General features: G+C 42.9%; 14 protein-coding genes across 21 annotated transcripts in view; 10 read left to right on the top strand and 4 right to left on the bottom strand.

The window, feature by feature from the left end:
- pcdh1a (protocadherin 1a) overlaps positions 1–15,319 on the bottom strand; it is a 99,011-nt gene extending 83,692 nt beyond the window's left edge. The window contains exons 1-3 of one of the 2 annotated variants that reach the window (XM_077593090.1): positions 15,249–15,319; positions 1,322–1,378; positions 1–142 (exon numbers count right to left, since the gene is read on the bottom strand). The exon at positions 1–142 is cut by the window's left edge and continues 3 nt beyond it. The gene's annotated coding sequence lies outside the window, so the exon portion shown is untranslated. Of the gene's footprint in view, positions 143–1,321; positions 1,394–15,248 lie in introns of both variants that reach the window. The other variant, XM_077593089.1, reaches the window with a different exon arrangement.
- Positions 15,320–19,102: 3,783 nt separating this feature from the next.
- On the top strand, positions 19,103–24,758 carry LOC144068582 (protocadherin gamma-C3-like). Its single transcript, XM_077593195.1, has 4 exons — positions 19,103–21,865; positions 23,458–23,519; positions 23,602–23,714; positions 23,927–24,758. The coding sequence occupies exons 1-4, from the start codon at positions 19,349–19,351 to the stop codon at positions 24,235–24,237; spliced, it is 3,003 nt and encodes a 1,000-aa protein (XP_077449321.1). The 5' UTR covers positions 19,103–19,348; the 3' UTR covers positions 24,238–24,758.
- Positions 24,759–25,909: 1,151 nt separating this feature from the next.
- On the top strand, positions 25,910–33,490 carry LOC144068466 (protocadherin alpha-C2-like). Its single transcript, XM_077593037.1, has 3 exons — positions 25,910–28,575; positions 29,606–29,642; positions 30,008–33,490. Exons 1-2 carry the CDS (start codon positions 26,155–26,157, stop codon positions 29,615–29,617), a joined length of 2,433 nt encoding a protein of 810 aa, XP_077449163.1. The 5' UTR covers positions 25,910–26,154; the 3' UTR covers positions 29,618–29,642; positions 30,008–33,490.
- Positions 33,491–34,328: 838 nt separating this feature from the next.
- Positions 34,329–49,950, top strand: pcdh2ac (protocadherin 2 alpha c). The gene is made up of 5 exons (XM_077592577.1): positions 34,329–34,586; positions 38,264–41,178; positions 43,197–43,255; positions 45,450–45,535; positions 49,359–49,950. Exons 2-5 carry the CDS (start codon positions 38,626–38,628, stop codon positions 49,667–49,669), a joined length of 3,009 nt encoding a protein of 1,002 aa, XP_077448703.1. The 5' UTR covers positions 34,329–34,586; positions 38,264–38,625; the 3' UTR covers positions 49,670–49,950.
- A 10,219-nt stretch (positions 49,951–60,169) lies between these two features.
- On the top strand, positions 60,170–63,254 carry LOC144068568 (uncharacterized). Its single transcript, XM_077593182.1, has 3 exons — positions 60,170–60,954; positions 62,321–62,395; positions 62,470–63,254. The coding sequence occupies exons 1-3, from the start codon at positions 60,362–60,364 to the stop codon at positions 62,669–62,671; spliced, it is 870 nt and encodes a 289-aa protein (XP_077449308.1). The 5' UTR covers positions 60,170–60,361; the 3' UTR covers positions 62,672–63,254.
- Positions 63,255–63,833: 579 nt separating this feature from the next.
- On the top strand, positions 63,834–66,771 carry hrh2b (histamine receptor H2b). Its single transcript, XM_077593181.1, has 2 exons — positions 63,834–65,351; positions 65,896–66,771. The coding sequence occupies exons 1-2, from the start codon at positions 64,728–64,730 to the stop codon at positions 66,352–66,354; spliced, it is 1,083 nt and encodes a 360-aa protein (XP_077449307.1). The 5' UTR covers positions 63,834–64,727; the 3' UTR covers positions 66,355–66,771.
- Positions 66,772–69,032: 2,261 nt separating this feature from the next.
- LOC144068417 (phosphatidylinositol transfer protein alpha isoform-like) lies at positions 69,033–77,044 on the top strand. Its single transcript, XM_077592945.1, has 12 exons — positions 69,033–69,243; positions 70,446–70,476; positions 71,358–71,503; positions 71,758–71,849; positions 72,475–72,482; positions 72,634–72,708; positions 73,106–73,189; positions 73,261–73,338; positions 73,450–73,560; positions 73,633–73,755; positions 73,819–73,903; positions 74,560–77,044. The coding sequence occupies exons 1-11, from the start codon at positions 69,227–69,229 to the stop codon at positions 73,864–73,866; spliced, it is 813 nt and encodes a 270-aa protein (XP_077449071.1). The 5' UTR covers positions 69,033–69,226; the 3' UTR covers positions 73,867–73,903; positions 74,560–77,044.
- Positions 77,045–77,614: 570 nt separating this feature from the next.
- On the top strand, positions 77,615–84,877 carry inpp5kb (inositol polyphosphate-5-phosphatase Kb). 2 transcript variants are annotated; one of them, XM_077592405.1, is made up of 13 exons: positions 77,615–77,811; positions 78,716–78,767; positions 80,791–80,895; positions 80,987–81,095; positions 81,921–82,037; positions 82,113–82,288; positions 82,416–82,527; positions 82,589–82,698; positions 83,376–83,592; positions 83,660–83,797; positions 83,879–83,962; positions 84,061–84,165; positions 84,251–84,877. In XM_077592405.1, the coding sequence occupies exons 2-13, from the start codon at positions 78,724–78,726 to the stop codon at positions 84,317–84,319; spliced, it is 1,386 nt and encodes a 461-aa protein (XP_077448531.1). In that variant the 5' UTR covers positions 77,615–77,811; positions 78,716–78,723; the 3' UTR covers positions 84,320–84,877. The 2 variants fall into 2 exon arrangements, with proteins under 2 accessions (XP_077448531.1, XP_077448530.1); XM_077592404.1 differs by lacking the exons at positions 77,615–77,811; positions 78,716–78,767 and adding an exon at positions 79,536–79,864.
- Positions 84,878–85,027: 150 nt separating this feature from the next.
- On the top strand, positions 85,028–91,945 carry nle1 (notchless homolog 1 (Drosophila)). 4 transcript variants are annotated; one of them, XR_013298164.1, is made up of 16 exons: positions 85,028–85,201; positions 85,592–85,735; positions 85,803–86,029; positions 86,111–86,190; positions 86,272–86,348; positions 86,769–86,866; positions 86,990–87,182; positions 87,250–87,385; positions 87,499–87,545; positions 87,695–87,897; positions 87,964–88,123; positions 88,577–88,647; positions 88,737–88,802; positions 90,746–90,872; positions 91,035–91,204; positions 91,638–91,945. XR_013298164.1 is itself a non-coding variant. In XM_077592798.1 (13 exons), the coding sequence occupies exons 2-13, from the start codon at positions 85,601–85,603 to the stop codon at positions 88,747–88,749; spliced, it is 1,440 nt and encodes a 479-aa protein (XP_077448924.1). In that variant the 5' UTR covers positions 85,028–85,201; positions 85,592–85,600; the 3' UTR covers positions 88,750–89,064. The 4 variants fall into 4 exon arrangements, 1 of the variants encoding a protein (XP_077448924.1); XR_013298163.1 differs by having other exon boundaries at positions 90,981–91,204; XR_013298162.1 differs by having other exon boundaries at positions 90,951–91,204.
- On the bottom strand, positions 88,975–93,601 carry LOC144068347 (tricarboxylate transport protein A, mitochondrial-like). Its single transcript, XM_077592799.1, has 9 exons — positions 93,292–93,601; positions 92,548–92,655; positions 92,374–92,473; positions 91,796–91,934; positions 91,647–91,731; positions 91,476–91,580; positions 90,288–90,403; positions 90,157–90,230; positions 88,975–90,078 (listed from the first exon to the last, which is right to left on the bottom strand). Exons 1-9 carry the CDS (start codon positions 93,470–93,472, stop codon positions 89,964–89,966), a joined length of 1,023 nt encoding a protein of 340 aa, XP_077448925.1. The 5' UTR covers positions 93,473–93,601; the 3' UTR covers positions 88,975–89,963.
- Positions 93,602–101,261: 7,660 nt separating this feature from the next.
- On the bottom strand, positions 101,262–106,662 carry LOC144068601 (uncharacterized). The gene is made up of 2 exons (XM_077593219.1): positions 106,408–106,662; positions 101,262–104,665 (listed from the first exon to the last, which is right to left on the bottom strand). The coding sequence occupies exon 2, from the start codon at positions 104,634–104,636 to the stop codon at positions 102,921–102,923; it is 1,716 nt and encodes a 571-aa protein (XP_077449345.1). The 5' UTR covers positions 104,637–104,665; positions 106,408–106,662; the 3' UTR covers positions 101,262–102,920.
- A 15,713-nt stretch (positions 106,663–122,375) lies between these two features.
- Positions 122,376–131,247, top strand: LOC144068065 (multidrug and toxin extrusion protein 1-like). 3 transcript variants are annotated; one of them, XM_077592277.1, is made up of 19 exons: positions 122,376–122,461; positions 122,619–122,720; positions 122,782–122,850; positions 122,936–123,084; positions 123,562–123,604; positions 123,681–123,725; positions 123,811–123,908; positions 124,746–124,771; positions 124,834–125,015; positions 125,093–125,201; positions 125,273–125,348; positions 125,958–126,027; positions 126,098–126,230; positions 126,316–126,410; positions 126,480–126,543; positions 127,230–129,264; positions 129,368–129,438; positions 129,516–129,645; positions 131,082–131,247. In XM_077592277.1, exons 1-16 carry the CDS (start codon positions 122,399–122,401, stop codon positions 127,403–127,405), a joined length of 1,500 nt encoding a protein of 499 aa, XP_077448403.1. In that variant the 5' UTR covers positions 122,376–122,398; the 3' UTR covers positions 127,406–129,264; positions 129,368–129,438; positions 129,516–129,645; positions 131,082–131,247. The 3 variants fall into 3 exon arrangements, with proteins under 3 accessions (XP_077448403.1, XP_077448402.1, XP_077448401.1); XM_077592276.1 differs by having other exon boundaries at positions 124,674–124,771; positions 129,516–129,641; XM_077592275.1 differs by having other exon boundaries at positions 124,674–124,771.
- Positions 128,293–135,720, bottom strand: slc47a1 (solute carrier family 47 member 1). Its single transcript, XM_077593082.1, has 17 exons — positions 135,486–135,720; positions 134,212–134,313; positions 133,276–133,344; positions 133,057–133,205; positions 132,239–132,281; positions 131,856–131,900; positions 131,479–131,576; positions 130,611–130,708; positions 130,413–130,526; positions 130,247–130,314; positions 130,050–130,158; positions 129,895–129,970; positions 129,751–129,820; positions 129,503–129,635; positions 129,341–129,435; positions 129,187–129,237; positions 128,293–129,118 (listed from the first exon to the last, which is right to left on the bottom strand). The coding sequence occupies exons 1-17, from the start codon at positions 135,615–135,617 to the stop codon at positions 128,879–128,881; spliced, it is 1,692 nt and encodes a 563-aa protein (XP_077449208.1). The 5' UTR covers positions 135,618–135,720; the 3' UTR covers positions 128,293–128,878.
- Positions 135,721–138,849: 3,129 nt separating this feature from the next.
- The window catches only part of tmigd1 (transmembrane and immunoglobulin domain containing 1), a 2,802-nt gene continuing 2,722 nt past the window's right edge, over positions 138,850–138,929 (top strand). Inside the window, exon 1 of the mRNA XM_077593073.1 lies at positions 138,850–138,929. This exon is cut by the window's right edge and continues 188 nt beyond it. Coding sequence (XP_077449199.1) covers positions 138,850–138,929 — 80 coding nt within the window.

Below are 138,929 nucleotides of genomic sequence, written 5' to 3'. Positions count from 1 at the left end.
CCATCTCTTCTAAGCTTCCTTCCTGGCTCGTGTTTCCTAGGCAACCGTGTCAGAAGTACCGGGAGGGCAGCGGACAACCTCCAGGGAGCCAAACCTCTATCATCCCAAGTTTGCCTCGCACTTGGTCACGTGACAACAGTTCCTATGGCAACCAGGTAGAAACGGTATCAGTAAGATGGAGAGAATCGCTGAGCCAAAGACTCATGCAAATATGCAATTGATGAAAAACGCTCATTAAGCATCGAGTCTTCCTCATTAGGCCTGAATCACGTCAAAAAGAAAAAAGAAATTTGGAGGAAGATTATGTGGTGCCTTTGAAAACATGGTAAATATTAGCTAATTGGATCTCAATGGTGGGATATGACAAAACTATTTCAAAACAAGAGAATTGGTTTTTCTTGTCCTCTTTCAAGAGGAATAATCACTACCAGCAGAGCGGTTTAATTCTGGGAGCAGGTGGCCTTAAAGGTCTTTTGGTCTATGGTGCGCATTTGGCATTTCTAAGCCTTTGAGCGACCACAAACAAAGAAGATCCCCGAACCTCTGGGCTAAACTAAATGGTTGACTTTTCCAAGCCTTTGAGTCTGCACAAAGCTGTTGGAAGGGGTCCATCAGATAAGAGATTCTCATGGGTGTCCTTTTAATTAAATATGTGACATGCAACAAATTGGCATTAGCTCATGTAAGTAAGCCTGTTTGTGTTAGCGTCCGGACCACTTGTAAACAACTATATTCAAATTCAGTCACAAGAGGAAAAATACTTCCTTACAATCCATTTGCAGTAGCCCATGTCATGGAAATGAGTATAATTAACATTTACATGGAATAAGAATGAATACAAGTAAACTATACCTGTTAAACTTTGAAAATACATTCATAGAAAATAAAGTGCCATTGCAGGACCTTTTTTAATTCAACAGCAATCTTGTTAAAGGGTTAAAAAAACACATACAATAACCAGCTTGTTCAACAATGTACTAATGTATAAAAAATAACTATGAATCACAATTAAAGGTCTTTTTAGGTGGCATATATGTACAATACTTGCAAAAAGTTTGGACTCACCTCTTGTAGGAATGGAATAAGAATGAATACAAGTAAACTATACATGTCAAACATTGAAAATGCATTAACAGAAAATAAAGTGCCATTGCAGGACCTTTTTTAATTCAACAGCAATCTTGTTAAAGGGTTAAAAAACACATACAATAACCACCTTGTTCAACAATGTACTAATGTATAAAAAAATAACTATGAATCACAATTAAAGGTCTTTTTAGGTGGCATATATGTACAATACTTGCAAAAAGTTTGGACTCACCTTCTCTTGTAGGCTTTTTTTTCTTCTTTTCATTCCTATTTGGCTTCTAGATTCTCCCTGAAGGCATCAAAACTACAAATAAACATGTTGGAATTATGTACTTGGCAAAAACAAACAAACAAAATAGGTGAAATAGCTGAAAATGTTATATTTTTGTTTGTTAAGAGCCTGTGCATTGTTTCTATTTTGCACACTGTGGGGAAAGAAGCCAGGTGTGCCTTGTTGAGGTCAATTAGAGGAATTTCTTACTTTAGCAAAGGGATTGTAAGGAAGCAGTTTGGGGTCAAAAACATTCAAACAAAAGAAGAAGAAAAAATGCCATCAAGCATCTGGATAAAAAAAGAGGAGAAAGATAAACACTATGTATGTTTTAAAAATATATATAATAATGACATTGGGGATTTGTAAATGAGCATTGCATTATGAGGCGTTCCGCATCCTGCACTCTTGGTATGCGTTTAGGGAAATTCACATTCAGATTGGGAAGTAGCAAATAAGTCCCAAAAGGGTAAAAGTGGCGGGTATTATTTTGCTTTACTCTCTCCGGCCCGAAAATAAAGACTCGTTAGAATGAAATCAGAGCTTCTTACATGTGATTGTTGAGTAAGTGATGTACTAAATCAAGGCCAAAACTATTAAAAGAAAAAATAATTTTTGAAACTGACACTTTTTCATATTTACTATTATTATTTTTTAACATAAAATCACAAAAAATACTTTTCCCCTTTCAACATTTTTTTTTTGCATTCAATTATTTTCCACTTTTAAAATGTTTGGGTTTTTTTGCCTTCATTTTTTCTGTTTTGCATCCTTTTATTTCCTCCCCCTCATATATATATTTTTTTATTTTGTTCCAACCCAAGTTTCAGCCATTTTTTTAAATGAGCACTTATAAAGAGTTATTATATCACATCAAAATTATACAGCTCCAGTATTTTTTATTCAGGGTAGATATTTGGTTATCTTATTTCGGGATGATTCAAACCTATAAACACATGAAGTGGACATTTATTAGACCTAAAGCAGGGTGACTAAGTAGAGGAAGGAAGAGAGCAGGTTTTATTTTCCTGAGAAGACTGGGGTCATTCCACATAAATCAAAAAATGCTCATAATGTTTTATTACTGTGGTGCCCCAAGTGCCCGCTTCTATAGTGTGCCAGGTGGGCAGTATTGGAAAGAGGGATGTCCACACCTACACATTGATGGAGAAAATGGCTCTGTTATTGGAGCAAAACATTTGTTGCAATAAAAAGGTACCTCCAAAAATTGCAGGACATCTTGAACAATATAAACCACCTTTTCTGGTTTAAACATTTCATTTCTAGTTGTATAAAAGAGCTTTTTTTGTTGTTCTTTCCTCAATCAATTCAATGTCTTTGTGAAAATAATGTTATTTTAATGGTTCAGTTATCCAAACAGCAGGATTTCCGGATGGGAAAGAGAATAATATGAATAAAAAACAACAGCGTAAATTATAATAAAATGTTTCCCCTATACAAGTCTTTGTATATTTTCGAAATATAACAAGAAATAATAACAGTGGGATATAATCGCAATGGGGGACATAGTTAAGCTTAGAATAGTAATGAAGACAATAATTAAGCTTGTCAATAAAAGTACAAGTCTGACATTATTTTTCACATTTTGTATTCAGAAGTTGTGTATAAATTAATATATAAATACATTATTTCTCTTGAGATTGGGCTCAAAGGCAGAAGCAAATCCACCTGTCGCGAGGGAATGATTTGAAACAGACCAGAATAAGCAACGAAACCCCAAAAATTCCAGTGCATAAAATGCCTTTTTATGTCATTTTGTCATTATTTTGTTAAATTTGACGTAGTACCCACAAATAAAAAATTACATGAAGTTCCCAACTCACACTAACTTAACATAAAACACTGTTAAGACTATACCACTAGTCCCAAGTACTAATACAGATTACTAGCTATCTTTACATGTGAGCAAAATATATAGATAATATAAAATATATATAAAATATGCATGCTCCTGTGCTGCTTCTGCTTACACTGGTTAGTTCTATGTTGCAGCACTACTTTGTAGTATTCTCAGCGGGTCATTTTAATGTCATTTATCATAACAGTGTGGCACTTTTCGTCTTTCTACTTCCATTAGACTTTATTAGGCTTTATTTCGCCACTATTTTCCCACCAGGCGGTGATTACACCGGGGTTGTATACCGCTGCACTTCTTGTCGAAATGTATAAATAGCCGTGTGACTTGTAATCATAATGTATTGTTCCCAAAAACAGCACTGCACCAGCACTGAATTCCCTCAGTAAGACTAACGCAATAAGATCTGCTACCATGGAGACGAGGTGACACATCTAACCGGTGATCAATATCATTTGCTTGCCTGCACACAGCACGGCATTTATCTCAACCTCTAGTGTGTCTATCACAATGCTGACTGAAATTGATGGCACGCAATGATGCGTGGCCTAACGACCAGACAATGGATCCACGGCACATCGCCCACCGTCTTTTGTGCCGTTCACTAACGGAGATTTTAGCACGTGTTAGACACTCATCTTCAATGCATTGATTGAGAAAGTCCAGCGTAAATATTATAACTCCCAAAACCAACTGCTCATTTTTGGGGTGGCATAGTGGATTTCCTGACCAGTCATTTTAGGAGCCAATCAGAGCATCAACAACACCGACACTGGTTTTACATCACTTATGGGGGTACAGTTGACAAATGCTACTGTTTTATGATGATATACCTATGGTATTTTCACAATAAAATAGACTCAAGTAGGTATGGATGACCTGATCATGTGATCAAAAAATCGGGTTAGGTTACATTATTTCCATAGGAGAGTAATCAGGTGAAAAAAAAATGAGTTTTAAAGATGAATATATATTTTTTTCATTCTTAATGGATACAAAGCAATAAAATCAAGATGTACGGCCATGATTTGTATTACAGAACATCGCAAAACAGGTAAAACAGCAGACATAAACACTTCTGGGATGCTAGCTCTAACTGGAAGGTGATGGTAAGATAGCATCATGCCAGGCTTTATGAATGAATACGATTTTCTCATGCACAGATTGGACATTTAGCACCGTCAATGGCAGCCAAAATATTATTATTATTATTTTTTGAAATGGGTTGGCCAACATAATGGCCCCCTGACCGTGACCGGACGATTCGCCGAAAGACGTTTCACCGACGGACGTTTCACCGACGGACAGTTCACCGAAACGGGATTCGCGCGCTCGCCCCGCCCCTGGATCCTGTGTGTATATGTTTTTCAACCTCGGCACAAAAAACAACACAATGAGAATCATCCCCACTTTTATTTGTTTAAAAAATATTAAATTAAACACTATTTTTTTCGGTGAAACGTCCGTTTGGCGAAACGTCCATTCGGCGAACTGTCCGTCGGCAAACTGTCCGTGGGCGAACTGTCCGTGGGCGAACTGTCCGTGGGCGAAACGTCTTTCGGCGAATCGTCCGAGTACCCCCTCTGACAGAACCCATGACTACAACGTGGTAAACACAACTTTAACAAACCGGAGCTGATGAATAAACTACTCATGTTGGCATAAATGAATTTAATGAGTCACTTAGATTATGAATCATTTGAAAACATCCAAATATCATCTCTTTGCTCAAGGTTGCTCAGGTATACAGACTAGCCCTCCCACTGTTTACAGTCCCCATTTATTTTCCAAAGCCTAAAAAAAAAGGCACCACCGCGGCCTCCATCATGCATTTGAAAAGTACTTTCCAAGATGACGTCCTGCTGCTTGTTTTCTGTGGAACTGTAGGCTAAAATGCAATTAATGTAGTCATGACGGGGCTTCCTTAAGTGAAGTTTTTCAACTAGCGTGTCTTTTTTTCTTTGTAAATTGGTATCTCATACTGTTTGGTGACGGCGTGAGCTGCGCCATCCCCTCTGCTCGTGGCATAGATTCTCTGCTCTGGAAATGTAAACACCTGCAGTGCCACTGTGCTCGTTCTAATTAAAACTCTGTCTGTCTAATGAGAGACGTGCCTGTCGGGCCCCTCCACTACTCATTAAATCACTACTATTCGGGGCTGCTTTTATAAAACCCCGGTGCACGCTTGGATGTTCTCACCAATCTCCTGTGCAAGTATTTGTTTCAAGACTTTTCTCCAAGTTCTTTGTCTTATAGTTACACGTGGAGCAACAACTCCAAACTTTTTCTTTGTTTGAGAGGAGGGATTTTTGGGGGGACCGCGAGGGTATACCACGGATTTATCGTTGGCTATTGTTTACTAATTGATGGAGAAATATGACGCAAATTCACTGCCGTTGCTAGACGTCCAATTCAATTTGCATAGAAGGTCGACAGCAGTTGCGCAATTTTTTTAATGGCAGCCATTGAGTTTAATAGGCTACTTATGGTTATGGTATCGTTAGAGTTAATAGTTAATACTTCTTTAGGTTTATATAAGGTCTTATTGATTTAGGATTTTTCAATTTTATTGACATTTTCTAATTGGGTTTTCTATATATTTTATTATTTTCATGCCCCAATGTTGCATTTGTATTTTACATGTAAGTTCAGGCCCCAATGGGTTAAAATACACACTACAATAACACATAATAATGATAAACATATTATGCAAATGAGAAACAACAGGCCTGTAAAAAATCGTATTCAGGCTGCCTTGATTTGTTGCAAATAATTTGTGTTGATATAACAAGAGCAGAACAATTCCACATTTCTTTTTAGTATGATATCTACAAATATTAATAAATACCTTTCATGGGTAAGATAATTTGCTCCCATTTCAAAAACCTCGCACATCCATCTTCTTAAAATTGCCCCGTAAGAATCCGACTGAGGTCAAAAGCAACCGCATTAATTCCAAAAACCCACCAAAAAAAGTGTGTTCAGAAAACCGAACACGTGCAGATTCCACACAACAAAGAGTGAATGAGATTTCAAAGTGCAAGCTCTAATACGCGAGGAGACCGAATAAAAGGACAAGCCGGGCAACATGTGGCAAACTGGCTTGTGGAGTGTCGCGTTGAGATTGTTTCAATGGATTTCTTCTCTGCCCAGCGTGTCCAAAGTGAATTTGTAGATGTCTCTCTTTGGTCAAAGACGGACTGACTGTGAGAGATTAAAGCCCAATTCTAACTGCTATTTACCCTTTACCATTGAAAGTCATCTGTCAGCAGACCGAAAATAGAACTAGAACACATTTGGTTGCTATTGACGGGACTAAACGTCCAATTCTATTTTGACAACAGCATATTTCACCTATTATTCTGTTGGATCAGATTTCTGTCACCGAGATTTGTCTGATCAAAATAAATGGCCTAAATAACCTCGATAAAGCCGTAGTCAGATCTGGAAAGGGAGAAAAGAAAGATTTTCTGATAACAGCCTGATGGGACATTAACTTTAAACATGCTGTTCCAATTACCATGGAGAATTCATAATTCAGAACTTTTCTGTGATCGGGAAACTCAGATGGTGTCGTTGCTTGAAGCTATAAAGCAAAGTGCCATGTTCGCTCAATTTCTCAGAGAGCCAATAAATCGCCATCCTTGCTTGTCCCTTTAGCTCCGTCTTTGAAAGACTTCGAAAGGCACTACAAGCAGAACCGGTTTTCCCTAATGGGATTTTTCAGCCAGTCCGATCGGCGCCATCCCGTCAAAATACCAACGTAGATCTTTCCCAAAACCCGATCGACAAGGCCAGTCCGATTTTCCAGACTTCACAAAGGATCCCCGACAAAAGAACGCCCCGACCATCCGCCGTGCCGATTGGAGCATCTCCGGGATTATTAAGAAACCTGAAAACAAGGTCAAAGACTTGAGGAAGAGCAGCGAGCGAGTTAAACTTAACTTCCACTTCATCCCCAAGGCTCTGAAAAGACTTAGAAGATAGTTGAGGCAGGCTCTATTGAAAGCTCCCCCGTTGGCATGCAAAGCTTTACTTTTGATGTTAATTCCTTGAAAGCTGTTTCTTTAGCTGGGGATTAGTGCACCAAGAGCCTGGCTTACCATACTCCGGCTAATAAAGATGAAACATTGACAACACAGGTACTCATACGTGCGCTCACTTGCCGGCGCGGGAACGTGGGCTATAAGGGGGCCTTAATTATCGGGAACTCACTTCGCTTCGCTAAGTAGAAGAATGGGAAGACACCGTGTTTGAATTTACTGTAGGTAAAATAATGAGTGGGAAACTCAGGACTTGAGTTCAGCGAGCCAAGGCTACCTGCTGTTGTTTCAAAATCTTAACGTGTGGCTTTCTAAAGGATTGACAGTTATGAACCGTGTCCATTAGTGCCGATGATTAGCCGTCACGTTTGCCGCGGCGAGCGACCGATTCGTTGGCGGTGGGCGCCAAGGATGAAAAAAAAATCACGGTGATTAATGTTTTTTTTGTTCCCCGGACTATTCACCTCTTTGAATATTTGAAACGCTTTGCTCCATCACTGAATCCTCTGCTTTGACACTTTAAGAAGTCAATTCATCAATCTAGTCCTTGTATTCATCCTGCTTCCTAGCACAATGATGTGAAAGCCTTTCCATTTTTCCATCACTTTGGCTGTTTTCCAATAATCACCATCCAGAGGTTTCCTTCCATTGACCTTACTGTATTTGCTAAAAGTGTTGTGGCGGTATAAGACTATACACAATTTGCAATTCGTTCAAACTAATCATGTTGTATGTATCATCCAGTGGCGGGCCGTCAGGGCCTTCAAGGCCTTCTCTGCTGGCCTAAGAAATATCTGAATCATATATTATATTTTGTCCATCAATACTTATTAAATAATTCCAAAAGGTCGGACAACTCCAAAGCAAGCAAATCTGTCACAACCGGCAACGAGCATTTTCAGCACTAAATCGAATAAAAATGCATGCCAGAAATACGACAGGACAGGCTCGACTTTCAGCATTAGCTTCGATGGCGATAGAAAAGAAGGAAGAAAGGACGATGGATATTCTGTATGTACAGTTAAAAAGGATTTTTGGTGAGTAAAATATGGCTATATTTCTAAATAGTATTTTAATTGTATGAGGTTATTATTGATTATTTTTTGTGTGTCGCAGCTGTAGATGCAGTAGATGTTTTATAGCCATAAAATAGTTTTTGAGGGTTGGATTGAAGGCGTCGCTAGAAAATGCACGGACCGCCGCTGGTATCATATACTTTATTGAAAACGTGGCAGCCTTCTTTTTGCTAAGGCTAACAGTGGTGGGAGATTCAAGAATTTCAATTTGAGAACGTAGACATTTTTTCATTGAAATGATGAAATTGGGCCAACATTGAAAGTGATCATCCAATTGCAGGCCACAAGGAGACAAAGGACCAACTAGCTAAGATTAGGCCATTTAAAGTGTTCAACCAGCCTTACGTACGCTGCATATTCTTGGAATGTGTGAGGAAAACGGAGTACCCGGAGAAAACCCACGCAAGCCCGGGGGAACATACAAAGTCCAAACAGTGACGATCGAACGCAAGGCCGACCAGAACAGAACGGAACAGAAACATTTTGCGTAAAAATGCTGATTTGGATATTAAATGGAATCATTTGCCACCATTTGGAAGATGGAAGTCATAGGAATAAATGAGAGCCCCGGGTAACATATGCTCCATGCATTCAGAGTTGAATAAAGCCTTTTAGTGCCAACTTATCTGATGTCATCGCGGGGTAATGGCCGTCTCACGTTTCGACCAAATATGAATTTTAATCTAAACCCCCATGATGCAATTGCTAGCAATGTGAAGAATACATTTGGAAAGTCAAATGATTGCCTGTGGCCACAGCAGGTAGAAGTAGTAACTGCTTCATTTTCTTACTCTCACAAACTAAACTATTTTTCCCCTTCAATAGTACATTTCTGCCTACTCATTTAAATGCAAAGGAAAATTACCATAGCTGGGTTCAACACCCAAATTATTTGGCGGCGACAGACGTCCAATCCATTTGAAGCGGGAGGGTTCGCAGCAAATGAAGAAAAGGTTGATTTGCTACGATACGATCCTCCCACTTCAGACAAATTGGACGTCCACTGAAGACAATCTCAATCTCTGTTAGAAGCATGCACAGATGTATTTAGATGGAGAGTGACATACACCCAAACAAAATTGATATTAATCAAGCCGTGCACAAAAGAGTAGTATCACTTATTTAATATCTTGGACGGCTGCCTTTACTCCTTCTAGCATCGCTCTGTATATTTTGATTTGCCAACTGTACATATTGATAGAGTGTCTTATTCCCAAGCGGGGGACATTGGACTCTTGAGGCGTCAAGAAAGCGATAAAGCATCATCGTTCCGCGGAATTGTGTTAACTAAAATATATTGACGTTCTGCGTGCAACTAAAGGATGGCCTTGAGTTTCTCAGGGATGTCAAAAGTAGGCATTTGGATGCATTGTGAAGAAGTACTGCAATTTCATCATGGCATATTAATAGGGAAAAATGACCTCTTGGTATCTGTAGAAACGCTTTTATGTATATGTAGCAACTGTTTGTTTAAGAATGTGGAAGAGTTTAAAGGTCATTGAATTGCAATCCTCAGTTTTATATACAGAAAGCCAGATAAGGGGTTAGGGATAGGGCACATGTGTCAAAGTGGCGGCCCGGGGGCCAAATCTGGCCCGCCACATCATTTTGTGTGGCCCGGGAAAGTAAATCATGAGTGCCGACTTTCTGTTTTAGGATCAAATTAAAATGAAGAGTATAGATGTATATTAAATTTCCTGATTTTCCCCCTTTTAAATCAATCATTGTAATTTTTTAATCCATTTTTTTGTGTTTTTAGTTCAAAAATCATTTTGTAAAATCTAAAAATATATTTAAAAAAGCTAAAATAAACATTGTTTTAGATCTATAAAAACTGAATATTCAGGACTTTTAATCCAGTTCTTTTAATCCATTTATTAATATATAATATAACCTTTTCAAAAAGCCAGCCCTATAGTGAAGTCAGAAAGTATACCTTTTTTCAAAAAGCCTTGCTTATTTATTGATTGATTGATTTTAGCACACAACATATTTCTATTTGAAAATGAACTGGCCCAGAGACTACTACAACAATACAAACTATATGTAAATATATGGCATCCAATTATCCTTAAACAAGTTTATTTAGAGTTTTATCACGATTACATAGCCATTAGATTTGAAACTGGATTGGAGGTCTATTGCCCGCTGTCAGTGGCAGCCAATGAGTTAATAAAATCTATCTCTGACTCTTAGTGATCTTTCATTAAAGACGCGGGTATCACAGCACCCTGTTTGGGAATGACTGATATGGGAGTATGTTTTTTTTTCTCCTGCTATTATATTGCGTTCACCTTTCAACAGAGAAAGGTGCATATTAACTGCTCCACCACAGAGCTGACCTTTACTATAATAATAATTATATTTTGTTTGCACAAGACTCAGACTGCAGATATCATTCTAAAGCCTGCAGCCATATTGGCAGAGCATTGAACATGATCTGAAACCACGCAGAAATGGCTTTGACGGCCAGGGACAGATTTCTTTAGACTTTAGACCAGTATTTGGTCTCACAAATCCACATCCAATTTGTGGTTCTACTTTATGCTTGGATTTTCCTATGGGATTTACTCCATACAGGCGTATGTATAATTCTGCTTATTTATTTAAGATCGTTTTAGTTAGAATTTTGAGTTTTCTGGGATTTTCATGGATAAAATGATGTTGCTTGACCTGAAATGTTAAGTTCTACTCACTTGTTATTTTTTTTAATTGGAGAAAGCACTGCTTTCAATGTAGTAATGTGATATTTGACAAATAAAATATCGTAAAAGGAATGTCCTTGAGCTAAACGTGCTAAAAAAGCACATACGTATGCTTCTCGAAACGACACCGTCGCTATGTCGGACCCTTAAAATGTTCCAGAGTGCATTTTCTTTAACAAGTGTTTGCCTTTTTTTTCCTGAAACAAGACCGTATAAATACTGGTGATAAAAAAAGCGAGCTAACACCTTCTCAGTTAGTTGTTTGTGGCAACGGTGGCCAATCGGAATAAGTGCTACTTATTGATTGTGCAGTATTTTTCAGCCCTTGCTTTTGATTCCATCCATTAGCTCAACGAGGAAGTTGAACCCATTATCAGCACGCTTCATCCTGATAACCACCATTTATTTTCTCTTCAATGATCCAGCCTGCTTGATACTCCTCGTCAATGGCTGCCAATGAGCTTAATAAACGATATTCGTCTATTTATATATCCTAACGGCAGATTAGTTAAGGGTGTCGAAAACGGATTAATGCTTGACATTATACACCCAAAGTGTGATAGGCAGAAAATAAGAAGTTTTATTCTTTTTTTTTTTCCTTAAAGAAGTTCTACTAGCAGCTTAACCATAAAAAAAATTGAAAAAAAAGCCAGTGTGTCATGTCTCGTTATCTTGGCGCTTTTGTCAAACCTCAGTAGCTTAGCGCAGACTCAATACTGGCTAAGTTCGACACATTGACTTTGATATTGAGAGAATTTTACACAGCCCAGTGAACACTTTCATTCCTAATACAGGGTAACTCTTCAAGTATTTGCATTTTAACACGTGCATAATTTCCAGACATAAAATGTAAATTGCCTCAGCATAATATATAATTTTTTTGTATGCGTGTGTGTTCACCAGCCCAAAATTATTTGGACATCTAACGCCATTAACAGGAGTCAATTTATTAAATAAGCACTTTTTAAAGAATTAAGGCATGGTTTCCCAAACGGTTGCAGGATATATTTTCACCAATCGGGTGTCTTAAAAGGAGAAAAGTGTTGATTGTTTCAGCAGAAAACTAATCTACTAAATTTGTGTGGAGTTTGCATGTTCTGTCAGGGTCTGCGTGGGTTTTCTTTGTGTTTTTGGGCTTTCTCCTCCATCCAAAAAAAAACATTAATGGTAAGCTGATTTAAACTTTTAAGTTGTTCCTGGTAAGAGCGTGTATGTGATTTAAAAGTTGGGCTACAACATGGAAGCGGATGCAAAGAAATGCCATGCTAAAGTCATTTATTTAAATCCCGTTTCCCTTTTTTTCCTTTTTTTGTTTTCCATTTTGGGAAATTCACGGTCAACCACTATTGTCTCCAACATAATTACATGTAGACGCTGTATTTAAAAGAACAAAAAAAAGGTAGAACATTCATCACACAGTGCAGAGATATGTTCTCTGTGCCGCGGCAGGAGGAAACTGAAGCGTTATCTGAATGACAGAGTTATTGTTTGCCTGTAGCTCTCCACTGAACAGTTACTGAGTAAAGAGGTGGGCAGAAGGGAAGCTGCCCACCCAGGCAATCTACTGTTGGAGGACTTGAGGGAGATGGAATTAGTCCTTCTCCACTGGGTCTGCCTACTGCTTCGGCAGTTTCTCTAGTCAATAGTTCTCCGCCGAGTGACGAGCTGAAATTCATCTTTCGATTGGCTGACTCCATTCAAACCTCGAAAAAAAACAATATCTACTCTCCTCTTCCAGTCCATAAGGATCTGGACGTCTAGGACGTCAATGGCACCCCATAAATGGCCTGAAAATAATAGGAATTAACTGAAAATGTAAATTGAGTGCATTGCATTTTCTAGTCCCAGCCTTAAAATATTAATCCCAAAAACTTTGGGGCATGTAGTCAGCCAAATGTGCCCCATTTTGTTGGAAATTAATTTGCAAATTAAATTAGAAAGATTTGTTTTATATGTTATAGACTTAACCCGAGGCAGTCAGCAGTTATAAATGTAGTCAATAATCCATTTTGGCGTGTTGCGACATTGAGGGATTCCAGCTAATTATTATTGGCAAGATAAAGCACTGCGAGAAGCGCTCTGAGCGTGGAGGAGAATTTCAGGACGGAATATGTTATCCAAAATAGCTTGAATATATATATACTACAGTGTTTAACTAACACGTTGCACTGCCACCCAATGTAAAATCAGTGGCACAGCTTTTGTAAATCAACCATTGCTTACTGCCTCAAGCATGGATGATAAACACACAACTACTCACCCACTTTTATCAATGCGAAATATTTTCCAGGAACATTAATAGAATTATTTTTTGTACTGATTTACAATAACAACTAGGAAAAAAAACAGTGAATGAGATGTTGCAGAGGAACCCAGTAAAAGTCATCTCTTTATTATATATTATATTATATTAAATGCTTATATTTGTTGTATAGAGGAATAGCACAGAACCACCTAAACTTTGAAAGCATGTGTCAACGCTGTCATCCAGTCACTATTTTTGGGTAATTAAAAAAAACCATTATGAAGACTTAGCTTTCAAATATGTGGACATGACATTTTTGCTCAGGTAAACCACAATGGTAAAATTTAGTGTGCCCTACATGACCCCAACATGTCATGACCACATATTTAGACACCGTCTCAATTTTAATTAACAACATTATTGTATTTTTTTAGAATAGAATTTCAAAAGTAATGGCTGCCAATGAGTGCCCTATAAAGATTGAAAAGCAGTTATTTTGTCTTATTTTAGTTTTATTTGGCACTTTCTTAAGTGGAGTGTATTAATGTGTCACGTGACATAACAAAACTGCAAAATGAAAATGTATTACCAACGGTTAATTTGTTTATTTCCAAAATAAATACGTATGTGGTTTGTTAAGGGAGAGTTACTACAAGATCACAATCCACTTTTCCATCTTTAAAAAAAAATTAGATATGTGCTGACCTCTGCAGGTGCAATCCTGCCTTACTTTTTTGACAGCCATCATTTCATCAAAAAACACATTCCTGACACATTGTCAAACTTAAAAACAAAAATATCTATCAATACATGAAGAAAGCATCCACAAATGTTTGACTGTAGCTCAGCACCACCACAACAAATGATGAGAAACGTATCAGGATTGAGGCAGGCCGCCCTAATGTGACGGCAAAACTATGCTATAGGAACGTTGCGAGCAAAATTGCAGAAGTGGGCCATCGGCCTTTAGTGACAAACAACCAGAGGCTTGACTTGAATTGGAGAAAATAGAGGAGCGGAAAGGTGTCTGTCGGTGGGGCTGGCATCGGGGCACAAAGTGGAAATGACAGTCTTTAGGCCATAAGTGGCAGCAATTGAGGGGAAAGAGGCAAAAGTGCAGCATTAATGGTGATTGGCACACGGGCCACGGGCAGAGGTGTCCAACTAAAGGACTCTTATGGACTGCATCTAGCTGCTTGCTAGTCACTCAACCATTTTTATATAGAGAAATCGAGCGGAAAAAACTAAACTAAAGCTCATAAAGACGAGGCCCTCACACATGTGGATGTCATACGTTGGGTTATAGGCCACAATAATAACATTTAGTATAAGTGTGTGGACATTACAATGTGATGTCATGTATGTGGACATCAGGTGTTAAATTGTGTTACTATTTTAATTGGATGAAATCATCACCTGCTCTATAAAAAGGTGAAAAAAATTGTAATATAAAAATGGCCTCATGTTTTGCTTGTACATTTAGTCTCCTTTACTAGAGAATAATACCTGCTCAATCAACCTATACAGTAGATGCTTAAAAGTCTCAATACTGTAGGGACAGTGTGTGAAATGAATCTTATGTAGGCACAAAATGGATAGTTACTATTATCATATTTTGTACTATTATTTAGCAGCAACAGTACAAGCCCATTCAACTGTATTCTAACTGGCTGCCAGCAGGGAGAGACACATTCACACCACATTACGTAAATAGATTCCATTCATTTATATTACTATGCTAACAAGTATGCAATATTGAGCTGCGTGTGTTTAACACACTACAATTGCTTAGCTCCAAATAGATCTCCATTCCTGTAATATAATCATAACTGAAATCTCACATCAACAAATATGGACATTTCACTTTGAATTGGACATCTAGGCCTAAGACGCACACCGACAAAAATAAAGCACCATAACCAAAGACAGAAAAAAATACTCACCACGTCAATGCAGCACACAAACACGGGGTTCAGATACACAGACGGGCTGATGACAATCACAAACACCTGGGTCACACAAGGGAGCCAGAAAAAAACACAGCAGGTGAAACTCATAGACAATCACTCCATCAGGACACCAAAGAAAACACATCCAAGCACCAAAACATGCCACTACAAGGTCTTAGATTTTAAGGTTAATAAAATAGCAATCAAATAAAAACATTCAACACAAACCATAAACAAGTGTGTGTGTATTAAGTATCATGGTAAGACTGAAAAAGTTGACTCCAGTGGCTTCTTTCAATAAAAGATGATCGCCTTAAAGAGCTTTTCTCACTGATACATTTGGCTCATGTGTCGACATCTGCTTGTTGGCAAGTTAATTGTTTAGCTCCGCCTATCTACCAGTGACCTTAATTGTCTTTTAATCTTCAGTCAAAGATCAGCTATGCCTTCCTCTTCTCTAAGCACGTCTGCAATTTATCGGATGCCTCGTAACGGCGAGATGATTCGCTTGATGGCAACAAAAAGAGAAAATCTTGCTAATGTTAAGACAAATTACAAATTAATTTTTGTCCGATTCACATACCTGTCAACATCTGCCGATAACTGCCCTTATAAATGATTATGATTCCCCTTACGAGTCGTACGGTGTTTGTAAGGTTTTTGGGGGGTTTGTAAGGGGAATCATAATCATTTATAAGGGCAGTTATCGGCAGAGGTTGACAGGTATGATTATTCACACAAAATAAATCACAAACACTACAGTTTTCAGCCAGTTTTTTAACAAAAATGTACAGTTCTGCCAAAATGGGCCCGAAATAAATAGCATATGACCTGGAAATGCTCAAAATCAACATGGAATTGCCTGTAAATGCACCCAAAATTAAAAGGGAGTGGCCTGTAAATGCACCAAAAATTAAAAGGGCGTGGCCTATAAATGTCCCAAAATCAACAAGAAGTGAGCGCACATTTTTTCTCCAGAAATATCATCTTCTAGTTTACAGTGTTTGCCGGCAATGAAAAAATCACAGTGTGATGTTTTGCTGACATGGCCTCAAGTAGATATGAATTTATAAATGACAAATAAAAAAAATCAATAAATAGCAGATTACATCTGACTCTGGGCCTTGAGTTGAAAAGCAAACAAAGATGGAAGGTAAACTCAGTAAAGCGATGCTGGAGAAGCATTCCATTTCAAAGGTTCTGGCCGATATGCAGTCATAAATGTTTGTTTGCCTCAAGGTCCTCATGTGGCAACTCCAATAACAGATAGGACTAGGTGTTATTATTATTTTTAAATTTCATTTCAGCCATCAATCCTCTGCTTTACTACTTCATACCACAGGCGATAATCTTTAGAAAATGCAAGAAGCCGTTTTCCCAAGAATGACCGAATGATGAATTCATATAAAGACGCGTAACAGCTTTTCATTTTTTCCTCCAACATCAATATGGCTAAAAACAACCTTTATGTCATGTTCTTTATACTTCACATTTTTTATTGCAATGCTGATGAATTAAAAATAAATAAATAAACACGGAATGTGGTCGTATTCATTTTCATTCGTTTCTATTTATTAAGTTTTAAATGGTAAGGAAAATATTACATTGGTTTTTTAAGTTATTTTGAGTTTTATTTTGTAATCTACATATTTTCAATCATGTAATAATAGCTGAAACCATTCCTATTGGACGTCTAACTTCGCCAATGGGTGCTAACAAGATATATCGTATTTTCATGACTATAAGGCGCACTTCAAAGTCTTAAATTTTCTCCAAAATAGACAGGGTGCCTTATAATCCAGTGCCTCTTATATATGGAAAAAACATTAAAATGTGTCATTCATTGAGGGTGCGCCTTATAAGCCGGTGCGCCTTGTAGTCGTGAAAATACGGTACTCAGTATTGTCACATTCATTATTTCTCTTAATGTCTATTTTTACGTATTGTTTAGAAAATAGCCAAAATGTGAAGTCCACATATGTCGACAACAGCTCTTAAAGGGGTTGAATGTATTTTGAAATGCCACAACCTGCCCTAAAAAGGCTCAAATATCTATTTTGCGACCGCCAAATGCACTTGGTATCCATTTTCTGCAATTTATCTCGTGATCCTGCAACATTATTTGTAAGCCTAAATTGGCACGCCTTGCATAGCCTGAAGTGAAATGATAGCCTTGCAAACAACGCACGCACAGGAGAGAGAGGTCACTTGTGTTAATTGTTATTACACCCATAACCAGAGCAGTCAATCAAAGGAAGAAGCACCATTTTGCTTATGGCACAGTACCGGTCGTAGTACCGAAATAATGAGGTGACCTCAAAAAAACGCGCTTTTTCAGCACCACGCCCGCCACTTTTTATTAAAAGCGATTAAGAAACGGCGTAGTGCATCACTCAACCTTTACTAATCCCAAGGTTTTAAAACTCAAAAGTAGTTAAAGACAAAAGGATGGGTCAGCGACTACTTTTGCCCTTGAGTGGGTGAAAGCGCAAAGGAGCAATAGCCACATATAATCCCTTTTGTATTTTTTGATCCCTAAATATGGCGTTTGTGTCCTTTTATCCGAGCTAGTTAGTGGTTCGACGGGTAAGTGATGCCGTGCACTTAGGCTGTGAAAAGCAGGTCAATGTGAGCACGGAGAGTAAAGCACATGTGCATTACATGGATAGCCTTGGGATTATTTCGCACAAAATGTCTTAATTCCTCTGTTCACTAATGATCCAGGGAAAATACCCTCTAATCTCCGTTCCATTAATTAAAAAGAGCATGAGCCCGTGGAAAACCTCGCCATCTGCTGTCGTTTCACTGCTGCCGACAGATTGTGTTTTCAGCTTTCAGCCTGGGTAACTGGGGTTATTTTGTTTTGGTTTTTTTTGGGGAGGGGGAGTAAATGGATCCAGCGTATAGAACGAAAAACAGTTTTAAGTCAGGCCATCTTTGTCTTTTGGTTTGCGTCAAAGGGCAATTTTTAAGCCAATTTATGTAAAAATTGAACTCATTTGGCTGCCATTGATGACGCTAAACGTCAATGGCATTGACCAATGGGCACGACTCCTAATTTAAGTCAAGTGAATGTCAATTAGCGAAACAAACAACAACTATACGGTGCTTTTGTGGTTCATAATTGAAGCACATTTCTCTTTTAATTCATTTTATAATATAGTAGTATATAATCATTATTTTTCATGTAGTTTTGGTCATTATTTTATTCATTTTATATATTCATAAAAAAATTGATACCCTAATTACAATAATATGAAATTGTACTAAAAACTACTTATTTGTTATTTTGCAAAGCCAATTAATCACAATTACCTTCTCTAATTATATGTATCTATACTGTATAGATAGACAGACAGAGAGACATTCAGTCACGGGGGGTGCCGGAGCCAATCTCAGGCAACTATGGGCTGAGTTGGTTCCCAGCCAATCACAGGGCACGAAAAAACGGACAACCATTAACATTCACACTAATACCTACGGCCAATTTGAAGTGTCCAACCAGCCTGCCATGTATAATTTTGGAATACAGAATGAAACTGGAGTACCTGCAGAAAACCCACGCGGGCACCCAAGGAATCTACAAAATCCACACAGGAAGATCACAACCCATAGATAGATAAGACTGTATTACTATCACTATTGTCTATCAAATGAATGTTAGTATTGTACATGAGATTTTATGAGGCTACATTTTTTTTAATAACCCAAAATAGCCCCTTGCCCTATCAAGGGTTAAAAGCCTCGGGACTCTAACATGAATTGGATAGTAGGCAGTAAAGATTATCCAAGCAGATGTCGTTTTATCTCCAAATGAAACAGTAGGGCCAATAATACGACACACACACACACACACACACAGACACACACACACACACACACTGTGAGTCGACTCCCCCCAACCCATCCGACCCTCCCTCTCTTTTCTTTCTCTCAGACATCAAGACAGCGAGCCGCATCAGCCCAAGCAATGTCAAGTTTTTGTTTGATTTTGTCTTCGCATTTGCTCCGCCGCGCGCCCCGAATGCCGCGCCATCTGGTCTCCGTCGGCGCGGTCAAGTTTTGACGGGACTCGAGCGACAGCCCTCCCGACGATGGACTCGCAAGAAGAACCCAGAAGACGTAAGCCGTGCGTCAAATTCTACCTAGTTTGCGCTATCGTCTGTTTCCTGGACTCGGCTCGGGGACAGATCCGCTACTCGGTCCCGGAGGAGCTGGAACACGGCGCCTTCGTGGGGAACATCGCCGAAGACTTGGGCTTGGATTTGCAGAAACTGTCCGCGCGGAGATTCCGCATCGTTTCCGGCACCGGGAGGCAGTACGTGGAGGTCAACTTGGAAAACGGAGTCCTGTTCGTCAACGAGAAGCTCGACCGCGAAGAACTGTGCGAGCAGAGTTTGGCGTGTTCTTTCCACTTGCAAGTGGTCATCGAGAACCCCCTGGAGCTGTACCGGGTGGAGGTGGAGATCCTGGACGTCAACGACAACTCCCCGAGCTTCCCCTGGACGCAATTCAACCTGGACATTTCCGAGTCGTCGGCGCCGGGCTCCCGCTTCCCGTTGGAGAGCGCGCAAGATCTGGACGTGGCTTCCAATTCGCTGCGCACTTATCTGCTGAGCGTCAACGAGCATTTCACCTTGGACGTTCAGACCAGAAGCGACGGCAGCAAATTCGCCGAACTGGTCCTCCGGAAGCCGCTGGACCGGGAGCGGCAGAGCGCGCACCAGATGGTGCTGACCGCCGTGGACGGGGGCTCCCCGGAGCGGTCCGGAACGGCGCAAGTGGACGTCGCCGTCTTGGACGCCAACGACAACGCGCCGGTCTTCGACCAGTCTTTCTATCGAGTACGGCTGGCGGAAAACGCGGCCAAGGGCTCGACGGTCATTCGAGTCCACGCGTCCGATCTGGACGAGGGCACCAACGCCGACGTGGTCTATTCTTTCAGCGGACACGCGCCCATCAAGGTACGCCAGCTTTTCCTGGTGGACCCGCGCACGGGGGAAATCCGAGTGAAGGGGCCCATCGATTACGAGAAAACCAGGATGCATGAAATTTACATCCAGGCCAAGGACAAAGGTCCTTCCGCCGTGGCGGTCCACTGCAAGGTGCTGGTCAACGTAGCGGATCAGAACGACAACCTCCCAGAGGTCATCCTGACGTCGGTGTCCTCGCCGGTGCACGAGGACGCCCCCCCGGGCACCGTCATCGCCGTCATCAGCGTGACGGACAAGGACTCGGGGGAAAACGGCAAGGTGGACTGCGAAATCCCCAATCTGGTCCCCTTCCAGCTCCACTCTTCTTTCCAGAACTACTACACCTTGGTGACCTCGGAGTTTTTGGACCGGGAAGCCGTGGCGGAGTACAACATCACGCTGACGGCGAGAGACATGGGTTCCCCGGCCTTGTTTACCAGGAAAACCATCGTGGTCCAAGTCTCCGACGTCAACGACAACGGGCCTCAGTTCAAGCAGCCTTCCTACGCGGTGTATTTGACGGAGAATAATGCACCGGGGGCCTCGGTCTGCTCCGTGACGGCGCAGGACCCGGATTGGGGCCAGAACGCTTACCTGTCCTATTCGATCATCGAGGACGACATCCAAAAGATGCCAGCCTCCACGTACGTTTCCATCAACTCGGATAACGGCAACATTTACGCCCTCAGGTCGTTCGACCACGAGCGGTTGAAGAGCTTTCAGGTGACGGTGCGGGCCCAAGACGCCGGCTTCCCGCCTCTGAGCGGCAACGTGACGGTGACCGTGTTTATTTTGGACCAAAACGACAACGCGCCGCTCATTTTGTCGCCCCTCCCTCAAAACGGGACGCCTCCGACGGAAGCCGTGCCGAGATCGGTGGACGCCGGCTACCTGATCGCCAAAGTCCGAGCGTCGGACGCCGATTCCGGTCAGAATTCCCGTCTTTTCTATCAAATGCTCCAGGCCACCGACCCAAGCTTGTTCAGCGTGGCTCTGTACACGGGGGAAATCAGGACCGTCCGGCAGTTGGCGGAGAAAGACCCCACCAGGCACAGATTGGTCATTCTGGTGAAGGACAACGGCCAAGTCCCCCTCTCGGCCACGGTTTCCATCATTCTGTCAGTGGTTGACAGCCTGCCAGAATCCCCGCCCGATCGGGGCGACCTGTCACCGAGGCCCCGTCACAGCTCCAACTTTAGCCTCTACTTAATCGTGTCCCTGGGCGCCGTCTCCTTAACGTTCCTGGTGGCTATCGTTGTCATTGTTAGCGTGAGGAAGCTCAAGGACGGCGTGTCCGTCGAAGAGTCCGACTTCCCCTCCGCCAACGTCTGCCGCCGCTGCTGCTGCTATCGCACGGCGTCCGTCGACTCCGACCTCTTCAAAAAGACCAATTTGAACATGCGGATGTCAGCCGACGCCGAGGCGAGCGGCGACGGCGCACGGCCTCCAGCTTACCGCTACAAGATGTGTCTGACGCAGGAATCGTCCAAAAGCGACTTCATGTTCTTAAAGCCCTGCAGTCCGGTTTTATCGGTCCGGCAGAATAATGACAGCAAAAGCTCGGACTACCTGACGTCCGGTTGGAGCGCGCTGGAGCGTAACCATCTGGCCAACAATCAGAATTCAATTCCAAAAGAGGTAACGGTCCACAAAATATACACGGTGGTGTCAAACTGGGAGGCCGGGTGGACAGATCGGGCCCTCCACATCATTTTACCTGGCCCGCGAAAGGCAATAAAGTGCATCGACTTCTATAGTCTAGTGTGGTTAACAGAAATATTTTTACAGATTAATGATCTGTACATGTATTGGTGTAAATATCCCTTCCTACAATTCAGTATCATAGTCCAGTGTGGCCTATATATGAACAAGTACAGTAACCCCTCAAATATCGTGGTTAATGTAGACCAGAAAGGCCGTGATAAACGAAAAACCGCAAAGTAGGATCACCCCCATTATAACTGTTTTTGTGCCTATACAGAAATACAAGTACAATGATCAAAAAGTGTGTATTTATTAAATATTACAGCTATGAGGATATAAAAATAAATGTATAATATATATAAAAATGAAAATAGTTCCTCTCCGCGTGATATAAATCCCAAAAAACAGGTTAATGGGAGTTTTAGTCCAAGTCCTTTGTCTTCTTGTGGCCACGGGTCCATTGTTCGCGATATTCGAAGGATTAGTTTTTTTATAAATTGTTCAAATACATTATTTCATCCAAAAAAATCGTACTTTATTTCTATTTTGACGGGTCACACACACTGACACATTGACGGGCAGTTCGACAGGATCTTGGCATCTATTTTTCTTGCATTTTGACGCGTTTGCATTTCAAATGTAGGCCGTGTCCAAAGTGTCGAGTGTTCCTGATTAACGGCGAACTTGTAAATCTTTGCGCACATTCATTATTCATTCAATTGAGCTCGCCTTGCACCGTGAGTCGTGTGATGCTTCACTGCGAATCAATTTGTCTCTCATTACTTCATGATCTCATTAAGGTTTGCTTTTTCTGACTCCTCAGGCATAAATTGCAAATTACAAACCTTTAACAACCCCCCCCCCCCCCCCCCCCCCTCTTCAACTCTGTTCTGGAACATATTGCAATCAAATCTCGATTTACATATTGGAAGTAGGGCACGCAGCTACAAAATTAGTTAACACCCGAACATTAATAAAAAATAAAAAAAATAAAGTGTGCTACAGCACACTAAGGCTGAAGTTTGTGAACACATGCCCTCTACTGGCTCACTTTCAGTCAAAACAAGCGCCAATGTGTCATTAAATAACTCGTTTGACGGTGAAGGACGTCCAATCCATTTGAAATAGGATGACTGGCATTGAACAATCATGTTTCAGTGCCAGTGACGGCAATAGAAGTCCAACTTTTTAACACCGGGAGGACTCACTTGGTCGAAATTCGATTGAATTAAATAACAAATATTTTAAAATCCTAGTATTTAACCCATTGATGGCAATAGTCCAATTGATTTAAACATGGAGGATTTCACATGAACGTTTTGCACTATTTCACATGAAAACCAAGAGTAAAAGCGACATGGTTGTAGTTGTTTACCTTGTCTTTTTCACTAAGATAAGGAGCCATACCACTAATGATTATCAATACAAACAGAGGAGAAAAAAAGGGCACTCCAGACAAACAGAAAACACATTTGCTGCACTTGAGCAAGTTATTGATTTGCATTTGTAATGTTTTGCCGGCACAGCTTAAGAATTCCAGCAAGGACTGGACCTGGAGCAATAATCAACAAAATTCAGCATACAAAAGGTAAATGGTTGCAATCCGCGTGCCTCGCATACACTTGAAGGATGGAAAATGACCAAAAGAAATTGTGTTTTTCACTCTTCAGGTACAGTTCTGGAAATATGGAAGGCACGCTGTCACGTCCACAACGATTGGACGCTGATGAGTATTTCTGCTCTGTTGCACCACAGTATTGGACTTGGGGAACCCATAAGAATGGTAAGATTGCTTTTTTTTAATCATGCGACTATTTTTAGTCATTTAAAAAAAGATGTATATCCCGTAAAGATCCGCTTTTCATATACAATTCATGGCCATCATATTTTGGGTCATTTGCTATGCAAAACAGGAGACAAAATGTCCTTAAGCTAACATTAATTAGAATTATATAGACATGTATTTTTGTGATGGTGATATTTTGTGATGTGCAGATTTCAAGATGTCTCTTCAAGATGGAAACAATCCCATGTTCACCTGGACTCAGACTGGGTCTAAACCTCAGTCCGAGGTGGCGGACCCTCATCACGGTGTATACATTCCTTCCCAATCAACGGACTACCAGCACAACGTTTACATTCCCGGCACCACGTCTGGCTACAGCACCCTAAAACTGGCGCCTCGGGGTGACTTGGATGTGTACAACACCTTTTCCACTTTTGGGAAGAAAAAGAAATTAATCTCCAAATACGAACAGCCTTATGAAAAAGACGACGGGTTCATTGGCAGTGGTATTTTTAAATGAGACGTCCACCACGTGCTTCAATGTGTATATCAGGCCTGGGCGATCATTTAATCTCATTTGGTTGACTCATGTGGGGTTGTTTATTTGTATTGTTTTTGTGAATGATGAACACAAATTGAGTGATAAGGCCCATTTGGTAAATTGTGTCTGATTTCCTACTGCCACAAATACTCCACTTTTTATCTTTTCCTTCTTAATTCCAAATAAGAACACATTATTTTAACAATTGCTCCTCAAGAAGTGTTATGTATGGTAGCAAAATTCTCATCTCATCTCATTTTCTGAACCCGCGACCCTAGTGAGGATAAAAGCGGTTCAGAAAATGAGATTAGAGTTTTGACAGTCCTTTTTTTATATCAATTACAACTAAAAACGCGGTAATAGTCTGGAGCTACCATAAAATTTAGGTTGTCATGTGATCTGTAAACATTCATGATTCAACTCACCTACATGTGGTAGAAATACTTGTTTTGTACAAAGCTGTATAGTAAATTTATTATAATAATAAAATGTACCGACAATCACGTGTCATTTGGATTTTTTTGTTCTACTTGAATGATACCTCAATATGAATTTTGCAGTATTTTTCATTGTCTGAATCTGGTCATATTTATTTATAACCGTAAATAAAATGCATCAGGAGGTTGTTGAATTTTAAGATAGCGACATGATAATATTGTCATTTCATGCACAATTTGATCACAGATGGCTTGGATCAAACCTGTGCTGCAAAATATATGGCGGCAGTTTTATACCTCATTTATCTTTAACGGGCAGAAATCAGTGGCATTTAGAAGACACCAGAAGAACAGACAAATAAATGCTGAGAGACTTTAAAAAAAACATTTATTCAGTGGCAAAATATCAATTCTCATCTTACAGTATCATTGGTGATCATTGACGCTCATTCGTGTGACGTCCAATCATCCTATTGTTGTGATTTGAAACATGTCCTTTTTTGCACAAATGAGACCTCTGTATATTGAACAAAGATATTAAATAATTGGTTATATAATTGAAGAAAAATAAGACATTAATACAACTAAAATGAGTTTAAAAAAACAGATGTACATATACTATACACATACTATCTGCCTATGATCAGACATAACATAGCATATTTACAATTTGCATAATTAAATACTTTGAGCAAGTGGCTTTTTTAAAAATGAATGCCATTTATATTAAGCCCACACGGTGGTGCATGATTTTATAGCAGAACCTTCCTGTAACTGTTCCATTTGTCACTAGATGGAGTAAAAACCCAGGCGAATAGAGTGATGAGAAAACCTCAAAAGCCATTCATGCTCCATTGACAAAGAGCAAATGATTATTTTACTTGACAAAGAAAATGCACTTCTTCTTTTATCTTTTTGTGTGTGTGTGTGAGGGGGTTCATTTGATGAATTGATCTATGTTTTTAATAAACTTGGAAATATACAAACTTGTAAAATTGCAGTTCTTGATCAAATGGAAAGGCTTAACGTGATGCTAAAAGTCTAATTTTGTCCTGATTACTGATTTTAGGAGGCCAATTGCAAATGGCATTTTTTTAATGACATTCAGCCCATTCATTGCTGCTCTTTGCTGCTATAAAATGGTCATCCAATGGCCCCTAGCAATAAAGACTCCCCCCCCTCCACACACACACTAACACACACACATACACACACCCCTCCTTACCGCAGCGCAGCGCCTTTCCGGTGAGCCGTGCCACTGGAGGCCAGCCTCCACAAACGCCGCACACGCCCCTGACTGTGTAAAATCCAACGCCTCGCTCGCACGCGGACGGACGGACCGCCGGCTGCATCTCAGCGGCTCCCACGCGCGAAACCAAGGATGACACCGGCGCCTCTGGAAGACTGAAACAAAGGACCCCCGCCTCTACTCGACTGCTCCGTTTGAAAGGACGGCGTGATGGCGCTTCTCCGGTCAGGACTGCTGATCGCCGCCTTCACGGTCAGTGCATTGTGGGCTCCCGCTCTTTCGATCACCCGCTACTCCATCCCGGAGGAGATGGAAGAGGGTTCCTTTGTGGCCAACCTGGCCACCGATTTGGGTCTGGACGTGCGAAGCATGGTGCAACGGAAAGCCAAGCTGGATGTCATTCACAGTAAAAATTACCTCGACATTAACAAAGAAAGCGGCGAGCTCGTCATCCGCGAGAAGATCGACCGGGAAAGCATCTGCATGACCAAGACGGCTTCGTGCTTTCTGAAAATGGACGTCATACTGGAGAATCCCATTCGCATTTTTAACATCGAGCTGGAAATCATGGACATCAACGACAACGCGCCCGTGTTCCGGAGGAAGACCATTTATCTGGACGTTTCCGAGGCCACCCCACCGGGCGAGAGATTCTCCCTGACAAACGCCGTGGACGCTGACGTCGGCGCCAACACCATCAAGACGTACTACCTGAGCGAGAGTAAATACTTCAGCGTCGACATCCAGACCGGCAGCGATGGCTCCAAGTACGTGGACTTGGTTCTTAACGGCGATCTGGACCGGGAGACGGACGCGGTGCACCATCTGATCTTGACGGCGGCGGACGGCGGGGTTCCTCCGAGATCCGGCACCGCCAGCATCATCATCAACGTCCTGGACATCAACGACAACGCCCCCCAGTTCAGTCGAGACGTCTTCCAGGTCACCGTGGCGGAGAACTCGGGCGCGGGGACCGTGGTCCTGACCTTAAACGCCACGGATTTGGACCAAGGCACCAACGCGGAGCTCTTGTATTCCTACACGCTGTACACCTCCGAGAAGACGCAGGAGCTCTTCTCGCTGGACAGACATTCGGGGGAGATCAAAGTGAAGGGGGCGATCGATTTTGAGGAGACCCCCACGTTCGAGATGCACATCCAAGCCCGGGACCAAGGCTCCACGCCGCTGTTGGGAAACTGCAAAGTGACGGTGTCCGTCACCGATCTGAACGACAACTACCCCGAGCTGACGGTCAAGTCTCTGAAAAGCGCCGTGGCCGAGAACACGCCCGTGGGGACGCTGATCGCCGTGGTCAGCGTCGGCGACCGGGACTCCGGAGACAACGGGGAAGTGGAGCTCGCCTTGAGTCAGCGGGAAATGCTACCCTTCGCCCTCAATCGATCCTCGGAGGGTTACTTCAAGCTTTTGGTTTCAAGGCCGCTGGACAGGGAGGTGGAGAGCAAATATGAAATAACCCTGAAGGTGAGAGACAAAGGGACGCCGCCATTGACCGAAAGCGAGACCTTCACCTTGGAGATTCACGATATCAACGACAACGCCCCCGCTTTCCCTCAGTCCTTTTACACCATCCACGTGATGGAGAATAATCTCCCCGGAGCGTTGCTGACCTCCCTCAGCGCCTTGGACCCGGATTTGAACGAGAACCAATACTTGGTCTACTTCATCGTGGAGAAGGAGATCGCCAACACCTCCATGTCCATGTTGTTCTCCATCAACCCGGAAAACGGCGACCTCTACGCCTTGAAGACCTTTGATTTCGAGCGGGAGAGGGAGTACCTTTTCCACATCGAGGCCAGGGATTCCGGGGTCCCCCCGCTGAGCACCAACGTCACGGTTCACATTATCGTGATGGACCAAAACGACAACACGCCGGTCATCGTGTCGCCGTGGCGGGCGCAGGGTTCGGTGGTGGAGCAGGTGATCCCGCGGTCGACGGATAAGGGCCACCTGGTGGCCAAAGTCATCGCCATCGACGCCGACTCCGAACAGAACGGTCGGGTGACCTACCAGCTCCTGCAGATCAGCGACGCCAGCCTCTTCAGCCTGGACCAGTACAACGGCGAGATCCGGACCGCCAGGATGTTCAGCTACAGGGACCCTCGCCATCAACGCCTGGTGGTGGTGGCCAAGGACAACGGGAACCCGGCCCTCTCCACCACCGTCACCATCAAGATATCCACGGTGGAGCACTCCACGGCCTTTTCCGAGACCACCGAGTTGCCGCTGGAGTACGACGTCTTCACGGACTTGAACTTGTACTTGGTGGTGGGTTTAGGGGCCGTTTCCTTCCTGCTCCTGATTACCATTCTGGTGATTATCGTGCTGAAGTGTCAAAAGCCCAAGCCCAAGGCGCTGAAGATACCCCCGCCCAATCGAAACAGCGTGATCAGCAGGAATAGCATGATCAGCCAGAGGAGCTCCACCATCGCAGACTCCACCTTGATCTCCAGCGATGCCTACTGGTACAGTCTCTTTCTGGCAGAGACCAGGAAAGGCAAAGTGGTGGTGAGGCAGCCCATAATACCCAAAGGCGCCGGCTACTTTGTCTCCAGTATACCCAGGAGCATAGGGCCCAGCGAGACCACCGAGTCCAGGGCCTCCACGTTGGAGGTAGGTAGAAAGAAAGAAGTTTACGGTCAAATCATAAAAAAAAATATATTTATTAGTGTAGTGGTTCACTCGCCTGGCTGGAAGATGAATGAATTAATCATATTTACTGTTTCTTTTTCTCTTTGAAATGAAAATGCAAGTTTTTTTTTAATTAAAAGCCTCTATAAAAAGGATTCTGACCATTTGAGGTCAACAATGTTGCTAAGCGCTTTATTGATGATCAAAATAGATTTCTAGATTAATCTACTCATCACGTTATCGTGATTTAGACCGGGAGGGATGAATAAACTCCTCAAACAACTAATATAGGTTAGTATTTCATATACATTCAGAATAAATGTGCGTTTAGGAATTCATTTTTATATCAAATGCAATTGATCGCCATTCATCTCACACGATTAATCGCGACTAAAACTAGTCACCATTGCCCAGTCCTACAAAATATACATATTTACTCCGAATTGACACCTGGCTGAGATCCCTAACAAAGCAAAAAAAGAATATTGCAACCTCAACACCCCAAAATGTGACGGTCACCTACGTATGTGCACGCTGGCCCACTAGAGAGTTAACTCAAATCATTGGAGTAGTCAAAAAGCAATTGAATAATTAGGTCAAACGAATACGACACCCCCCCTGAGCCCCCACACAAAAGCAGGCAAAATATTCCACTGTTCAATGTCTAATGTAGGTCATTTATCTCGGATGCATATCACAGTAGTGGGTGATGGGAGAGTGGCAAAACATCAAAGAAAGCGCAAAATGCGTTAAATGAGTCGATTCGCGCAGGGAGTCGGTTTGCCCGCGAACAAGAACTTGCATACAATTAAACTTCTCAGGTCAAACATTACTGAAAATGCCTGAGATGGACACGATGGTCTTTCTGCTCGACAAACCCGTGACTGAAATAGAGCGACAGAAAGGTCAAACATGAAGTGATAAAAATAAGTGGCCATATATTTTTGCATTTATGCATTATGTTTGACCTTTGTACTCATTGTGCAATTTGTTTCTCTTTCCTTTTCTTAAGTACTCCAAATGAAACCAAGTCCAATCTACAAGTGGAGGTAAGTTTTAACAATTCATTTATTTTCCCATGTCTACCTTTCAACTTCAAATTTCAGTTTGTTTCAAAATCCCTTGGCTTGAAAATGGTTGTCATTATAAATGTCACATTCAAATTGGCCCGGCTCTAAACGGGTTCAGCACGGATTAGAATGAAATTGGCTGCTGGTCAGATTCCTGTTGTGCACATCTGTTTATCCTAAATTCTGGACAGGCAATGTAATAGCCCAAAAAAAAAAAGATAATTCCACAATTTGTAGCCCCGCTTGAAGATGTTGCGTCCGTTTTTAATTGACAGGAACCGGTTGGCTTTCCGTAATCTTGGGCATGTTCGTGTCAGAAGTAATTTTGTCGTTGTGTTTCCCAGCAGGCGACCAGAAGAGGAATGCCGTGATCCAATCATCTCTTCCTGGCAGTCACGGACTCATAAACAGATGTAAAACTTTCCCGAAAAGCCGATTTTTCTGTCCTTCGGTCCTCCAAATATTTTCAATAGCTACATGCAATAGGTCGTAGATACTAGATCCTGTAAACTTTACTCATCCAGTAAGCAAAAGAATCGTTGTTTCGTTGAGATTCATTCCGATCTATTTTCAGCATGAGTCTAAATTTGGTCCAATTTGAACAATTGGAAAAAAAACTCAGTTTTTCGGAACAGAAATGACGCTTTTTCCTTTTTGCGCAACTCAAAATGTTCCATTGTTCTTCTCGCTTTAGTGTCAGAAAAAAAAACGGCGTCGTGTACAAAGTGCGTTTAACCCTTTATAGGGCGCTCGTTTCACTCACTGGCTGCCATCGACGTCGGTAGACGTCCAATTTATTGGAACTGGGAGGCATCCTGAATGGCAGCATTTGTGATTTTTTTTGGCCTGATTTGATTGGAGGAAATCTGTTACAATTTTAGTTTCTACATTTAGAAAAAAAATGTTGATATATTGCTAAATTATCACAATTAATTTAGATTAATTTGTAAAAAAGTGACTTCTAGTCTGATTTTTTTTGGTCATGATTTGCTTCATGTAAAATAAGTTTTTTAATGAGGGTAATTAATTAAAATATATACCAAATGCTATTAGTTGTGGTCAAAATGAACTAAAAATGTCGTCCTGATTCATATTAAGTTTTTTTTTAATTATTAAAAATAGTGACTTGCCCTATAAAGGGTTAATGAATAAGAGACCAGGTGAATACGATTCTTCCATTGGACTGATAATACAGAATCGAATCAGGTAATCTCATTCATTTATTTAAATGATGTGTGGTTTCCTTTTTAAAATGACATGTTGACTGTTTTATATGTGGAGTTTATGCCAAATAATCTCATTATTTGACATTCTCCCATATTTTACTCCAAAAAAAATGAAGGGTGATATAAGGTATTATTGAGTTTCCATGTGTTTGTTGTCTTCTGAACTTTCTGAACATTTTTCAAGCTTTGAGTAGCACATGAACATTTATGACTGTCTTTTAATATTATGCTGTATTTGGGGGACAAATTACATGCAATAATATTCATTTTTGGGGGAAATACTTTGAATGTCAAACGAACTTAATGTTACATTTCAGGAAATATGACATGAAAAACTCAAAAAATGCATTGTATATTCAACCATTGCGCTACTTCAAAAAATGGCTCTTCATTTTTTTTCTATCCATAAATTAAGATGACCAAACTGGCAATAAAAATATGATCCGATAAATACCAAGTTACTGCCACTTGAACTTGGACATTTTTTGAATTTTAAGTCTATAAATTGATGTAAAGTATATGAAAAAAAATGATCTCGTTATTGAGTTGAAGTCCAAGCGAGATTTTTTCATTTCTGTTTTTATTGATCATTGATGTCTTAACTTTTAATGCTGCTTCTGTGGGATTTTTCAAGGGCATTTTGTGTTGCGTATATGTGTAGCTTAGTGGATTTGATGTTTTGATAGTCTGTAGTTTTTGGCAAGATGCTGTCACTTTTCCATACCCGATTTGCGCCTTGGCACTCGAGCCAGGTTCCTGACTTTAAGTTCCCACTGACGAGATGCTTGTACGTAAAGCAACTTGCTGTATTTTTCGTGTACGGTCGATTGGTCGCCGGTCTTTTGGTCGCCGGTCTTTTGGTCGCCGTCTTTTGGTCGCCGGTCTTTTGGTCACAGTCTTTTGGTCGCCCTGACCGCGACAACGGGCGACCAAAAGACCAACGACCAAAAGAGCGGCGACAAAACAAGGTAAAACAACACGGTCTACGCATCAATAAAAGCCAACAATGGCCATGAGCAGTTTCACTGAGCCGACGTGTGAGTGTGTAGAAGAGTTTGTATGTACATGCGTTGTCCCTTTAAGAAGCTACGTCAGTCAGGGTCTTAAGAAGTTCTCCAACAAAAAACAATAAAAGTCCGGGAATTTTGGAGCTTTTCTTTAGCCTAATAATTACTAGGGCATTAAGTATGACTAAATAATAATTCGCAGTTTGTATTTAGGGAATTTGAGCAACGATTTAAATGGTAATTATCAATAACCTTCCGGGCGACCAAAAGATCGGCGACCAATCGACTGTGTACCGTATTTTTGGTGCTGCTTGATCCAATCTGACGTCGGTCCGGGGAGAGAATGTGCTTCAGACTGCAGGGATCGAGAAAAGAATGAAATCCACCCAGCAAAGTATTGGCAGCTTTTAAAAATAGGCACAATATAAGAAGGGAATGGCAACGATTGAATAGAGATTATATTTCGCAAGTCAGCAAAGGCTGAGAATTGTTACTTTTGCATATTTTACAACAACGAGACGTGACAAGAGATTTAATGCAGGCATTTGTTGTTGTTTTTTTAACCCTTAGATGCATAATTGGGTCAGAAATGACTTTTTTTCTTGAATTTGCTTTGTAATGTTAAACTGTTTATACTTGATAGAATTTCTTTAAACATGTTTGGCCTGTTTTGTTGTTGTTTTTATGTTTTTTTCTTTTTATGTTTGCATTTTTTCATGCATTTTCATGGCGTTTTGTTTGTATTTATTGCGATTTTTGCTTTTTTTACGACCACTTTTCTGCATCTAATGGCTAAATCCGTCTTTTTTGAAAGTGTCTGAGTAATTGCACTCCTGATAAGCTTTTGCGTGCCTTCTGTATTGTAAAAAGATGTTCTGACTTTTGATAAATTCAATAATTATGACCAGTATTATACATCAGAGTTTGGATTAAAAAAAAAGATCCAAAAATTGAACAATGCTTCTTTAAACTAGCATCACTGTTCATCATTAGCACCTGAAAAATATGCTAACTAAACCTAAACCCCCCAAAAACTAAAAATATTTATAATTTGCCAAAGACAAGTTTTAGAATATTATTGTAGCATCCTTTGATCCAACTAAATCCATCCCTTGATTAAGATTCCCAGTATTAAAAAAATAAAACAATATGTTCCTTACACAGTGTAATCAGTCTTTTCTTTTTTTTCAGAACCAGCAGACGCATTTACTGTAAATTGAAACACTTTCTACACTTGTTTTATTCTTAACGTCGTGTATTTGATATCTTCGGAAAGTACATTACAATCTTAAAGAATATTTAGGAAATTTTAATTTAATCGCCAGTTGTATTGTACAGGATTTACATCAAATGGCCTGTCCAGTTAACTGCCATTGACAATGATAGACGTCCAATCACGTGTCACTTCAAAGGTCAATACAAAATCTTTAAATGTGTTTCAGTGAACAACGAAAAGCCTCCTGCTTCAAACCAATGACGGCTAACGTCGTCAATGGCAGCCAAATTGAATGATTGGTCGGGATTTGATGTTGCTTATTTGGCTTTAATGTTCTGCTTGATCATCATCACTTCAATAAAGTTTTTTCTAAATGGGCCTCTTTGTTGTGTTTCTCATGGTTAAGAAAGACGTCTCAATTCATCAAAATAACTCGTCAAAGACGTCAGTCAACTCGTATTTCGACCCACTTTCTCTGTTTATTCTTAAAGAAACAAATAAATGACGACTTCCACTCCCAGAATGACAAATAAATGTTTTGTTTGTCTGGATTCACGTCTATGATTCTTTCAGAGCCTTCAATTACATGAGATATGAAATCTTATTTAGTATTCTGTTTTTTTCTGTTTTGTAATATTGTCTAATATTAATGTGCTTTTAAGTAAAGTTGAATTGTGTTATGCAAGATCATTTGCTTCACCTCGCCTTTGTTCTCCGTTTTTAATATTTTTTATTTTTTATGATGAGGCAATTAAAACATAAACACGACAGCAGTTACTAAGAGTTTTTCAATGAAATATTTACACAGTAGGTTGCGAAAAGGCCACAACAACCAAATTCCGCTTTGAAACTTGCAGTAGACTTGGCTTCGGTGTCGTTTTCCTTATTTATTTATTTGTGGTGGATTAGGTTATTATAAAATGTGGATTTTCAGATTTGGGGGCAAAGCGGTTTAGAGGATTTTCAACAGATTGTGTTGATTTGCCAAGTTGTCGTTCTACTTCGTGTCAGGGATTGGATTTGGTACGTTGTTTTTCCCCCCGCATGGCCTGTCCCTGTGATTGCCTATTGAGTTCACCTTTTAGTTTCCCACCCCCGCTTGTTAGCTCAGGTGTTTCTGATTGCCTCGCCAAGCCATATCTGTCCACATAAAACCTGTCTTTCTTGTTTTTTCCTAATCCCCCCACAGCCATTAAAGTTTTTGTTAGCGTCAAATTGGAACACTCTGAATCAATTCCTCACAATAAAGTGTAACATGGGACATTTGACCCAATTGTCCAATCGTAGAGGGTCATTAGAACAGCAGGGAAGATAGATAGATAGATAAATAGATAGATAGCTGAAACCATGGGGTCATGATTGTGATCCATTAATGCTTTAGTTTCCACCAATCACAGGCACGGCAAAGAGAAGAGCAAATTAAGTTAACTCCAGCCCCCTGATGTGGATGGACCTTGGCCTGAAGGAGAATGAGGTTGGTTTTTTTTCCTGGCCCTTATTTCTCTTTTGAGGAGAGATAAGCAGTCAGTCAGTCACTGCAATGGCGCGGCAGGCAACCCACACGAACAGATTGTCACTCCGATTTGGAAATGCGCGCAGAGCCGGACGGGAATACAAATGTGTTAGCGCATCTGTAAAAAGAAATGTCAAATGAACGCCGGCCCTCTAAGCGCAAACCTCGGTGGTGTTTTCGGGTCGCGGCTTTAACTCAGTGAGCTGCCATTGACGGCGATGGGCGTCCAATTCATTTCGACTGGGAAATGGGAATGAACATCGGTGCCAGTCGCAGCCACTCCTCGCTGTTTGAACGAATTGGACGCCTATGTTTGTCGGTGGCAAGCAAGGGAGGTAAATACTGTTTAAAAACATCACCTTTAAAGTGTTTTAAAGTTTATTTCGGTTTTAAATGTGATTATTCATTAACATTTTAACTGATGATGGTTAATTTGTGAAATTATATAATAATTATTAGATTTTTCTTTTAATTAATGAATATAATATATACAAATGATGGCCAAACAAACCCTCCAAGTGGGCTAAAAATGATTAAAATTCTAATTTGAACCTAGCATCATCATATGGAGATCAGATTTTGAGTTTGAGTTTGACTTTTGATTTATTTAATAAAGGGTCAGTATGTATAAGTGAACATATAAAAAGTGATGTCAACATATATGGACGCTAGGTGTTTATGGTTTCAGTTGGTTTTTTTGGAATGCCCAAAAGCAGTCATACGCAGGCAGTGAATTTCAATAAAATCAGGATCATCAAATAGACGCCACATAAAGTAGGACAGCGCTCCACTAAAAATGGCAGTCACCACCAGTTGTTAAAATAGCTATCTCTCTCTCTCTCTCTCTCTCTCGGTATAGTCGTCGGTGTTCAAAGGTGTTTTGTTGAGATTTCTCTGCGGCCTTTTAGAAATCATTTTGGGATTCGTTGCATAAGATCAGAACATTGTGTTTCCATGACAACGGCCGTTTGCTGCGTGTTGCAGTGCCAGTTGTGATCACTGCCCTAAATTTGATGTACAGTCCTCACAAAGAAATGTCAACATGTTATTTTCTCAAACCTTCCATTGCAAGCAATGGAAAAATCCTCCATTCTTTTGCACATCTCAATCTATACTGACTTAGGTCATTCACTGTCAGCCCTCCCATTTCAAATACATTGGACACCTATTTTGGGGTATGGTCATATGAATAGTTTTCATTTACTTGACTTTTCTGTGCGTGTTTTAGTTTGAATTGGCCCAGACTTGCAGTATGTGTCCAGGTAGTTGATTTTCCTTTCCGTGTGGCCATTTGACGGGAGAAAAATGGCAACATGGCCAACATCATAATGCAGCATTGACCCCCTGGCAAGGGCAGGCATACATATAAATAATCTGCCACAGGCATCACTCAAGATGGAGTCCAGGCAGCACTGCACTTAGCTTTGGCTTAGTCCTCTATCCGACAGTCCGTGAGAACCACACACACACACACACACACACACACACACACACACACACACACACACCACTTCATCGTTTTTTTTTTCCTTGGGGAATATGAGGCCTCTTCAGATTCTGAAATCATGCAATAATTGCTGGGATTCTTTGCAAAGCAAAACATTTAAGATGTCATTTTTTCAAAGTCAGAATGATCCTAGTTTTTGTCAAATTGATATTGTTTACAACACCCAAGCAAACCAATGTTATCAGTCACTTTTAGGCAAACATGTCAAATTATTTCCAAAATTTGACCAAAAATGACCCTTACATTTTCACAGGCCCCGTTCATTTCCCATACGATGTTCAACTCGTGTTTCCATTCACTACAATTATTTTTTTCACTTGGATCTGCAGAAAAATAAAACCAAAATCAGGTCATAATTAAATGTACGTATAGGCTTTTCATTCCTTCCCCCTCCGAGGAAGGGTTCAAATTCGAGCAGCTAGCCTCCAAACAACTTGCCATGTTGGTAGATACATGCAGCTGTCACAGATAGATTTAAACTAATTAAAGTGATAACTTAATTAGCCTGTGTGACTGTGTAATTCATTTTAATTCATCTAATTGGGTTGACAAGAACACTGTCTTACGGCTCGAAAAGACGCTGTCCTTGGTGCTGAAACGACTGTACGTAAACGTCATTTGACTGAATTCATATATTGTTAAATGGTGCATATAGTAGCATGTAAGAACGAGATATTTAAAATGAAAATAAGTATTTCTAGCAATAAATGTATTAAAATATTTTTAAATGATCACAATGTAGACCTTATAGCCGAATATAACTCAAAATTCGCACATACGTAGACACCAGGTCTATCATATTAATTTGATATGAAATAGTCACTTGCTCTATATTAACCTATTGACTGCCATTAACTTCGAGCGCCCTCAATGGCACAGAAAGGCAAGCATTCGCAGTCAATTCTCCCCCTTTAAACCAACTGGACGTCCATCACTGACAATAGCTGCCAATTAATTGTCGAATGATTCTTCGCTTGAGTTGCAGAAGAAATGAAACATCCGGCCCATCTCGGTTTATGTTCCAGCCCATATCGCGTTTCTCCCCCGAGGCAACCTGATACTTGTGCTTTCTGGGGTCCACTCCGGGCGTCTCCAAATGCGATGATGTGACCTGACAGTCTGGGGTCTACCACAGACACTGATCCATGCGGAGGGAAGCTTGTGATTGTCAGTGCAATGTTTTTCTCTCCCTGCTGCCCGCCGCCCGTGCCTTGCCCAATCATCTGGCCACACAATCACTACCGGCGAATGAAGAAACGCTCCAACGCAGACAATGGGAGACCAAGACGCGCATTTCACGACGCGAAACGAGGATCTCGGACAACACCCAAGCGATGGCGTGTTCATTTTATCCTTGTAGCACTCCCCCCGTTTTCATTGTCACCGATCTTTCTGCAAAATGATAGATTTTGTATTTGGTCACGTACAAGGCAAGCTTTGCCTAGAAACGACATAATATTGGCTCGGAGGGGGTGATGGGGGGGTCTTGCTGTAGGAGGAGGGGGGCGAAAACCTGAGACTGGGTGCGCGCAAGGGTGGGATGGAGCACTGCTGATGTTAAGTCGTCTCTATTCGTTAGCTTGTATTCTGGCTTTGCCTTTCAAAGTAAAAGCTGATGGTGAAATTTGGAGGTCCTGCTCGACCATCTGACTGCGAACCATTCAATGGAACATTTGATGGAGTTGTTTTTGTTGTTTAATGACAATATATTCAACAAGTATCTTATGATCTGATCCTATACGTGGTTTTTGTGTGTATTTACCACAACTATATGACTACTACTGTGTACTCATGCACATTTTTGTTATGGTATCATGCATCAATATAGTGATATATCAACATACTCTATGTTTTTAAAAACGATTTCACTTTTACAAAGGAAACAAAAAGATGCTAGTGAATTTCTCCACCACAAAAGGACAATCATATGTTTACATAAATCTTGCAATCTTGCTATTTTACAAAAATCTCTTAGTTTTGAGCAGATAGTCAATAGGCCAAAGGATGAACATTCATTTTTTAATATATAATACTCTAAAAGTCACAACAAATTAAACTGATTGTATCAGAGAGGTGATATTTGATTCTTTTGAGCATTTAATCGACTCTTGGGTGTTTTATATGTTTCTAGATCTGAACTGTACACCTAGTTTGGACGCTGAAATCCAAGTACGGATGTTGTTTGATTTTGAAGGGGTGCTAGGGGATATTGTGGCCAATTTGACACATCTCGCGGCTTCAGTGGCGAGGAAACACACCCGTCAGCAGCGCGCATTGGGAGGAAAAAAAATCGCATCACGGACAAAGGAAAGCAAATATGGGCGAGCTGGAGAGAATTTGCCATCACCGAGTCCAACAATGGATGAGCGACGCCTGTTTCATCCTGCCGGAGACCATTTAGGGCACCTTGATGAGGTGCTGGCACGCATGGTCCTGCAAGCTAAAAAGGCGGAAGGCTGCGTTTAATCCGTCTGCGGATCCTCGGAGTTTGCGATGGCTGTTGCCGGGAGACTCCACCGGCTGGCGAGCATTGTGCCTTTTTATTATCATTTTGTCATCTTCTCCCTTTTCTGTGGCCTTTCCTTTGGACAGTTGAGCTACTCGGTGTCGGAAGAACTGGAGAACGGGGCACTGGTCGGCGATCTGGCGCACGACCTGGGGCTGGATATTCGAAAGCTGGCCAGCCGAAAAATCAAGGTAACCTCCAGCAGCAGCGGCGGCGGAAAACGCTACGTGGTCGTCAACCCCAAAAACGGCAAATTGCTGGTCAACGAAAGGATGGACAGGGAGGCGCTGTGCGATTCGTCCGGCAGCTGCCTAATCAACCTGGAGGTCCTGCTGGAGAATCCCACCGAGGTGCATCACGTCGAGGTGCAGGTGGCGGACGTCAACGACAACGCGCCGCAGTTCCCCAGGGACGAGTACCAAGTGGAGATCACGGAATCCGCCTTGCCCGGATCCCGCTATCCGGTGGAAAACGCCCAGGATACGGACGTGGGCTCCAACTCGGTCCGCTTGTACCAGCTGAGCACAAATGACCATTTTGCGCTGGTGTCCAACAAACCCTCCTTAAACGCCAAGCACATCGAGCTGGTGCTGAAAAAGCCCCTGGATCGGGAGCAAACGCCTTACCACCAGTTAATTCTCAGCGCCGTGGACGGCGGGACGCCCGAGAGAACGGGCACGGCCATCGTCAACGTGCGCGTGCTGGACTCCAACGACAACGTGCCCGTGTTCGACAACTCGGTGTACAAGGTGAAGCTGTTGGAGAATTCGCCCAAGAACACCCTGGTAATCAAGCTGAACGCCAGCGATCTGGACGAGGGTACCAACGGGGAGGTCTACTACTCCTTCAGCAGCTACACCCCAGAGAGAGTCAGGCAGATGTTTAGCATGGACACCAACACGGGGCAGATACGAGTGAGCAGCAACGTGGATTTCGAGGAGACTAACTCCTACGAGATGTACATCCAAGCCATGGACAAGGGTCCCGGCGCGGTGGCGGCGCACTGCAAGGTGGTGGTGGAGGTGGTGGACGTCAACGACAACGTCCCCCAGATCGTGCTGTCGTCCCTGTCCAGCCCCGTCAGGGAGGACGCCCGCGCCGACACGGTGGTGGCCCTCATCAGCGTCACCGATCGGGACTCGGGCGCCAACAAGCAGGTGACTTTGGAGATCCCGGCGGGGCTCCCCTTCCAGATCAAATCCTTCCGGAACTACTACACCCTGGTCACCTCGGCCTTCCTGGACCGCGAGACCACCGACGCCTACAACGTGACTCTGAGCGCCACGGACGGGGGGATCCCGCCTCTCTCCTCTCGGAAGACCATCCAGGTGGACGTGGCGGACGTCAACGACAACCCGCCGCGCTTCGAGCAGACGTCCTACACGGTCTACGTGACGGAGAACAACGGACCCGGCGCCTCCCTGTGCACGGTGAAGGCCCAGGACGCCGACATCAAGGAGAACGCGCGCATCACCTACACGGTGCTCAACGACAACAACCACGGCATCCCCGTGGCCTCGTACGTGTCGGTGAAGGCCGACAGCGGGGAGGCCTACGCCCTGCGAGCCTTCGACTACGAGTCGTTGCGCGAGTTTCACTTCCAGGTCAAGGCCCAAGACGGCGGCATCCCCCCGCTGAGCCGCGTGGCCACCGTCTACATCTACGTCATGGACCAGAACGACCACGCGCCGCTCATCGTCAACCCGCCGGGTAACGGCACGCGCTCCTTGGAGACGGTTCCCAAGAACGCCGATCCCGGCGCCCTGGTGACCAAGGTGGTGGCGTACGACGCCGACGCCGGTCCCAACGCCTGGCTGGTCTACGTGCTGGAGACGGCCACCGACCTGGACTTGTTCAAGGTGCACGAACACACGGGCGAGATCCGGACCACCCGCCGTATCCTGGAGGACAACTCCACCTCCTTCGCTCTGACCGTCTTGGTCAAGGACCACGGACAGCCCGCCCTGTCGTCCACGGCCACCATCAACGTGGCCGTCATGGAGGCGCCCCCCAAGGTGGTGCCGGATCCCAAGAGGATCATCAGACCCCACAGCACGCTCCTCTTCTCCAACGTCACCCTGTACCTGATCGTGGCCCTGAGCGCCACCACCTTTGTTTTCCTGGTCACCGTGGTGGTCCTGGCCATCGTGCGCTGCCACGCCTACTGCACCCAACCCGGATCCTGCTCCCCTTGCTGCGGCTCGCAGAAACCCCCTCCGGACGGCGGGAGCGGCAGCGTGAGTGCGGGCGGCGCCCCCGGCGGGATGGCGGGGCAACCCAACAACAACGTGGTCCTCCGGAGGGACCTGAAAGTGGAGCCTCACTATATCGAAGTGCGAGGGAACGGCTCGCTGACAAAGACCTACTGCTACAAGACCTGCCTGACGGCCACCTCCGGCAGCGACACCTTCATGTTCTACAACACGGGGAGGCCCATCAGCGGCACCTGGGGCAGCGGCGCCGATCGATTCTTCACCAGTGGGAGCGGATTTGTACGAAGGCTGAGCATGCCGGACGCCTCGCTTCAAATCTGTCCGGAGGTACGCCTTATTCCTCTTTTTCCACCTGCGGGCACAACTTTAAGGTTTAACCCTTCATAACCACCAGATGTCCAATCCATTTTGACTAGGAAGGACGAATGAATGAAAAAGTGATACTTTTATTTGATTGCTATTATTATCTCATCACATTTTCTGAACCGCTTCATCCTCACTAGGGTCACAAAGGGTGCTGGAGCCTATCCCAGCTGACTTTGGTCCAGAACAGGGAACACCCTGAATTGGTGGCCGGCCAATCGCAGGCCACAATGAGACATACAACCAATCACTCATAGCTAGGGGCAATTTAGAGTGTCCAATCAGCCTACCATGCATGTCTTTGTAATGCGGGTGGAAACCGGAATACCCGGTGAAAACCCACGCTGAGAACATGCAAACTACAAACAGGTGGACCGACCTGGATTTGAACCCAGGTCCCCCAACGTGAGGCCGACGCGCTAAACACTCAGTCACCGGCCTCCCCTGATTACTTTATTGTCTCTCACTTATAAAAACTATACATGAAAAATAACTATATATATTTTTTTAACCCCATATATGTATATCATCATAGTTGAGACCTGGTGACATTTTGTGTCATGTAGGCTCCAGTATGAAAATCTGAGTAGCCTAAATTACCCAAAATGCAATGCCCAAGGCAAAAATAATCACTCTTCTTCATTAACCCAAATAGTAGTCACTTTCCCGATGACGTAGGTTTTGTTTATTTACTGGTCATTCTGCAATTTTGCATTCATTTAGGTGGTCACGCCCACTTGTTCCGTTTGAGACCCTTTTGTAACGCTCCCCTTCCCAACAACGTGGGATCGTTTCATTCCCCGTGCTCGACCTCAGCCCTAACGTAAACGTGCCGTCTCTCGGCCCAGCCGAGCCCTGCTCGGCACTCACTTTGCATCAACGTCAGGCCTGATGCTTTTCTCCATCCCGTGTGATTTCTGATGATTCAGAGATTTGCGAGTCCTCATCGGAGGTTGTCATCACATCCGCTCTCGGAGTGGGTCATGTTGTCGCTACCTCATCGCTCTTCATATCTGACCGAGTGGGCAAAGTGGGTGCGTGTGTGAAGCGGACAAAGACTTTTTTTACACTTGGCTTGGTGCAATTGATAGACCGGGCAAAAGTTACGATGAGACGAGTTGTCGGGCAAAAGTTACGATGAGACGAGTTGCCGGGCAAAATTAAGATCACATCTTCTGGCTTGCTAATTGCCATTTAAAGAGGTTTTTTTTTTGTTTTTAGATGATTTTGTCATTTGACAGGAACGGCACCATTTTTAAACTTTTTTTTACTGAAAGTAACCCACTAAATATATATATATATATATAAATATATATATATATATATATATATATATATATATATATATATATATATATATATAATGATTGTGATTAAGATAGCCATAGTCTAATATGATGATAGTCTGCTTTTCGATTCATCTCAATTCATTAAGATTAAACTTTATATTTTGGCTTGGGAGACCTCCGTGCATCACATGACACTTTGCTGAAGCCATTTATGGAGATCCAAGGCAAAGGGTGTGGTTGCAGAAGCTACCGTGGCTCTCTTGTATTAGTTTTATGGCCAATCATTTCCCACAAGTCTACTGGGAAGCATTAGCAAGACCAAAGCATGACTGTCTTTCATTTGCACAGCTTGAGAGGGAAAGACAAAAGGCCCAAAATTCAATCCTGGACCACATTTAGCACATGCGTGTGCATTATGTGCCAACAGATATCAAGATATACCCTTGTGTGTTTGTGTACGTGTGTGTGTGTGTGTTTGTGTGTGCGTGCTTGTCTTGTGTGAGCTCTGATCATATTCAGAGCAGGGATATGTATCATGATTCATTGATGAGGCTGTAGAGATTGGCCCGGCTATGCACTTGAATGCGATTGAACTTAACTCTTTTGCTGTCCTCCCCCCTCCCCATCCACTGCCCCCCCCCCCCCCCCCCCCCAACCCCCATCTGCTCTTCCACTCACCTTTTGCACGCTCAGCCAAAAGCCCCAAATGCTGACTGGCGATATTCTGCGTCTTTGAGGGCCGGGGTGCAGAGGTAAGTGACTGTTTTGCAAGCTACGCTCACCTTATAAAATGTTTAGTGATCTTCGCGGTATGTCCGGTATTGCTCGATGCCTGTCAAAATGATCCAAAGCCTTCTAAAGCCTGAAATGCAGTACAATTTGGCCAATCAGAACCGGTCACTGCAAGCATAAAATAGTTGATAATTATGCATTAGGGCTGGGTAATGATGACAGATTTTAATTGCGATCAAATCCGTATTTCTATGAGCTTCAATAATTAACGTGCGCTAAATGCTACAATTAAATTCCTGTTTATTTTAAGTCATTATGGCCCTTTTTTGTCACTTTACCAATCTTTTAAGGACATTCCTGAATCACTTTCTATTGAGTGACCCAAATCAACAGGAAAAGACTGTAAATTAATATGCAATTCCCCCAAAAACGAGAGCCCTGGCAACCATTGACGGTCATCGACGTCCAATCCATTTAAAGTGGGAGGGTTGGCAGCGAATAAAAGAAAGCCAAACCTCCCACTTCAAATGGATCGGGCATCGATTAGTGATCAACTCATTGAAATCCCCAATAACATAATGAAAAGAGCTTGTTTTTTTTGCACGATAGGAATATTGCACAATGATTTCCCGACCCATGCATAATTTCTGTATCCCCTTATCGTGATATTATCATGAGCTTTATATCGCAAATGGGAGTACCCAGAGGTTTTCACCCATAGCGAGCCATGGCCTATATATAAGGCTTCGCCCGTGCAAATCTAGCCGAGCACATTTTGTGTGCAGTGTAACGCTATATAGGCCATTCACATCCCCCAGTTTGGCTCTTTAAGCGGGAAGCATGAAGGACAAATGCGTTACGACCTTTAGCACATTAGCTGACGTACGCGCACATCATTGTCTGCCGCACGCGTGCCTTTATTTATACACCGTTGTTTCTGGAGGTGTGAAGATGTTAATACAGACACCAGTGGACAATTGGGATGTTAATTTGTTTCTTTTTTACCACACGCTTACTTTTCAAGGAGAGAATAAGGATAAATGAACAAAAATAAACAAGTTTAATGGCTTTTTGACTGCTATTGATGAACACTTGCTGTCCATTCAATGGATATTTCTTTAGACAAATTATTTCAAATGTTTACTCTAAAGCAGAGCGTTTTTTCCCCCAGAGGCCACTTTTAGAAAAATTCAAAGATCGACATATGACAGTGGTAGACGTCCAAGATTAGATTGAAACACACTTTGAAGCACAAAGACAAAATGTCCATCAATGGCAAATTGTCAAGAATGTCCATTGTTTTGATCAGACTGGATTATATTCTTTTTATTGATATGAAACAAAATACTGAAATTCATTTTCTACATTGATTGGAAATAACGGAGAGGCACTGTTTCAAGTGACTAACTCCATCTAGTGTCAAACCTGAGGAATACAACAAAACGTAGAGTGAATTTAAGGTTCTTTTGTGGGCCAAATTCAATGATATTTTCATCCTTTGCCATACCAGCATTGGTTTTGACACCTAGTTATGCTTTTACTTCTTAAAATTCTGCTAATGAGTCAATGTGTCGTTTCCCCTCTTAATGATTATTTCAGGAATGTGGGTCACCGAATTCAATGTGACGTGCAAAATGGCGGAGGGAGTACATAGATGACAGTCGAGGTGAAGTGTTAATGAGAGCATCTCCACCTTCGACGAACATCACGCGCGATGACATTTTGGAAACGGCGGCGGCAAATTGCAATGATGCCTTCGGTTAATCCACAACATGTTACAGTCTCTGATGACATGATGCACATTATGATACGAGCGCACCGTAGAAATGAACACTAATTTGTAATTAAAGCAAACTCGGATGGAGCAGAAGAGCACGCAAGAGAGCGGTCAACGTTGTTAGCCTGAAATGATTCAAATTCCGTAGCGATTAGAAGTAAAGAAAACTCATTAGTCGGAACTTTGAGCTTTTCTCGTGTCACGTTAGCATAGCTTTTGATTACAATCTGATTATTGGAAAACGGAAGGGCCAAAACAGCTTCCATTGTAATCAAAATGATCTTATTTAATCAGATTCACACTGGCAAACTCGTTGTTTGCCATCGAGGTTCAGAGATGTCCAATTGATTTTGACTGGGAGGGCCTTCTAACACTGTCAATTGCAGCCAATCAACGGTCAATCATGTTTGCGTTCATCTGTGCGTGTGTCTTTTCAGTTCGGTCCACATGGAGGAGGCTTCTGTCATGCAGGGAGCCCAAGGCATGCTGGTCCAGAACTGGCCCACGGTCTCCAGTGCTGCAGGTGAGAGTCAATCAAACAATTGAACATCAATTAAAGGCTGACGTCCCAAACCAAGCTGGAATTTGGCAGCAAAAGTGAAATTAGTTGGTGGATTGAAACAAAAGCAGGCAGTTGAGTGTGTTTGCGTTTGATTGCGATCACCAGCATGAGCTTTTTTGTGTCTAGGGCAAGAGTGGGCAATCCGGTTCTCGAGGGCCGCTGTGGGTGCAGGGTTTTTTTTCTCCAAGCGATCAAGCACAGACACTTGAACCAATGGGGGTTGTGCTGAAAAAAGAAGCACCACCTGACTGCGATTCACTGATTTCACTTAGAGGACACCGGATTGGTCAAAAGGTGTCCTCTTAATTGGGTTGGAATGCAAACCCGCACCCACTGCGACCCTTTGTGGAATAGTTTGGCCACCCCCGGTCTATGGTGTTTGTAAATTTATAATTATAGTTGAAGCTCTGCATGGGGCATTTGCATTAAAAAAAAAGTTATCTTGATGTAAAAGTTTCTGCAGCCTACATGATCATGGATTTTTCTTCTTTGAATTCTGGTTAGGGGGAGGTTGAAATTTCCCATTGGGCTATTAACATCATTAGTCAATGCCCCTATATATTTTATGACTAATTAATACAAATAGCAGTCGTCCTGAAAACGAAATGTTGTTGTAAATTGGTATGAACGAGGGGAAATATCCCTTCTTTATTTGCATCTTGGCTCTAATTATAACTCAGTCGAGCGTTGGAAAAGCCAGGAGAGACAGATCAACAGCTGCGCCATACTGGGAACGGTGCTTTTGTTCTAAAAGGAAAAAAAAAAATCCAATTGGAAAATGATTTGTAGCGTGTGGGTGGCAATGTTGAACATCTGTTGCAGCACAAGCAATGTAAATAGTGCTGACCTAAAACATGACCTGTGCTTCATTATTTACACACACACACTGGCTTAGTGATAATGAGTGAGAATAGACTTTTGGTTTTTTGGGGGGGGCTCAAAAGAGGATTTTTCAGTCTGTTTTTTGGTTCAATCGTGAGCATTGATTTTCAGTTAGCGTTTCACTCAGCGTTCAAATATTCCTTGCTGTTTTTAAAAATATATATATATGTTTTTTTTTTGTTTTTTATTTTTTTTTATTTTTTTTTACCTGCGCCATTCTCCGAGACCCTCCCACTTCAAATGGAATGGACGTCTATTCCCGTCAAAGCCGGCCAACGACTTTGCGTGCCGTTAAAATAATTAACAGATTAAATGCGCTTAACGGCGTCCCCTATAATAATCAATTTAAAAGCCGTATTCAACAAACGACCTGTTTTTTAACCCACAATGCGCAGGTAAAATAATTCATGTGTTTAATTGAACTCAAGCTGATTAGTTTTGGACAGGCACGCGATTGGACGTCTATCGACGTCCGTGACAGTGAAAGAGAAGCAAAACGCTGTGCTTTTAATAGTGAAAGTCATTTAGGTTGGGGCTGGTGAGAGGTGCTGCTGGGATGAAAAATGAGAAAGGTTAAGAGGATTGGCAAGTTCCCGCAGTAGTGTTGTTGCTAGGGAACACCATGTGACTTGTTGCCTGGCAACGCTGACTAACGGAGAGATTGCTGCAGCAGCCGCACCCTCCGTCAGCGGGGAGTGGGTGAAGGCTGTTCCCATGGCAACCCGCCCAACCTCTCAATGGGAGAATTAGCGAGCAAAAGGAAAACGAAGGAGCAGAATAGACGAGGACCAGTCGACGCAGCGAAATCTTGACAAAAAGGTTTTGTTATTTTGGGGGTGGAATTATGGGTCGGATGGAAAGTCACATCCTTTTCCTAAATGTAGGATGACGGGTTTCTAATACGGGAATTTATCACGGCAGGTGTCATGGCAACCGAGCAAGGACGGCTTATTTGCAGCTAAAGATGAATCCATTTCTGATGGATTATTTCTTGATTTTTTGCATAAAAATATGAGGAGCAAAATTGCTAACAGAAGCATATCTACTTGGTAGCAATTGTATGATAAATAATAGTTATTTGTACATCATTCTGACAGGTAGACGGAAAGAAAAGCCATTTAAAGGAATCCTAATCAACTTGTTTTGTTCAGTTTCCTCAACTGACACTCCCCATTTCATCATAAAGTTTAGGAAAACATGTTTTTACGAATGGCGCAAATTGCTGTCTCGGATTGTTAGGACGTTTTGCAAACAATATTTTGATTGGTCAGCCATGCCAAGTTGTCGACTGTTGGCCGCCGGTGCGAGTGCTGGCATGAAATTGACTTGATGAACTGGTTTCAAATGTGGGCCAAGACTTCTCACGGCGTGCTTCCCGGCGCCAGAGGAGTGGAAACCGTTTTCGGCTCTCCAGTAATGTCATAAATAGCCTACAAAGAAAAAAAATCCAAAAGAATCATTTGGCGAAGGCTCGTTTGATCTGAATCAAAAGCAGGCGGAAAGTAGGTCAGAGCACAGCGAGGACTGGTGTGGGCCTGAGAGGGAAGGCGTCGTGCCGTGGCGTGCCGTGGCGTGCCGTGTCTGCCCCCCGTCCCCCCCGTCCCCGCCCCCCATCTTTCCCAGCGTGTTGCTTCTTCTAGCATTCCCTTTCCTTTTTCATTTCTCACCTTTTGAACTCACTCGCCTACGTTTAGCTGCGGTTCAGACCATGAACCCTTTTGCCTGGGATTTGATTGACGGATGTCATCGCTGGTGCTCAATTATTGAAACCAGAACTTTTTAATACGGGTGGCGATGGCGGGAAGACAATAGAATTGTTGGAAGTATTTGAGCATTTGGATTGAGAGGGGGGCTGAATGGAGAAAATAGATTGGACGTCTATCCCTGTCAATGGTACTGAAACATGAGTGTTGTTAGCCAGGCTTCACTGTTTAAATGAATGGCGTGTCTAACCTTGTCAATCATGTTGTCCATTTGCCCCGCGCAATCCATTTATCGATCATTATCGCAAGAAACATCGATTTTTGATGGCCCCATTTGGAGCAGGGGTGTCCGACTCGGGTTGGTTCGCGGGCCGCGTTAACGTCAACTTGATTTCATGTGGGCCGGACCATTTTAGATATAATATTTAGATTATTTTTTTATAAATTGATTAAAAGAACTAGATTAAAAGCCCTGAATATTCAGTTTTTTTATAGATCTAAAACAATGTTTATTTTAGCTTGTTTTTTTAATCTATTTTTAGATTTTACAAAATGATTTTTGAACTAAAAACACAGAAAAATGGATTAAAAAATGACAATGATTGATTTAAAAGGGGGAAAATCAGGAAATTTAATATACATCTATACTCTTCATTTTAATTTGCTCCTAAAACAGAAAGTCGGCACTCATGATTTACTTTCCCGGGCCACGCAAAATGATGCGGTGGGCCAGATTTGGCCCCCGGGCCACCACTTTGACTAATGTGATTTAGAGGCATTGACCTCCAAGTGGACTTAATACTTAATAACAGATTATTTCCCTTTTAAAGAAAAGTGATTAACAGTAAAAAAAAAAATATTCATGGTTTTATGTTTTTTTTAAATACAAAGGAACATATATCTAATATTAGTTGATAAATTCATTAATTTGACCTTGTACTTACAATTGTTAAGCAACTAAAGTAAGGATAAATCTGTCAACATTCCATTTTTCATTTTTGACTGAATTCATTTGAATTTAATTCATATTTTTTATATTTTATATTTGTAATTGGACATGACCTTTAGTCAATACCTCCAGTTTGAGTAGGCCAATTAAAATCAGCCCCCAAAAATGGCAACAATTTTTTTTTGGGCTAAAATCATGGAGCCCTAATAATGATCATAATTTATTATTTATTTTTTCTGGCTACGCATAGATGGCGAGGGTGGCGGAGAACTCTCCCCTCCAGTAGGCGCCGGCGTCAACAGCAACAGCTGGCACTTCCGCTACGGAGCCGGACAAAGCTATTGCCCGCCGCCGGGCCTGAAAGCCGGCGAGATTCCCCCCGAAGCCTTCATCATCCCCGGTTCACCGGCCATTATTTCCATCCGCCACGACCCCGGCCCCGTCGAAGATAAAGGGGACTTCATTAGCTTTGGCAAGAAGGAGGATGCCAAGAAGAAGAAAAAGAAGAAGAAGGATAAAAAGGATAAGAAGGAGAAAGGAAAAGATGACGGGGATGAATAAAGAGGGATGATCGCCAGCTATTAAGATGCCATCCTGATTACAGAGCCAGAAAAATAAAAGGCCAAGTCATTACTATCAGGGGTGGAAAGTAACAACTTCCTTTTTATTTATATATTCTGAAGTATTTATTGAAATTACTCATGTTATTTTAGTAGAAAGCCTTCAAAACAGGGGTCTCCAAATGGCTACTATTGGTCTTGTTTATGATCTTTTTTCCCCATGAATCCAGCAACAACAGTTAACCAATCAGGTTTCAACTCAAACAAGTTGCACCTGACTGCAATCAAGTGATCATACTCTGGAAGATTCCTGAATGGTGAAAATGTGTTGTCTTGTTTGCTTGGAATGAAATCCTGTGGCCCCAAATGGAAAAATTTGGAGACCCCTGCTCTCTTATGTCAAGAAAAGTATTGCGCAACGGCGTCATATTGGATGTGGCTGACTGCCCCAAACATCGTAAACGTAAAATGCAAGGTACGTGACAACATCAACACATAACGTGCAAATAAGTGCTTCTAGCATTAGCAAACAAATGCTTTGACATAGTAGTTAGTTTACATCTAATAATTGACGTCACATAGCGCTATAGCTATCATGCCGTTTCATATGTTTGTTTTCCACACTTTTACAGCGGTTCAAACCACGTCACTTTTAGTTTAAGTACATTTTATAAGCCATTAGTAGAATGTCATCATTGTAAAAGTAGCTTTTTTTGTGTACTCTTTCCACCCCTGGTCAATAACGTAAATATTGCACCGTACGCATACCAAAACATGGTGTCTTTTTACTGTATCCTTAATTAATAGTAATCCTTTATTAGACCAACAGCGACCGGCTCTGCAAAAGCAAACCTTAATAAATATTCTGGGGCTCCTTTGGCCTTCCACTTTGACCAGTAGAATATAGAATTCCATTCTGCAATTGCCCATTGAAATTACATTTTATGGAAACGGTATATGCTGTGAATTTCATTCCCACTGAGTTTATACAATGAAAACTATCATGCCAAAAACACAAAAAAAGGACTTGTTTATGAATGATAGGGAGCCTCTTCTGGCACACCGCCTTTCTCATGCCGGCTGAATGAAATAAATAGTTTTAGACTAAAAGCCGAGCTGAAAAATAGGACTTTTTCTCATCAGTATTAATGTATACCGTAAGATTCACTTTAAGGGAAACAGGACAAGCAACTAGTGTTGCACCAATACTACTAATAATACCGATACGGCACCAAAACCGGGGAGTACGAAGAAATACCGGTTAGGATGATGTACTTTTTAAATGCTTGCTGTTCATTTATTGGCTGCCAGGCCTCCCGCCTCAAATTATTTTGACGTCTGGTGCCGTTATCCCAAAAATGGCACCCTTCCCCAATTAGTTTTTCACTATTAAACGTCCGATCCTTTTCGGGCAGTGAAAGAATGTAATGTAATGATAAAAGGAAAATAGTATAGGACAGTTTTGACATCAGAAGGGTGTCATTATCTGTCAAAAATGGTTTTGTTGCAACACACAAAAAGGAAATGCAACAATCTGACAGTAAAATAGCACAATGTTAAAGAGATAAAATGGGTTGCACCAACTTTGTTATGTTTGTTCCCAGGTTAACTTCAAAAACTGTTTACCGCAGTATATTTTGCGTATTAAATTGGGGTAATTCATCCGCTCAAAATGGATTGGTTGCCCAATTGAAGTTAAACGATAAAGTTTGAAGTGAAATTAACATTTGTCACATTATTCAAATAACAGAAAAGTTGGTGCAATTGACACAAATGGATTGGAAACACTGAACACAACCACCATTCATGAACAAATTCTATATCATTAAAAAAAAAAACCTTTGCTGAATAGAATTCTGTTATAATTCTGCCGAGTTCCTTTGTTGGCTTAGCAATTTTTGTATGAGGGTCAATGGCATTCTTAATGGTTCGAATATATTCTGAGGCTATAGAGCAGGAACATTGCTTGTTCAAGCCTGATCCCTCTTCTTCTGTCTTTGAATGTTAAGTAGATGTTCTTCAAGCTCATCACCATCATGGCTTCGACCGCTTTAGCGCTTGTAGGACACGCTTGCCCGCTGCTTTTTCCTCTCTTTTTCCTCCCACTTTTTGGGAAGATCAACTGTAAAGTCATTCATTCCCCTTAAATGGACTGTGCAGTCGTGTCATGTCGTCGCATATTCATAAACGGAAGACACTTTGTTAGCCGGTGTGTGTCAAACATTCACATCTTACTTGTGTGATGCTAGCGAGGGAAGTCGTCGTTGTGTTTTACAGCAAAATCTCAAGAGTCTGACGTTGGGAGGCTTTTTTTTTTTGGAGTCGTCCGAAAAGATTTTGAAACCGTAAACAAACAAGTTACAGTGTAATCGATTGCGGGGAGTTCACAGGCAAGATACTCGTTTGGTATTTATCATTTCCTTCATTACTGTGGGAAAAAAAATTGATTTGCGGTAAAATGCTGGAGCTGAGGTTGCCAGAATCTTAACATTGGAAAAAAAATGGAAAAGCCTTAAAATACTTTAGTGCTGTCCATAAAGTTTACTCTTTTTAATTAAATTCCATGGTGATTAAATGTTATTATTGGTATGTTTTGTACTGTCTGGCAGATGACATTAGATTGCATTTAGCTCAGTCGTCAGCACGCTTGACTGCCACTGCAATGGTGTGAGGTCAAATTGTATGCAAAACAACACCTAAATATGATGTAAATCTATCATTTAATACAATATCATTCTTTTTACTGTAGTTTGCCGTTAATTTGACGATTTCCCCATTTTTAATGGTATGATTCTGGAACCACAGCTCCCAGGTATTTTACCCTAGAGTCAATGTTTTTTTTTTTTAATTTTTCTCGGTCTGATTTCATTTTTATCAGCTCTTTTGCTAGTGTATAAAACCTGTATAAAAAGATTGCCTTTATTTTGCCCGTTCTTGAGGAATCTTGGCCTTGCGTGGGAGAAAACGTGCAGTTTGAGCTAAGTGCTAAGCAACTGGAAGTGGCTCATCTCTGTTGACGTTACTTTTGTGGAAACGTCCTTTCTGCCTTCACGCTCGCGTTTCCTTCCCCCGCCCAGGTGTATTTCCGTACTGTCAGATCACCCCGTGTTTGCATGTTGTAAGAAAAGGAAACAGACGTTATACAAATACTATATATACCTACCTATACCTTTTTTTTTCACTGAGAAATGTGTATCGGAAACCACAAACCCGTCCGACTCGACATACTCATACACGACAGTACTGCAAACCTGAAGTATCACGTTTTTTATTCCTGTTCAAATAGCATTGGATCTTCTATATGTAAATATAATGCTATTGTGTTATGCTCTGAAATGCCTTTTTTTGCATATGATTTGCATTGGTAAGAAAATGACTTCCATAATGACCCTTCAACTTGTTGAAATGATCAAACAAACACTGTTGTGAGCTCATGTGCACACCCTCCATTAAGTATTCCTTGATGAATCAAAACAAAAAGGCTGAAAAAGACCACCCAAAAAAATCTCAAATAGATAAAATGTCCCCCTAAAAAAAAAATAATAATAAAGTTGATGTATTCTTTGCTTGTGTATAGTGAATATTTGTCAGTCACTGGGCGTGACAGTGGGTGGCACATGCGAGTCGACTGTGACAGTGCGAATCTGTTCATAAACTTATTTTGTACACCTACTTATTGTTAAGGTGATATAATAGTGGTTCTAATGAGTTCAGCAAACTTGCAATGTGTTTTGTTAATAAGTCACAAATAAAGTTTTTCTTAAATATCGCCAACATTGATGTGAGTTTGGAGTCTTTCAAAGAGATATAGGCCGCATTTATACCTAATATTTTGAGTAGTAGTTTGTTTATTGAACAAAAAGAGTCATTTGCCCTATAAAGGGTGAAGCAGTTTGATTACCTATACAAAAAAAACTGGTAATATTGCATGAAGTCTTAAAATAAAGCTTATAATTACAATAAAGCACATTTATTTACAGTGATATTTACATAATGTAAGGCAACCAAATATTTGAAATGTACTGGATGGTCAATTATATCCATGCGTAGGTGAAAATAGGCCAATGAGTTGAAATAATCCATTTTCAATGCAGATTGTGAAAGTGTCAATCGATGCTGGTGGGTCCGTATACAAATAACATGGGAAGCTAATCCTCACTTCCATTTCAACAATGGGCTTTCATGATAATTATTGTCTTTGTGGGGGTCTCAAAACATTGTGTGTCTCATGGACGCCATCTGCATGGGGATGGGAGAACATTCCCATCCTGTATTTTCCCCAAGCTACTCTTCCCAGAGTTTATCAGTTGAACAATGCTGACACTTACTGGTCAAATACGTTTTTTATTATGAGATGTGAGCCATTTTTTTAGGATACGAGAACTCCTTCATGTTTTTATTTCTCCTCAGATAAAGAAAAAATGATGATTTGAATACAGTTTTGCTTGAAGGTTCCAGGATTTTTGTAAATGGATCAATTTGTGCCCCCACTGGGTTGTAGAGTATGCATAATCATTGCTAACTTCAATGTGTACTTTGTTAGATATGTTGGTCTTTTGTGTCTAAAATGCAATGTTCCTCTGATTAAACCAGCGTAAATCACCATTGCGATTTGCTTATCTTGCAACTCAAAGTAAAAGGGGTATACAATACTGTGGTAATAATAATGGGGTTGATCCTACTTTGCGTTTTTTCATTTATTGCGGCCATGTCTGGTTTACATTAACCGCGATATTCGAGGGATTACTGTACTACTACTTTCTAAATAGTTTGATCTTAGTAGTGGTCACTTTTTAGCCACCATAATACTCATTTTAATATTTTTGCCAAAATGACCCAAAATGTGATGTCCACTTTTTTTAATGGATTGGATTGGATAACTTTATTCATCCCTTATTCGGGAAATTTCGTTGTCACAGTAGCAAGAGGGTGAGGATGCAGAAATAGGAAAGGCATTTTAGACATAAATAGATAGGTAATAAGTAAGTTAATAAATAAATACATGAATAAATATATAAATAAATAAGCGTGTTGCTGAAATATATATATATATATATATATATATATATATATATATATATATATATATATATATATATATATACATATACACATTCGTGTACATACACAAATATATACATACATACACACATATATATAAGCACATATATACAAATAGTAACTTGCCCTGTAAAGGGTTAAATATGGTCCCATGCAAGTCCCTTCCTTCTCCCTCCTCTCTCTCTCTCTCTCTCTCTTTCTCTCTTTCTCTCTCCTCTTCCCAATCTCCACCCAGCTGTAGATCAGAATGCTGGAAAGGGAGAGGACCTTTATGGAAATTTGATGGAGATAGTGGAAGAAAGAAAGAAACGTGGAGAGGACAGGAATTTGTCCGTGACATCAAGACAATTGAGCCAATGTAGCACAAAGCCGGCGGATTTTAAATACGCAAATGTTGAAATGTTTGAAAACTGTTCTCAGGTAGTAGTAGTGGATGAACGTTAACCGAATTGTGAGATGTGTCAAGCTGTTTGACACCAAAGATGAAGAGCGAATGACTTCCTTACATATGGACATCATGCAGGTATGGGACAAAAGTCCTCATTTATTGACTTTTTTGTGTTATTTCAGAAAATGATACCCGCTTGCATTTATTTACATGTGCAAATTATAGCTAGAGTTCAGCTACATTTATTGTTGGATAGTTATCAAGTGTAAACACATACATGACATTTGATAAGTTCATGTAGCGGCCACCCAACTTATTAGACCCTACAGCAGGGGTCTCGAACTCAATTTACCTGGGGGCCGCTAGAGGCCGAGTCTGGGTGAGACTGGGCCGCATCCGGATTTCCACAAGAAAAGCACTGATAAAACATTCCAACGTTATCAAATATCTTTATTTTTTAACAAAAAATAATGAATTAAATAAATTAACTTAAAGATGAATAAAAAATAAATCAATCAGTAATACAAAACCAAATAATACTAATTAGCATACAGTAGATATATACTGGCTGGCTAAGTAGAGAAAATGAATTATTTTTATTCCGTTTCAAATGTCTGTATTAACAGCTCTTTAACCTTTAACTTTCTGAACTTGAATGGAACATTGAACATGAAATATTCTGAAAACGGCTTCTCTTGCCTACTCCTTGCTGCTAGAGACCTGGCAGCGCTTCTTCTCACATAGTCACATTTGGCTTGAGGGAGGAAGCAGTGGAGACCCTCAGTAGAGCTTGAAGATGCTCATCAATAAGTCTGGACCTGTACTTGGACTTATTGAAGTTCAAGGTGGAGAAGAGCTTCTCACACAAGTATGTGCTCCCAAAAAGGCACATGGTCCGCTTGAACCTTCGGGAAAGTTCAGGGAAGCTGGGGGTCAACTCTCTCAAAAATTGCCCAAGCTTGTCTGCTTCTCCACTCACCTCCCTGAACTTGGCTTTGAGTGCAGAGTTGCACTGCAGGTCAATGAGCTCCATTTGAAGCTCAGGAGGGGCATCTTGCACATCAAAGGAGAAGGGGTCCGCAAAAATTTGAAATGTGGCTTTGTGTGTCTTGAAGTCTGCAAATCTGTGATCAAATTCCTCCTGTAGCTTCGAAATGGCCTCAACATACTTCTCACCACTGAATGGTGTGCCTGCATCCACGAGAGCCTTGCATGCTGGGAAATGGCAAAGGTTTGTCTGAGAGAGCTGGGCTTTCATAACACAAGTTTAGTGCAGAATGCTCTCACGTTGTCATAGGCAGCACTGACAAGTTGCCCCTGGCCTTGTAGCTTCTTGTTCAGTACATTAAGCTCATGTGTGATATCAACAAGAAAAGCCAAGTCCATGAGCCATTTGGGATCACTTAGCACAGGATCAATCAACTCACAAACGGCGTAGCTAGCTTTGACTGCTGCATTACTGTCTTTGGTAGCCTTCTTGAAGAGATCCTGTTGCCTCAGAAGACGTGTTTTAAGACTGGCAACCTGGTTGGCTCTCTCATCTCCATGGTATTTTTCGTACTCCTCAGCATGTCTCGTAGTACAATTACGTTTCAAATTGTATTCCTTGTGCACCGCAACTTTTTCAGTGTAAATGAGACACGTCGGGGTGCCCCTGTGTTCAACAAAGAAATATTGCACTCCCCACTTTTCTTGAAACTGTCTGTGCTCATCACCGACCTTTCTCTTCACGGCAGGCTTTGAAAGAGACATCTCTGGGGCTCTGTAATATCTTTTTCCACTTGGAATGAGTCTCGGGTTGATCTTTCACATTCAGTCGCGCGGGTTTGTGGCGCATGTGCACTTTCGCTCTCCGTTTCAATCGCGGAGATGGCTACAGACACTGACACAGGCTGGATCACGGATCATAGCGCCTCATTCAGTTCTATGCTGAGAGCAGCGGAGGAGTGTGCGCGCCGAGCGGAGTGATCGGCCTCACGGCTTCTCCTCCGCCCAGCTGATTGGAGGAATGAATGAGTGAGTGAGCGAGGCACTGGACAGCCCGGCCGATGTCCCGCCCTCCAGAGCCGTATACCTCACCGTGATTGGTTCATTCAGCTCCGAACCAAAGTTCCCTCAAATTTTTTGTTGGTCTGAGCAGAAAGACAACCTCCCTGAGGGCACTGAGTACCAGTGTGAGCGACATCATCGGTACTCGGATGATTCGCCTAAAGACGTTTCGCCGACGGACGTTTGACAGACGGGCAGGTCGCCGAATGGACGTTCCACCGAACGTTCATTCGGCCGAACGGAGGTTTCGCCGAAACGGGATTCGAACGCTCGCCCCGCCGGATCGTGTGTGTACAAGTTTTTCAACCTCGGCCCGCGGGCCATATACGGCCCGTTAGGATTTTTAATCCGGCCCGCCGCCGGTGTTGTCCAAATTATTGTAAAAATCAATGTTCGTCTACCATCAATGGCAGTCCGGGAATAAGCACTCTTGGGCAGGCAGATGTAGCAGAACCGAGCCGTAAAATGACAGCAATCGGGTCAAATCCATCCTAAAACAGCATTTAATGATTAAATACAAATACTGGATGATATCGCGATGGAGGCAAAAAAACGTCTATAGACGTCCATTCGCCAAACGGCTCAAAATGCTCTCAAATTCGGTCAAATCCAGCTGAAAACAGCGTTTAATGATTAAATACAAATACTAGTATTTGTATTTAATCATTAAACTAACAAATACTAGTACGACCTGTCCGTCTGTCAAACGTCCGTCGGCGAAACGTCTTTAGGCGAATCATCCGGTCACGACATCATCATTGCTCGCTATCGGCACACCAGTATCACACCTGCCACAAGCAGGTGCATGTCAATGTTCCCTCTAATTTTTCATGTAAAACATGCTGTAAAACAAGAAAAACATGAGTGGACAGAGCTACTGCCACTGGCTGCCACTTAAATGGCGCCATCATGGGGAAAGGGGTAAAAAAAAAATAATAATAAAAAAAAAAAAAAAAAAAAAAAAAAAAATTAAAAAAAAAAAAATCGATCTTTCATATTAAGACGGGGGCCGCAAATTATCGTCCCGAGGGCCGCAGTTGGCCCGCGGGCCGCAAGTTTGAGACCCCTGCCCTACAGGGATAAGTCACTCGGTGTTCTTTCTGCAGTTTTGACATGTTGGCGGTGTGGCTGAGAGGAGCCCTGTCAGATTTGCTTTAGGAAAAAAAGTCACCACATCTACATCGACGCCTGCAATTAGACATTTTGTTTACGCCGTATCATTTACAGCCAAATTTCTGTTTCACTGCAGAAAATGGGTGTCATGTTTTGGGGATTTGAACCAATTTTTGGATGATTTTCTTCATAAATACTTAATTTCCCACAGTCACTTCTTCAGAATAACACGCTTCTTCTTCCTTCGTTTTCAGACGCGGCAGATCTGATTTCTCGAATTGTCTGACGTTGGAAGCAATCCGTCAGAAGATGGGGAGACGTGCGGCCGAGTTTCCTACACCGGTCCCGGTTTTCGGCGTCCCGGCATTGGTTGGATCGCGTGGATGGAAAACGACGGGAGACGACGGCGGCGGCGGCGTTGCCGTGCAAACGTCCCCAGGGATAAGGAGGACACCTTCTGAGCGCTGCGAGCGACTCACGTATAAACTCGGCACGCCATCGGGCCAGAGAGCCCACATGAGCAATGAGTGCCAAGAGATACTTTTGCTCGACGGAGCAAAAGGTTGGGACTCCAAGAATAAAAAGGAAGTGACTTTCCAAAAATCTTTGAAAGAGGCGCCCACAACAATCAAGTCAAGCCAGCCTCGTTTGGCGAGAAGCACTTTCCGCTACGCCAACGGTAGCGTCGTCGATTCGGAGGCAATGGGTGGCATCAGTTTTGACAATAACGAATCCAGCCCAGTTGACCGAAGAAGACTGGCCAGCCATGACGTGGAGGAGTCCAGAGAAAAGATGCAGTTGGCCCATCCCAGACAACAAATATGCAACCAGTGCGGAGGCCGACGAAAAGCGGCTGTTGAGATTTTAGCAAATAGAAGAGAAGCGCTACTCTGTTCAGCCCACGAACGGTTGGACTCGAACAAACATCTGCCGTTGCCGGATGATGAGACCCTCATCCAAGCAAGCAAGCACGGAAACCCTGACAATCCCCCTCACGGCGAAAAAGAGCCAAGCCCTCCAGAAGCACTACCGCTTGGAATAACACGACACCCTGCCTGTCCGGTGCATTCCGTAAAAGGAGCTTTTTCCGACGAAGCCTCTGAAAATGTAACAAAGGTCAAAATCCTTCAAACGGCGAGTCATCCCGCGACTCCTCTGATGGCCACGGCGACAAAGTCAAACTACCCGCGTACGCAAATCCATTCCAACTATCTGCAAAAAGTGTGCGTGTCCGTGCACGCCACCTTAGAAAACGCTCCGGCTCATTTTTATTCAACATCCAAAGGACACGCATCAGACGCCATGCCGGAAATCGTCCAAATGTACAAAACGGCGCTCATGTCAACGGAAAGTACGCCGACGAAGAAAATTCTTCTCCAAAATTCCACTCTCGGGGGAGCGAAAACAAAGGACGCCTGGCGCCAATCGCCGAAATGTCCCATCAGATTATCGGAGCACGTGAAAGCCAAAACCCAAGTGGGCCCCTTCCATTCAGTTAACGTAACGTACGAAAAATCAAGCTCGTGCGGTGCTGTCGTCGGAACGAGCTCGGTCATGCGAACTCTACATTTAAAAGGAAACGAGAACGCCAAAGACGAGCGTGATCCTAAATCAATGGCGTCCTCCAACTCGGCATTAGCACCGTGTGGAAAAATAGCTTCCCTAAAGCCATCTACTAGTGTGATGCTTGACTCTAAACGCTGGATGTCAGCTCCCGTCTCCACGCCTGCTAATTACGCTTTGAACGGAAACACCGCCCAGAGGAACTCTTCAAATAATAACCCTTCATCTACACTAAAAGAAGACAAAAAGAACCCTAGCGTGTCATCTTGTTCTATCCTGAAACCAAGCAACGACTCCATTCATCGTGGCACATTCCCCGTTTCTTGCCGTGCTCCAAAAACTGATCCTGGCTCAGATACCACTCACCAAGAGTCTCTCCGGGGTTCTGTTCCGAATCAGACCGACCAATCGCAAAGGAAAACCGCACCGGTTGGCCCGTCTGAAGATCATAACAGAAGCAGCCGCCAGTCAAATGAAAAACAAAGCCTACTGAACACAACTGTCAAAGTTAATCAGGGAATGTCTGCTAATGAAAAGCAAATGAGTGACGATCTGATCGGGGTTGAGCTAAATCCGTGTTCACCCAGATCAGAAAACGAAGCCTCTCAAAATAGCGCTCGCCCAATTAAGTCAAACGACTCTTGTCCGCGGGCTCGCATGAACGAAAAACAACAAACGGGTGCTCGTTACCAAGGAAGCGCGGCGAATGCAGATAAACAGACGCCGGCAAATGATACGACAACCTATGTCGTCGCCAGGAGAAAAGACGCGCATCGCCATTCGCCGAAGTTGTGTTTCATTGCAAGGGCAATTTGCAAAAATTGCTATTCCGCATCCCTCCGAAACCTCCGTTCCGGTGAGGACGGGGCCGTCGTCACGGGGGACGCCGGAGTCGCCCCGAAGCGCCACTCGGCCGACTTCGTGGCGGCGGGTCCCAGCGCGACCGAAGCGGCCCCCTTTCTTCCTCCTTCCCCTCGGTGCCGTAAATCCGCCGCCGCAATACGGCGTAAGCTTCAAAGCGTGGAGGCCAGTCTGGCGGCCAACAAGGACAGGATCGCTACTCTTCTGAACATCATCCATGACCTGGAGGCCAGCCGCACTTCCGCCAATGGGTAAGAAATGCTCTCAAATGGCTATTCCGCTTCAACTATTCCACCCGGAATAAAGCCGCAGCAGTCCATTTCCGACATAATATCACATTTAGATGAAGTGTTTTATACAGGACTGCTAGATTATACTCTCTGGAGCTCGCCAATATTTTGAAAATGTCCCCTCCAGACACTTGTGAGTCATCATCCGCACCGGGCGAATTTTAAAGAGGCTCATTATTCAAATGCCTGCTGACATATTTGTCCAGTCTCAAATCTTTTCTGTGACAAAAAGATATATTCAATTCACTCTCTTCACCATTGCAATCAGATTTACATGGAATTTTAAAACGAGTTTATGCAAAATAAAATAAGAAAACATACACTACATGGTTTATAAATGTTAGCTTTCATGTGATTATTTTGCAGAAAAAAAACAACGTATTAGCCCATTATAAAGTGGCTGTTTTTGGTCATTTAAAAGATTTAATCCTTTGCCTACACATACGACATCATTTTTTTATGTAGGCCACAATATTACTACCTAACACAAGATGTTAATACCCAATTAACATTCATTTATTGGCCACTCCCACTCAAAATTGATTGGACATTCCAAGGAATCACACTTTACATACTATAGCAGGGGTGTCAGACTTGGGTTGGTTTCATGTGGGCCGGACCATTTTAAATATAATATTTAGATATTTTTTTTTATAAATGGATTAAAAGAACTGGATTAAAAGCCCTGAATATTCAGTTTTTATAGATCTAAAACAATGTTTATTTTAGCTTTTTTAAATACATTTTTAGATTTTACAAAATGATTTTTGAACTAAAAACAGAAAAAATTGATTGAAAAAATGACAATTATTGATTTAAAAGGGGAAAAATCAGGAAATGTAATATACATCTATACACTTCATTTGAATTTGGTCCTAAAACAGAAATTCGGTACTCATGATTTACTTTCCCGGGCCACACAAAATGATGCGGCGGGCCAGATTTGGCCCCCGGGCCGCCACTTTGACACGTGTACTATAGGGTTAAGAGAAATCGTGCTTTAATCGGAAAAGTACAGTACAAAAATTCCCATTTTCATTATGGAAACGCCTGATTTTTGAACATAATTATATCACATAGTTGTTTTTCTTTTTTTTCCTGAATGTTTGTTAATTATTTAATGAGAGACACAATGTACTGCAGCTTAAAAAGGGCTTCCAGCAATATGTCTCTGTCAATCATTCTCATCCAAGTCGGAGTCATAATAGGTTGTGAAAGTCTGCGGTCATTTTGGACCACTCTGCTGCTTTTTACGTCTACCATAATTGCCGATACGCTACTTAAAAGCATGAAAATTTCCCCTGAAATCTTTGTTTGTTTTCCACAGTGAACAATGCTCCAAAACAGGACAAGACGTGAAAAACTGTTCCACCTGCCAAAAGACTGCTTGCGTCATCTACAGGTTTGCCTTCTCTTGACGGTAACCCCTCCCTTTTTTAAGATGGTTGTGGTGATGGTATGTTTTAATATATTTAGTGTGGAGTATGACTTCAGACAACAGGAGAGAATCTTCTTGGAGGTTTTTAATGGACACTCACCTGGAGGACAAAATGGGAAAAATATTCCACAATTGAGCGTAGCTTTGCTCAAGAAAACTCTGAAGAAGTCGAAGAATAAAGGCAAAAAGCTCTGCAGGGTTCTAATCAAGTGGTTGCCGGGTAAACTCAGGCAGGTTTAGAAGTTTTAATGCTTCATTTGCTACCATTGACGGCGCTAGGCGTCCAATCCCTTTGGACTGGGAGGGGCAAATATTTTCCTAAAATGCAAAGTCCACATATGTGGATGCTGAGGCTCTTTATGGGGTCCAGATTTTTGGGATTTTTTCTTGCCCTTTTTCATGGACTAAATTATTACTCATAAAAAAAAACTATTTTACGCCTCTCTTTTACCTGAAATTGATTTTGTACTTAGATTAGCTTATAATATTAATGACTTTCATTTATTAGTGTGCATGTGTAAGGCCCACAAAAAAGAGGAAATTACTAAATATAAATGTATATAATGTTTACCAAAACATTCATTCACGTACCACTTATCCTAAGGTTTGTAGGGGGTGCTGGAGCCCAGTTCACCAAGCGTACTATAATTAATAAAGGTTCAGTGTAAATAACAAAACTCCCTTACCAAATCCAAAAAACAATACAAATCATGATTAGATGTTCTTAATATTTTCATTCTGGGCTTTTAGATTTTTTGTTATAAACCTATTTGGTAAGAGCATGCATTTTTTTCATACCGTGCTACAAAACAGTATAGTTGTCCCCAAAAAAACTATTTGAAATACAAATTTTGGGTTAACATCATTTGTGAAAATTCAGATACAGAAAAGCTGAGATTTCTGTGTATTTTTTTACACTGTATGCTTGCGTGTCACCGTTATATGCTCTAGTTTAACTTTTTTTTCTACTTTGTATACCAAAACGCTTACAAATAGCCATTTTTCCTCTTTTTTGGGTCTGCTCTGTTTGCAAATGCAACTAATGAGTGATTTTGACACAAAGGCTCAGTGGCAGTGTTGCCTCGGGACAAGAAAGTATGCAAGTATGGAGGCTAGTTGGGCTTTGCCGTCACTCCTCCATCCTCCAATCCTCTCCAGAGAGGCTTTGGAAGCGTAATAGTAGTCATCAAACCTCTCCAGGAAGACGTTTGTTAGTCCCAAACACGAGCGTCTCGCTCAACTGCTGCCGTGCAAGATGATTGACAGTCAACACAGCTTAGAGACTCCTTTTAATTATTCTTGTTATTGCCGGCGACAACAATATTAATAACTTTTAATCAAGTGTCATCACCATTTTACATAAAATAAGTTTAATTGGAACTACGGTAATCCCAATATTTGGCTTGCCCACATATTGTATCTAAATTAGATGGATGAATGATGGCAACATTTGCCATCATTGCATTTTAGTCAATGCCTTTCTTAGTTTTTGTTTTTCATGGAAAGCAGTGAATGTTTTCATTTGTCTTTATTGTTTCAGATAAAATGAATTTGTAAAATGCTCAAATTAAAAAAATACATTCTAATTTAATGTATAAACTATTTTTAATATTAAACAAAACATAAAAGATAAGCCTTCACTTTAATACTTGCAGTTTGAATGAAATGGGCGTCTATGACTAAAAAAAAAAAAAATGTTTGTTTGATATTGGGGTCCATTTTATTATTATATTATTATTATTATTATTATGAATAGTTTTATGGACATTTTCTGTCCAATGAGCAGCAGTACTCGCTTATGTCCAGCTGGTAGAGGAAGTGAGTCAAATGAGTCATTCTTTCCTACTCACGTTAATTCCACTTGGACCAAAAGGTCAACATATCAAGCGGAGTCTTTTTGACCCTTTGAAACAGACTTTAATCATTTATTTTAGCGTCTAGTAAAGGTATAACTTGAGAAAAATGTGTTGGCCACATGCCCAAACTTGGGTTGGGAGGCGAATACAAAGCAGGTTACTTCAAATTTATTTTCCAAAAAGTGTTGAGGTGCATCAACCTTTTTTTTTTTGTGAAAATATCTGAAATAGTTTCTTTCGCGTTTGCCCTGAGCCAGTTTTCGCGTTCTTTTGGGTGCACCCTGACGATATATCGATCAATATATTGTTTTTTTGGAACTTTTTGACCTCTTTAGTATAAAAAATGCCCGTGCCTGTGAAGTGTTTTCCATTTTGTAACCTGTCAACCTCCCATAGCCAAACGGGAGCGACTTTGTTTGAGTGATTCTTTGCAGGAGAGCATGACGATCTTCACGGCTCTCCAATGGCTGATCCTGCTCACCTTCATCGTCCTGACCGTGGGCGGCAACGCGCTGGTCTGCCTGGCCGTGGGCCTCAGCCGCCGACTACGACGCACGGCCAACTGCTTCGTGGTGTCGCTGGCGGTGACGGATCTGCTGCTGGGCCTGCTGGTTCTGCCCCTTTCCGCCACTCTGGAGTTACGCCGCTGGAAGTGGCCCCTGGGGGGCACCGCCTGCAACATCTACGTCTCCTCGGACGTCATGCTGTGCGCCGCCTCCATCCTCAGCCTGTTGGCCATCAGCGTGGACCGCTACCTGGCCATCTCTGCGCCCCTCCGTTACCCGTCCAGGGTGACCGCCCCGAGGGCGGCCTCGGCCGTGGCGGCCATCTGGAGCGTCTCGCTGGCCGTGTCGTTCGTACCCATCCACCTGGGCTGGAACACGGCGGACTACAGGGTCCAGCACTCGGATTGGGACGTGGGCCAGGAGCACCGGGAGGGACGCTACTGCCAGTTTGAGTGGAATAACAACTACATTATCTTGTACGTGTCGTGCTCTTTTTACCTTCCTCTCCTCGTCATGTGTGCCATGTACCTGTGCATCTTCAGAGTGGCACGCCAACAGGTGAGCAGAGCAGTTTTATTCACTTTTAATTACTCTTTTGTAGGATCAAAATCATTCTTGGGATGATTTGGATTGATACATTTTTGCAAGTTTTGTGCCATTGTGGCCACTTGAAATGAATTGGACATCTATCATTGTCAATAAGAAGGGCATAGGTCAACTATTGTGACATTTTAAATCAATCAATAAAATCAACACTTGTTGTTTTTAACATTTTATATATTTACCATATAATTTGTGGTCAAAAAAGAAGAGTGATATGTTAATACTATTTATTGTAGCCTACTTGACCCAAAATGTGAGCTCATTTTGTGTATGTAATTGACCAAAAATAATCACTAAAAAATAAATAGATAAAATCAACGCTTATGTTTTATTTAGCCACTATAAAGAAATTGTAAAATAATTCATGGTAAAAAAAAAAAAAAAAAAATGTTAATATTGTAGCCTACATGACACAAAATGTGAGGTTATTTTTATATACGTGTGTCTGTATATATAGTTCAGCCAAAATAGAATAATAAAATTGTTATTCCTTGCACAGGTGCAACGAATCCGCGCCGCCACGCCATCTTTTGCCCGACTGGCATCTTCCGCGGCCACAGCAAAAGAACGCAAAGCTACCCTGAGTCTGGCTGCCGTGCTGGGGGCTTTTATCATCTGTTGGTTCCCCTATTTCACCTTCTTCACCCGAACGGGAATCGAGGAACAGATGAATCCTCCGACTACACTTCACTCGGTCCTCCTGTGGTTGGGCTATTTTAATTCTGCTCTGAACCCCATCCTCTACCCCGCCTTGAACAGGGACTTTAGAAAGGCCTATGCAAAGCTGCTTTCCTGCAAAAGATCATCACGCAGAAAATTGACGTACGACCAATCCACCCTTTCCAACGGACAAAAACGTTCCCAAATGTCTCAAATGTTAAAGGAACAAAACCGAGATGAACAACTTAAATGCACTTTAAGCTATGTAGGAATTGAGCCCGAGTTGCAGGGCAGGTAGTATATGGCAGAGTTGTTGTACTTTAATACTTGTTTTTGTCATTTTGAATCACAGGGGCAGTCAATTCAACACTGACACGTTCCCTGAAGAAATAGCAATTAATGAATAACTGAATTAGTTTTCCGAGCAGACTACTGGCAGACGTAAGCAGCTCAATGTTTTAAACTTTGCTCTCTTCTTCCCTGAACCGTCTCAAAGGATGTAAATGGATGACAAGGTGCTTTGATGCGTTTATTCAAATGCTAGACGGTAAGAACAATTGAAAGGCTTCAAAAAAGATGGTTGACGATGACATTGTCTTATTCATCCCGCTACTAAATGACTGAATACTCACACAATAACCAATGAATAATCAACAATGTATGCTAGAAAATGGATGTGACATGTTGAATAAAGTTGCATTTATTAGTAAATACACCTAAAGATTTGATTGTTGCTAACTCATGAAATGGCCACTGATGGGATCTAATTTAAGCTAATATATATATATATATAGTTTATTATGGGGAAATTTCAAAGTCTCACGCGCTTTTAAGTGCACACCAAAAGACTTTTGTTTAGACTGACACCTTCTGGCCCAACCTTGCATGCCATGCAACCTTAAATTAACCCTTCATTGAGTCCGTTCCATTTGAACGTTACACTGTTTCGTGTTTTGTTGGAGTTTGCTGGTGGGATGTTTTTTTTTCTCCTCGAGTGTCCTGTCTGATTGTTTGAGTTTCACCTGCTGTGTCCATTTTGGCTCTCCTTCCCTTGTGTGACCCAGGTGTTTGTGATTGTCATCAATCCCTGTCTGTGTACTCAAACCCCGTGTTTGTGTCGGGGGTTATGTTGCGTTTCCCTGTCGAGATTGTATCTTTGTTTAGTTTTCCCAGTTTGAGTTTGTAAGGATGTTCTGTTAGTGTTTTTGTTTTAGTATTCGTGTTTTGGTTGTCTGATTCAGGCGTTTGGGTCAATGAGGCATTCATAACAGACACCGAGGCGAGAGTTTTTCTAGTTGAAATGAATTCATGAGATGATCCCCACTTGGGGATCCGAAGCCATTCATCAATTGCTTTCTCCATTCATGTATTTAAGGGCAAAGCTGCGGATGAGGCTGGCGCTCGGATGCAGATGCGCTCTAAATATGGCATCAGCGGCTCGCTCTTACGTAATGGTCGAGTCTCACGAACACGTGGGCACGTTTGCTCAACTCTGGATTAAAGGACCTGAGACGCTCCGACTCAGGGGAGACATCTGGAGGTCTTTGACCTGATGGCAATCACGACCTTTGGAACTTTTTTACACATTTGGTTGGAAAAAGACAAAAAGCAGTCGGCCTTTCTGGACCATTTTAACATGTGATGATTTTTTTTGTCATTGTATATTTTTCATCATTTATTTGACTTTATTTTGATCTAGTATATTTATATATTTCTCTATTTAGCTGTGTGGAGGGCACAAGCTCTCACAAAGCCCAGTGCCGGTGACGTCCCGTGTTGCTGCAGTCGGATAGGCGGGATCTGTCATGACGCCGACCCAGTCTTGACGTCAGCCAGCCTGACGTGACGCCAACTTCGAATTCTTAAAGGTACATTCGCCATTCTTTCACAAATGAGTTGCCGGTTTGCTTCGCTTAATCTTTAAACCAGGGGTGCTCACACTTTTTTGCTCCAAGATCTGCCTTGTTCAAGGAGCCAACATCGCGGGGGTCCCCTGGGCTTTGAGGTCAGAGGAAGGCCAGCAGGTCACGACCAACAAAGGGCGCCGAATTGAAGCCTAGTTGCGGCAAGTCCCTTAACAAGCAGCTGTGACCGGATGTTTATGTTAAGCAAGTCTGTCGACACCACACTGAAGATCCTGATGAGTCAGATATGCATGTTGGGAAAAAAAAGTGAGTTTTACGATGTCACTGTACGGTGCAGGCCCGAAGAAAACTAACCAACTGGATCAAATCTTACTCTCAGGTGATCTACAAATAGCACCATGGCAGTAAAGGATGAATGCCTCTCATTGCCAAAGCTAGCCAATGCATTCAAAGTAAATATTATCTTATTAATTTTCAAATGTTATCCCTATTAGAGAACCAAATACATTTTATAATTAAATGTATTCATACACGTACATTTTACGATTCATTATTTAAAAGCATTTGCCATTGTCAAATCAAATCAAAAGCCTTTATTGTCATCATACACAGCTGCGTATAACAACATTGATGGTGCTACTCCACAAAGTGCGTTTTCCCGGTAAAAAAAACATAAATAGTAATATAAAAGTATAAAAAGTCACATCCCGGCTAGTTTAAATTTAAATTTTGGGACAAAATGTGAAGTCCACATGTTACACATACATAAATAGTAATATAAGAGTATAAAAAGTCACATCCCGGCTAGGTAAATTCTAAAATATTGCACAATCTAAGATATTGCACATTTCTTAGATTGTGCAATATTTTAGAATTTACCTAGCCGGGATGTGACTTTTTATACTTTTTTATTACTATTTATGTGTGTGTAACATGTGGACGTCACATTTTGTCCCAAAAAATGGTCACTTGCCCTCATAAGAGTTAACAGTTCTCTGAATGGCTGCCATTTAATCCCAACAGCCCCCCTTTGAATGAGTTGAATGGACTCGCCCGTCATCACCCCCTCTCCTCTCTTCTCCTCCCCTCTTCTCTCCTCTCTTCCCCTCCCCTCCCATGCACGGCGTCGCTCTTCCGCAGCAGCAGCAGCAGGCCGCGCACAGGAAGGAAGTCATCTTGCACGGCAGCAGCCAGTCGGCGTCTCGTGCAGTTAGAATGACATAGCGGGCGAGTGGGAGGAAAAGGACAAACCGGGCCTCGACGCATTTTTCTAGGAACCCAATCCACGCATCCACTCGGCCAACGATGCTCATCAAAGAATTGTGAGTAGCCCGTATCCGTGAATGCGCGCGACATTGAGGATGAGAGGATGAGGGGGGAGGAGGGGAGGCGTGGATGTCATATTTCCACCGCATGAAGCGCGGGAGATGCTGAAGGCTTTTGCATCATCGTCATCCTCACGTGCCGACGTGCCCTTCACAAATGGAAGGAAATGCGGAAAAGAGGAGAGCTTCCTTCTGCTCGTATTTGTATTTCTCCTCCATGTTCTTGATGGACGTTGAAGGTGAAACCCTCGCGAGGCCACTCTGGAGGAATGTGTGCGGAGATGGCGGGGGTGATATGGCTCGATATGATTTTTTTCTGAGGGCCTTGTCAGGAATGTAAGATGCTGATGATCTTAGGCCTGGTGACAAGGACAAGGCCATCTCCTCACATTTAGTACACGCTACAGTTTTTTTTGTTATATGGCGTGATCGCATTGATTTGATGTGTGGTTGGCCCCGCTAGATGTCCAATCCATTTCAAGTGAGAGAGAATGAGCGCTGGATTGGACGTCTACTCGTGATAAACTGAAGTAAAAGCAGTGAATGAACACCAGCAGAGCACCGTTGAATTGGATTGGACGTTTGTTAGTGACAAACTCATTTCATTTCGGAGCAGAAGGATGATTAAACGCCACGTGATGGGACGTTTATCATTTTCAATGGGAGTGAAACAAATGACGTGCGGATTTCCCCTTTTTTATCATTATAAATATTTCACAATTCCTTATTTTTCTGCCGTTTTGAAACCTTTACAGTGGTAGCGACAATTTTGGGGGGAAATAAATAAATAATTATGCTTATCGTGACCTACATTTTGGGTATATAAGCCACAATCAAGTTATACATAAACCTAAATTTAGGCCTACATTATTTTCTATTGTTTTCATACTAAATTGTATGTCTCCTGGCCCAAAATGATTGGATGTCAATCACTGTGAACGACAACCAATGAGATGCAATTAAGATCATTGGCGATTTTTGTTCTGTTGGGACCGTCCCGTGACCAGCAGATGTGTCATTTTGAGGTCGAGCCACAGATTAGGACACGAAAGGCGGGATTATGCCAAACTGGGCGACCGGTTGGGGTGGTTGCTTTCACTATTTGGACTGTGAGTTATCTCTTTAAAGTGCTTGAGTCAACTAAGCATCGTCCGTCGCCATGTTTTTGTATTAATGCTCTTCTTTTTTTTTGTTCGCAGTCGGGTGATTCTTCCTATCTCTGTGGAGGAGGTGAGTTTCATATTAGGATTATTTTATCGTAGATTATAGGGGACCAGTTTTAGGCCTTTCGCACTGAGTCAGATTTTAAGTATGGATATCGAAAGTTTTAGTATCGTCTCTGATTGTGCATTCTTTCAATCTCAATAAGTAGTTGACTTGGTTTCATTCCAAACGTTCACTTATATTTGACGTTAAACAATAACGCGCGTCTTCAATCGAACTGCTTTGAAGGCTTTAAAAAGTCTCCGATGGCTCGTAAAAGTACATCCCAATTCCTTTTCGTGCCAACGTCAAAATGAGCGCAAAAGCGCCGGTAGGTTTTTAAATTGCAACTCTCCTCCATTCTGGATCTTTGCATTTGTAAAAAAAAAAAACATGCACAAATATGTAATATCAATCTTTTCCCTGGAGCCAGAAAATACAACAAAATTGTAAAAAAATACAAAAAAATGGGGGGAAATTGGAAATTCTCTCAAGTGCCTGAAGTCCGTTGGCATAGGTTCCAGCACCCCCGCGGAAAATGAATATAAAATGTCTGTATAGTAGTTGTGTTAATTTAGCAATGGACATTGTTGTTGTTGTTTTTTTTAACCGCTGCTGTCATCATCTGCCCGTCAATTCAATATGAATATTAAAATCCAACGTAGGCCTCTGTCCCATGTGGTCTCAAGACCTCGTCCCGTCGAGGGTCCAGATTTGCGCCGATGTTACGCACGCGGTGGATTAGATGTGATTAAGAAAGAAAGGCCACCATTGTTTGTGGATCAGCAATTGCGGGTGGTGGGGAGAGAGAGTGGGGGGGGGGGGCTTGTTGTGGGGATAAAAGCTTGAGAAAAAAAATATAATCAATCTAAAAAAGAAGCCACGTTAGAATTTGTCTCCCTCGGCAGTACCAAGTGGGCCAGCTGTACTCGGTGGCCGAGGCCAGCAAGAACGAGACGGGAGGCGGCGAAGGCGTGGAAGTGCTGAAAAATGAGCCCTATGAGAAAGATGGCGAGAAGGGCCAGTACACGCACAAAATCTACCACTTGCAGAGGTGAGATCATTCTCGCTAATCCCGAGTCCCTTTTACACCGCCTGTAAGAACACCGGGATTATTGCGGGAACACAATTGTTTGTTTGAAAACTGGTTGAAATGTAGCCACCAAATCAAGAGCAATGGCGAAATGGTATACTGACATTTTTCCAGGAACTGGCCGTAAACACACAACTGTTTTTTTAAAATGATTCCTTGCAAAATGAAATGCTACTTTTTAATAACTCCTTGTCTCAAATATTCTGTTTTTGCAGTAAAGTGCCGTCCTTTGTCAGAATGTTAGCTCCTGCTTCGGCCCTCAACATCCACGAGAAAGCCTGGAACGCGTACCCGTACTGTCGCACAGGTAACACGCAGTCATTTTGACAAGTGAAAAAACATATTTCACAGTAGTGAAACGTACAGAATATGTAATGTTTGGATGCTTTTACCATTTTACCTAACTTCACGTAATATTGCTTTTTTTTCATTCACAAAATAGCATAATTTCTCCAGCACAGTCTATTTAACATTACCCTTATGTTATGCTAACTCTAAATTTTCCGACTTAACCGTGCTGCATCCATCCATAGTACATAAATCACGTAAAATAATACAATGTTACGACTCTCATCCCATTATTTAAAGACTTTTTATTAACTATTATGACTTTAATCGCAATGATTTTTCTTCTCATTTCTTAAAAACTGGTAATATTGACTATTTTCTTAGCCACCTTTTTTTCCCCTCTGTGGCCTTAATACGCCGTAGAATACTGTATAACATGAGCCTGGTTTTATGCTACCCTGATGGAGGTCCTGAATAATTTACTGGATGTTCAGTCAGAGAGAAGACGCATACAATCACCTGATGCGCGCAAACGCACACGAACTAGAGCAATATTCTGCATATTGTCAAGTGTTTTCTTCCCTCAAGTCATCTGTTTTTTTCTTCTGTCTTTTTCATTGGCTGCTTTCGTCCACCGGGCACAGTCATCACTGTAAGTACAACGTAAACGTCAACTTAAAACACATTTTTGAGAGAACGTGAAGACTGATGGGAGACATTTGATCTCCTAGAGACAGCGACGGTAGTCAGGCAGCGTGACAGTGTTTTGTTGTGTGGCCATGTTTTTTTTCACCGTTTCACAGAATGAATACATGAAGGAGAACTTCCTGATCAAAATCGAGACGTGGCACAAACCCGACCATGGACGCCAGGACAATGTAACCACACCGTCAAAATGACCTTATAAATTATTCGTAGTGCTGGGCGATATGCCGTAGAAATACTACATATATCTTTGATTTTTCTCAGACATTTTTAAGGAAGGATAAGCTGATTTTACACATTTATAAGGCCCTCATTGACAGGCGTTGATGGCGCAATCACGTTAGACTGGGAGGGGCCAATCTGTGTCAATTACTTCCCTATAAAGGGTTGAATTTTAGGATTTAGGACAATTTTCCTTTGTAGGTTTTTTATTAAAACTTGGAAATTCAAGTGAAATAAAAGTTTTGCTAACTTTATATAAATATCTAAAAGTATTTTTTTGGTCCAGCTTTTTTATGATGATCTTTGCATTTTCTAAAGTTATCGGAACATACCGTGTGCCTACTTTAGGTGCACGGCTTGGATGCAGAAACCTGGAAGAAGGTGGACGTCGTCTACATTGACATCGCCGACAGAACCCAAGTAGAGCCCAAGGTCCGAGGAACTGTTTTTTGGAGAGGCCAACGTTGAAAGACACTGATGTTTTATGTGCGTTGTCTCGACAGGACTACAAACCAGAGGAAGACCCTTGCAGGTACAAGTCAGCGAAGACGGGACGAGGCCCTCTTGGACCGGACTGGCGGGTACGGGTCTCTGTCCGATAACCTTGTTTTCCCTCTGAATGCAAGTCTAACTAAACAATTGGAGCTTCAGTGGCAGCCAATGAGCTTACATTGTCCCCATGTGTTATGCAGAAGGAGCTTCCCAACAAGAAAGACTGCCCACACATGTGTGCCTACAAACTGGTCACCGTCAAGTTCAAGTGGTGGGGCTTGCAGAACAAAGTGGAGAGCTTCATCCAGAAGGTCGGCGCCGTCCACGCTTGGGTCTTCCGGCCGCCGCCGCCGCTCACTTTTCCCGATATTTCCCATCCGCAGCAAGAGAAGCGCCTGTTCACCAACTTCCATCGTCAGTTGTTCTGCTGGATCGACAAGTGGATCGACTTGAACATGGAGGACATCCGCAGCATGGAGGAGGAGACGCGCAAGGAGCTGGACGAGGTCAGGGAGGAAGGCGGAAAGGAGCGGGTGGGGTTTGCTCAGTGGCTGTGTCTCCACTTGTAGATGCGAGTCAAGGACCCCGTCAAGGGCATGGTGGCCATTGAGGACTGAGGTCAACCTTGAGACGGTGAATGCTGCTGCTCATCAGGTGATTTCTTTGCTTCTTGAATCAACGCAATCCGGTTTCAGCTTTTCCACTTTAATATTGAATATAATTTTTTAAAATTTATTTCCATTTGAAATGAAAAACAAATGATTATTAGATGAAAAAAAAGTTCAAATAAACAGTTTTATATCTATAAAAAACTGAATATTTAGGGCTTTTGATCCAGTAAAAACTAAATATTATATCTAAAATGGTCCGACCCACATGAAATCGAGTTGATGTTATTGCGGCCCACGAACAAACCCGAGTTTGACACCCTTGCTTTCCTCCGCTTCATAAACCAAATGACTATTTTAGGTCATTAAAAATGACTATCAAAAATGATAAATATACACATTTTTGAATTATCATTCATTTTTATGTTTGTAATTATAAATGCATGCATATTAATATAATAAAAAATAAAATAATGTTACTAGTAAGTAAATCAATCAAATACACACGCTAAGAACACTGACTTTCTTTCATGATATTTATCTCATTACATGCTATTGATGGCTATAGTGATATTTTTTTAACAGTACAAATCTTGCAACCACAATTGCCAGCATTTTAGCATAGTAAATGTAACTTTTTTAGTATGTAATGTATGCAAATGTATTTTACAGTATATAGAATATAATTTTTTTGTCTTTCAGACCGACTACCCAAGACACCAGCCAATTCACGTCGTCCTCCCTCCCGTGTCAACCCGCACAACATCCGAGCACCTCGCCCACCCGAGTTCCTCGTCCAACCCCAACCACAATTTCCCCGGCTCAGAGCTGCCCGCTTTTCAGGTAGTCGGACCCCCCCCCCCCCCCGTCTCTCTTTGTCCGTTCCCCGCCCCACTTTGGTTCCACTTTGGTTGACCGGCGTCTGGTAGCAAATCAATAGGTCCGTTTACTCATTGGTTCATTCCCCAAACCACAGAGAGAAATTCATCTCTGCCATTTAGGATTTAATGAATCGATTCCGATGTTGTTCACATGCCGGACGGGTGGGTAGCGGGGCCTCGTTATTGTATCGAATAATGCAGTATTTATATACTGTACATATACATACATACATATATATAGATATATAATAACAGGGTTTTAAAATGATTTTATCAGTAATTATGTGGACTTTTTTCCCCCTCACCAGTTGCTCATGTTTTATTTTTCTTTGCATCATTTCTTTCCTTTAACGTGTCTACTTTGGTCGATTTTTCTTTTGTTTTTGTTTTTTTTCGCCCTGGCAATATTCTGCTGCTTTGTGACATTTTGTGTGTTGCGTTCGTGTGTGTGTGCGGGTGTGATCTTGTCATTTTTCCCTCCCCCAGTGAAGAAAACATAATCTACATGAAGAAATTAATTCAAGTCTTGATGTCCGTTTTCACAGAAAAGCACAGTTTGGTACTTGTTAATTCATGTCCGTCCGTCTTGGCAAAAGTTTGACGGCAATCGCCGTCCAATCCGTTTGTATCCACCTTGAAAATCTGAATTTTTCTTTTCCTAAATGGTTTGGTCAACTTGTAAGTGAATTTCAATCCAGTTTTCACTGTCGAATGTCTTGAAGGGTACCAAAGAAATACTTATGACAAGGCTAGATGTCCAATCATGGCTCTTTTGCATGCTTCTACTGTGAATTAAAATGAGTTCATCACTAGTAGACGTCCAATCCAATTGGACCTTCCCGGTCCAAATGGATTGGACGTCTATCGCCATCAATGGCAGTGAATTAGTTAACTGCTTTTTCTGACGGATGTCAATTTCTCAAAGTACAGTCCATGTAAAAATGGTATTGGATTGCGGAACTCAGCTTATCGCCATCTCTCCAGTGGATAAACGATCTTATCCTGTGATAGCAATAACTGCCATGACCACTAAAAAGTCCCCCATTTTTTTATTTTATTTCTAGGATTATTAAAACATGCGCTAATTTGAAAATGGGTTCATAAGACTGTCATGTGACCGTCATGGTGATACTTACCATGAACATGAATGAATGCTTGATTGATGTCATTGACTTACTGACCTGCATTGACGGCATTGAGTCGTTTGAATTCCAGTTCCAGCCAGTCAAAAATGGATTGGACGTATGTTGCAGTCGATGTTAATTTAGCAAAGGTCAAATGAGTTTCACACAGTAGTGAGTGGAAATATGACAAAAGCATGTGTGGTCAATGTAAAAAAAATACATTGAAAAAAAAACGCTCATTTTAAAAGCAACTTTGGTCCTTCTATCGTCGTCAATGGCAGTAGGAGCGTCATTTAGTAAATGAGGTATGATGTTATCATCTTGATTGATATCTGAATGGAGGCTCTTCCTAATATTTTGATCATCACGAACCAAAATATTTGCCTTTGGTTCTAGCTAACTGAAGTTCTCCCTGTCAACTTTGCATCCAAAAAGTGACATCATTGACCTAAAATCACTTCTGTCATAAGCATTTTTTCATGTCCATGCCAGGTTTCATGCCATAATTCCGACACTCTCATGAACCCCCACATTCCTTGTTACCAAGCGCGATATCGACGGTGTGTGCATGAGCGTACATGCATGGGTTTGTGTGGCGTTCAGTGACGTGACTACGTTGTCCACGTTTGTACAAAATGTCCGAGCGAGACGACTCGCTTGTTTGGTCCGATGTGTCGAGAGCTTTGAAAGGATTTTTTGACAAGTCACGCAAAACCAAGAGGAAAGAAACAAAACAAGTTGACCGTCAACTCTCCAGAACCTTGAAGCCATCTTCAGACCTCCACCAAGGATTGTACTGTACTCCCCCCACAAAAGGACCACTTTGCAGGACTGAATGGAAAGAAAAAAAAGATTCATTTTTGTTTTGTTTTTGTTTTAAATGTTGTCGTAGTGCTGTTGTCATTCAGAGCTAAACGTTGCTAAGAGGGAAGTCACCCACGCCACTTGAGAATGAACAATTCCCATTTAAAGGCCAGACTGGTATCAAAAACCCCCTCAAATAGATTTTTCTCCCCCCAACGACTATCTCACTCGTGTGTAAGCTTTGCCCCTTGCTTTTTCTTGATCTTTTCTTGTGGATTTGTGCCTTTTTTTGGTTGTCATCTTAATCTTCCAAGAACACAAAACGTACATTGGAACATGAATTGAAGAAATGAATAAAACAGAACAAGAGGAAAAAGAGCCAAGAAGTGATTTTTATTGCTTCCCAATGTGCGTGAATATAAGATTCAAATATGGGAATATGTCTCTGACACTCATACACGTACGTGCACGCATTGCGCACTAATAGCAAAATTAATCAGGCTTTAGTCGGCAAAGATTAGGTCAAATCCTGATTACGGGGACATTTTTGACAAGTTCGTGACCCCAAGTACAAGGCTTAAATTTGACAAAGTTTACATTTATAGCCTACGTACCAGGAAATGACGCAATTGGCCCAAAATTGACGATCCTAAATAAACTAGCTTTTGAAGAAGGAAAATCGGCCTGATTTATTAATCAATGATGGGTTTTTTTTCAAGACGACGCTCTTGCTGTTGTTGTTGGTCATGTGTACACTTGACTTTTTCCCATGTAGCTCACCGTTACTTGTTTTTTTTAGGCCATATCGCCCAGTCCCGAAAGAAAGAGATGGAAATTTTCCGTGTAAAAATGCACGCGTCATGTTGACTGGACAAATTTGTTCATTGAGGAATGACGCAATACTTCTCAAGGAACCTGCATCATAAGCTTGATCCCACCTTTAAGTCCCCTACGCAGCAGTAGCGGGTTACTGTTGTCGTTAGCAGCAGGGGAGGCGACAACAGCGAGGCCAAAATCTCCAACAACGGGAGTGTCAGCGGGAAAAGCCCTCCAGACTCCGGACTCCCCCTTGGAGATCTTCATCATCTGCGCGCAGGGAGTCTGCAGATTCTTCCAGGCGCCAGACTACGGCAGCGCAGAAAAAGGTAGTGCAAACAATCCCAACAAAACGCCGTTTTCAGACCTGTCAAGAAATTCAAAAAGTTAGAAAGGAAAAGTTGAGTTAGCCATTGGAGAAAAAATGCTGTTTTTGTTTTATTACTGAGGATCTATTAAAACATTTAGCATTCATTTGTCAAAGCAGTTTTAGTCATTGAATTTGTGTTTTAATTTAAAGCATTTGTGGACACCAGGTCTCAAATATAATGACTTTTTTATTAGTAATGATTATATTTAATTCAAGAAATAAATCTCTAATTATACATTGAGAAAATATTACTTCAGATTGGATAATAAATTATTAAAATAATGGATTGTGATAAAAATATGGAGATATTATGACCCGTAATAATACTTTAATGTTTTTAACTGCCATTGACACTGATAGACAAGCAATTCATTTATTCATTCATTTTTCATGTGTAACTTTCCAAGTTGATGAATAACATAAAATTGCATTGATACAACATCCATAAAAAAATCTTAAATGTATTAAGACAAATTCAAAATAAATTAACATTTTAACATCAATTTATCTTGTCAATTTTATTAATCAAAGAGTGTAAATCAATCAATTAAATCCATCAATCAGTAAATAAGATGATATCTAGTGTATCTTCATGTTTTTAATGTAAAAAAAGAATGAACTTTTTTTAAATAAGTAAGAGAATAGTAGTTGCCTACCATTGACACATATTTATATGTCCAACTCATTTAAACTGTGAGGACTGGCTGTCATCTGACAGCCGTCCAATCCCTTTTTGTCCTAGCCAATGGCAGACTTGGGTTCAAACGATTTAAAATAAAAACCCATTTTGCCGATGACGTGTAGCTTTGACTGTTGCCATGGTGACCTTCACAGAGGTCAAACAGTGTGATTTTTCTGTGCAGAGGACAACATGAGTGCTGCCAAGTTCCCAAGCGGAGGTCGAGACAAGTGCAGGTGAGCTCACGTGAAGCGTCTTGTTCTTCGGGCATTGCCTCAACTGTTCTAAGAGGCTTTTGGAGCGGGTTTGCACAATAAAACTTTCATTCTTCACCTCTTTCATCCACTTATGAACACTTGGCTTAAGTCGCCCCTTGTGACTCGGTTAAGGCCGTGGAGTAAACCTCGCTACATCCATTGAGGAAAATATTAGTTTCTGATGTGAAAATAGAGGAGAAATGACAACGATATTTTAAAACTTAATAGTGTAATGAACTATTTATGTTACCGAATGCTTATGTTTCAGTGTTATTGACGTCACCAGACTTGCAATCCATCAGTTTTGAAACCAAAATGAATTTTCAAAAATGTGCGTCGAAAGCTAAACGAACTTAAAATTTAGTGAAACAGACTTAAGTGCGTCAATCGTATTTCAAAGGAATGCAAAATGGCATGAAAAGACGACCGAGGTTGCAAAACAGGGGTGAGGTAAGCATATCTGAAACCAAATATTACGCAGACAGATTTGACAGCAGGTGTCATAGAAACAGATATATGTAAACACATTGAATGTCTTTGAAACTGGTGTACAAGGGCCATTGTAGAGCGAGATGAATGCAGGCATGCAGTCTGAGCGAACACAAGTGGAACACGGCCAAAAGAAGCCTAATGCCATTGTCCCCTCATTAGTGGGCAGCCCGTGATTGCAGAACGGTGGCCTCCCGGCTAACCCGCTTATTAAAGCGGCCTCCCTCCACATTCCTGGCTCAAATCTCCCTCTCCAAATCCACACCGCCGCTTTTATTACGAACGCAAACTAGCGCCGGACACGTCGTGACGCTTCTTTGCAAGCGGACCCTTTTGAGGACGACGGAAAGTCGGTTGATGGATTTCCCGTCGGGCGGCGGGAGGGCGCGCTCGGACAGCGCGGCGAGCGGCGCTTCAGCGTCGTCGTCGTCGTCGTCCAGGATGCTTTTACGCCAGAGGTTGGCTCAGCTCCTGAGCCGCATCGACGACATGAGCTCGGAAGACGAGGCCGACCAGGAGATGTCGCGCACGCTGGACGACGCTTTTGAACTCTGTTCGCGCTTTGCACCTCCCACCCACACTTTCAGGTCTACCCGTGCTTTGTGTTTAGTTGCAGTGTATACAAACTTCAATGAGTTTGTTATTCAATGCTTACATTTCAATCAAATATGAGCATGGTTGTTATCGTCAGGGGAAAAGTCCTGAATGCAAAGTTTTCAACTCATTCAAAAATATCAGGGTCATTTTTTTTTTTTTTTAACGGTCGCAAAAATTTGGGAACGCAAATGTGAAACTGATTTGAAAACGCATGCTATGTAAACAGATGTGAAACCATCTGCGAAAATGAAAAACACTTGTAGAGGAAAGACACCTTAACTCGGGTGTCCGACTCGGGTTGGTTTGCGGGCCGCGTTAACGTCAACTCGATTTCATGTGGGCCGGACCATTTTAGATATAATATTTAGATTTTTTAAATAAATTGATTAAAAGAACTGGATTAAAAGCCCTGAATATTCTGTTTTTTATAGATCTAAAACAATGTTTATTTTAGCTTTTTTATATATTTTTAGATTTTACAAAATGATTTTTGAACTAAAAACGGAAAAAGGATTAAAAAATGACAATTATTTATTGATTTAAAAGGGGGAAAATCAGGACATTTAATATACACGTGCCTTAACTCATTGATGGCATTATAAATTAAATCCATTTGAAGCGAATCGTCATTTGAATGTGTAAACAAATAAACCAAAACGAAAAACGCAACCAAAATTTTGAAAGTAATGTAAAAGAATGGTAGCAGTGAAACCAGATATGAAAATGAATGGGAAGAGAATTTGAAAAGGATGTGACAGGGACGTAAAAACAGATTAACATGAAATCTATTTGAAACCAGATGCAATGTAAACAGACGTGAACATAAATTAGCAACACATGGGCGATCAAGCAGAAGCAAAGGATGGGTAACCCGATTTAAATCCATCTTTCATTTCCCATCTCCCTCCGTCGACAGGCTGCACATGGTGACGTGGAACGTCGCCACGGCCGAACCTCCCGATGATGTGACCTCGCTGTTACACCTCGACGTGCAGCCGCCCACCGACATCTACGTAATCGGGTGAGAAAACGATGTCCTGATGTGGACCAATGTGAAAATGGATTCAAAACGGCTTCAAAGAAATGCAATGAAACGTGCTGTCACGTATCAGTCTGCAGGAAGTATGCGCCACGCCTGTCCGCTTCATCTCCGACTTGATCGCGGACGATTCGTGGAGTCACCTTTTCATGGACACGCTGGCCCCACGTGGCTTTGTCAAGGTAACTTATCGCATCTGTTTACACAATATGCATTTTCAAATCAGTTTCACATTTGCGTGTGATAGGTTTATTAATAGGTATACTACTTTAATATAATATAAACAATACAAGGGAGGCATCAATCAGGTACACCTCCGACGTTAACTTGCAAGTGAGAATCGTCCTCATCTCCTGCCAATTTAAGACATCGAGTCAAAACAATTACAAGTTTATCTATTCAATCCAATTGCATAAGCGAATAACACAATTAAGGTCGCGCATAATCAAAACACTTAAGGTTATCTGATTCAAACAATTGCATAAGCTAACCGAATAACACAATTAAGGTAAAAAAACAACTGCCACAACAATTGCATATCAGGTCGGAAACCAAAAACAACTGCGTAAGAATTTGCACAAGACAGCATAATAATTTTCATACAAGGTTGGATTGGATTGGATAACTTTATTCATCCCGTATTCGGGAAATTTCGTTGTAGGTGAACCTAGCGGCAGTATTTTGAAACATTATGCGAGTATTTTCGGAAGTTGATTCGATTATCGCCATCTGCCGGAATCCAAGTCAAAGCAATTTAAGAGTCCTTCACAGATCTTCATTGCGAACTCAGATCAACAGTCCTTGGCCCGGAACTTGGTGATCTGTCAGGTCAATAGTCCTAAAAACAATTAAATGTCCTTGGAGCCAGCTGCCATGGAGTGACCTCGAGCTTGCTCGGTCCCAAATTGAAATAAAGCTCATATACATATAATGATTAATAAAGGATATATAATAATATCCTAGAATAAGCCCAACAGCGTGCATCTTTTCCCTTTCGTCCATTACAGGTGGCATCAGTGCGGATGCAAGGTTTGCTGCTGTTGCTATTTTCCAAACAGTCGCACCTGCCTTTCATCCGAGACATCCACAGCACGTACACCCGCACCGGGATCTTTGGATACTGGGTAAGGACTTGAAATCCAATGGTAATGAAATTAAGGTGCTGATTTTTTTTTTAAGTCTTCATTTATTATCGCCAGGGGAACAAAGGTGCGGTATCCATACGCTTCTCCTTCTACGGCCACAAGGTGTGCTTTCTCAATTGTCACCTGGCGGCGCACATGAGCCACGCTTTGCAGCGTGTCGATGAGTTCGAGCACATCCTCGAGACGCAGGAGTTCGACACGGATGACGCACGTCGAGTGCTGGACCACAAGTTAGTAAGCAAGGCAAAAGTATTTGTTAGTAAATGCCGTTACCATTTTTGACATGCCTCGACTTTGGTCATGTATTCTGAATCCAAGGGCCTAAAAGTAATACGGATATTTTTCTGTATGTTCTAGGCTGGTGTTCTGGTTTGGCGACTTGAACTTCCGCATTGCCGACCACGGCCTGCACTTCCTGCGCTCGTCCATCGGTGACGGACGTCTGAACCTGCTTTGGAGCAAGGACCAGGTGACACGCCTGCACAAATACACAACACACCTACATGCTGAGATACTTCTCGTTCCTGTAGCTGTTAACCATGAAGAAGAAGGAGGCGTTCCTGCAGGAATTTGAGGAGGGTCCTTTGAATTTCAAGCCTACCTACAAGTTCAACAAGAACTCTGAGACCTACGACCTGGGGTAATACATTCACACCGTGTCATAGTTTTTGCACTTTTTTTGCACTTTTTTTTATGCTTATTAGCGTTAGCACCGTGGCCCTGCCCCTAACAACGCTACAGCACCACCCTTCTCTTTCTGCTCATCTCCCTCACCTGGGCACTGCTATCTGTCAGGCTAGTAGACCCACCCAGGTGGATGTCTCCATGGCAACCCCAAAAAAAACCTCCAGGAACACAAAATGATGGACCGACGCCCAATGTTCCCTCTAAGCTGCGCGCGTACGCAATTGCGCACTACTCTCATCTTCTCTGCGCACAGCAAATCATATGGAGCGCACCAAACAAAATCCAATTTTTTTTTGTTTTTGTATTTTTTAATTTTTTTTCAGCTCTGAGGTCGACGCGCGAACCACTCATCCGCCGGGCCGCCCATTCATAGATATTAATCATTACATTTTATTATTACTAAATCATTTATGCGTAGTAGACATGCACCTGCTTATGGCAGGTGTGATACTGTTGTGTGTGCCCATAGCGAGCAATGATGATGTTGCTCACACCAGTACTCAATGTGCTCAGGGAGGTTGTCTTTCTGCCCAGACAAACAAAAAATTAGAGGGAACATTGCCCACGCCAATGATGCATGAGTCTCATCTCACAATTTCCAATACTTTTCTTTTGGATTACGTCACACAGCGGCAAGAAAAGGAAGCCAGCCTGGACCGACCGCATCCTGTGGCGCGTGAAACCCAAAAACGCGCCGTCGGAGGGCGACGACGACGACAAGGTCTCCACATCCACGGAGGACGGCCTGGATGAGTACCCCTTGGTGGTGACCCAGGATAAATACACCAGTGACATGAGCTACAGAGTCAGCGACCATAAGCCCGTCTTGGCGACCTTCAGCCTAGAGGTGAGCCACGATCGGTCACTCCGCGTTTAGCCCTCTTTCCATCTCTTTGCTTTTTTTGTCGACGCAGCTGAGAAAACACTTTGACGCTCCGCTGGTCCACGTATCGCCCGAGGGCGTCTGGAGCGCCGATCGCGACGCCCTCCTCAACTACACCGTCCGGGAGGACTTCCTGTCCTCGACGTGGGACTGGATTGGCCTCTACAAGGTGCCACTTATGAGGGCAAAAGCGTCACATTTGCTTTGACGCAGATAATAAGCTCTTGAATGCATCGTTGGTCAATTACAGGTCGGCTTTAAGAGCTCGAGCGACTATGAGACTTTTGTATGGGTTCGAGAGAACGAGCTTCCGGAGATTGACGAAGACATTCAGGTGACCCGTTAGAATTTTATAAAGATGCTTGGCGGAGAGGTTAGATGAGTTTCACATTTAAATCTGGATTAAAACACAGACACCTTTTTGGTCTTTAGATTTCTGTGGATAAAGATGACATCCCTCTGCTTGGCGGACAGTACGTTTTGGGGTATTACAGTACCAACATGCAGAGCATTATTGGTCTCAGTGTCAGTTTTACGGTGAATACAGCTCACTTTTCATATTGTCATGATATTTGATTCATGTTATGATGACATAATGGGTTGTTTTTGGTCCATCTTGTAGATCTTGGAGTCAAAACGTGCTGTCATGGAAGGTCTGATGCCAGAGAACGTCAACGGGCTCACCAAATAAAATAAAATGAAATATTCTTGTTTCTTGTAAGGTTCCAAGTTGATCTGAGATCAAACCGCAGTTACATCAGTTATTTCATGCAATGCCTTATTATTTGATTAAGAAGATAACGATGTAGTATTCTAAAAATAAATAAAAGACGACAAGACAGTTACTGCAATTTGGGAACGTGTATTTTGGTGAGACATTAAAGATTAGATTGGGAGTTATTTAAAAATCAATGTATTCATATTTTCAACATGAATTAGTAAATGTTTTTTCTTTTCCTGTGTGTATTTTTAGTTCAATTGTGTGTCTTCAGAATCCTCTATCATGTCAATTTGTGTCTATGTAAAAATGCTAAAATCTCTCAAGAATTGCGTAATTTAAATTGAAACTGGGCAAATGAGTGGTATAAAATAAAATCCCGTTATATTTAACAAACTAGTATTGTAATTTGTGGTTGCCAGGAGACATGGACAGGTAAAGGTACATAAGCCTTGTCAATGGAAATGCTGGAAATCATTTTGAATCTGTTATTTGTGGATGTTAAATTAAATAAAATGTTGAAAAAGCGAACTCGTTGTCGTTATTGTCAATTTCATGCAATGAATTTCATTTTAGACGGTGTTCGAAAATTATTGTTAAAAATAATTCGTTAACCCAACAGAGATGTTTCAACTTTGAGAGTGCTACCTGTTTCCGCATTCCACCTTCCCACTTCCGATCAATCGCAACGGCATGAACACTACTCGGACATGCTATGCCTTTGCAACATCTCTGGTTTGATCTACACACGTGTGGACTTTTAACACGACGCCAACTCGTCTGAGGGGGATTTGAAACGGCATTTTTTGACGCTGAAGCGATCTTAACCAAAGTCCTGCTGAGGTTTAAGCAAATGTAAGTTTAGTCTACCCGTAAAGGCCATTTTGTCAAATTGCTAGGCGGAAAATAATGTTCTGATGGCTCACGGCTAGCCGGCGAGCTAACGTGACAGGCTAGTTAGTACCCACTGGCTTCCTCGTGTTATTGTCACGCACCCCGATCTATATATCCCGACTCCTATAAATGTCTTGTGTTATGGACAATAATGCTTATATATGATGTCTTGACAGGCATCCGTTTTTTATTTATTTATCTGTGATTCTCTACTTTACCGACGCACGTGATGCTAAATTATTTACCTTTCCCATCTCTTGTATGGCTGTTGTTTGCCCTGAAAGCGATTTGAATCTCAACTAAGAAAGCAACAATGCGATCGAGATTATTCTGTCGTTGTTTTCCCTGAAGTGTCTGAAGATGAGTGAGGGAGTGGAGCGAATGCTGATCCAGTTCCAGGATGAGAAGGGGGAGTTCCTGGGATCCTCTTTTGATGTTCCAGTCGACATCACACCGCAGAAACTGCAACTTGTCTGCAATGTATTGCTGCAGCAGGTACATCTACACACAAGTTGAATCTTGCACACGATTGGACAGATCTAAATACATGGATGTCACACAGGGGGAGGAGGAGGAAGTGCCGCTGGCGTTCTTCGCCGGTGGCGAGACGGAGATTGTGTCCAGTCTGGGAGCGTCCGCCAAGGAGCTAGCGTGGGAGACGGAAAAGGTGATGCCCATAGTCTACCAGCCCCAGGCTGTGTTCCGGGTGAGAGCCGTCACCCGCTGCACCAGTTCGCTGCTGGGTCACACCGAAGCCGTCATCTCCGCTGCTTTTAGTCCGACTGGAAAGTAAGAAAGTCCATATCGCTATGAGACTGAATCATAACAACGAAAACGGTGGGTGAATGATTGTGTTTGGGGTGTTTTTAGATATTTGGCCAGTGGTTCCGGTGACACTACTGTGCGGTTTTGGGACTTGATGACCGAAACGCCACATCACACCGCTAAAGGTAAGTTCAGCAATTTATGACGTACTCCATCAACATTGGAAATGTACTCATTTATGCTGGATTTTTCTTAATGTGGAATAGGACACTCCCATTGGGTTCTAAGTATCGTCTGGTCGCCTGATGGCAAGAAGCTTGCATCGGGGTGCAAAAACAGTCAGGTGATTTGCAAATGCACGCACCCCTTCATACAATTCAATAGAAATATATATGTACAGGGGTACCTCGACATGCGATCGTAATCCGTTCCAAGACTGAGATCGTCTGTCGAGCTTTTCGTAACTCGAGCGAACGTTTCCCATTGAAATCAGACATACGTTTAATGTAACTTTACACAAAACTGAATTCTAGTTTTGTCTTAATCTTTTGTTACCTTCGTTTTCCGGGTTGGCGGTTTGCCACGCCTCCACCCTCACGTTCGCTATCGATGGACTGTTTGCTGTTGTATTTCCTTCAGAATATTCCGAAAATGATGCACACAAATGTCCTCACAATAGGATAACGCACGACCACTTGCCAACGAGAAATAGCCACTGTATATGTATATATTTTTTTATTTTATTTTTTAAATCCCTTTGTAGATTTTTCTATGGAATCCAGTGACAGGCACACAAATCGGGAAGACCCTGACCGGACACACCAAGTGGATCACTTGCCTTTGCTGGGAACCTCTTCATCTGTAAGTTTTTGTGCACTTGATTTTCTGGGTGATAAATTGTTTTTACGAATTAACTTTTTAATTTTTTACATTGCAAATTATTTTTTTTAAATGATTGTGTTTCACCACTTCTCCTTTCACCAGCAACGGAGAGTGTCGCTTCCTTGCCAGCAGCTCCAAAGACGGTTCAGTTCGCATCTGGGACGTGGTTCTCGGTCGCTGCGACAAGATTCTAACGAGCCACACGCAGTCGGTCACCTGCGTCAAGTGGGGCGGCGACGGGCTGCTGTACACGTCATCGCAGGACCGAACGATCAAAGTGTGGCGGGCAAAGGACGTGAGTTTTGCCGCTGGGTTGGATGGGTAAGAACAAGCAAGAATGATTGAGAGTTGTTGTCTTTTAGGGTGTCCAGTGCAGGACGTTGCAGGGCCACGCCCACTGGGTCAACACGCTGGCTCTCAACACCGACTACGTGCTGAGAACCGGAGCCTTCGAACCGGCCGACGCCACCGTTAATCCGCAGGACCTCACGGGATCAGGTACGAATGCAAAGACAAAATGACACTTGCGTACTTTCACGCGTAATCATACCCAAAAATGACCGCTAGTTTGTTGAAATGTGAGGGTAAATATCTGAATTGTCTCATCCTAGTGGACGAACTGAAGAGCAAAGCCTTGCGGAGATACAATAATGTTCGGGTAGGTATGCTAATTTTTCTCTTTACTGTAAAAGGCCTATTTACACTTATTTAGCTTACACATACGCGACAACTGACACAGATCACTCCATGGATATATTGTCACAATCTTAGCTCTGAATGTTCACGAGTTGACGTTCATTTTCACAGGGTTCCAATCCCGAGCGCTTGGTGTCGGGCTCGGACGACTTCACCTTGTTCCTGTGGAATCCCGCCGAGGATAAGAAGCCACTGGCCCGGATGACGGGGCACAGCGCCCTGGTCAACCAGGTGCTCTTCTCCCCCGACACGCGGCTCCTGGCCTCGGCCTCTTTCGACAAGTCTGTCAAAATTTGGGACGGTCGGACCGGGAAGTGAGCGTTATCGCGGCGCTCTGCCCCGCAGAGACCTTTTCTAAGAGAATTGATCTCCCGCCCCAGGTACTTGATATCCCTCCGAGGCCACGTGGGCTCCGTCTATCAGGTGGCCTGGTCGGCAGACAGCAGGCTGCTGGTGAGCGGCAGTAGCGATAGCACGCTCAAAGTGTGGGACGTCAAGAGTGGAAAGCTCAAGATAGATCTTCCCGGCCACGCTGATGAGGTGAGGGAAGGAAAGCTTCTCGGCAAAAAAAGGTCTTCTCCTCCAATGTGGTTGTTAGGGCTTAACTCAATGGCTACCATGGACAGCGCCAGATTTTTAATGAATTGGAATTCTAGCGCCGTCAATGGCACTGAAAGATGAGCATTTACAGATATTTCTCCCAGTCTAAATGAGATGGTCGCCCATTCTATACAATAGCAGGTAATAAGTTATATATCATAAAATTAAAACAGCAACCAAGCATTTGAGTGTTATTGGAGGCCACCTGCAGTGTCTGTTTTCATATTGAATTGATAACGTACGTATTTATTGACATTTTCTTAATTTCTACTGTCATTTATTCATTAAATATTGCTTCCATTTTTTTTAAATTTAAATGTATTGTAACAATTAATCTCACATTATTAAGAGGTTATGCTTCTGTGGGTAAGCTGACCATTTTCTCTCGTGCAGGTGTTCGCTGTGGACTGGAGTCCTGATGGTCAGCGAGTAGTCAGTGGCGGCAAAGACAAATGTCTCAGAATGTAGGTCAAATGTCCAGCATACCATTTCCATCTTTTGTTTTATTTATTTTTTTAAATCAACCATTTGGTCTTTTTGGCTGTCTTTACAGATGGAGAAGATAGATGGTCCCATCGCTGCAACCTCCATTTCCTTCTCACTGGGAGCTGATGGAAAGGTGCTTCATTGTCACTTTGCCTTTAAAGTTGCTTTCAAGTCTTTTCATGTAGGTTCACTTACACGGGTGAGGGCACAATATGAAGTCTTTGCGTCATGTGATTATGTGGGTGGGCAGCAGGTGGATAGTTTCTCTAATCTCCATCCTCAAAATCAATGGCCAATAATTCCCACAAATAAACACCACAAATATTTTGTTTGGCACCAGCAGTGTTTATTACACTATGAAAACCTTTTTTGCTCCAGATGCCCTCTTTTTTTTTTTAAATAAGTCAAAATGTTCACCAAGTTTAGGCACAGACAGTCTAACACGCACACATACAACAATGGAAACAACGTTACCATGACAATTGGGGTCTCATGTTTGTATTATGACAAGAAAATGGGGATGGAGGTGGGTTCTGAAGGCTTTAGCTGTGCAAGGCAGATTGGTTTTAAATACTCATTTGCTTCTGCGATAAGCCTCTTAACCCATTGGCTGCCATTGCCAGTCATTGTCGTCCATTTGAACTGGGAGGTTTGTCCATTCCCTGTCAGCTTTCCCAGTTCAAATGGATTGGCCGACTACAAGTAACAAACTAGCCTCTTGCTTTCAAATGTCAAAACAACAGAAATTTTAGCAACAATTGTAATAACTTGACTTAGAATGTGCTTACTGAAAATCCCCCCTTGGAAAGCAGCATCAAATTCACAGTGAAAAGTGACAAAAGGTGGAAAAAAATAGGCCTCTGAGCAAAGAGCAATGTGTCCAGACTATGCATGTGTAAAATGGTGCAACCATTTTATCTATCATGTCTTAACTCAGAATGTGTTTGTGCTTCACATAACATGTGATTAATAGAAAGTACAAATGCGCTAGGTCCATTTGCAGCCATTGACGGGTATTCAAATGTATAGGGTGTTTTTTTAATGTCAGTTACAGCCAAGTTACTGTTTATATGAAATAAATCTGACAGACACTCTGTAGATGAAAACCCCTACAAAGAACTTTGTTTTTGAACACCAAGAACCACAAACTGTTTGCTGACACCATTTAGTTGCTGTTTATGATTCTCCCCACCCTTCTTTTTTGTCACTTCACTTTGTTCTAGTGCCGGAAAGTGTTCTAAAAGCATCATGTCCAAGTGTCTGGTCTCTAGTGGAATTGTGTGCAGCAATTCTCCTACTGGGTCTTCCACACATTGTTCAGCAGCTTGACCACCTCCTCGTAGATGACAAAAACAATAGCCACGTCCAAGCACACGCGGCCCAGCCTGGGAACCGTTCCCTTGTAGAACCTTTGGAGACATGTAAACGCAAGAAATGAGTCTCTGCTCATCTTGTAGTTGGTGAAAGGAAGAAGTGTGGCAACTCACGCTTGCGGTCCTTCCTGCTTGAGGATCTGGAAGGCGCAGTCTACAGTGTTTTTATAGCGGTGGGCATCTAGACCCTTTAAAAGTGTGTTCGTTAGACACAATTTAAAATGTTGACAATTGTGGGAACTCACCTGCATCCGGGTCTTGACCACATCGAGAGGCGTGTTGCCGAAAACGCTGGCGGCTCCCGCCGTGGCTCCAAACATAGCAGTGACGATTGGGTGCATTTCCTTTCTGGGATCGTCCCCTTGGAGGGAAAAAAACAAAATGTTTGGATTGGATAACTTTATTCATCCCGTATTCGGGAAATTTCATTGTGACAGTAGCAAGAAAAGGCATAGTTATAAGTTAGACAGTACAGTCAAAGGCTGCGGAACAACAAAGCAAAAGCACAAAGTACAAAGCAAATCAAAGTCAATGGGATCATTAAGAATCACCAAATCAAATCATTACGACAGAAAAGCAGCAAATACACATAACGAGCAAGTTCATAAATGATCATGACTGACAGTCTTCTGAGCTTAAAACCACGTTTCGCGACAGTCTCGGTCAATGCAGGTGGTCTAACTTTTATTGATTTCGTCTCCAGTTAGTTTCCAACCCTTGGTCGCCCTACTCAAGATGGCTGCCAGCTACGCATGTTGCTGTAAAAAAAAACCTGGCGCTTCCCAAGATGTCTGTCGATTAAGAACACCACTGAAGAAATAATGAAAAAGGTAGAAAAAAATAGCTGATGGCAGACGGAAATCCTGTGGTGTCATTCATTCATTTTCTGAACCGCTTATCCTCACAAGGGTCGCGGGGGATGCTGGAACCTATCCCAGCTGACTCCGGGCACGAGGAGATGGACACCTATTCATGCTCACACTCGTACCTAGGGCAATTTAGAGTGTTCAACCAGCCTACCATGCATGCTTTTTGGAATGTGGGTGGAAACCAGAGTACCCGCAGAAAACCCACGCAAGCCCAGGGAGAACATGCAAACTCCAGTCAAGAGGACTGACCTGGGATCGAACCCAAGACCCCAGAACAGCCAAATTATATTCTGGTAAGTGTTGTTGAATGCCCTTATTTAGAAATTTAACATTTCTATAGGTACACTGATATTGAGATAAGCATTTATAAAGATGTTAGTGTTATTAAAAGGAAGGAAAAGTAGGTTAGGTCATTAGCAGGTGAGCTAAGCTAATGTAAGTCTTGTTTTAGATTTTAATCATTTGTCACACATACCAGACTGTAACGATACTATTATTTGATGGCCAAGGAAAAATAGCGCTAGAGAAGGAACAGACAGACACGTGCGTTTGTGAGCTTCTTACCTTTGTACCAATTGCGTAGCGCGTTCATCACGTAAAACCGAATGGCCTGATTGGTCCCCTGCTTCAGCACGGTCGCCGTCAGGCCTTGATAGGTCCCCCTGACACCTGGGGCAGCAGGTAAAAGTGGTTGAAGCTAACAGTTGTCATCCATGCTTGGCTTAGAAATCCTACCTTGCTCCCTGATGATCTCACTGACGCCGTGGAAGAAGCCACGGTATCTGGGCCTCATCGAACACTGGTCGTGGATCAACTTCACCTTTGGGGAGGGACCACGCGACAAGTCATAAATACGTGGCCCCGTTTGATGCTATGTCACCCACCTTGAGAGTCTCCATGGGGCAGACTATGACAATGGCCTCGGCGATGCCGGCCCCCAAGCCGCACAAAAGGCTGCGTGTGTTATCCAGCCGACCCGTGGCGTCACGCATTGGATTGCTGAGGATTTCAAAGGTGCCAAATCTGAAGAAAGGTGAGTGAGAGTGAGTTTTCCAATGTATTTTCTGTTATATTCGTATCAATCAAAATTTCCACTTGCCTAGGTATCAGAACACATTGTATATCATATGAAATTTCTGAGGGGGGGTAACCAGAGTCGATTTCTTCATGTAAAGTTCATTTTTAATTTCCAAAAACAGTTACTTGCCCTAAAAAGGGTTAACCTCCACCAGGGTTTGGTTACGGTAAAATAATTCAATAACTATTGAACCTGCTTTATTTTGGTTCCGATTTTTTGAGAATAATGATAGACTAAACCACAAGTTCTCAGTAAAAACTAAGCAGGTGAAGCAGAGTGCAAATTATACCGGTTCATTCTCCATTTCCAAGACATTTTTTTGCAGATTTATCAGGAATCAATTTAGGGTCATTACTTGTCAAGGGCTTGAAAGGCAAATCTAACCTGACGGCCGATTTGGGGATGGAGCCATAGAGAAGTGAGCTGAGTCCTCGGTACAGGCCTCGGAGACCGTGATCCTGCACGGTCAGTTTAACGCAGTCCCCTGATAAACAATGTGGACGTTAAAATGAGCACGGGCGCGAAGCGGGCAGTCGCCGACAACTCTGTGTGACCTACCGATGCCCCGGTAGCGTGGCGGGTTGGCTCGCTCGTCCAACTGCAGCTGAGTCTTAACGTACTCTGTCGGGAAGGTGATGCAAATCTCGATCCCGCCTGCAATCCCACCTAAAGGAGAATTTTCCAGGGCTTGGTCAGTTGATAAGTTGTTTTGGAATTGTATTCATTTATTCCCAAAAGTCTACTTTGTTCATCTAGTATTGTAGTATTTCTTCTGGTGTGTTTACACAGCATCCAGAATTGTAAGTGGAAGTTGAATTTGTTTTGGTTCAGTCTTTATGTTGACATTTTCCCCTTATCTGCTCAGTAACCAGAACTAAAGCTATAGTTTATTTGCAGCGGGGCCAGTTTGTTCAATGATGAGGATTGTTTTAGCCCTGGTTTTAGATAATTATGGAGTTTTAACTACTACAGATGTGCATTGCATTTTTAGATTGGATTAGTTGAGTAAATCCTCACTGAAAACCGAGGCACGAAATTTACTGTGAAATTTTGTGTGATAGATCAAAGCCTTCAATGCATCCCTGCTGCTTTCATCGGCGCGTATATGGCAACATTTATTGTAGAAGGAAGGATCAGGGGAGAATTAGTAGACGCTATGCTACGCTATGAGCATCAGTGCTGAAGTGCCTGGCTGACCCAGTTCGCCTTAACAGGCGCCAGCTTTGTGCAGACAGAGTCGATGTAATCAGCTGAGAAATGAAGTGTTAAAAACAAAAAACCCGAGGGAAAAAAAGAGCCGACCTGCTAGGATGGCCTTCCCGGGATGGGTGGTTTTTCTACCCCCGATCGCTGCCGCCGCCGCTAGGCTCCTAGTCCCGGACGAGCGCCCCATTGTCGGATGCGTCGAAGCGGGCCAAGCCCTCCGTCGCCTACCGCCGATGTCGCCGTCCTCACCCGCGATTGAGAGCTCATCGAGCGGCATGGTGGCGAGGAGGCTCCCCTGCGCTAACAAAAACAACAACAAGACAGGCCAGACAATAATGTGTTGGGGGAGAGAGTGTCAGTATGCAAGGCAGTGGGTCAGACGGACGCCCCACGCCATTGGCTAGAGTAGGGTGCTTAGTAGTGACGGGATCTGGCCACGGTGTTTTGGACCAATGAGGAAGAGGAGGATGCTGAATTGTAATAATATACGCTCATTTGACAAACAGCAACAGACAGCCTCAAGTCCGACAAGATAGTATTTCAAAATGGGATGAGAATGTACAGTGGTAGTCGAATTATATTGGTTATATTGCACATACTTGAGACCATTTATTTGGGAAAATTAGTTTTGATTTTTATTTGTTTATTAACTAATAATTTAAAGTAGATGCATCATATCAAACAGGACAGACAGAAAGAAAAACGAAGGTTTTTATTAGTACTGGAGATGCATTCTGTTGCAGTAGCTACGACCAAGGGTTGCGCAGCCCGTCAAACTGGAAACACTTTGTCTGCAGGAAGAAACAAAATATTTCAATGCAATTTGTCTGCATTATTTTGTGCCATTGACTGTGATAAACGGCCAATCCATTCGGGTTTGGAACGTTGACTGCAATCATCCCCATAATAATAGCCTGTCTCCATCAATTCTGGAGGCCAAAACTAAATAATCTGCATTCTGATATGTATTCAGGTCCTTACTTTTGTAGTTTTTAAGCTTCATTTCAGCCTTTATTTCATGTTGGCACTCCATGCTCATCCACTATGTCAATTTCTGGATCTGGGCATTTGTCCAGATTATTTTTTGATGTAATCAAGTGACTGGAAGAGTGGGCCAACCTCATGCCAGTTGAGGGTATCCACGGGCAGAGCCAGGTGACAGTGGGGGCACACTTGCTGGGTCTGCTGCTCCTGGTCCTCATCCTCTCCTCCATCGGGTGCACCCTTTTGGCCCCAGATGGGCCCTTCGCTGCCCCATAGGGGACGACAAGGGGCGTGGGAGGAACATGCCACCCCAAAGTGGGGGCGAGGATCTGTCTGGTAGTTCAGCTTTTGGCCGCCAGAGAACAGCAGAGACGAAGAAGCCGAATCTTTCTGCATCTCCAGAAGAGCATTTAAACAATATATAGTAGTCATATTTGGATAGACAAAATGATTTTGAATGTATTATAATTGTCATTATTATTATTACAGAAGTGTGGCAACCTGAGAAGCTCTGGGATGACATTCCAGGTCGAGAGACCTGAGACAGTACCAGCATGGCTCTGACAGGCTATCTGCAACAATGTCACCATGGAGACCGGAACAAAAGAGGACGTTTGTGGAAGTAAGTGCTGCTCAACTTAAATGAAAGTTTGACACGGTTTCTCTGAATAGACGGAATGTCCCGGTTTTATTATCGTTGTAGACGTCCAATTCTTTTGAGCTGGAATGGCCACTACAAGCCAATTCCAGTTCAAATGGATTGGACCTCTGTCGCCGTCAATGGCAGCGGATGACTTAAAGACCATGGGTTTTTTAATGGGTGTGTTTTACCGAGTATGAGCTCCGTATTTGTCGGTGGAGGGGCATCCCGCTGCTCCACAGTGTTGTCTTTTGACATCTCTCGGTCATTAACCTGCTTCAACATAATGGGAGAAACATGCGTATGCATTTGATTATAAGAAATATGAACTAATTTAAACTAACAAAATAAGCACGGATATTGATTTAGCTTATATTTGTTCCTGCAAATAAGGAATCAAATCTATCTTTAAACTCTTTCTATGCCAATGCGGATGTCCAATCATGTGAACGCTTTTCATCTTTTTTTGGGTGAATTTAAATGAGTTTTATCACTAGTGTACATTCAAATTCAAATGGATTATAAAGTCTAGCGTCGTCAATGGCAGTCAATGAATGAGTGAACATAGAACAAGATGCATGTACATTTTCCAGACAAAAAAAAAATCCCCCCCAAGAGCAAAACTGACCTCCACTTCTCCACTATTTGCCTCACATTCAATCTCTCCTCCTTCTTCTTCTTCTTCTTCTGGGGACCTTTTAAAGTCACCCACCTCCTCCTCACCGGTCCTCTCGTCAGCCTGGACGTAATTCGTCCCACTAAAGTGGGAGACGCGTATCAAGCCACCAAACCCCTTTAGAAAAAGTCTCAGGAGAATGTGGCCTCCTACCTTACTTCCTCGTGGAATCCCTGCATGCCTTCCCCGCTGGTCTCTGGCCCCTTTTTGTCCCTGAACCTGGCTATGAAACGGAAACTACAGGTGTTGAATTTTTGATGAGTCCCAATGGCTCACAAGCGGCTTGCTGTAAAGACTCTCCGAGGGGCCGAGGCTCGGGTGACCTCTGGCTTTAGGTGTAAACAATGTGGGCGCCTCCTTTCTACAGTTTCAATACATGATGGAAAATGACAAGGTATTTACAAGTTGTCATCCTCGTGACATCATTCGTCCAATGGCGTTGTGTTAGCTGCGATGAATCGCATTGTCCTATACATGATCTGATCAGGAATTCAAACGTAGTATGTATTAATTTTAAGTTGATAGTGCGATTACTCACAATTTTAAGTTTGTAATCATTGCGCAGTAGTTTAAAGTTGGAGATAAAACAGAAATATGCCATCTTTAATGTCAATAGTAGTCTACCAGAGGGCGCCACTTCCACACTTCCATATAGTACAATTTCACACTTTAATTCAATTAATCCAATTTAGACGTCGAATCCAATTGGAGTGGCAGGGAACGTTTGTTTACTCGCTGCCAACCCTTCCACTTCAAATGGATTGGACTGCTATCGTGTCAATGACAGCCAGTAAGCTAATACATATGAAAAGATTTGACTGTTGTAGGCCTCAGCATCATTTGAGCATGTCTCAGGTAAAAAAAACCTATCGTAGTGACACCCATTAACCCCAAATCCCACCCCCACAAAGCCCTTCATCTCTCACACACATGCCTTTTTCTGTCCCTCCACTTTGATGTGACGAGGCAGCCATTTGCAAAGCACAATCAACTAAATTACACAGCTTGCTGCTTTCAGGGTCAATGTGTAGAACTGTCATGTGTGCGTGTAGGTGACGGGGTGTGTGTGTATGTGTGTGTGTGTGTGTTTGTCCTCTAAGTGCACGGCAGGTAGGTAGTAATTTGAGTGATCTCCCCCCAAAACCACCCCCTTCCTGTTTGTGTGTGTGTGTGTGTGTGTTTGGTGGGAGGAGGACGACGGCGAGAACATAAGTGGTGATGACTCACCACCAGTCTATTGTGCCAGCAGTGCAGCAGTGAGAGTGCTTTTCACCCGTTTTTTCCCCCCATTTTTTTTATTGTAACAAGAAATTGGGAGGCAGGATAAAAAGGACTGGCGGGGTAAAAAAAAGGAGGGGTAAAATGGAGTAGTGGTGGGATAATAGGCAGTACACGACAGTGGCCGATGAGTGAAAAACAGGCAAATGAGGGACAAAAGGCAAGATGGATGGCTCCTTCGCCGATTGATGTTCACTAAAAGGCGTCTCGATTAGGCATAATATGGCCAAAGAGCACCCCAAAAAAGTGCTATGATTGCATGGCTTCTTAGAAGTTGGCAGCATACAAAACCTTGTAAGAGTAAAAGATGAAACATCCGAGATGCAATCCCTGTGGTATTATACGTGATCAAATAAAATCAAATGAACTACGACCACCCGATATGGAAACCAGCTCCATTATTGTAAATAAAATATCGGAAAGTAAAGAGATCCCCCCCCTTCTGTCTTACTGGAGAGCTAAATGTAATCAGCTTCTTTTTGGTCCCAATATCTGAAAATCTTTTGTCATTTCCTGTGCGCTTGTCCTGGCGCCAACGTCAGCGCGCTAAGAACGCACAACGTTAAATTTAAGGAGTTCTTTACAATTGAATTACAGCCGACGATTTCACGCCGACGTCCGCGCAATGACCTTTTAAGATAGACACGGGTGCTGAATTGCGTGTGCGGTCGATTGGTCGCCGGTCTTTTGGTCGCCCGGACCGCGACAACGGGCGACCAAAAGACCGGCGACCAAAAGACCGGCAACAAAACAAGGTAAAACAACACGGTCTACGCATCAATAAAAGCCAACAATGGCCTTGAGCAGTTTCACTGAGCCGTCGTGTGAGTGTAGAAGAGTTTGTATGTACATGCGTTGTCCCTTTAAGAAGCTACGTCAGTCAGTCAGGGTCTTAACAAGTTCTCCAACAAAACACAATAAAAATATGGGAAATTTGGAGCTTTTCTTTAGCCTAATAATTACTAGGGCATTAAGTATGACAAAATAGTAATTCGCAGTTTGTATTTAGGGAATTTGAGCAACCATTTAAATCAGGGGTCTCGAACTCAATTTACCTGGGGGCCGCTAGAGGCCGAGTCTGGGTGAGACTGGGCCGCATCAGGATTTCCACAAGAAAAGCACTGATAAAACTTTCCAACGTTATCAAATATCTTTATTTTTTAACAAAAAATAATGAATTAAATAAATTAACTTAAAGATGAATAAAAAATAAATCAATCAGTAATATAAAACCAAATAATACTAATGAGCATACAGTAGATATACACTGGCTGGCTAAGTAGAGAAAATGAATTATTTTTATTCCGTTTCAAATGTCTGTATTAACAGCTCTTTAACCTTTAACTTTCTGAACTTGAATGGAACATTGAACATGAAATATTCTGAACACGGCTTCTTTTGCCTACTCCTTGCTGCTAGAGACCTGGCAGCGCTTCTTCTCACATAGTCACATTTGGCTTGAGGGAGGAAGCAGTGGAGACCCTCAGTAGAGCTTGAAGATGCTCATCAGTAAGTCTGGACCTGTACTTGGACTTATTGAAGTTCAAGGTGGAGAAGAGCTTCTCACACAAGTATGTGCTCCCAAAAAGGCACATGGTCCGCTTGAACCTTCGGGAAAGTTCAGGGAAGCTGGGGGTCAACTCTCTCAAAAATTGCCCAAGCTTGTCTGCTTCTCCACTCACCTCCCTGAACTTGGCTTTGAGTGCAGAGTTGCACTGCAGGTCAATGAGCTCCATTTGAAGCTCAGGAGGGGCATCTTGCACATCAAAGGAGAAGGGGTCCGCAAAAATTTGAAATGTGGCTTTGTGTGTCTTGAAGTCTGCAAATCTGTGATCAAATTCCTCCTGTAGCTTCGAAATGGCCTCAACATACTTCTCACCACTGAATGGTGTGCCTGCATCCACGAGAGCCTTGCATGCTGGGAAATGGCAAAGGTTTGTCTGAGAGAGCTGGGCTTTCCATAACACAAGTTTAGTGCAGAATGCTCTCACGTTGTCATAGGCAGCACTGACAAGTTGCCCCTGGCCTTGTAGCTTCTTGTTCAGTACATTAAGCTCATGTGTGATATCAACAAGAAAAGCCAAGTCCATGAGCCATTTGGGATCACTTAGCACAGGATCAACCAACTCACAAACGGCGTAGCTAGCTTTGACTGCTGCATTACTGTCTTTGGTAGCCTTCTTGAAGAGATCCTGTTGCCTCAGAAGACGTGTTTTAAGACTGGCAACCTGGTTGGCTCTCTCATCTCCCTGGTATTTTTCGTACTCCTCAGCATGTCTCATAGTACAATTACGTTTCAAATTGTATTCCTTGTGCACCGCAACTTTTTCAGTGTAAATGAGACACGTCGGGCTGCCCCTGTGTTCAACAAAGAAATATTGCACTCCCCACTTTTCTTGAAACTGTCTGTGCTCATCACCGACCTTTCTCTTCACGGCAGGCTTTGAAAGAGACATCTCTGGGGCTCTGTAATATGTTTTTCCACTTGGAATGAGTCTCGGGTTGATCTTTCACATTCAGTCGCGCGGGTTTGTGGCGCATGTGCACTTTCGCTCTCCGTTTCAATCGCGGAGATGGCTACAGACACTGACACAGGCTGGATCACGGATCATAGCGCCTCATTCAGTTCTATGCTGAGAGCAGCGGAGGAGTGTGCGCGCCGAGCGGAGTGATCGGCCTCACGGCTTCTCCTCCGCCCAGCTGATTGGAGGAATGAATGAGTGAGTGAGCGAGGCACTGGACAGCCCGGCCGATGTCCCGCCCTCCAGAGCCGTATACCTCACCGTGATTGGTTCATTCAGCTCCGAACCAAAGTTCCCTCTAATTTTTTGTTGGTCTGAGCAGAAAGACAACCTCCCTGAGCACACTGAGTACCAGTGTGAGCGACATCATCGGTACTCGGATGATTCGCTTAAAGACGTTTCGCCGACGGACGTTTGACAGACGGGCAGGTCGCCGAATGGACGTTCCACCGAACGTTCATTCGGCCGAACGGAGGTTTCGCCGAAACGGGATTCGAACGCTCGCCCCGCCGGATCGTGTGTGTACAAGTTTTTCTACCTCGGCCCGCGGGCCATATACGGCCCGTTAGGATTTTTAATCCGGCCCGCCGCCGGTGTTTTCCAAATTATAGTAAAAATCAATGTTCGTCTACCATCAATGGCAGTCCGGGAATAAGCACTCTTGGGCAGGCAGATGTAGCAGAACCGAGCCGTAAAATGACAGCAATCGGGTCAAATCCATCCTAAAACAGCATTTAATGATTAAATACAAATACTGGATGATATCGCGATGGAGGCAAAAAAACGTCTATAGACGTCCATTCGCCAAACGGCTCAAAATGCTCTCAAATTCGGTCAAATCCAGCTGAAAACAGCGTTTAATGATTAAATACAAATACTAGTATTTGTATTTAATCATTAAACTAACAAATACTAGTACGAACTGTCCGTCTGTCAAACGTCCGTCGGCGAAACGTCTTTAGGCGAATCATCCGGTCACGACATCATCATTGCTCGCTATCGGCACACCAGTATCACACCTGCCACAAGCAGGTGCATGTCAATGTTCCCTCTAATTTTTCATGTAAAACATGCTGTAAAACAAGAAAAACATGAGTGGACAGAGCTACTGCCACTGGCTGCCACTTAAACGGCGCCATCATGGGGAAAGGGGTAAAAATAAAAATAAAAAATAATAAAAAAAAAAAAAAATAAAAAAAAAAAAAAAATAAATAAATAAATTTAAAAAAATAAATCGATATTTCATATTAAGACGGGGGCCGCAAATTATCGTCCCGCGGGCCGCAGTTGGCCCGCGGGCCGCAAGTTTGAGACCCCTGATTTAAATGGTAATTATCAATAACCTTCCGGGCGACCAAAAGACCGGCGACCAAAAGATCGGCGGCCAAAAGATCGGCGACCAATCGACCCTGTACCGCTGAATTGACACTAGGCGAGATCCATGCTGGTTGCCCACAACAACCAATTCTGACTTTAAACACGGCCAATGCCATTGAAAACCGACCCTCCTGCTTCAAATGGATTGGCATCCCAACATTTTGGGGCACGGATGAACAATATACCTCTGCCCTTTCACGCCAAAATGAATTGGACGTCTCGCCCAGTTTTGTTCTTTTTGTCCCCCTAAAACTTTCGAGAAAAAAAAATCGTGAATGAAACTTATGGCGAACAAAATAGCAAATATTTTCTTTGCTTTTTGTTGGTTGGGCGTCGCCGGGTGGCAATTGGAAATCGGTGCAATGTCCTCTAAAGTAACGCGTGTGCATACGTACGGGTGCACGCGGTCCTGCAGATGTATGACTCATGCGCCAATCACGTGACTCGTCAATCACCGCCTCCTTCCTGGCTTCCTTCCGTCAGCCTTTTGTTCCCTTCCGCGCCACTTTTCTGCTCTTTATGTCCACGTCAAGCGTTAAATGCCCCTTTGTGCTAAAATGTAGCAGGAAAGCCATGAAGAAAAATCAGCTTTAGTAAAATAATAGCTTTTATTTCTGATTTTTTTGGAGGATAATATAGCAAAACTATAGTGGTCATCATCGTCATCATCATGCTGTTATGTACACATTGCACAGGCATGTTTTTATTTCACATTGTACATGTTACAATGCTTAAAAGGTGACATCAACGACAAACACGGGTCCAAACGGACGGCGTTGCCATGCCATCCTCCTTTTGTTGTCGATGCTTTTTTTTTTTTTGACGTTCACAGTTTTAATGAGAGAAGACAGCCATCTTGAATTCTCCACACGGTTTTATTTTTTTCCGCTTTTTTTTGTTCTTTTTTTGAAGATGCAAGTAGAAAGACGTGCATGTTGTCATTTTTTTGTTGGTTTGTTGGTTTTCTTTTTCTGAAATAGCGCAATCCCCGACACATCCCCAACCCGACCGCAAGTTGAGTTTCTTTAGGAAATGAACAAAAAAAAAAAAAAAAAGGATTGCCTCCGGACCACCCGGCCCACGGCGGCAGCAGAATTCAAGTATTTTGATTTCATTTTTTCATGACACAAAAGTAAAGTCATGGACAGGCCCTCGCGTTACTTTTCAAATGGCGAACCCTCAAACTCGTTTAAAAAAACACAGTAATTTAGGCCAACTTCCCTCATTCACTGCCATTGACGGCGATAACGTAAAATCCATTTAAAATAATCATGTTTTACTGCATATTGACAGTGAGAAACGATAAAGCGCAATTCTTTTTTCAAATATAGATTTATATGGTCATTCCACTCTCCCAATAACATATATATATTTATATATATATATGCATTTTTTTTAACTACGACCAAATACTGTGGCTACTTTCTCTATATCTGGCAATGGAAAAGTTGTGTTATAGTAAATTAAATGTCAATAGTCTTTTGCGACCATAGTTGGATTTTTCAAACTTTTCTCGGGGTACTGGATTTGGGATTGTAACATAATAGTCCGCAAGCAGTTTCGATTCTCCAGAGAGAGACTTGATTGATTAGCCAGGGGAATAATAAACACAGGGCCCTGAAACTGGTAGATGCAAAAATTAAAAACAAAAAAACCTTGATGACGAAACCTCGGCCCACCACATCTGGAAGTGTTTTGTGCTTTGGGGGGGTCCGCAGGGTTTCGTGATGAAACTGGTGTGCATAAGGCAAGAATTCTGGGAAAAAATGGCAAAACGTGTTTATTGGCGGCACCTTGTATTTTTTTTTGTTTTTTTTGTAAAGGCACCCGCACACATCCAATCCAATCCAACCAAACGCTTGTTTTTTTTGCGTGTATTTATGTGTGTGTATTTGTGTGTGTGTATATTTGTGTGTGTGTGGGATGTAACGTACAAAGACATGTTGTAAACATGGTTCCCGTGATGCCGCGTCATAGAAAACCCGAACGGAGACGGATGTACGCCGCCCTGTGTTCGAAAGTTAAACATGGCGGTGTGCAGGCTGAGCCCCTCCCCCTTCCTAAGCCCCGCCCTCTTTTGAATCCGCTCCGGTGACGGAACCCTATCAACGACAACAAGAAATTAAAAAAAACAAAAACAAGTGGATTTAACCCAGCGGAATCTCATTTGTGCCTCGTTTTCATCCAACGTGCCCCCCCCGCCCGACCGACCGTGGGTCCCAAAGCCCAAAGCAAAGAAGTCCATCCTTCAGTACATTCTGCGCTTCATGTAGATCCTCTCGATAAAGTTCTCCAGCTCTTCCTCACTGTCCAGCTGAGGCACCAGGCCGTCTTCCTCGTAGTCTTCGGTCCGCGGCGCGGCCGGGGGGTAGTAGATGGGGGGCCGTCTCCCTCGCCGGGGCGGGGCCAGGGGCTTGGGTGGCGGTGGAAGCTGGTAGGTCCGTGGGTGGGGCAGGATGTAGTTGGAGATGTAAGGGGTCTCGGGGAGGCGGGCCGCCGGCCTCTGCTTCCAGCCCTGACCCTGGCCCCGGTTCTTGCCCTGGCCCCTGTGCCCGCGCCAGGGAGCCTGGGGCTCCAGATCTTGGGGGGCGCCGAAGGGCTGCTCGGGAACGGGGGGACGCTTGCCGTAGTAGCGCTGCTTGGGGTAGGGAAAGTAGACCGGGTAGTAGGCCCGGTATGGCTTCTGGTAGTACGGGTAGGAAGGGAAGGCCAGGAATTGTTTCTGGGGTTTATACCAGTAGTCGAGGGGGGTCTGGGCCTGATGATACCAAAAGTCCTGCTTGCGGGAGCGCCCCTTGTCCTTCTGCCACTTCTTCATGGACTTGTAAAGGGCTTTCTTGGGGTTGGTGGAGGCCGTGTAGTGGTAGACGGGCGGGCGCGCCAGGGGGGGCGGCACCAGGGGCCGGAAGCGGGGCACGGGAAGTTGCTGCTGCTGCTGCTTGACTTCTTTCCGCTTTTTCTTCTTCTCCTCCACGTCGCTAATGATCTCCACCACGTCGTCGGCGGGCAAGTGCAGCTTGCTGCTGATCTCGATGAGCCTGTCGATCATCTGCTGGTCCAGGTCCGCCTGGGTCCGCTCGGGGAGGAGGAGGAGCTCCTCGGAGCGCTTGTCCTCGGCGGCGTTGCCGCTCTTCTGCCGCGCCTTGACCAGGGCCTGCTGCTTGCGGCCCATGTAGCGCAGGAGCATGTCGGAGGCCACGTCGGCCAATCGCTGCTCCTCCTCGCGCGCCCGCTCCGCCTCCTCCTGCTGCCGGAGCAACTCTTGCTTCTCGGCGCGGGCCCTGGCCTCCTCCTCCTCCACGTGAGTCAGGCGCTCGTCCTCCTCTTCCACCTCCTCCAACTCCTCGCCCTCGCCCTCGTCCTCAAAGTCGTCCATGAAGTTGTCGCCCTTGACGGGGGCGTCCGAGTCGCCCCGCCAGCGGAGTTTCTTCCCGGCTCGCGCCAACTGCGTGTTGTACGCCTTGTAGCCCTTCAGCGGCGGCAGAATCTCGTTATCTTGGAGGCCCAAATCAATGTTCTGGAAGTAGCCGCGGACTTTGCGCCGCAGGGCCTCGTCTTCCTCGCCGGGCACGGCCGCGAGCGAGCCCTCGGCCGCCGCCGGTTCTCCCCCGAGGTCCTCCTCAAAGTCTCGGAGGAGCTCTCCGGTTTCGTTGACCTCCGCCTCGTTAGAGGACGTCTCCCGGGCGGCGTCCCACTCCGCCGGCCCGTCCAGGGCTCGCAGGAGGAGCACCAGCACCCGCGCCGGCTCGGGAGGCGACTCCGCCGCCCGCTCGTCGCTCCACGCGTCGTGGCCGGCGCCCAGAGGCGGGGGAACGAGCGCCAAGTCCTCTGCCGCCCCTCTGTCCCCAGTTTCGCTCTGCGCGGGGGCGGGGGCGGCGTCGGCGGCCGGCGTCAGGGTGACGGCGAGCAAGACCAATAGGACGAGGCGGGCTGGATGAGGGGTGTGATGACTGGTCATGACCATGCAGGGCAGGCAGGAGGGAGGTGAAGCACCTGGAGGGGGAGAAGGGGGAGAGACGGGGGACGCAGGATGGTGAGACTTTCGACAAAAATATGAAATGACTTTTTTTCCAAAATCTCATTCGCCAATCCTTGTGACAATAGACGGCCACACACGCAAATCTAGAATCGTGAGCTTGAAATGGTTTTTGGACGTCTTTGTCTATCAGTGGCGAGTGAGTGGAGCATTTATATTTAAAAAAAAATGTCAAATCCTATTCTTATGTATCATTCTGAGTGAATATTCATTCGAATAAAATGTAACTATGGAAAACTAAATGAATTCGAATGAATGAAAACAGAAATATCATTTTAAATATAATTTTCCAATTAGTTTCATTTTTTTAGAACCACTGACGATGCCAGACGCCAAATCCATATGAGTTTAGAGAGGTTCGCTCGTACAATTGGACGTCAATCGCCGTCGAAGGCGTTTAATGACAACATAAATGCGAAAAAATACACTACGAAAGAAGAATGACGTTTCACCGTCTTTAAAATGAAATGCTTTGAAATAGACCCTCATTTTTGTTCACCTCCACAGCCATGTCATATTACATATTATTTTTCTATGCAAGCGTCAAACCGAAGCGATTGAAATCAATGACTTTCCGAGTGATTCCGATTATTTTGACGCAACGATTTGGCGCAGCGGAGACGCCCCCCCTCACCCCCCTCCACCAATGCGCCCACATTCCAGCAGCATTTCTTTACGCCACGCCTGTATTAATCGAGTAAAATGAAAGATTATTGACGTTTTTTTAACCAAACAAATAGAATGCGGGTCTCACCTCCTCCCCCTCCTCCTTCTCCTCCTCCTCCTCCTCCTCACACGAGCCAACAAAACCGGTCTGGGTTCGCGCGCACCGGCCATCGTTTTGGACGCGCACAATTGTCACGAGAGCGAAAAAAATCATTTCTATTTCATTTCAAATGAGATTGAAGTCCCTCCCGTTAGTCTCGGCGATGGGAGTCATGCGTAAAAAGCTGCAGGGCACGCTTGAGTTCCTCGAACCCCCCCACGCGCGCACCCGTACCCGTACCCGCACCCGCTCCCCTCTCCATCCTCCCAAGCAAATAGAAAATTATCTGGATGGTCCATTTGACCCCCCCTTTCGCCCACCGCACCCTCTTTGCAGGAAGAGTGTCGGTGCTGCCCCCCACAAAAAATGCTTTGTCCTTTTTTTTGTTCTACTGTGGCGGAATGCTTGCACAAGATTCCCGTTTTTTAAAAATATTCTACGCTCAGCAGCATATTTTTGGGATATTTCCTTTTTAGAAATTCGTCCAAATGTTTTTTGCAACGAAACACGTGTAAACCTACACGCCCCCCAGCGTCCAGTTTTCCACGTCATCAAAAGACGTTAATTGAATTAAAACCCGTAGATAAATGTCTACTACCAATACAATGTGTTTTACAAAATTTGATGGAGTGACCATTGCCGTTAGGAAAATTAAAAACGAAAAAAAAGTCAATTTGTCATTTTGGTTTTCAAAAAAATATCAATTTAGCGCAACGTGGCACGTGCCAATGCGGGTTAAAGGGGCTAATAATGCAAATTTCGTTTGGTTTCAATTCGTATTTTATTTTTGTCAAACACAAGAAAATTAAAAATGTTTTTTCCCCATTAAAAATAAACGTGTACACAATGTTATTATCCAGACACTTCCGAAAAATAAGCTTTAATGGTCCCACCAAAAGATGAATGAGTGAATGAATTGATTTAATCACCTACCTGGACTCCCACGATTGTGGGCTGGTGGCGTGGGGGTGGTCGTGCAATGGGGGAAATAGTCAAAGTGAAGCCAAAAAAATCAAGACTTGAGAGAATTCAACACTCTTCTTCTTCTTAATTTTCTTCTCAGCCCGAGATCGACATGAAACAATATTCTTTTCCAAATGTTGCACTTAAAAAAAACAAACAAACAATGTCACTTTCTCGCATGCAGCTAATATATAGTAGTGGATGTTTTCAGCACCACGGCCAGCGCAACTTTATTGTATATACCCTCCGTAGAACCACGTGACTACATCAACGACCCCCCTTTTTTGCTCTATACGCCACCCCCAGTTGCAGGCTCTGCTGACGTCACGTCCATTGATGACAACGTTGGTGTGGCGATGCCACCGACGCCCCCTCATCTGCCCCCCCCCTCACAGACGCACCCCCCACTCCCCCACTCCACTCCCATTCCCTCCAGCATGAATGAAGGGAAATGGCATGAATGGAATTTTCCTCAATGAAGAGGGAGTACGAGATGGATGGATGGCAGCCATTTTACAAGGCAGCTTCCTCTGCACGTTTAAAGCAAACAGGGAGGAGGTGACCTCGTTAACGAGCTATCAAGTAGGAGGGCTTTTTGATGCACTGCCATTGACGACGATGCACGTCCAATCCATTTGAAGCATTCGTTCATTCCGTAAATTTGGTCAGCGATAGAGGATCAGTGATATCAAATCCATTTTTTTTTGGCAATATGTTGACCACTTAGTTGTAGACATGACTCCCCAATGTCCCTTAACCTTTTCTAGGGAAAATAACTAAATTATATATTATATATATATATATATATATATATATATATATATATATATATATATATATATATATATATATATATATATATATATATATATGTATGTATGACATCAACATACTTGGAGATCACATTTTAGTTAAAGTAAGCCACATTATATACATTTGTTATTGGAATTATGCTGTCTTCACATGAAGACACTTGCCACTTTCAATTCTATTTGTTATTTTTAGTCCCCATTATAGTATTTAAAAAAATCAAAAAAATCTAAAACATATTTTTCAATGTTACTAAAATAAGGAATGAATTAAAACGATTAAATTATGGCCTCTAATAACGCTCCAATGTTTATGTATTCATGAAAAAAATTGTATTTAGATAGAAGTCCAATTTATTTGCATGGGTCATTTGGCTGCGAATGCTTAATTTTGACTCCCACTGACAGCACTCAACGACCAATCAATTCTGACCATTTGGGGCTAACAGCACGAATAGGGAGAGAGAACCAGATATTTACGTTATGTTCAACATTTAACACTTGTTTTGATATGAACGTCCTTTCATCACAAAAAAACAGGACATCTAGCGCCGTCACTGGCAGCCAACGAGTTAAATCTGTACCCGCGAAAGGGAGTTAAACGAGCGCTCCCTCGAGGGTTATTGCGACTGGCGACAAACTCCGTTTGATGAGATTGAAAGGCGGGGAGGGGGGCGTCGTTACTAGGATGCCGAAACGCTCGGCGACGGCGCGCGTCGAGGGTGCCGCGGGGCAGACGTTGGCTGATATCACGGCCTTGGCATTATCAAGCGCCGCTCTGCATTAGTCGGCCCCTGCGTGACGATTAGCCCCCCCCTCGCAAAGCTGCCATGGCTCTGACTCACTCGACCGCTGCGCGACATCTCGCCACCTTTGTTAGAGGAAAATGGAGCATTTTGTGTCAAACTGAAATTCATGGCAAACTTAACTCGGGTCTCTTTGCTACTCCGCAAAGATGGGAAGAAAAATGGCCGCCAAAGGTTCATCATCCCGTGGCCATCTCTCTCGCTCTCGCCGTCTGTAGGCAGAGTTAATTAAACGGAACAAAAGGCCATTCATGCGGGCCTCGCGGGCTCTTGGCATCTGTTTAACGCTGTAGAAAGGAAGTGAATATTTGAGGGGGGTGACAAAAATAATATCAATGATTATTGCATCAAGTACGATTTGAATGTCATTAAAAAATTCATTCAGGAAAAAATAAATGAACTAGGAAATACAATTTCTGGAGAGAAATTGCATGGGAATGCTTTGCTTTGCCTCCATTAGGGCACTTCCTGATTATTCAAGGTTCATTTTGAAACCTTCCTGTTTATTTAGGTTCAGTTTTTGGTCACTGCTTGGTAGGGTCCGTTGTAGGTCGCATTCTGTGGATTTTGGGACATTCCTCGGTCAATTCCTGCTTTGTTTTTTGTCTGTGTTGTTTATTCAGAGAATGCTGTCATAATTAAAAGAATCACTATCATTTTGTTATATGTGGAGAGGTCATTTTAGGTCACTAACACAATTGGCTCATGTAGGCCACAATACAAATGTTTATTTAGTTTTGAAATGACCAAAATTTGTCACTTGCCCCACCACAATTTGAAATTCTTATCTCATCTCATTTTCTGAACTGCTTTATCCTCACTAGGGTCACGGGGGGTGCTGGAGCCTATCCCAGCTGACTCTGGGCCAGAGACACCCTGAATTGGTGGCCAGCCAATCGCAGGGCACAAGGAGACAAACAACCATTCAGGCTCACACTCAATTTGGAGTGTCCAATCAGCCTACCATGCATGTCTTTGGAATGTGGGAGGAAACCGGAGTACCCGGAAAAAAGCCACGCAGGGCCGGGGAGAACATGCAGACTCCACCACACAGGTGGACCGACCTGGATTTGAACCCAGGTCCCCCACCGTGAGGCCGACGCGCCAACCACTCAAATTTGTTGGTTTGAAATTGCAGAGGAAAATTGCATCGGCGGGACCGGGACCCGGAGCCAACCGGCCGGGCGCCGGCCGGCGGGCTCCGCCCGGATGTTGGATGTGGTGTTCAGTGAAGCGCGGTGTGGAGATTGATGGCGGCTGCCGATGTCCTCACGCTCCTCGTGTGAGACGCCTCATCAAGCTCAAATTCGCCACCATCAGTCACTGCCGCGCCGATGCCCCCCCATCCCTGATCCCCGCCCCCCGCACTCCTCGGCGCTTTGCCTCCACCGGCTCATTATTTAGGGACGGCGAGAGAAAGGGGGAATGGTTTGAAGGGGGGGGGCTGACAACAAGTCGTTGGCGGGGACGCCGAATTTGCGGCGGGTGGCGATGGATGGGCGGGTGGGTGCCCGTTCACAGCTCACTGTTGGCTGCTTTTGACTGCTTTATGGATTCATATTCATCATGTTTGAAGCAATATGGATTTTTCATTAAGAGACGCTTAGGATTAAAAAAAAGAAGCTCTTTGTTGACTGGCTGCGCTTTGGATGCGCCTTTAACTAAGCGGCTTTCTTACACGCCAACTCAGTTCACGCCAGTTCAATGACCATTCGCTGCCGACCCTCCCCGTTCAAATGCATTGGACGTCCACATGTGATTGACATCAAGTGATTTTGACTCACAGCAGAAGGATGATTGGAAGCCACTTGATCGGACGCCTATCATCCCCATTGGCCTTCAAATTATTGGCTTCTGTCCTACCATTGTTGCGTATAACATTAGAGTGAAACTCTCTGATGTTGCTGTTGATTTTATTCCCATTACGGCGAAGTTCCATCGACGACGCTCGCCGTCCAAGCGAGTTTAGCACACGTAGACGTCCGTGACTTTGGTTGCGTCGGACGTCCGTCGGCGTCGATGGCAGCCCGTGAGATAAAGGGGCGCGGGATGATGGAAGATGAGAGCGTGGGCGCACGCCTCTCGCACGCACCGCCACGTTCTTGCGGCTCTATTGTGTTGCGGGAACTTTACGATGCAATTACTGGTCCATTTCTAGCCTCGGTGGAGCGACGCGGCGTGGGCGGCCGCCTGGGAAAGCGTATGCTGGGCGCTCGCCGCCCGGCTACGGTTTTATCATTTGGAGTTAGGGGGGGGGGGGGCGACCGATGGTTGCATTAGTGAACACTTAGAGAGAAAAAAAGACAAAAACTAAGGAAAGCAAGAGAGTAAGAAAGAAAGAAAAAGACGCTCAAGTTCATCAGGGTCCCATTTGAGTGCCCTCACCTATACACCTCTGCTCCCACTAATGGATTTGGAGCAAAGTCATCGGCCGCCATTGACGGCGATGGCCGTCCAATGCATTTTCAATGAGTCGTTCCAAGTGCTCAAAATTCGGATCGGGTCTATTTTCTGCTCCGTCCACATCCAGTGTACGTGAATAAAAATATTGTTCATCTAATTACTATTTTTTATTTTTTTTACAGGCCTTTTCCATTGTGGCGTCCGCATGTTATCCTTTGGTCTCGACGTGGGTTTTCTCCGGGTACTCTGGTTTCCTCCAACATGCCTTCAACAAGCATGTTAGGTGAGTTAAAGACTCTAAATTGTCTTTGCTATGAGTGTGAGCGTGAATGCTGTTGCCCATAGTTGGGTGGGATTGGCTCCAGCACCCCCGCAACCCTTATGAGGATGAGCGCAACAGAAAATGAATGAGGGCATGACATTGTCGTTTTCTCTTAATGTATATTTTTAAAAGAAGTGAACTTAAATGTGTTATCCGTATGTGATTACTTTGTCGCTGAAATGGTGCGGATTGAAGTGTTTTTTTCAATTTAATCCCAATTACAGTAGGTTTTTGAAAGAAAAGTCTGAGGGCAAATTATTTTTCCACTTTTTTAAAGGCTTTAGCAATAAGGACCAATTGGTGACGCAGAGCTTGTTATTTTCAGTCTGAGGTCGACTAGAAGCTTTTAACAATTCGTGCGAATGGCGGCTCCCAAAAATAGCTGTGGCCAATTATATGAAACAGATAAATAACCATTTTAAAGGTTATGGTGACTTTTTTGGGAGGGGGGACTACAAAAAAAGATAAATTTGCAAAGTTGGGCCTGCAAACTATCAGCACCGAGGGAAAATGTGTTTTTGATCATGAAGAAAATATGTTTCGTTTCAAATAAAGTTACTTTTTGCTTATAACAGGTAAAAAAAAGTGAAAATTGCCTTTGAAATATCCTTAACATGATACTTTTTGAAGGATTTTTATTTTATTTTGCACTCAAAATCAGTCACTCTATGTGAAATTCAATTAAAAACTAAATTGAAGTCCAAAATCTAGTCAAGCAGATGAATTGACATGATTTAAAATTCAATGCTGTATCATGAAATTCAAAGCAAAGCCATGAAATCACGACCGCGCTTTCTAATGTTCCGCCATTATCGCCTGTGAAGACAAAAACAAGTGGAAATGTGAACTGTTGCTACCTGAAGAGAAGCGGATTACGCACAACGTAGCTCGGCAAGCCCGAGGCGCCGGAGCCGAGCTGGTTGCCATGAAAAATGTTATCGCTTACCGGTGCCGCAGCGTAACTGGCAGGGAAGTCATTGGAAACACTCCAATGTGACTCATCGCCAAAAAATCTTTCGTCGCCATCACAAAAGGTTTTGTCGTCCATACGTTTCAATTTTCCCACTATTGTTTGAAGAAGGTATTTTCCGCAGTATAAGATGCAATTTTTCTTTATTTTGCCCAATGATTGAGTGTCTAAATAAATCCAAATCATTGTCGATACGTTTGCTAGTCCGACTAGTTGTTGATAAGTCAATTTGCGTTGCCTACTTTTTTTGTAGATGTCTTAGACCACGTGTCACAAGTGGCGGCCCGAGGGCCAAATCTGGCCTGCCGTATCATTTTGTATGGCCCGGGAAAGTAAATCATGAGTGCCGACTTTCTGTTTTAGGATCAGATTAAAATGAAGAGTATGGATGTATATTAAATGTACTGATTTTCCCCCTTTTAAATCAATCATTGTCATTTTTTAATCCATTTTTTCCGTGTTTTTAGTTCAAAAATCCTTTTGTAAAATCTAAAAATATATTTAAAAAAGCTAAAATAAGCATTGTTTTAGATCTATAAAAAACTGAATATTCAGGGATTTTAATCCAGTTCTTTTAATCCATTTATAAAAAGAATAATCTAAATATTATATCTAAAATGGTCCGGCCCGCATGAAATCAAGTTGACGTTAAAGCGGCCCGCGAACCAACCCGAGTCGGACACCCTTGTCTTAAACTATAGCTACACTTCTCTTAATTTTGCTCCAAATAAATGCTTTTGTGTGTCGTCCATTAAGCTAACGTGCTATTTTTGTCCATTTTACAGACAATCCAACAAATGCGTTTTGTTGATCTCAAATGTAGCTTTTGACTCGGACTTTTTTGCCAATACCGATCTGACACTACACTTAAATACCCTCTCGAAAAATACAAATTACTATCTTAAAAATTAATAGACATGTTTGCCTAGTGGTTTGATTTACAGCAGCCATGAATATGTACTGCTAAACTCAATTATCGGATCGGGACCATTAGTTTGACGACATCTCCCTTTTTTAATCCACACATACCGTCTTTGGAGCTAACGTATGCCTTTTCCGTCGACCTTACCGGCACAAAGCGTGAGTTCTTGCTGACCTTGTAAAAAAAAAAAAACAACAACAACAGCAAGTAGAGCTTGTACCATGCCTTCAGCTCCTTTCAAAGAGATAATAAGGAATTTTCCCATTTCCTTTATCTGTCACTCGGGCAGCCACCGCTATGTTTGTTTGCCGGGTGTAAGTGCACGTTCCAAATGCGCCTCTTGTCTCCGCTATCGTTTTCCCGCTTACCCTCCTTTCCTCATCTCTCCTCCGTTATTGCGGAGTCAGTCCGCTGGTTCTCATTTGCCTCCCTATCACGCTTCCATTTTTTCCCATTTCCAGCAGCGGATGCTCTTATCGCAGCCGCCGCCGGCACACGCCCCATTTCTAATAATTTGACCCTCGCACGTATCGCTAAGAGCAGAAATGTCTGCAGATTTGCGTCAGGGACCCCGACGGGTTGACCTTTTTTTTCCAAAACGTACGGATTGTTGAGCTACCCCGTTTTTTGAGTAAGTCAACGGCACTGAAAATGAAGCCAAAATGTGATGCCCAAAAGAACGCACATTCTCTCGCCCCTCCCTGTTAGTAAGTATTGATGGACAAAATATAATATATGATTCAGATATTTCTTAGGCCAGCAGAGAAGACCTTGAAGGCCCTGACGGCCCGGCACTGCATTATACCCAATTTAAAGAAAAATCTTAAAAGAATTCCCCACATTGCTTTAAGTAACATTGCCAAAGTAAAAGAACTATTTCTGGTCTGTTTTTAAAAAGCATTCCAAATCAGGCATTTGGTTCGACGGAAGCCATTTTAAGGTTCCTTTTTTCCAAAGTCGTCCCTTCATTTTTTTTGCCACTCTGCGACCGTGATTGGATGCATCCCGTTTGTTTTTGCTCTCCCTTTTTGGTCTCCTTGGCAACCATCAAGCCAATTCCTCGAGCGTCCTCGCACGCGGCGCTTCCGATTGTTCAGTCGTTCGGTCGAGACGATGCGCTCGGTGGCTATCGGCTGGGATTAGACACGGCGCTCGCTCCACGCCGCTTTTGCGTGTACGTGCGCGTGCGCGTGTTGCCTACAGGTGACTCATCGTACTGCAGATTGTGATGCTGCTTTTTGTTAGCGTTCCTTGCTCACATTTCTCCAGCTCCGCTTCTTCTTTGGCGAGAACTGTTTTTGCAGCCGCGCATTTGAACAAAGAAATTCCTCATGTGATTGGTCCAAATCGAACGCGGGTGTTAATGCACAATCTAGCATTTTGGCAATTGTCTCGCAAAATTACATCTATAAAAACTGTTCAAATTGATGTAGGCCACAAATCCTGAGGATGAATCAAATTAATTCAGTTATATGTAGAACATAAAGAGAATAATTACTGCTTTTGTATGATTTGTTTTGTTTTATTTAAAAGGGTTTTTTGACCATTTCCCTATTTGATTTGAACCAAAATGTATATACCTTATTTTCTCGAATATACGCCGTATTTGTTGCTAAAAAATGATGACTGAATCAAGGGTTCGGCTATTATGCGCACAAATTTTTACGAAACGCAAGACAATGTGAACATTTAAAGTAACATTTTTGTATTAAAACGAATATGGCGGTAAAAATTGTGAATCATGGGGCGGCTTATACGAGAGAAATTGTAAGATTCAGCCATTTTAAGGCAATTTTAAGGGTACGGCTTATACGCGAGGCGGCGAGTATGCACGAAAATATGGTAATGAAATGATGAAATAAAAAAAAAATGAAAACTACATTTAAAAAGAAAGAATTCCTTCCCACAAAATAGCAAAAATGTCCAAGTGATGAAAGACTGAATTAACGTTACTCCCCATTTACAAATTTCAGCACCCGTTTTTTAAAAATCATGTCGGGAAAGAAAATTGCGTCTTACGTAAGCGTGAGCTCACGTGCAAAAAGACAAACAAGATCCGGTGCGTTTTTATTTTTACACGTCAATAAACGAAATAATCCCGCGGATGAATAATCCTGTTATCTGACGCTTTCACCGTCACTGATGGGAAAAAAAAAAAAAAAAGAGAGCCCAAATAGATCAAGCTAATCTCACGCTTGCACACATGCGCAAGCATTTAGATGGTAATTACCCCCGGGCCTCTCTCGGGGGTCCCTTGGGGCCCGCGGGGTGACGGAGCTCGCACAAGAGTCCCAGTTGCCCCATTGAGGAGATCATTAGGTTGCTTAGTGTTATCCACAACAAGCCCCCCGAGTGTGTGTGTGTGCGACTTGTGTATCCTCTCTGAGGGTCCGCCAGCATGCGTGTGTGGACATTAGCTTTATTGCCCCCGATCTGAGGGTCTTGTTCTGCCGCAGCTGGGATTTGAGCCCCCTCGGGACGGCGCCTGATGATTCATGATAGCGCACTTGAATGACATAGGAAATAGGCGTTAAATTGCCAGGCTATGAAAAAGGAAGAAAAAAAAAAACACACACACACACACACATACACACGTACACATCTAACCATCTATCGATTTAAAAAGAGAAGGAAGAAAAACATAGAAATCAGGATAGAAAAGACCTAGTGTGTCATTGCTTTGGTGTGTTGAAACTACTATAAAAAATAGATTGGGAAATCAAATCATGACACATTCATAAGATGCCGATGATGCCAATACGGCAACAAAATGGCGTCAACGCATCGGGGAGGACGACACTGCGCAATATGTTTTTATTTACATTTTTTTTAGATCTACCTAAGATTAATGCTTATTATTTCTTTGTTGAATACCAAACAAAAGTCAATTGTGAGCATTTGATTCATTCATCCATTTTCCGGACCCCTTATCCACACAAGGGTTGCGAGGGGTGCTGGAGCCTATCCCAGCGGACACCCTGAATCTGTGGCCAGCCAATCGCAGGGCACCAGGAGGCAAAGGATAACCAATCATAGATCGTGTTTGGCAATTTAGAGTGTTCAACCTGCTAGCCGGGTATGCATGTTTTTGGGATGTGGGAGGAAAGCGGAGTACCCGGAGAAAACCCACGCAGGAAGGGATTGAGGAATTTTGAGGGTCACGTTTGGGTTCAAAACAAACACAGATTTTTGTTCGTTTTTATTCCGAAAAAGACATTTTTAGTTTGAATGCGAAAACCGCAAAGGAATATTTTGTTTTTTTCCTCCTTTGTGTTGATATTCTAACTATCACCCAAAATCAAATATCATGTAAGTATGAAATGTGATGTAAGTGACATCCAATTGTCCCTTTTTTGACACTGTTTTCCTTCTTCGCATGCTAAATAGGCACCATTAGCTCGCCAATCAGCTTCCTGATTCTTTTAAACATTTTACCGCTGTCATTTGCTGGGAGGGGGGTAAAAAAACACCAAAAAACAAAGCTCTCTCTCTCTTTCTCTCTCTTTCTTTCTCCTCGCTCTCTATCCGGTGACGTGAAAGGGGAGCGAGGAGGAGTGCTACTGATTGCTCCTTTTGTTTAAGAGTGAAGCTCACCACCTCTTCGGGGATAATTGGCGCACGAGGAGGCTAAACGTGGCAAACAAAAGCTTAGAAAAATCAAGAACGCCACTGCTTGGCTTAGAATATCAACCTTTTAAGCTTTGATTACTTCTTTTCATGAAGAAAAAAAAAGACATCTTCCAGGAAATGTCTTCATTGACAGAGAAAAAAAACGTAACATTATATTTAAGGAAAAAAAATGGGGGAGAAAAACTCGAAGGAAATTTAGAAATGTTAAATTATCAATGTGAAAACATGTCAACTAATTGATAGGTTGACTTATAAATCATCTTTAATGACTGCTAGCCATTGATGTCTACGAGCCATAGACTATTTTTGCAAGAAAGGAAAAATAATACATTCATCTCATTGAAAATCCCAACAACATCATGTTATTTACATTTAGATGGCCGCTATTTTCCCTTGTCACAATTCCCCCGGCAATGTTTTTACGCCTTGGGTCTTTTGTCGGCGTAATCCACGACAAAACTGTAAAGCAATCAAGTCGGCCGCGGCCGTAAACACGCGACGAACGCATCCTGCGCAAACACCGATGACCTTTTCGCCCATGCGGACGCACGTCACGCCGGGTGAGAACATTGTGACTATTGCAGCTAGTTCGTCCTCCATGTGCTGTGATGCTGCTGTGAAAGAGGGATCTTTCCCTGCCAGGGACGGCCATAGATGTCCAAAGCTGAATGACTCATTTTTGGTTCTCTGACCAACATAAACAGCCTCAATGACGTACTCTATACATTCAAATTGAATTTATCGGTGTGTTTGTTTTTATTTTTTTAATATTTTTTTTTTTCCAGGAACTGAACCTTCAACTTCAGCCGTATTGGACGTCTATTGCTGTCAAGAAGACAACAAAGAGTTAAGTGAGTCACTTGTTGTTGTTGTTTTTTCATGTTGACACTTAGCTAATATTTTCCAAGGCATTCACTTGGCATTGTTGCTAAAAATGAACATATTTTGGCAAAAATGAATGTCATTTTAGCATAGCTACCACTTTTATAAAAAAAAAAAAACGCAATTTAGGGCACTCGTGGAACGGACGTCTAGCGTTGTCAATGGGACTGAAAAATAAGCATTCACAGCCCGGTTTAAATAAAATGGACAGCAGGCAATGACTGAAAAGTAAACACTATTCTGATATATGTTTATTTTAAAAAAGATCAATTTCTTTTATACATATATTTCAAATGAAAAAGGAAAATAAACAGTAAATATTCTCCCATCTTATATATTTTTTTAAAAAAATACACTGCATTTATCTTAATTTAAAATATGATTTTTTTGTTCAAATACCCCCCCAAAAAATGTATGTTATGAATGCTATTTTATTTCTTAATCAATTATAACCCCACCCCTAAATGCTTATATTGTGGCCTACATGGACCATAAAGTGATTTTATGAGTTTAAGATTTTTCCCAAAGATATTCCCTTGCCTCATAAAGTGTTATTTTTGAAAATGATGGTTCTTTTTCCAAGATTCAAACGCGCCAACCCTCCAACTTTACCCATCAGCAACCACTCCACCACTGCACTCGTATCTTTTACCACCACATGTCCACATCCTCAAGTGCAGCAGTGGGCGTGACCCTCTGCAGGGCGGCAGTAAAATGGGGGGGGGCACGCACATTTATGAGTCATCCGCTTGGAGTGCGCCCCTTCCCGCCCGTGCCTAGAAGTTACTTCTTCTCCTTTTTCGCTGTTTTTTTTTTCAAATGACTTTTCGCACGGGCATCTTTTTCCTCTCTCGCCACACGAGAGCAGATAAGATGGCGGCGGCGTGAGACGCAAACGGTCCTCGCCGTGGTTTTGCGGCGATTTGGAGCGGTAAAGAGGGTACAAAACAAAGCTACGTGGGAATGTGTGGATGGAGGGATGGATAGATGGATAGATGGATGGATGGATGGATGGATGGATGGAGAGAGGGAGTGTGAGGATGGGAGGGGGGGAGGAGGGAGGCAGGGAGGGGCGGCGCTGATGCTGGCGGCCCGATGACTCATGGCGGTGCTGCGCTTTGTGCGTCACCGGCGCTGGCTGGAGGAGGAGATAGCGGCGAGAAGGTCTACGCATTTAATTACACACATACACGCTAAATCATATCGCCAATTACACTCTTTACATGCCAGTGATTTAAGCTTCCAGATGTTTTTACCGTATCGTCTCATTGGCCGTCGAGTCTTGGAAAAAGCGCCGTGGAAATTTGCAGCGCACGCACGTGTGCTGATCAATTAGCAGATTTTGGAAAGATTTTTTGGGGGGGGAGGGGGGGTTATAATCACTATCTCAGTCATTGTTTGTACTTTAACCCAGATTGGGAACATAACAAACTCCCATGTGGCACTTTAAACCTGTTTCATCTTTTTACGACACTCAGATTCTCCAAGTATAAGAAACTGATTATGACAGGTTTCATCTTCAGTACCACTTATCCTCACCAGGGTCGCCAACTCAGTCAACTACGAGCGTAATATATAAATAATGATTATGGTATTTTCCACAGTAATCATTTTTTGTAGTTTATATCAGCCAATAATACAATTAAAAAGAATCAAAACAGAACTACACTCTGGTAAGGGCTACCAATAACAATCGAATACAAATGATTTGAAATCATTTTACTATTTTACAGTATTTAACTCACTGCCTCCCATTGACAATGCAGGGCGTCCTATTCATTTAACATGGAAGTCTAGCTTTTGTTTGTTTATTCGTCCCTCCCAGTCGGATGGATTGTCAGTGACAGCCAATCAGTGAAGAAAATACTCTGAAAAATGGAAATGATGACACACCTGTCGGGTTAATCATCTGCTTTCCAAAACGTGTACATAATGTAAAATAGCGTCTTGACGTTGCCAAAAACGTAAGATTCACTCGCAGTTCTCACTGAGACTCGAATAATCTTGGATTTTTTCCCAAAGACGGAAAGTCCCGAAGAAGTCAATTTGGTGCTTTACTTAAGTGGCAGTGGCCGATTAGTCGCGGCGCGCTCGCTTTACGTCCCTGGCGAGCCGCCTGATGAAATATTCCGTTTTGGCTGCAATCGCCGCTACGGCAATCATCGCAACCGTGGCGCAAGTCTGGCAAGTTCTAAAGCCTTCATTAGCTGCCCGTTAACACCAGGTCTATTTTCTATCTTGTTCTCGCATGCGCACACATTGGTCAGCTGTAAATTAAAGACCGGTTTTAAATTGAAACACTAGCTTCAAAGCCGAGTGTGACACCTTAACGCTAGTTTTAAAACAAAAGCCGACTCTCTCACATCTCGTCTGTGGTCGTCCTCACTGCAATGATCCGTGCTCCAGCACCCCCGACGAGAACAAAGTCGTCCTATCTCGACATTTCAAGCGTGAATTAAGAGAATCAGGACAATATTAAGAGATTTAAGTTGTCACAAACTCTTAGGCTAATACAGTATGATGAGAATATTAATAATAACCTTCCTGAATTGTCCTTACTTTCCATAATATTATGACTAATCTCGTAACGTTGCCACTTGAATCTCATAATGAAATTTTTCTCGCCATATTAAGACTTTTCTTCCAATATGTCAGAATATCAAGACTTTTTTTCTTGTAATATTATGTGTAGATTTTCGTAATTACTCAACCTATTCTAATACGGATTTAACTAACATAATGACTTTAATCTTTAAACCTGATGACTTAAGCTTCGCGGTATTACGACGTAGGACTTAAATCACGTAATGATCCGACTATTTTCTTGCGGCTTTGTCGTACCTTTGTAGAAAAGTCAAAACTATTGCTGTAAAAAAACAAAGTAGAGAAAGAACTTCGGTTTTGGCAGTGAAGTTTCATCTAGCGCAAAAGTTGGTATGGCGAAAAAAGACTCCGCATTGATGGCTCCATTTGTTTTGACGGTCCCTGAAGTGGTCGAGCGCTCCAGGTTAAGTGCGACACCTGTAAAAAGCAGGACAAAAGGCCCCTCCCACCCGAAGGCTAGGGCGTGAAAGCGAGCTAAACGGGCCGTCCGCTCTCACCGCAAGGTCAAGCCGCCGCCGCCGCGGTCAACGAGCCTCTTCAGTCGACAAAGCGCCGAGCGCGGCGCCCCGCCGCCGGCCCGGCGCCGGGGCGCCTCGCCGAGGACGGCCGGTCACGAAGCGACGACGGGGTAGGGGAGTGGTCGGGGGGCCCGTGACGCCATCGCCTTGTCGGGCGGATGAGTCACGGGCTGACAAATAGGAGCCGACGGCGTATTATCTGGAGAAGAAGCCAAATTAGGACACTCACGATGCGCCCTAATCAGACCTCCGATTGTGTGGCTCTTAAAAACCCAATGAAAATTCTTCCAACCAGTTTATCACGAGTAGATGTAAAAAAAAAAAAAGCCACTTGGAATGGATTGTGGATTGATCGGCTAATGGTAACGGCAGTTAACATCTGAGATAATGACGCCACGCCACGGATGGCTTTCGGCGACGTCTTTCGTCCGAGGCCGGGCTGCCGAATGGCCTTTCCGTCTTTTCATTGTGGCTGCCTTCCTACTGGCTAGAAAAGGCAAACATCACCACACGCAATCCTTCCGAGCAGCCCCCCGGTCGGTCCCTCTTTGTCCCCCCGCCCGCACTTCTAAAACGTGCAAATGGCACAAAATTGTTGGTCCCCGATGGAGGTGGCTCAAGTGTTTGCAGGTGACAGCGAATCCCCCCCCCCCCCCCCCCCCCCCCGACCGATCGACCCTTCCTCCAGCCAAACAATCCCCCCTTCCCCTCCCCCTTGCGGTTATCCTCTCCTGTATCGCCATTATCAGGCAGAGCAGACGGCGGAACGCGGACCCACCATTATTCCCGAAAGCCCCTCAAAGCTTTTCAAGACGCGATCCGAACCCCCGCCGATCGCCGCCCCTTCCTTCCTCCATTTTGGCTGGCCGTTTAGTCTCCACCTCTTGTGACGCCGTCACCGCCATTATCTTCGCCGCCCGCGACAGCCAAAATGATCCCCCCCTTTCCCCCTACCCGCCAATCTCCTGAACACCACCACCACCACCACCACCACCATCATCATCATCATCATCGCCGCCCCTGCCGGCCTCCTTATCTCCCACCACCAAATCTGTTCTGACTCAAAACAATTATCTCTCATTTGCCCACTGCTGCCCACCCGCCAATCACAACCCCCCCCCTCCCCTCTGCCAAGTACCCCCACAAAGCTCACTCACAAACTTCACCGCCACCTAGTGGGGAGGGACAACTTCGCGTCACAGCGCAGACGACACGCTTGCCGGAAAAGGAAAACGAGTGGGGTCGACGGATTGGGGGCGGACCCCGGTGGGCTTTACCTCGTCACCGATGGTGAGTGACGCCCACGCGAGGTGTCCTCATCGTCATCACTTCCTGTCCTCTGTTGCCAGGTGACGGAGGGGGTGCGGGGGGGGCTCAGTCTTTTGGGTGTTTAACCCTTTATACGTCACAATTTTTGGTGCTTCCAAAAAACTTTTTACAAAGCGCAAAAGCCCACATACGTAACCACCAAGTCTAAAATGTTATTATATTTTACCATTAATATTTTTTCAATACATTTTTTTACTAATGATAAAATTTCAAAAAAGAACTACACTGGTTACGGCTAACAGTACCACATAGCTGATAAATACTACATCATAATTATAAACATTATAACAATAACCATTTTTTTAAATGAAGTGGTAATAGCATTTTTGTCTTTAATTTTTTTAATTGATATTTTAAAATAAAAAAAGAGAACATATTTGCAAAATATGCCTTTTTTTTTCAAACGAATATACATAATAATATAAATATTATTCTCTCCCCCTATTTGTGCTCTGAACCCCCGAATACAAAGCGACAACTTCAGGACTATACAAACATTTTCTTGCGAAATCAACGACAGTATCTAAAAAGAGCTAGCTAGAATTCATTTTGTACAAAATCAACAACAAGAAATATAACTCTATTCTTTTTCTCTCAAACATTGAAAAACTCCAATTAATTTCTAACATCAATTAATCACCCGTGCTTAGATTCCGCACACATTCTCCCCGAGTTAGTGATTTAGCATCCAGGTAATTGGTTATGGATTAGAAGCCAGCTCGTTTGTGACAGCGTTCATTGTGACGCCAAGCAGGGCCGCTGCGCCATGTCGCGCTTCACGCCGTACAAAAGGGAAACGCTCGTTTTGTTGAAGCTGGCCGCCCCGGTGGTGAGTTGGGGGCCATTGATGACGATCGTGGGGCTCTTTCAATCCTTCCTTGTTTGTTACCAGTCGACGCCTGTCCGATTTGAACGGATCGGATGCCTATCGCCGTCAATGGCGGCCATTGAGTGACTTTAACATTTTTTTTTGCTTGACCTTTCAGTTCATTTCTCAGCTGCTAAGCTTCCTGATCAGCTTCGTCAGCCTGGTGTTCTGCGGCCACCTGGGAAAGACTCAATTAGCCGGCGTGGCTCTAGCCATCGCGGTAAGACTCGTTCTCGCCGCCCGGGCGACGTTGATGTTCCACCGTGGTTTTTCCACCTCAGGTCATAAACGTCTCGGGTACTTGCATCGGTGGCGGCCTGGCGTCGGCGTGCGATACGCTCATATCGCAGGTATTCCCGTTCTGGCTGTTGCTGGGTTTTGATGGAAAAATGAGGAAATGTTTTGATTGGTTTGACGTTCTGTGCTTGACGGCAGACGTACGGCAGCGGCAACCTGAAATTCGTGGGGGTCATCCTGCAGAGGGGGATTCTACTCCTGCTGCTTTCTTGCTTGCCCTGCTGGGCCGTCTTGCTCAACACTCAGCACCTCCTATTGGCCGTCGGCCAGAGCCGCCATGTGGCCACGTGAGCATGCAGTATTCCTTATACGTAATAAAGTTCTATCTATAGATGCATATAACCTGTAAACGTTGACGTCCGTCCGCCAGTCAAAAATGGATTGGACCGTCAGTTGCGCTGAAATATGATTATGTAATGCAATCTGACATCTATCATTGTTAATGTATCAATATTATTTTTATTGGATTGGATTGGATAACTTTATTCATCCCGTATTCGGAAAATTTTGTTGTCACAGTAGCAAGAGGGTGAGGATGCAGAAATAGGAAAGGCATTTTAGACATAAATGATTTATGACAAATATGTTGTTGTTTTTGCATGCTGTCACTATGTATTTTTCTTCTATTTTTCTTTTACAAAGGCAGTATGATTTTTTTTTTTAAATTGAATACTTTAATGACATCTGGGCATTGGAAGCTTTCGACAAATACACGTCTTCACCTCAAGGAAATCGCATTCATTTTGACTTTTTTTTTCTCGAAGGCTCTCTCAGCTCTACGTCAACATCTTCATGCCCGCTTTACCCGTAAGTGCGCCCAAAGGAGACGCTTTTGTTGGTGGAAAATGAATGTTATTCATGTCAATGACGCACATCTTCGCAGGCCGCCTTCATGTACCAGCTGCAGTCGAGGTATCTTCAGAATCAGGTGCCAGTCGTCACGTCGTCGTCGTCGTGAGCCTCTCGTGCGCCTGTCAATCAAGGAGTCAACCAATGAACGCTGTCTCTGGCAGGGCATCATGTGGCCTCAGGTGATATCCGGAGCCGCCTGCAATGTTTTCAACGCAATCATCAACTACGTCTTCCTGGCCGTGCTGGATCTCGGGGTGGCGTGAGTACATTCGCGCGTGTGGGCGGCAATTGTTGGAGTCAATGAGTACCTGAATCGCAAATGAGTACATGGACGCTTTTTTTGCTGAGCGGCGTGGTGTCAAACTTCAATGACTCAACGTGAGATGCAAAAAAAGCAGCCAGCCAAAGCTCACTTTTGTTTTCTAAAGGCTTAGTTTAATGAGTCTCCATGGAATTTGACCATTTCGTCCATATATACATACACACACACCAGCTTGCCAGTATTATGGAGGACTATGAGATTTTATGAGTATATTGTGAGTAGACACACAAAAAAGTCTGCCATTAGGGGGCCAAATTCCATAAATTGTCGACATTTTTTTTAAAATCCGGACTTCTAACCCAATTCCAATGGACAATTTGTCATGCAAAAGGGCAACCCAGAATACACATTTGAAGGGTAGTCGGACGTTTGGTCCCCGGACTTTTGGGTGCCGGACGTTTGGTCGCCGGACGTTTGGTCGCCCGGACGTTTGGTCGCCCGGACGTTTGGTCGCCCGGACGTTTAACAACATGACAGAGTTTACTGTTGAAACCAGCTCTCAAAATTATATTCATGAGAGAGAGAGTTTAATATCTAAATATCTACTGTTGAAACCAGCTCTCAAAATTATATTCACTCGGGCGATCAAACGTCCGGTCACACATTTGAAGAAGAGTAAACTTTAAAAAAAATCTGTCATTGAAGTCTAAAAATGAATACATAACGACCCTTTATTTTCTACTTGTCGTCCCTCCAAAAAAGTGGCTCGGCGGCCGCCAACGCCATCTCTCAGTACTGCTTGATGGTGGTTTTGTTCGTGTACATGAACGCCAGGGGTCTTCACAAAGCCACGTGGGGCGGTAAGAGAAACGCCTCATTCCATCGCATGTCGAGAGCCAATGGAGGAAGCGGGCGCTTCCAGGTTGGTCGCTGGACAGCCTTCGCGACTGGGGTCCCTTCATGAGTCTGGCGGTGCCCAGCATGCTGATGACGTGTCTGGAGTGGTGGCTCTACGAGATCGCCAATTTCCTGGCGGGATTGCTCGGCGAGGTGGAACTGGGAGCCGAGTCCATCCTCTACAACCTGGCCGTCATGGTTTTTATGGTGACGTGGAGCTAGATATCTTCCCACCCAAACGTCCTTCCTCCCTAAAAATCCCTATTTGCTTGTCTTTTTGGCAGTTCCCGGTGGGATTCTCAGTCGGGGCCAGCGTTCGCGTGGGAAACGCCCTTGGCGCCGGGAACGCCGAGCAGGCCAAGCTGTCCGGGAAGGTGTCCGTGGCGTGCGCGCGTACGTTAGCTACACCTGAACGCCACGCGCCGATTGTTGAACGCGCCTCACCTTGTCGTCGTCCAATCCAGTGGTGGTGGCGTGCTTCAGTGGGATGTTCCTGGCCTTGTCCCGCGACATCCTCGCTTACATTTTCACCACGGACAAGTAAGTACTACTTAACTACTGAAAATTCACTCTTAGGCATACCCAACAAGTTTGTGGGAAAAACAAAATGAAAAAAGCCCAAACTGTCTTTGAGTTGCAGGTGTTTAGTTTTAAAATGGGACATTTACATTGGCTTCATTGTAGCACGGTACTCGGCCGTTTGGCCGCCGGACTTTTGGTCGCCAGACTTTTGGTCGCCGGACGTTTGGTCGCCGGTTATTTGGGTCCGGGCGACCAAACGTCCGGCGACCAAACGTCCGGTCACGTTGTAGCACACTGTGGATTTCCGTTCTTTTTAAATGTGTCAAAATGGCTAGACTTTTTTTTTCTTCAAAAATGCACAGAGCATTGAAAGAAGCCTTCCTGTACTTTAAAAAAATGGGATGCTCTGTCATTAGCACGTTTTCTCTGTCAACACAATCGTCCTTGTTGACAATAACTTTGTCTGTGAACAAGGAAAACTGATGTTGTCTGAAAAAAAATCCATCATTGAGATGACTATTTTTTCTAGTCACTGAGTTCAAAAAGCAAAAATAAAGGGAAAAAAAAAAAAAAACAATGCCCTGACTTCACCCATAATCCATTGCCCAACCTTTCTCTTCTCCATAGGGATATTGCGGAAAGGGTGGCACATGTTTTGAAGATGTACAGTGTCGGCCATATTGCCGATTCCGTCGCGGTAAGACCCTCGGGGACGTCACCCGCCGGACAATCCGGATTTTTACCACCCACCACTTGCGCCTCGTCAGGCCGTGATGGGAGGAATCGTTCGTGGCGCCGGGAAGCAAACCATGGGCGCCGTCTGCAGCTTGGTGGGCTATTACGTGGTGGGATTCCCCATCGGAGTCTCGCTCATGTTCCCCATCAACTTGGGCATCTTTGGTGAGGCATACTACATTTTGGAGATTGTGAAGAAAAATATTTGGTTTCCCATCCCATAATCCAGAATGTTATCTTTCCCATGCAGGTCTCTGGGCTGGATTCTTGATTTGTACTGTCATGCAAGCAAGCTTCTACACCATTTATTTGTGCAAACTCGACTGGAAAAAGGCTACAGTTGAGGTAAGTCCACCGTTAAAATGACTCGGTAACATTTTGCTTTGGCTTTTATGTCTTGGGTTTGGGCGGCAGGCACTGATGCGCGCTGGAGTTCACGTTAGAGAACAGGACAAGATCTTTGTGATTGACGATAGAGGTAAAAGAACCACCTTGAACTTTGTGATCGTTGTTTATTAATTTGTCGGACATACATGAGCATCCCATTTTTTGAATCTTACCACGCCCGTGACCGGACGTTTCGTCGAAAGACATTTGGTCCCCGGACGTTTGGTCGACCGGACATTTGGTCGAACGGACGTTTGGTAGAACGGACGTTTGGTAGAACGGACGTTTGGTCGCCGGGTTAGCTTGCTGTCAAATTATGACAGAGAGTTTACTTTTGATAATTTAATATTAGATATTTCGATATTAAACTCACTCTCTCTCTCTCTCATGATTATAATTTTGAGCGCTGGTTTCAACAGTAGTAACCCGGCGACCAAACGTCCGTTCTACCAAATGTCCGTTCGACCAAACGTCCGGTCGACCAAACGTCTTTCGACGAAACGTCCGAGTACCTCCACGCCACACCTCGATTCTAATAGTTATTTTTGGGGATGAATCGTTACTGTATTTACTCAAATGATAACATAATATTGTTTTTGTTTCCTAGTATTTAGCATGGACAGCTATTATTCATTTAAACTAGCAGGACTGGCTGTGAATGCAATTTTTTTTCTGTACCTTGACGTCCAATTTATTTTGACTGGGAGGGGCAAAAGAAAGAATTTGATTTTGTCCACGAGCGAAATCTGCCCCCCATTAAAAGGCTTTTCCTCCCAGCTAGCGAACAGCAGACGAGCGCCCCCTCGCCCAATCGTACGAGTCCCGAGCGATCCGACGCTCCGTCGCTTCGCCAACTCGTGCTACGACGCGGCCTGGCGGTACTCGTCACGCTCTCCATCCTGGCCGCGGGAGTTCTCACCGACGAGCTGCTCTCCGCTCCGTTATCGGACTGATTTGGAACGTAGGAAAATTCCACCTCATTAAACGAATCCAAATGTGATCATTTTGTGGTCGTGATCTGAACGGTAAACTCCTTCCAAATCCACCCGAAGTCACGTCCGCTTCCGTGGCGCATCCAAATGGGCTTCGCAGATTGCCCGAGATTTCCTCTCCGAAGGCTGCAATCAGTGTCCCGCTGCGCCACCGGTAACAACGGCGAGCTTGTGTGTACATCTGCGTAGTGTTGAACACCATTTGCGACAACACTTCTACTTGGGAGTGTTGTAAAACACGGGCCAATTGAGGCCACTTCAAACCAAAATCAATGACTTTCCATGTCTTTTAAGTTAGGCTTTCGTCAAAAAGCTCCTTTGATAGACCAGTGTAGCACCAAATTTCATGTTGCTACTTATTGGTTGGGGTGCTTGATTTTCACCAAATCATGTAGTAGAATACAAATATTCTGCCAGGTGGAATCAGGTGATCAAGAACATCTGAACTGACCCTGGAGTTTTATTATCATTTCCTATTTTATAGACGTAAGCGGGCCTCCTTGCCCTCTATAATATATCGTTTACATCATTTTTTGTCACCCATTAAGTCTACCCAGTAAAAATTGACCAAGCATACCTGACTAGACCAGAGGATTTTATTAACATTTATGATTTTATAGAAAAGGACAGGTCTACTTCGGTCTCAGAGCACTTTTTTTTGTGCCCTGTGACATCTGCCTAGCAGACATGAGATGCCATGAGCCAAGAGTTATCAATAACTTTTATTTTATACAAAAAAAGTCTCAAATATACAAGTTGCCAAGCAAACATCAAATATGAGCCATGCAAAGTAGTGATTCTGCAGTTAAATGAATCCATTTAAAATGTTATGGTGTACCTATGTAGATAACTGTATACTTTGCCAATTTTACCTAGCAACGAGTGTCAACGGATACAAAGTAAAATGCTGTATGGCTTAGTCAGTAATATTTAAAAAATAATAATAATAATTGAAAAGTTAGAGTATTTCAGTGTGTAAGGCTTAGTGAGTCAACATTTCATTTAAAAAATATATATACTATATGTATTTTTTTTCATTTCATTTTCTAAGCCGCTTTATCCTCATTAACCGTGGGGGGTGCTGGAGCCTATCCCAGCTCACCCCGAGCCAGAGGCGGGGAGACACCCTGAATTGATGGCCAGCAAATTGCAGGGCACGAGGAGATAAAGGACAACCAATCATACCTAGGGGCAATTTAGAGTGCCCAATCAGCCTACCATGCATGTTTTTGGAATGTGGGAGGAAACCGGAGTACCCAAAAAAACCACACAGGCCCGGGTAGAACATGCAAACTCCACACAGGTGGATGTAACCTGGATTTGAACCCAGGACCCCTGAGCTGTGAGGCCAACGCGCTAACCACTCGCCCCACCGCGCCGCCCATATATACTATATATAAATTAAAATTACATTTAGCGGCCTACTAGTTCTGTTCAGACCGTGGGCGTTACCGTGGAGACGTTACTCCAGACATTGGTGGAATTTCCCCAGCTGGAAATGGCTATTTCCGCTACGGGAAATGCAATACGGATGCCGACGCCCGTCGCTAATATTCCAACCGCCGCCAAAAGGGCAAATCCTCTCCGTAAGCGAAGCTGCGTGGCGGAGAGCCGCTTCCCTGCTGTCTTTTCAGAGCCCCGATTGTGACTTCTGGAAGCTTCCATACCTTCCACCTGCAAAACACCGATACTTGCTCAGAGCTGTCAATCACCCCGGCGAGATCCCGCGGACGTCGACTCACGGATCGGTTCTTGGACGTTTCTAGAGCTTTCTTCCCGGCTCGCTTTTCAGCCTTGAGAAAATTATCAAAATGCATCGGGTAAGTTATTTATTGTTTATATTGCATTGACACAACCTGACCAAATATGGCCGTCATGTTTGTTTGTTTTTTTTACCTCGCTGGTGACTTTTTCCCAATTGAGCTTGAAGATGAGGAGGAGGAAGAAAGACGCCTCCAGGGTGACGCACGTCAGGAGACCCAGCCACAAGCCTGGTGAGGAGACACGGAATGAGCTAAAAGCCATTTCATATCGGATTTTCATGTCAAAAGATCGTACCGAATATTCGTAGGTGGACGGCGAACATGAGCGCAACGCCGATGGGGAGTCCGATGCAGTAGTAGCTCACCAAGTTGGACACGGCGGCGACCTTCTGCATTCCGCAGCCGACCAGAATTCCAGAGCAGACGCACTGGATGCAAGTACATACAGAGCGCTAACTTTAATTACGATATAAAGTTCAATGATATAGTAATACGCATCCAGTTTTTTGGAAGTGGGAGGAGCAAAGTTTGTTCCAAACGTACCAGGATGGAGTCAAAAAACTGCAGGAAGATGTAGATGTTGAGGTTTTTGGAGACGGCGTTGGCTATGTTTCTGCAAAAAAAATGGGATAAGAAGGTCGCTCGCCAACGGGATGCTGAAAATGGACAAGGCGGAGGAAAACCCACTGGTCCGACGTGAAGGCGAAACCGAGGACGGACTTGGAGCCGGCGATGACGCTGCCCTGGAGCACGGCGAGCAGCACTACGGCAGTTTGCAAACGTCCATTGTGAAAACCAAGAAGCGCTCAAAGGCGTTACGTACATACGTACGGGTGCCTGACCTGATAGGAGCAGGGCCACTTTGCAGGACAGGACGGCCCGGGCCGTGTCTCCGGCTCCCAACGCGTTGCCCACGCGGACGCAGGCGGCCGTGTGGATGCCGAGAGGAAACTGCAACGAGGTTTATCCGCGGGACATTTCAACACGAGACGGTAGACATTTGGTTCAGGAATTGCTTTATCTCCTGTTGGCGAATTACCATGTACGTAATGGCCGATATCTCCACCATCACATGCTGGGCAGCGAGATCCACCTCACCCAGGATGCCTACAGACAGAAAATGATTCATGACACGGTTAAACTTAAATAAATTGGACGTCTATCATCGTCAATTGCAGCCAAACGAGTTGAAGAAGCAGACTGACCGGCGAGAAAGCCACCGATCTCCCAGATCCACCACTCAAAGCAGACCATGAAGGTGCTGGGGACCGCCAGTTTGATGAAGGAGCCCCAGTCCTGCAGGCACTCGCTGGACCACCCTGCCCACCATAAACGCAGTAAGAAAAGATTACATTTTTTGTTTTAAAAAGATGTGACGCTCGCTCAAAACGTGAAGGCTTCACCTCCCCACGTTGGTCCGTGGAGCTTCTTCCATCGGATGTAGCCGTAGAGAAGCAGGCAGACAAAAACCTGAGCCAGGCTGTTGGCCACCGCAGAACCGCTACCAACAAACGAGGAACAACAAACCTTCTATCATCGGCCTTTTAATATCTCGTGCTTATTTTGAATACTACGAATTGTTACGAGCATAGCAAAGAATAGTTCAATAGTCATATCGGCGACGTGCAGTCCAGGAAAGACAGAAAAAACGGAATCCTAGCACTGACAGGAGAAGCTATATATGTATATATATTTTTTTAAGGATCAATATCTCTTAATAATCGCCCAATCCAACTTTTTTTTCTTTTTTTGAGTATACAGCAACTTAAAATGTTGGATTACAAATGCGATATGAACTAAAATTGTCATGCTTTATGTATATGATGGCTTTTTGTCTGCAACTATATTTCTGTCATGTGTTTCTTTTGCCTTAGAATGGATGCCGAAGAATTAAGGAGGTCCTGCTACCACCTAGGGGGCGCTAATGATGATATTTCCGATGATTACGCTAATGGAAAGACTTTGAAAACTTGAGGGACAAAAGGAAGACGCCATCAGTGCGTTTGTTCAAAAAGAACGGCGACTGGACTTCATTGATGAGTAAAGGTAAGACCATAATTTTTTTTTTCAAATGAAAAGTGCTTTTTTTTTCTTGCTACATTTTGTATGCGTAAATAATGAAGATATACGATTTTAAACAAACAGTTGAACGCTGGAATGGTCATAGATTTTATAAATCTGACTGAGGATATCAGTTACCGCACGTCGCCGGTATATTTTAGATGAAAAATAAGACAAACTGATTATAATATGGTTGACAAAAAGACTTACACAACACCCAACTGGAGGCTGACAATCAAAACGTAGTTGGCGCCCAAATTGAAAATGTTGGCCAAGGCGGCTGTGTACATCTGAGGCATGATGATACCCTGACCCACAAACCAAAATAATAATAATTTTAGCATTAACATCTTTTATTTTAATGGTAAATTTAAAGTGTTCAGATAATTTTGATGATTAACTCTGTTATCATTTAGAATGATGTACCATATTGAACTGAATAGACTAAAACAAAACAAGTATAGTTTATAGTTGATTTTTTTAGGGCAGACATGAAAGTCACAGGCTGCCATTGCTATGAAATTTAGAAATAGGAAGAAAAAAATAATAATTAAATAATAATAATGGTAATAATAATAATTGCGTACCTGATTTTGAAGGTAGGCTACTTGGAGCTGATGCATGAACATAGCCTGTGCACACAAACACTAACATTACTGAAAAATTATAGAAACAAAACAAGACGGAATAACTTCTACGACTGTTTGGTGTTGGACAAGTTTTATGTGTTTCCTCGATAGTCGAGTTAGCGCTGGCTGACTTTGGGGATTTTTGTAGTCACATATCACTCCTCATTATGCCTCTGTGGCGCTGAGATGATGCCAAACATGAAATTAGTGAGTACTTCTTGTGTTTCCGCCACCCTCCGGGTCTTGTGATTGTGTAATTTAATTTATTAGTTTGAATATAAAATCAACCAGATCAGTTGAAAATCGGATGTTAAAAATCTAACGCCTCATGAGAAACTCACCGGAACGGCCGGGATGAAGGCCGTCATGTAGATCTGGGCTATCCTGGAAGTAAGAGCATAAAATATATTGCGGAATTCAATTTATGAACACAGATTAGACAATTGGGGCGATCCGCACGCTCCACCGGATCGCCCGTCGGCCTCACAGCTCTGGTGTCCTGGGTTCAAATCCAGGTTACGTCCACCTGTGTGGAGTTTGCGTGTTCTCCCCGGGCCTGCGTGGGTTTTCTTCTGGGTACTCCAGTTTCCCCCCACATTCCAAAAACATGCACGGTAGGCTGATTGGACACTCTAAATTGCCCCTAGTTACGACTGATTGTTTTTTTTTGTCTCCTCGTGCCCTGCGATTGGCTGGCCACCAATTCAGGGTGTCCCCCACTCTGGCCTGGAGTCAGCTGGGATAGGCTCCAGCACCCCCCGAGACCCTAATGAGGATAAAGCGGATCAGAAAATGAGATGAGTTGAGATAAATATAAAAACACTCCGCTTATACTGCGCAATCAGACTCTAACGTGCAGTCTTCCCTCGATTATCGCGACTTCACTTAGCGCGAATTCACGTTTCATGATTTTTTTTTCTGCTATTAATTTTTTTTCTTAATTATTCTCTTTTTAAAGCTCATAAAAATGTGAACATTTACGCTGAACCTCATAAGCGTAAGCCACTCTTGCTACTAGGACTCAGCACTGGAAAAAAAAAAGTGGTAGTTATAATAGGGGTGACCCTTCTTGGCGATTTTTTTTTCATTATCGCAGCCATGTCTGGCTTTGAAACTATTTGAAAAGTTTTGGACTTGTATGTAGTTGTTAGTCACCTACCTGGCCACCTGCTGGTCCTGGTGCATCAGGAACAACAATTGCTGGGCATTGATGAGCAGGGCCCAGCAGGGCAAGCACAAGAGGAGCAGGATGAGCAAACTCTTTTGCACAATCACGCCCACTCGCTTCATTTCCTTGCTGCCGTACGTCTGCGGGGAAAAAGGGGGCTTAATGCGGGAAAAGTTAAGGTGAAATGTTACGTGGATGGGACGACCTCACCTGAGAGACCAGCGTGTCGCAGGCCATGGTGAGGCCTTGCACGATCACCATGGCGCTCACGTTGATCGTCTGGGGGGGGGGGGGGGGGGTAATTTGTGAATTAAAGAGCCATCCATACTTGGAAGCAATAACAATTAAGATTGAGAAGATTGGATTTGTCGGCCCTTTCCTGTAACTCCATCTGCGTGCATTGACTTTTGGGGCATTTTTTTATTTCATTGGCGGGCGGTTTCTTGACAGCCGATTGCGTTTTATTTATACTAGTTTACAAGAGTGTATCGCGCAGATGACTCGCATGCAGGAGTTCTGGGTTTGAATCTCACAGCCAGAAAATATTGGGGATTTAAAAAAAAAAATGCTATTCACTCTTTAAAAAGCAAGTATTTTTGGGTCTTTTAACAAAAGCAAGCTTGCACATATTTGGACATAACATATTGGGTCGCGTCTAGTATTAACACTTATAATTTATATATAGTACCAAAAAAGTATGTGAGCAATATGGACAACAGGTCACTTAAAAAAGATAAAATAAATACTGCTATATACTTTAGTTATGACCGCCAATAAAACTCTAAATAACAAATAGAAATAGAATTCATACTAAAAAACAATTAGCTTTTTAATTCACAAAGAACAATTGTAATTTCCTTTTTTATATTCATGCTACGTTTATAAAGGAAATTATTCATTCAAAATAAACGAGCAAACATTGACTTTTCCCCTCATATTTTTGTGTTTTGCAAAAACAATTCATAAAAACATTTTTTAATGAATAAATGAGTATTTACTATGAACTCATTAGCTGTCATTGAGGATTTTGTTGCCAGCCACTATCACTTCCAATGAAATGTTCTATTTTCATCAGTCAATGACAGCCAAAGAGTTGAATTTCCCGGTAGCGGTAATTAAGATAGTGATCTGCGATAATAATATTACCGCTGATGCCAGCGCGTATCCAGCCAGCTCGGCGTTGCCGATGTGGCCGCAGAAGATGGAGGTGACGAGAGGCAGCAGGAAGTTAAGGATATTATACAGCAACTAAAGAGAGAGAGAGGAGGGAAAAAGGACAAGAATGAAAGGCTTTAAATGCATCCATATTTGAGGCGTAGTACAGGTCACGTTGTAGAAAAATGTAAATTACATTAAAAACAAATTCAATTTCTGCGGTTGTTGCTTTCTGGGAAGACTTTTGACATGTAAGTTATTTTTAATTCATTCATCTCCCGTGCCAAATCTCCTCACGAAGGTCACGGAGGGTGCTGGAGCCTATCCCAGCTGGGAGTAACGTATAGGCTAGGTCCAATTTGACAATCTCGGGGAAAATATGGACAGACAATCACAATCTCCGAAATTAGAGAGCGCATTGATTTTAGCACGCATGCATATATTTTATTTCCTTTTGGCAAAGAACAAGACTTTTTTTGAAAAAAAAATGTTTTAACCATTCCCCAAAACTCAAACGGATTAATAACATTGATTTATCATTCAAGCCTAATAATAACATCACAAAATATTTGCTCATCCTCCCATAATTAAAACCTCTGTCTTATATATTTTTCTCACCCCGTTTTTATGGCTGTCAGCTAATACATTTCTCGTGCAATTATCAATATATTATATTTCCTATTGGCAAAGAATAAGACTTTTTTAGAAATAAATAAATAAATAACATTTTAATCATCCCCCAAAACTTAAACTTTGATTTATCATCAAAGCCTAATAATAACACCCCAAAATTCATAACATCCTCCCATAATCAAAACCTCTGTATATTTTGTATCTCCCCGTTTTCGTGATGTCAGCTATTAAATTTCTCCTGCAATTATCAATATATTCTATTTGCTTTTGGCAAAGAATAAGACTTTTTGGGGGAATAAAATAAATAAAATTTGAAATGAATTCATACCATCGATTTATCATCCAAGCCTAATGATAACACCACAATTTTTTTGCTCATCCTCCCATAATCATTTATTTCTTTATATATATATATATATATATATATATATATATATATATATATATATATATATATATATATATATAAATATATATATATATATATATATATATATATATATATATATATATATATATATATATATATATATATATATATATATATATATATATATACGTATATATATATATTTTGCTTCCAAATCAGTGTGTCACCCTAAAACGCCCACATTTTCAAAGTCTCGACTCACCAGGGGTCCTGTGAGCTTCAAGACCTGATAGAGTTCATCTCTGTAGACCATAGGCAGCCAAGGGCACCTCCAAAATGTCCCCATGGCCTCCTCCTCCCGCGGTCCCTCTCGAGGCTGAGACGGTTTGTCCATGACGCCCGCCGCCAAAACGTCAAATGATGCTCTGGCGCAAAGTCACACAATGGCCATTTGTAGACAGTCAAATCGGAGGGAGGCGGAGAAGACAACATCCTTCTAAAAAGGTTCAAGTGTACGATAACAATCCACTTTGTTGTTTCTGAGAACCTTTAATCATTTGCCCGTGGTTTGAAGCTCCTAATCGGATCAGGAATTCCAGAGCACCAAACTGCCCCCGCAGGTTTTGCAAAGCTCCCTAAATTCGTTATTCAACGGCCTCCATTTAGAACAAACAAGTTTGCCACGACAAAATCGGCGCAATGGCCCGTCGAGAGCATGCGAGCGCTTCGCCACACGGCCTTCAGCCACTTGTATGCTGTAGCACACCCGTGCTTGGTTTTCCTTCTTTGCACGACCTTTGCACTCTATCACGGCTTTTAACTTTTTGCTATTTTATGTATTAGCGCACATGTGTCAAAGTGGCGGCCCGGGGGCCAAATCTGGCCCACCGCGTCATTTTGTGTGGCCCGGGAAAGTAAATGATGAGTGCCGACTTTCTGTTTTAGGATCAAATTAAAATGAAGAGTATAACTGTATATTACATTTCCTGATTTTCCCCTTTTGAAATCAATAATTGTCATTTTTTAAACCATTTTTTCTCTTTTTAGTTCAAAAATCATTCTGTAAAATCTAAAAATAGATTTAAAAAAGCTAAAATAAACGTTGTTTCAGATCTATAAAAAAACTGAATATTCAGGGCTTTTAATCCAGTTCTTTTAATCCATTTATATAAAAAAAATCTAAATATTATATCTAAAATGGTCCGGCCCATGTGAAATCGATTTGACGTTAACGCGGCCCGCGAACCAACCCGAGTCTGACACCCTTGTATTTGCATTTCCAATCACGTCTATTTACTCACGTATATTGTTCATGTATTTTTTTAAACGTTTTTTTAAAGCTGCTATCGCTGCGATTATTTTTATCTCTACCCACCGCTACACATCCACACCCACGTTTTAGCACCGGCTTCCAATAAAAAAATGAAGACAACAATAAAAGGAGGCTGGGAAGTCACACAATTGATGACAAATGCTCAGAAGCCATAAAGTGGGACACTCATCTCGTACCTTCTTTAATAGCCAATCGGCTCATTGTCATGTCTCACAGCTTCAGGTGAACGTCTCCAGGTAAGCCACGTCGTTTGGATTTTTCAATACGCTGCAGATTATAACTTCCCTTTCTCGCTAAAACGACTATTTGAACTGGTGAACATTGACTACTACCGTGAATGTATGAGTAGATGTTCAATCCATAGCAAGGGTGTCAGACTCGGGTTGGTTGGTTCGCAGGCCGCTTTAACGTCAACTTGCTTTCACATGGGCCGGACCATTTTAGATATAATATTTAGATTTTTTTAAAAATAAATGGATTAAAAGAACTGGATTAAAAGCCCTGAATATTCAGTTTTTATAGATCTCAAACAATGTTTATTTTAGCTTTTTATATCTATTTTTAGATTTTACAAAATGATTTCTGAACTAAAAACACAGAAAAAATTGATTAAAAATGACAATTATTGATTTAAAAGGGGGAAAATCAGGAAATTTAATATACATCTATACTCTTCATTTGAATTTGATCCTAAAACAGAAAGTCGGCACTCATGATTTACTTTCCCGGGCCACACAAAATGATGCAGCGGGCCAGATTTGGCCCCAGGGCCGCCACTTTGACACAAATGATCCATAGGAACTTTAAGGATAACAATGACTTCATTTTGAAAAAAAAAACACGTCAAAGAAGCGCATGGTTCATCCCAAAAAATGAGTTTCCCTTCTTTTCTTAGCAGGAAAGAAGAAAATGGCATCCTACTCTTTCCTTGTGTTTGCGCTGTGTGCTTCGCAGGCTTTATGTAAGTACACACAAACACACACTGATATGAAATGCTGAAGGCTGATCATTTTGTGTCATTAAACGTCATTTTTACTTCTGTCAAGGCCAAATGGCCTCAAGGTTATGCTTTCCATCGCTATTTGGGATTTGTTTAGTGTTACCTAAAAGCAAAAGTCTGATCAATTTTACAAGAACTACATAGATAAATAAATAAGTAGATAACTAAATAGAACAAAAGCACTTTGTTCAATCAACGTTGATAGCCTGTCTCTAATAAATACTACTATCCACTCACCAAAAGGCAGATAATGAGCTAAGTAGCTAACTCGTATTCTTAATGCCGATTATTAGTTGATCTCATTGCTGATGTTGGCTCACAAAGTGAAGTACAGAGAAGCGATTCTCGCAGAATTGAGTCCAATTAACATTAGCATTAGTCTGTGTTGCAGCCAGACGACACTAAAATGACACCATTGTTAGCACTTAAGTACTAAGAAATAACATGTTGGGTAATATTTCATTTTTTATTTTTTATCTGGTCTCCGGTCACAAGTCGCCCTATCCCAGAAGGTCGCTAAAAATGCACAGAAAACCAATCACGTTGTGTCCAATTATCCTCCAGTTTATTTCCAGCGTGCCTCCATTCCATTTAAAGTGGGAGGGTTGGCAGCCAGTGGGTTTGGACACCGTGACCGGATGATTCGCCTAAAGACGTTTCGCCGACGACGTCCATCGGCGAAACGTCTTTAGGCGAATCATCCGAGTACCTTTAGGACATCTAGTCACCAAAAACTTAACACTAGTAGACGTCCAATCCATTTGAATTGGGCCAGACTATGATGTCTTTTTTTACACGTTTTAATTTCAAAAATGCGGTGCCGTTGGGTATCGGTGGCCTCGTCATCGGCCGATACCAGATACCCAGAATTGGTAAGAATAATTTTTAAAATTTTAAAAAAACGTAACGCTGCTAGCCACACTTTTGCTCGCTCTTTCCTGGGAAAAATCCTCAAATGACACACAGTTGGAGAAAGCTAACTGAGGACACGTACGTATACGCAAACTAGGTTTAGTGTTCTTCCTATTTAAAATGACTTGATAACGAGGAGATTTAATAAGAATAATTGGGAAGCCCTGTGAAGTCATATGGCTGTATAGCATGAGTATTGGAGCCACAAATCCTAAGTTATTTAAGGGGGGTCTCTTCCTCTCCAATGGTTGATATCGTAACAAAGGTCATTCCGAAGGGGAATTAGCCGATTTGTGCTATCGGGCTATTTGGGAATTTGCCTATTTTTGCTATCGGGCTAATCTTATGTTTGTTTTTTTTCAAGGCATCGGCATTGAGTCGATGCCCAGCGCCAACGACGAGGGAGTCCTTCTGACCGAGCTGGAGACCACGGTGTCGTTGGTGTGTCGCGGCAACCGATC

The sequence above is a fragment of the Stigmatopora argus genome, chromosome 22 (genome assembly GCF_051989625.1).
Source record: "Stigmatopora argus isolate UIUO_Sarg chromosome 22, RoL_Sarg_1.0, whole genome shotgun sequence".
Lineage (NCBI taxonomy): Eukaryota > Metazoa > Chordata > Actinopteri > Syngnathiformes > Syngnathidae > Stigmatopora > Stigmatopora argus.
This window is presented reverse-complemented; position numbering and strand designations above follow the sequence as displayed.

Coding starts and splice junctions, on each gene's coding strand:
- LOC144068582 (XM_077593195.1), top strand. CDS start 19,349: ATGGACTCGCAAGAAGAACCCAGAAGACGTAAGCCGTGCGTCAAATTC. Junction 21,866..23,457: donor AGAATTCAATTCCAAAAGAG/GTAACGGTCCAC, acceptor TTGCCGGCACAG/CTTAAGAATTCCAGCAAGGA. Junction 23,715..23,926: donor TTGGGGAACCCATAAGAATG/GTAAGATTGCTT, acceptor TGTGATGTGCAG/ATTTCAAGATGTCTCTTCAA.
- LOC144068466 (XM_077593037.1), top strand. CDS start 26,155: ATGGCGCTTCTCCGGTCAGGACTGCTGATCGCCGCCTTCACGGTCAGT.
- pcdh2ac (XM_077592577.1), top strand. CDS start 38,626: ATGGCTGTTGCCGGGAGACTCCACCGGCTGGCGAGCATTGTGCCTTTT. Junction 41,179..43,196: donor CGCTTCAAATCTGTCCGGAG/GTACGCCTTATT, acceptor TTGCACGCTCAG/CCAAAAGCCCCAAATGCTGA. Junction 43,256..45,449: donor TTGAGGGCCGGGGTGCAGAG/GTAAGTGACTGT, acceptor GTGTCTTTTCAG/TTCGGTCCACATGGAGGAGG.
- LOC144068568 (XM_077593182.1), top strand. CDS start 60,362: ATGTCTGCTAATGAAAAGCAAATGAGTGACGATCTGATCGGGGTTGAG. Junction 60,955..62,320: donor AGCCGCACTTCCGCCAATGG/GTAAGAAATGCT, acceptor TGTTTTCCACAG/TGAACAATGCTCCAAAACAG. Junction 62,396..62,469: donor ACTGCTTGCGTCATCTACAG/GTTTGCCTTCTC, acceptor TAATATATTTAG/TGTGGAGTATGACTTCAGAC.
- hrh2b (XM_077593181.1), top strand. CDS start 64,728: ATGACGATCTTCACGGCTCTCCAATGGCTGATCCTGCTCACCTTCATC. Junction 65,352..65,895: donor TCAGAGTGGCACGCCAACAG/GTGAGCAGAGCA, acceptor TTCCTTGCACAG/GTGCAACGAATCCGCGCCGC.
- LOC144068417 (XM_077592945.1), top strand. Junction 71,504..71,757: donor AAAATCTACCACTTGCAGAG/GTGAGATCATTC, acceptor CTGTTTTTGCAG/TAAAGTGCCGTCCTTTGTCA. Junction 72,709..73,105: donor ACCATGGACGCCAGGACAAT/GTAACCACACCG, acceptor TGCCTACTTTAG/GTGCACGGCTTGGATGCAGA.
- inpp5kb (XM_077592404.1), top strand. CDS start 79,635: ATGGATTTCCCGTCGGGCGGCGGGAGGGCGCGCTCGGACAGCGCGGCG. Junction 79,865..80,790: donor CCTCCCACCCACACTTTCAG/GTCTACCCGTGC, acceptor CTCCGTCGACAG/GCTGCACATGGTGACGTGGA. Junction 82,699..83,375: donor TCTGAGACCTACGACCTGGG/GTAATACATTCA, acceptor TACGTCACACAG/CGGCAAGAAAAGGAAGCCAG.
- nle1 (XM_077592798.1), top strand. CDS start 85,601: ATGAGTGAGGGAGTGGAGCGAATGCTGATCCAGTTCCAGGATGAGAAG. Junction 85,736..85,802: donor GCAATGTATTGCTGCAGCAG/GTACATCTACAC, acceptor GATGTCACACAG/GGGGAGGAGGAGGAAGTGCC. Junction 86,349..86,768: donor CGGGGTGCAAAAACAGTCAG/GTGATTTGCAAA, acceptor ATCCCTTTGTAG/ATTTTTCTATGGAATCCAGT.
- LOC144068347 (XM_077592799.1), bottom strand. CDS start 93,472: ATGCCGCTCGATGAGCTCTCAATCGCGGGTGAGGACGGCGACATCGGC. Junction 92,474..92,547: donor GCCACGCTACCGGGGCATCG/GTAGGTCACACA, acceptor ATTGTTTATCAG/GGGACTGCGTTAAACTGACC. Junction 90,404..91,475: donor GCTACGCAATTGGTACAAAG/GTAAGAAGCTCA, acceptor TTTCCCTCCAAG/GGGACGATCCCAGAAAGGAA.
- LOC144068601 (XM_077593219.1), bottom strand. CDS start 104,636: ATGGTCATGACCAGTCATCACACCCCTCATCCAGCCCGCCTCGTCCTA.
- LOC144068065 (XM_077592276.1), top strand. CDS start 122,399: ATGTCGCGCTTCACGCCGTACAAAAGGGAAACGCTCGTTTTGTTGAAG. Junction 123,085..123,561: donor CAGAGCCGCCATGTGGCCAC/GTGAGCATGCAG, acceptor TTTTTCTCGAAG/GCTCTCTCAGCTCTACGTCA. Junction 126,411..126,479: donor GGAAAAAGGCTACAGTTGAG/GTAAGTCCACCG, acceptor TTTGGGCGGCAG/GCACTGATGCGCGCTGGAGT.
- slc47a1 (XM_077593082.1), bottom strand. CDS start 135,617: ATGGACAAACCGTCTCAGCCTCGAGAGGGACCGCGGGAGGAGGAGGCC. Junction 133,206..133,275: donor GCGACACGCTGGTCTCTCAG/GTGAGGTCGTCC, acceptor TTTTCCCCGCAG/ACGTACGGCAGCAAGGAAAT. Junction 129,971..130,049: donor AGTGGCCCTGCTCCTATCAG/GTCAGGCACCCG, acceptor AAACTGCCGTAG/TGCTGCTCGCCGTGCTCCAG.